This window comes from Heterocephalus glaber, unplaced genomic scaffold (assembly GCF_053883595.1).
Source record: "Heterocephalus glaber isolate CG9 unplaced genomic scaffold, H.glaber_assembly_v1.0 deba00001673, whole genome shotgun sequence".
NCBI lineage: Eukaryota > Metazoa > Chordata > Mammalia > Rodentia > Bathyergidae > Heterocephalus > Heterocephalus glaber.
Genome location: NW_028258410.1, coordinates 12,883,367 through 12,997,978, shown reverse-complemented (window position 1 = coordinate 12,997,978; position 114,612 = coordinate 12,883,367). Strand labels below are relative to the sequence as shown.

The 114,612-nt window shown below is 53.4% G+C and overlaps 1 protein-coding gene and 1 long non-coding RNA gene across 12 annotated transcripts; both read right to left on the bottom strand.

Annotated features, from left to right (window-relative positions):
* Positions 1-24,950: 24,950 nt before the first annotated feature.
* Bmp7 (bone morphogenetic protein 7) lies at positions 24,951-110,013 on the bottom strand. 11 transcript variants are annotated; one of them, XM_087197873.1, is made up of 13 exons: positions 104,374-110,013; positions 103,374-103,654; positions 102,849-102,949; positions 102,257-102,405; positions 101,131-101,253; positions 100,449-100,578; positions 99,349-100,301; positions 72,412-72,604; positions 47,693-47,841; positions 35,136-35,333; positions 29,603-29,679; positions 28,341-28,451; positions 24,951-27,132 (listed from the first exon to the last, which is right to left on the bottom strand). In XM_087197873.1, the coding sequence occupies exons 3-13, from the start codon at positions 102,857-102,859 to the stop codon at positions 26,983-26,985; spliced, it is 2,244 nt and encodes a 747-aa protein (XP_087053999.1). In that variant the 5' UTR covers positions 102,860-102,949; positions 103,374-103,654; positions 104,374-110,013; the 3' UTR covers positions 24,951-26,982. The 11 variants fall into 11 exon arrangements, with proteins under 11 accessions (XP_087053999.1, XP_087053997.1, XP_087054002.1 ...); XM_087197871.1 differs by having other exon boundaries at positions 102,854-102,949; XM_087197876.1 differs by lacking the exon at positions 101,131-101,253.
* On the bottom strand, positions 62,196-72,405 carry LOC147822169 (uncharacterized). Its single transcript, XR_015446107.1, has 3 exons — positions 66,678-72,405; positions 66,350-66,414; positions 62,196-65,513 (listed from the first exon to the last, which is right to left on the bottom strand). It is a non-coding gene; the product is annotated as an uncharacterized LOC147822169 (long non-coding RNA).
* Positions 110,014-114,612: the final 4,599 nt, after the last annotated feature.

The window sequence follows — 114,612 nt, the reverse complement described above, 5'->3', positions numbered from 1 at the left end:
GAAGCCTTTTTATTTTTCAGTCTACCGCGAATGCTGCTCAGAGTGATGAATTAGAGAAGCTCGTTTCCTTTGATTGAGAAAAAAAAAAAAAAACAGAAAGCAAAAGAAAAAAAACAGTGTTCAATAAAACATGGAGGAATGACGCACTGCCGCCTGGAAGCCCCTGAGCAGAGCTGTTAATTGCTTCCTTCCCCAGGCGCTGCTCAGCCCTTTTCCCATGCACTCGGATGCATTTGTCAAAGAAAGTATCGGCCCCCATAACTCTGCAGAATGATACAATACATCACTTGAAAGTTAGCTGGGATCAACACATTGTTAACTGTTTGATCTTGCAAGTCAGAATTAATGATAGGTATTTTGCACAAAGGGAAAAAAACGAATGTTAAGAGCCTATTTACGGTAACTAAAGACATCCCTGCCCCATCGGGGTTGGGTTGGAGGCGATTTCCTGAGGCACAGCTGTTCCACGTTTGTTAGTCTGCGGGTGGGTGGCAGCAACCGGTAATCAGAGCCAGACTGAGGGTGCAGGGAGCTGAGAGATGGGGGGTGCTCGGGAATTTTGAGGCAGAAAACCCCAGGGACAGACCTGAAAAGGCTGTCGAAGGTCGAAGTTCAAAAGGAACGGCTTCAGAGCTTTGGGGAGCTTTGAATCCAAGATCATCCCTTTGTCTGAAAACAGGACTTTGTTTGCTCATTCATTCATTCATTCATCCCCAAACTGCTTAGAGCCTGGGCCGGGCATGGGGACCCAGAGGAATAGGATGGACCAGGTCCCTACAGTCTGCACAAAAGCCTTCAACCAGTAAGGAAACAGCTTAGCAAACAGAAAAACTCCAGGTCATGATACCACTGTGCAGAAGACACACGGACAAGAGACAGGGGTCACCTCAGATCAGTGGCTGGGAAGTCCTCTCAGAGGAGGTGACAGAAGAGCCGAGTGAGGATGGAGTGACCCCAGTAGACACCTATTGGTGGGGTGTTCCAGCAGAGGCTATGGCCAGTGCAGAGGCCCTGGGGCGGGGAGAGGCTTGGGAGTGTTTCAGCCACAACGGCCGTCCATGGGTGGGAAGCCAGGGAGGAAGGAGTGGTGGACGAAGATGCTGGAGGAATAGGGACCACAGTGTGGTGTCAGGGTCCGGAGATGTGGAGTCCAGCACACACGGCCAGGCTGGCCCGGGGAGAGGCAGTGAGGCATTCACCCCAAGCCTCGCATGGAAAATGGGGCAGCAACTGCCAACACCCAGAAGCCAAGAGGAATGAAGCCTGATCATCTTGCTGATTGCACTTTCACCCTTGGTTCCGGGACAGCACCGCGCTGCACCAGGGCTCATCTGGCCTTAAAAATTTTGATATTTTGTTCACCATAGAATCTTTTGGCATTCATTTTGATTTTTTAAAACATTGCATTAAAATATTATTTATCCGCCTGACAGGTTTGTGGCACCTCTCTCAATTTTGTGCCTGAGGAAGACCTTGTTGGCTTCGCCCTAATCCACTTCCTGAACTAACCACTCAACAGACTCGAGCAACTGGTGTCATTCCTGTCACTTTTTGGCTTAAGGTAACTATGCAGAAGCTTACCTGACCGCAAGAGCAAACAAGGAAGGTGCCTTCTGGATCATTCTTGTCTCCAGCCTTAGCAGATTTATCACTGAGCGGGGATTAGCGAAGCCTTAAGAACTATTGTAGTAAGGAGTTTGTGAGTCACTGAATCTACTTCCACCAAGCTCAAACCCAGGAGAGATTAGGGAGAGAGGAGCCTCAGGCACCGCAAGGAACCCAGGCTCCAGTCCTCTCCGGTCAAACTCCCAGAAGAGCCCCTGATTGGCTGTCAGGGGCCACCCATCAGGGAGGTGCGGTGCAGTCATGGCTGCCTAGGGAAGCACCTTCCGGGGACAGTTCTGCCAGAAGAGAGGTGTGGTCTGGGCGCATTCGCACTCCAAATGTTTTCTGTCCTTAAACACAATTCTCTGCCTCCAGGATTTAGAAAAGACTGGAGGCTGGGAACGTTTTTAAAAAGTCTATTTCTGAGGGGCAAAGGAAGGCATTGAGGGGACTCTGACAAGTTGCCCAGAGATTGAGAGAGAGATTTCCTGGGGAGAATCAGGGACCAAGAGAGACTGCCCAGAGTCTGGCTCAGCTCCCCTACATGGGGACATTTCTAGGTGGCCAGATGGCCCCTGATGGGCCAGGCTGGGGCGGAACCTGGCCACTATCCCATGTCCAAGTGGCAGAAGTGTAGGCTTGAAGACGACCAGCAAAGAGACCAGGAAGCAGCCAGTCTCCTTGCCAGCGTTCTAAACTCCATCAGGTCTGTGATCGAGTATTGGCTTGAATTCATCAAAGTCATGTCTGGCACTTAGGACCTTTCGCAAAGGATTTTCACCCATAAGAGTCTATTTCAGGCTTTCACCAAACCTGCTCTGAATACTGCTGGTTTTAGGACATCAACAACATTTTAAAAATTTTATGTATTTATTTGTAAAGCTATTAGAAAAAAAATATACCCAGTGTATGACTTAGGGATAATTGCTACAGTCAAGGCTTAAGTAGTCACTTAACTGAGGAGTACATAGGAAGTAGTAGTCGATTTAATGCTTTGTATCTGGATGCCCCAGCCCCCAAAGCCCCCTGTGGTAATAGGCAGGACATTTGAAAGGTGATTGGTCTATGGGCCAGTATGCCTGATTTGCTGTTGGAAGTGGGGTCTGGGGTGACCTGGAGGGGTTCACCTCCCTCCTGGCTCCTCCCTTCACTCTCTGCTTCCTGGCCAACCTCATAGGGAGCAGCTTTCCTCCTCCCAGGCTGGTCCACCACATTATTTCTATGTTTGAGCCCACAGAACACAGACTGAAATTTCAAAACTTCAAAGCCTCTCCTCCTTCAAGTTGGGGGTGTCAGGTATTGCGTCCCAGCAGTGAGAGTGACTAAGACAGTTGATTTAAATAAAATGCTAAAAAATAATACAGTCGCTGTATGGATAAAGATAGAAACTGTGAGGGGAAGGGACAGAAGATTGGGGAACATTCGCTCTGTGGGTGGCCATGAGTTCTAGAGAAGCTTTGATGTTGCTGAGGTTGTCCCCAGGTAGCAGAGGGAGACAGGGCAGCAGCGAATGCTACAGCGCGTGGCTTAAACCACACACACATAGCTGCAGAGCCAGGGCAGAAACGCTGCGTCCTGAACTCCTCCTTCAGTCTTCTCCCCTGCCACCCACGGAGAAGTGTCTGTCACTCTAAAGTGTGACTTTCTCAAACGCACTCCAATTTAGGCTTTTACATGACTTCACTAGTAGCAGAAAAAATTTAATACAGTGTGATAATTCTTTGTTCTCGTTTTCCTTCTCCAGCATTGATTCTTAGCTAAGGTCGATGTTGCTCCCAGTGGACAATGTCCAGAGACACTTGGGGTTCACGACTGGGGGTCGGACAGTATGCAGTGGACAGAGGTCAGGGGGCTGCTTGGCAGCCTTCAGGGCCCAGAACGACCCCACAGCAGAAGAGTATTTGTCCCCAGATGTCAATGAGGCCCGAATCAAGAAGTCCTACACATCATGACCCATCTGGCTGCATGAAGGCAATCTCAGACCAAAGGACGAGAAATGCACCTTGCTGTTGCATTGCTCGTTTGCCCAGAAATCAACACTTTGGTGGCTAAAACACAGGGGATGCTTTCTCACCAAAAGCTGTCATATGATAACATCTTTAATAAGACCTGACACGTACAGGGCCCTCAGGTTGTGCCACACGCTGGCCCAAGGACTCGGCATATGTAATTCTCACCATTATCCAACAGGGCGGTACAGCTGTGGAAACTGAGGCATCCAGGAGAGGTTAAGTTTCTCATCCAAGGCTCCACAGCCTCTGCCCGGAAGGCAGGATTTGACCCCATGCTATCTAGCTCCCAAGCTTGGGCTGTTATTCAAAACAGTGTGTAGTCTACATTGTAAGATTATATATTTTCTATGGGACACGTTTTAACGACTTTCATTATTAAATAGGAAAAAGAATGCCGCACGTCAGGTTTTTATTTTTCCTGAGCTGGTCTTCAGGAAGGAAAGACTCACCCTGTTCCGTTCACTTCCCCCGCCCATGTCCCTGTTTGGCCTTAATTTCCATGTAAGTCTTCAAGTGCCACATAAAGCCAGGACCAGGAGAATTAGTCCATGGGAGGGGCTAGCAGTGTCCCGGGGCCCAGATACAGAGGATTTCGGGGTCCCCGGGGCAAATGGCAGAGCAGTTGCTCACATGCTGCTTCTCAGTGTCTTCCCCGAAGCCAGGTCTGGGGCCGGACACCAGCCTAGGCCCAACTCCCAGGTCAGAGGTGCTTGCTTTTGGTTTTTTATTGAGGTAAAAGTCATGTCACAAAATTCACCACCGGAGCCATTTCTAAGTGTACAGTAGTGGCTTTTAGTGCATTCACAACGTCACACAACCACCACACTGGCTCATCTGAAAACATTTCCTTCACCCCCAAAGCAAACCTCCTCTCCACCAAGCAGCCACTCCCAGTCCTCAGCCCAGCTGAGGTGGTCACTGCTGGTTCTCTGTCCCTGTCCTGGACATTTCCTCCAAGTGGAATCAGACGGTACGCAGCCTCCGTGTCTGACTTCTTAGTGTGGTTTCCAGGTTCATCACGCTGGGTAGGGCCGTGCTGACCTCATTCCTGGGCTGAACACAATCTAATCGTGTGGGGAGGCTACACTTGTCTCCTTCCATCCGACGATGGGCGCTGAGGCTGCTGTGAACCTGAGTGTGCAGACTTCACTTAAACACTTGCTTCTAATTCTCAAGTCTACACTAGGAGTGCAGTTTCTAGGCCCCCTGGCAACTCTGGGTATTTCATGCCCGCTTTGCAGATGAGAAATCTGAGGCATGGTACAAGTTTGCCCAGCAGGAAACACTGGGCTGGGACCTGAACCCAGCCACAAGCCCGTCCCCCTGCCTGTCCTGAGCAAGCCTGGGAGACCCGGCCAATGGAGCTGGTGGGACACACCTTCACTTTGTAACTCAACCTGAATGCTTTCTTGGTTTAGTTTTATTTCACTGTAAGAATAACGTGTGATCACTGCAACACATGAAATGATGTTTAAAGCAAGTATATAAAAAGACACACAGCTAAAGGTCCACAGGCTTTCAGCAGGTCCCTGCCTCCCCAGGTGCTGGGGACTGAACCCAGGATCTCCCTATTTGGGGCACCAGGACCACTGAGCTGGACTCCAGGCACTGGGGCTACGGCCTATCCCATTCGATGCAAGTGTTGGTCACTTCCGCTGAGGGATGGAGGGGCTGTGCTATACCTGTGTCCAGGTGTAACTGGGATGTCCAGGGCCCTGCCGGAGGCCAACAGTAAGGGTGACCCTGGGCCAACTGGGGCCACACAGTCTGGCTTAGGTTTGAGTCTCAGGAAAATGACTATTTTTCAGATGAGCAAACTGAGAGTCTGATAAGGGAGCAGACTTGGTTCTAGTCCAGATCTTCTGGCCTTAAATCCAGAGACTGTTGATTCTCCTCTCTGCTCAGTGCACAGCACTGGGTTTGATTCCCAGCATCCCGAGGGGCGCTTGCATCGGCCCCATTCTGTAGCTGGAGAGGCGCAGCCAGGGCTGGACTCTGCCCGTGGGCTAACGGTGGGGCCCGGCTTGACCTGAAACAGACCGAGGCTCTTTCCTGGCCATTTCGGTGCCTGTGAAACACCAGTCTTCCTGGCCCTCCTCCCGGGGCTACAACTTCTAAGTTTCCACCTCAGTTCATTCCATGGGTTTAGTACCACACAGACAAGCCAGGCTCAATCCCCGTGCTGGGCAGGCGCTTATCGGACAGCTGAACTAAAGCAATCAGGGCCCATCTGCTTCATGGATAAATAGCGAAGGAACAATCAACTCGTTTAGAGCGCTTACTTCACATCAGAAACTGGACAAAGCACTCTCTACCTATTAATTAATTTAATTCTCACAGCAGCCCTGATCTACATACTGGTTTTACTTGCTGGAAACCGAGGCACAGAGAAATCAAGCAACTTGCCTGAGGTCACACAGCTCCCACCCACCCAGGCTGGTGTCTGCAAGCCGAGCAGCTTGGCTCCTGAGTCTGTGTTGCAGCTTCTGCGTAAATCCTTGTGGAAGCTCATCCACTGGCTTGGAAAACTCTTGAGTTCAGTTAGAAATGTGGTGCACTGTCCAGCATGGATGCTCCTGACTATCCATAGCTTTTACATCACATGCTTCTTAGGGTGCTGACCGTGTGCTGGTGCCATGGCAGGTGGTATGTGTGCTTGATCTTCAGTCAGTCTGTCCGCGGACATGTTCGGAGGCTGGAGGCTCGGTGGGGGCCTCCCTGGATTACACACAGCCATCAGACCTGGGCCCAGCTTCCAGATCATGCACACCCTGACGGTGTCCCATGGCCCGAGAGGGGGACACTCCTTGGGATCTGAGACAGCGAGGGGCCCGGGGCTGGAGACAGTGACCAGTGCCGGGGCAGCATGGCCCAAGTCCACACTAGAGGCTCCTCCCATCCCATCCGGCCGGCCACTGCCCCAAGGCTGCTGTTCAGCATCGCACCCTGGAGCGGGTGTGTGCAGTGCCCAAGCTGTGCGGGTGCCGCCCCTTTCGAAGCTGGGCTGTGGGAGGGTGTAGGGCAGCAGGGGCCCCCGAAGGCACAGAGCCAACTCCGCCAGCTGCAGCCACAGGGAGAGGCAGCCCCGCCCTGCGGTGTCCTGGTCCCTGAGGAGCTGCCTGCAGGCCCTGGCTCCCTCCCCCCTCAGAGCACCGAACAGGACATGTGATCTCGAGCAGCTGTGTGCACAGAGGGACATCCTGGGGACAGGCTCCAAGGCCCACCCCTCCATGTGCAGGCCAGATGCAGGCGGGAGCTGGAGCTACATCAAAGTGGCTGGGGCTGCAGCCAGAGCGGGAGGGGCGGAGGAAGTATACAGCACGGTGACAAAATCCTTGGCCCCGCAGAGCTGGGGCCAGCGGAGGACTCGAGGATGGTAGCAAGCAAGCTCAGGTTCAAGACTATGCTGAGGACTTGGGGACCTTGGGTTCCCCCCACCCCCCACCTGGAGGACTAAACCGGGCTCCAGGTCCTCAGGCCACAGCAGGTCAGCCGATCCAAAGGGCAAGCCAAGCCACGAGAGAGGCACGCCCTGCAGAGTCCAGAGCTCGGGCTCTGGGCCGAGCACCTGGGCTCAGATTCCAGCTCGGCCAGGCACCAGGCTGTGCAGCCTCTCCAGGCCTCAGTTTGCCATCTGTGAAGTGGGTCTGATGGTACCTCCCTCCCAGGGCCAATGGGAGGATGGAATGTGTTTAGCCCATCATGGGCACACAACAAGCACTCCACCACACTATTCACAGGCCAGGAGCAGCCGTCGCTGTGATGCCACTGGGGACAAACATCCCAGCCTCTGCCCTGCTCTGAAGCACTCGCTCTGCATGTCCCCGGGCCCCAGAGCACCCGAGAACACCCACACCTGTGGTGGCTTCTTTTCCTCTCCACTCTCGTCCTCTCTCCTCCGACTCCCCAGCACAGCCCGGCCCTTGCCTCAGCACCTCAGGGGCAGCTATACAAGCCCCCTCTGACCCGGCACCATGACCTGGGTGAAGGATGTCAAGTCCCGGGAGGCTCCGCTTCTCACAAGAAACTTAGACGTTTTTATCGCTGTTGGTTAAACCTGGGGCAGCTTAGGGCACAGTGCAGTGTAGTCGCCAGGGCCCCACTCTTGGCGTGATGTTGTCCTACCACTGTCTTCAAATTGCTTTTCTGTGCTACTGTGGATTGAACCCAGGACCTTTGTACTGAGCTAAATCCCCAGCCCTTTTTTAAAATCTTGAGATGGGGTCTTCCTGAGTCACTAAGTTGCCCAAACTTTCGATCCTCCTGCCTCAGCCTTCCACAGTCATGTGGTATGGGTGTCTGGTACCACGACCCATTCTGAAATATTTAATGATTTGTAAATAAAAGGTCTTGATTTCCCACTTTGCACCGCCCTGCAAACTATGCTGCTGGTTCTAGTGAAAGACGTCTGGGCCTCAGCTTCTCCTTCAGTCCTATAAGGGTGCTACACAGTAAACCCTGCCCTTTGGCTGCACCATGGGCCAGAAGAGTGCACCTGTGAAAGACTTGGGCCAAGGAAGTGACACCCAGAGCAAGATATAAAAACCACGGAGCTGCTCAATGTGCGTGGGTGAGCTGCGTGGTAGGTGAATGGGGTCTCAACATAGCTGTCAACAGATGTGTGTTGCAAGTGCTTCGCAGACTAAAGGGGAGACGGTGGCTCCTCAGACGATCTCAGCACAGTGCCCTGCCCACCTGCACATGCACACAGGATGCCCGTGAAAGGGGGCTCAGGATAGCAGGGCCCAGAGCAGGCAACATGCAATGCAGCGGTGTTGACTCTGAGAGGTGTGGTCTCCTCACTCCTTCTCCCTCCAACCCTTCTCTCTCTTGTTCTTCCTCCTTCACCTCTTTCTTCCTCCTCCCCCTGCCCCACTTTTCCCTTCCCCCTACCTCAGTACGCGTTTCTCTCTGATCTTCCGATTCTCACCTCACAGCTGCAAGATGGCAGCAGTGCCTCCAGACATTTCACCCACATTCCAGGAAGGAAGAAAAGCTAGAAGGAATATTCATAAATGCCTCAAAATATTTTTCCAGATATTTTGACACAGACAAAGAACTACAAATGTTCGAGTGCTTCCCCTTTGGCCTACCCACCCTACAACCACCATGTCCAAACAGGATTTTATACTTTTCCTGCTCTATTTTCTCCCTCTCTATGCTCTCCAACCTGGTCAGTTCTGTTCTGGGGTTTTGAGAAACACACGCAGGTGAGTGGACCGCCAGAAACACGGGGGCTGGTGAGGCAGGAGGCCCAGGTGAGCCGGACTGACGCAGCTCGGGGTGCCTAGAAGGCCCGTGGGCTCCCGTCTACCCGGCCTGCACACACTCCTGCCGCGCGTGCGCTGTGAGCTCATTCTCTCCGGCTAGATCACCGATTCCACCCTGGACGCTGAGGAGATCAGAGATCCCACGGCCCGCCGGACGTCTTGTACCGCCAGTAACCCGGATGCGAGCCCCTCCGCTCGGGGCCCCGCTGAGCACCCAGCCGCCCACCACGCCTCCCAGGCGGCAGCTCTCTGCAGCGCGAGGCCCAGTGCCAGGAGCTGCCTGGGCTCCGCCTCCACCTGCCGCGGGGCCTGCGTGTGCCCGGGCCCTGGGCAGGCTGCCTAACTGAATTTCAGTTCCTCGTGGCCTCACTTAGCCAGAGCTCGGCTGTGGTCCGCTCTCTCCTGTGCCTGCCCCGTCAGGCAGCGGTGGCCACGGCAAAGCTGGGTGGTTTCCAGGGCCACAGAGTCAGCCGGGCCCCTCTCAGAACCAAACTCAAGCGACATGACCGCAAGCGCAGCAACGCCGGCCTCGTGCCTGTCCGTGCGCATCTTACCCAGCACGCGGGGCACGTGGCAGTGACGGCTACACTTTCGCAGCAGCCCCATGCTGGCCATGTAATTATGCCCATTTGGCAGATAAGGAAATTGAGACTTGGGAAGGTCAAATAGCAGCCGGTAAAGTGGGTGGAGCAGCCCCCGTGGGCCTGCTCCCCACCAGCCGCCGCTCTGCTCCCTTTGCTGCCCTCTAGGCCTTGCCCAGGGTCCCTGCTCTGGGAGGGAATTTACACTAACGTGTGAGTGACTGCTAAGCTCAAGATGTTTGGTTTTTACATTTTTAAATGCCACGTCTCCCAAATGCGTGCTGAGTGGTAGGCTGTGGAGAAGTATCAATCAAATAAAGACATCTCCCCTCGTGCCTCGGCCCACGGGGCAGACTGGGGGTGCTTCTAGGGACTGCTGGTGCCCCCCAGCCATCCCTGCCATGGCAGAGGTGCTGGAACGCCCCCAGGGCCGCCCTTGGTGAGATCCTGACTCTCCTGCAGCAGCCGATGTTCACCTCCAACCCCCACAGCGAGCCTGCCCTCTGCCCTTCCAGGTCGTGTTTGGACTGGAACGATTTAAAACGCTGTCTTATAATTATAGAAGCTGTGCGGGCGGGGGCTGCGCCAGGACGCCATTGGGCTTGCGTGTCTGTGCCGCAGCCAGCAATTTCGGTAATGATAGTCGTGCCCGCCGTTTATCTTTGGGGTTTCCAGAAATACAGGGACTTTTCCAGACACTGCAGAGCGTCTGCCAGGAGCGATCCGGTCTGCAGGGTTCCCGGAGGCTGCACTTCCTGGGTGAAAGGGGTCTCCCGGGGGCTCTGCAGGAGGTGCAGAAAGTCCGTGGAGCGAAGGGGACGCAGGCAGCACAGTGGAGGGGTTCGGCCTGGACTGGGGGCGGGGCGGATCTAGGATGCAGGACTTCCGGTTTTTGTTTTTTGGTTTTTTGGTACTGGAGATCGAACTCAGGACCTTGAGCTTTCCAGGCGAGCTGCGGAACCACTGAGCTAAATCCCCGGTCCAGGACTTCCTGTTTTGATGTTTGCAGCGCCGGAGACTGAATCCAGCCCCACCCACCACGCTGGGCAAGTGCTCTCCACTGAGCTACATCCCCAGCCCTTTTTTAAAATTTTGAGGCAGGGCCTCCCTAAACTACCCTGGCTGATGAAGTTTTGATCTTCCTGCCTGAGCCTCCTAAATGGTTGGGATTACAGGTATGCACCACCACCCCTGGCTGGGATTTTCAGTTTTAAAACCAGCAAGTCCTGGGCCAACCAGGCACTGGGTCACCTATCCTTGTGACCCCAGAGAACTGAATAAATGCATTTTCTTTGCTGTGTTCAGAGAGCTGTCTTCGGAGGTAACACACGAATTGTCAGATAAAAGTGTAAACCTCAAGAACAATAGTAGTAAAAGGGGAGATACCAGCAGGCGAAGGTGGGAAGTAGAAGGTGGGCAGACTAAGAGCCCGGCAGGAAAGTTGACTAAGGCCCAGGACACTGGGCTCCCCCCAATCCGACCTCTCCCCGGAAGTAGGACCGAGGCCCACCCTGTCCAGAGAGGACCTAAGCCAGATAGTGGAGCAACCCTGCTTCACAAGCAGGACAACAGGACTGAAGCCTCCCATCCTAGAGACCCAGAAGCCAAGACAAGGAGGGAGACGATCTACACTCAAGGGAAAATGTAAAACAGGGCTAATATCCGTATAGAACTAAAAGATGAAATTTGTGAGAAAGGAGGAAAACCTATCTTACAGGAAGAAGGAAGATCCCTGTGAGCAGCAAGAACACACTCCTGAGAAACAGGATATGACGAGTCCACAGAAGAGCTGGACAACAGAAGGAAAGAACTGTCCCCAAATGAGGCAGAGAAATGTGGAGATAGAAAACTGGAGGGAAGAGAATTGAAGAGAGAGAAAAGCAGAATGGAAGGAGAAATTACAGTAGTGTTAAATTTTTCAGGAAACTGGAGACAAAGAAGCAGCATGTTTCCGGAGAGAAAGAAGAAAGTTGATAGAGGGATGGACAGAAGTCAGACGAGTGCTGAACTTCACCTTGGTGAGGAGCTGGGAAGTTCATTTTCAAAGCAGAATGGGGCTAACACACTGCGAGATGAGCTGATGGTGTCTCCGAATTTGAATGTTTCGGGAAGTTATTCCCCTCCCCTGGGGAATTTGCTCCACGGGAACCAAGGGCAGGAGGGGAGAGGTGCCTACAAACGTGCTGCCCCCGAAGGGAAGGGAGCAGGCTCCAGAACAGAGTGAGGGGCATCCCAACAGTGTGGTGGACCTAGGAGCACTGGGAGGAACCGAACCACACACACACACACACAATGGACAACTTGTGTTTTTGCTGAGTTTTTTTGGAAAGCTCAGATAGACACTGGGTCCATATAAAGGAAAACAAGGTTATTTTCCAAATTCCAGGATAAACCAAAGGTTGTAGGAGAAAGTGTACGATGTCATAGCATGCCACATGGTGTAGAGGCAAATGATAATCATTTGGCCCTAATTGTGTAAACACTAAAAATTCACCAAAATTATAGAAGTTGTCTATGGATGGAGGAGGTGCGAGGTTTTCAGTCCTCCTTCTCCATGCACGAGGTCACTGAATGGTTTAGTCTGTGCAGGAAGCTATGAAAAGTTACCGGGCACTGGGTAGCTTACAAACAGCAGAAATTCCTTTCTCCTGGTTGTGGAGGTGGGAGGTCCAAGAAGACCCCGGAGCCGGCACATTAGGTGTCTGGTGGAGCTGCTTTCTGGTTCAGAGAGGGAGCCTATTTGCTGTGTCCTTAGTTGGTGGGCGGAGCCAGGGGTTTTGCCTGGATCTCTTTTATAAAAGTCCGGTAGGCCTGGGGCTGGGGATTTAGCTCAGTGGTTCCAGAGCCTGCCTGGAAAACGCAAGGTCCTGAGTTCAATCCCTGGTACAAAACAAAAACGACAATAAATTCCATAGGCCATGTGTGCAGTCTAACACCATCACCTTGGGGGCTAAGATTTCAGCATATGAATGGGGGAGGGCATGATCATTTAGACTAATGGCAGTGGGTAATGTCTAAAATAAGAAATGAAGAAAAACAATACAATCATAACATTTAAAAGCAGAGGTATATATCACAGGGAAGAGGTAAAACAAGAAGAAAAGGTGGTTTCCTTTGGAGGATGCAGGCGTTCAGACTGAAAGGGGCCAGCAAGTGCCCAGTATAATAAATTTCGAATAGATACCAGTTTATAGCCCCACTGGATGCAGGAAGTAGAGCACAACTACACTTCATTGCCAGTCTTGTAGTAGAGACTTTATTTACTGCTGTACGCCTAAGAATCAAATTGAAAGATAACAAAAGGACAGTTTTCCATGGGGAAAAAGCAACCAAAGGTCCCAAATGGAATACACCCCCAAAAGGGCTGGCAGGGGGCTGCTTTCAGGGACAGTTGGATTCAGCCTCACCAGGGGTGTCACCAAGGCCAGGGTGGCCAACTCGACTTCATTCGCCAGGGACTTTCTCAGGTCCAACACGGAAGTCTCTGCATTCTGAGAAAACCCATGGGTCCTGGTGACTTGGGATGAGATTCACCCCAGCAGGGCCCAGGTTCCCTCCATGTTTCTGATCTGCTTTTCCTGGCATCAGAATCCCTCACAGCTCCAACACTTGTGTGATAGTCCCACCCCACAAACCTACCTTCCCTTTCAAAAAACATCTTATTCCAATTTTATTTTTTAGCCCTCCCACTTTTTATGTTTAAACTTTAAGGTTTTTGTGAAGGCTCTCTCAAACCATCTTTGGAAGTGGGCCATCTATAAACCCTAAATCAGTAAAAGTGTCTCTCTCCTTTCCACAGCTGTCTCATCCAGGGCGGAGTTCACGGCAGAACTGGCAGACTTCCCGATCAGTTGTAAATGCCGGAGCAAAGGGAATTTTGGAGGCTGAATTATCAGGTTTGCTCATCTAGAGCGGCCAGGAAGCAGGACCCCCACCAAATCCCCTCATGGTGTTCTGCTCAGTCGATGTCTGGAAATGTCACTTGTTTTTATTTTTAACTCATGCAGTGTAGGTCTGGGCAAGCAGCTCTTTCCCTGGATTCTGGTCAAGTTCTCAGGGCGTGGGTCCTCATGTTTGTGATGCAAAGGGGCTGGTGCAGAGGCCAAGAGGAACAAGAAAGGATCGCTGGTCTGTGGGAGAATCTAGGCTCCCTTGACTGAGCAAATGCCAGGTGGCTGAATAATGGGGGGATAGGAGCAGAGTGAGACAAGGAATGAGCTTCAGTTCACAGCCTGCCCCTAGCTCTGTGAGGGGGACCAGGACAGGTCTTGGGGCTCAAGGGCATTGGGACCTCATCATGAAGGTGACAGGAGGCCACCAAAGCATCTGCCATCTTAAAATATGTATACTTAAACTTTATATCATGTAATTATATCATCAATAAATACCTTTGGATGTATAACACGTGCTCACTGGAGAAAGCCTTAAAAATATGGAGAAGGGTGAGGGAGGAAGCAGCGTGGACAAGCTCTCCAGTCTCTGAGAACCTGTACCAGTGTTTGTGCATCTCCTCCCAGGCTTTCTACAAAGCACAGGCGTGAGCCAGGTGGCTGGGGACAGGTGTCTGAGGTGGGGTGTGGCGGGGCAGGAGAGGCAGGCTGTGGGTGGGCAGGGCCAGGCCGACAGGAAGGGCGGGTAGTGGCCAGCAGGCTGGATAGGAGGGTCTGCTCGGGGCTGGTCGGGGTTTGGGTCAGGAGAGCAGGGCCAGGCCCAGGAAGTGGGTGGCCGTAGCCTCATGCCAGTGGAGTTGGCTGGCGGGGCCGAGGGACCCTGCAGGAAGACGTCCACGTGGCCTGGAGAACAGAGCCAGTGACGCTCACACCGCAGGCTGGCCGGGTGTGGCCAAGCTCGTGTCCTCAGAGGTGGGTACGCCTGCAGGGAGGTGCCAGGGCCTGTCTGCTGGCGGGCTTCCATGTGCCCGCTCCCAGAGGTTACAGGAACGTCTGTGTGTGTGCTTCAGATTATTGAAAAGTGCTAATGAGTGAGAAACAGCCACAGCCCCAGGACATCGGTACCCGGTTTTCCAGCAGAGAACAGAGACTGGGGAACAGTGCTCCCCAGGGGCCATGAACAGAGCCTCTGCCCTGACCTCTGCCCCCTGCTGCCTGACCACAGGCACTTGCTGCACCCCTCTTGGCCTGTTTCTCCATGTGTGGAGCGAACCGTGTGTAAACGTGTGTGTCAGAGTGGGGTGCTGCGCAATCGGACGCTTTCTCCGGTCCCCGAGTGGCCTGGCAGATGGCTGCATTTCCCAGCCTCTCTCCAGCCGCCAGGACAGTGTAGGCTGTGGCCAGGCCACCCACTGGCTGTGTGGCCACACTGCTGGCTGCCGCTGTTAGATGGGGCTGCTTGACTGTGTCAGGGCAGCGTTCACTCACCTGCCATTCAGGACCGCTCGACGGCGTCACTTGTGTGCAGGACGGTGGCAGAAGGAGTGCGACAGCAACGGCCATGGCATTGGCTCACCTTGGTCACGCTGCCCTTGAACCTGTCACACATCCCAGCACGCTGCATACTAACTCATCAAAGCTTACGAGGTCACACTGGTTCTAAACCCCATTTTACACACGAGAGAAGCCAGACAGAGCGTTGTGTGACTTTCTCAAAGGCCTAGAGCCAGTTGGGTCCGGAGGGCTGGGCTCAGGCAGCCAGCCGGCCAGGCCTGAAGCTGGGCGTGGTGACACACACCTATGATCCCACACCTTGGCAGGTGAGGTAGGAGGGATGTACAAGTCCCAGCCAGCCTGGGCAATTTAGTGAGGCCATGTCTCCAAAGAACAATTAAAACAGGTTACATTCTTAGGACAGCAAAAGAGAAAAGCAAGAAAGAAAGGAAGAAAGAAGGAAAGAGAGGAAGGGAGGGGAGGGAATGGTCCTGAGATAGAGACAAGTACTTTCCTGGGATAATATTTGTGATTTAGTAAATTGGAAAGAGGAGGAAGAGTATAGCAGGGCAGGGGATTTAGCTCGGTGGTTTCGCCACCTGCTGTGCAGGCGCAAGGACCCGAGTTCGATCTCTGGTACGAAAAAAAAAATAGAGTGTAGTTCTTGATATGTATCAAGAACTATATATATAATATAATACTATATATTATTAATATATATAAATAGAACCATATGTAATATAATAATATCTAATAAATATTAAGCTAACACAACAGGACAAGGAGAGAGGAGAAACACCTAGAAACAGGTATAGCAGACATTCACGGCAAGCAGTGAGAGGGGCTGGATTTGTGGGCAGTGTTTTACCTTTCCCTGAGCGCCAGTCTCTACCTCCCAATCTAGGACCAAGAGTGACAAATGCGGCCAAAAGGAGCCTTCTGATCTTGAGCTGTGAGCAGCCAGAGGCACACAGCATTCGTGATAAGGGAGATGACCTCAGAGTTACACGGGGAGGGGACTGACTGGGAGCAGAGCCTGGGGGCAACCAGTTCCTGGGGTCCCCAGTGCTCGCCGGCCCCAGCTCTGGCTGAGGAGTGGGCAGAAGCAGCAGCAGGTGTCTGCACGTGTGGCCTTTTGTAGACGTCATGGTCCAGCTGTGCCAGCTCGGCTGCCAGCGTCACCCTGCTTATCAGGGACCGAGCCCCTGGTGCTATTTATTCTCCTGGAATGTGGGCAGGCCTGCTGGCAAGCAAAGACCTTCGCAATCCATCCCAGTCCAGGGCTTCCGGGAGGCCCGCGCTGCAGATAAGGGGCTCTGGCCTGGCCCACTAATGGGATTATTTTAGGGACCACTCGGGACAGGCTAGGGTGGGGGCCCAGGCCAGCTGTCAGCTTTCCCTTCATCAACACCCCTAACAAGGGTCAAACAAAGAGCAGCACTTATGTACAGGCTGCGAGTCTCACTGAGCCAGAAAGTCGTCCTCCCGAAGACAGCTGGGAAGGGGATTTGTTCAGAAAGACCATTTCCACCTCCTCCCAACACCTCTGAGTGACCCCAGGTGCCCACCCACTGGCCCAGGTGACCTTGCAGGGTGGAAGGGCAAAGCCATTGCTGTCTAACTCTGAGCTCAAGGGAGTCCGTAAGATGACATGCTAAAGCCTCCTAAAATAGAGATGTCAGATCTGGATTCGCTTAGAAGGGGTCAGAGCTCAAATGTGTCATTGTTCTGCTGGCTTCAGCAACTGCAGCCATTTTTATCCAGCATTTCCATGACCATCAGGAGTCGAGTACAAGGATGTAGACCCCTGAGCTCATGGTGGCCTAAGGCTCCTCCCTCTGTCATCTCCACAGTCCCCCCACAGTTCCCCCCAAGTGCACATAAACTCGGGTTGGGGATGATTTAGTCTGTCACTCGTGGTTTGCTTGTGACATTAAACAGTGACACAAGTTGGGCAGATACAAATCTAAGGTCAGATGCATAATTCCCCGAGCCACTTCTTTTCCCAGAAGGAGAGGCACTGGCTAGGGGGCTTGTAATGAAAGTCAAGGGGCAAGGTCACTGCTCCATTGGGGCCCCCTCCTGGGCCCACCTGAGAAAATGTTTCCCTGATGATCCCGGTGCTGCCAAAGGGGTGGATGCAACACACTGGCTCTTCTTCCCCAGACTCTAGCCGGGATCTGAAGGGATGGGGCCCGGAAGTTCAGCACTAACTCTGTCTCCAAGGTCAGTAGGCTGGCCGGGGCAGTGGTAATAATCCTACTGACACATCTTCATCGAAACATGTCAAGTGGCTGTACCGGGTGCCAAGGGAGGCTCCGCTACGCAAGCACGATTGGACCTTTGGCCCTTGTGTTGAGGTCAGTGCCAGCGGCCCTCCCCTCCCTGGAGTCGCTCCCCTCTAGCCTTGGGGTGCCTGGCCATTCTCGGGTCCCCTAGTTAGCAGAAACCCAGGTGGGATCCAAAGGGGACTGTTGTGACTGGCAGAGGAGGCTCTGATCGCCCCATCAGGAAATTCCAGGGGTTTTATCAACTCTGTGCCCTACATAAAGACAAAATGTTGACTCTTTATGATACGAACTGGCAAGGGAGTCTTTGCGTGTGCATGGGGAAGGATTCCAAGCCTGGGAGATTATCCCGAGTGGAGGTTTTCCTCTGAGAGGGGGCCAGAGAGAGGCCACGAGGAGACTGGCCGAAGGGCCCGAGGGGAGCGGCAAGGAAGGGGCTTCGGCCCAGGAGGCCGGGCCCTCAGAGCCTGGAGAGGGGGCTCCTGGAGACCGAGGCGGGTGCTCAGCCCTGGTCCTTTCTTACGGCCCTCGAGGAAGCCGCGAGGGGTGGAGGCATGGAGACAGGCAGGACGGGGACAATCCTGCAGGGCTGCCCTGGTCACTTTGCTGTGAGCGAGGTGGGTGCCCTCGGAGGGCTGTGAGCCCGCCCTTTCCTGCGTGCTGACAGGGCCCTCGAGGGTGGTGGAGACCTCGCCCTGTTACATGAGGAAACCCCGGCTTCCAGCAGCACTGCTGGAGCTCAGCTGCAAGAGCTCCCTGTAATCTCGAAGGCGAGCGCCTATGCCTGGCCCAACTTGCAGTGGGCGTTTCTCCCGATGGCTGTGCCCGTCCATCCGGGCGCCCCGAAGACCTCCGCCAGACAGCAGACAGGAGACCATGGTAGCCTCAGCAGGAGGGACCACTGGGCCTGGGAGGCAGGTTGGGGGCTCCCGCGCACTCTCCCCTTCCGCCCAGGGGTCCTTAGGGAAGGGACACACCTTGCCCCCTCCCGCTAACTCGGGGCTCCGGCCTCTGAGGCATGTTCTCGGCACCTCTCGCCGTGGCTCTCAGCTGTGCCCACCAGAGGACAGGTGGCACTGTCTGGGACGTAACTGGTCATCACAATGGGGGCGCTCCTGGCCTCCCTTGGGTGCTTCCTGCTTCCTTCTGGGACCCGTGACCCTCTCCTGCCTAAGATCCCCTTGCCTGGCCCTTCCCTCCATCACATGGGCTCTCTCTGTCCCTACCGCACGATCCAAGAGCTTGGGCTTTGTTCCCCACTGTCCACAGCATGTCCTCCAAGCCAGGACACAGCCTGCATCTCACAGATGCTCCAAATGCACTTGTCGCATGACGTGTTTGGCAAAGACCAACTGGCCCCGGGTCCTCCCTCTGTCCCTTGGGCTCAGGGCCTGCTGCGGAATCTATGGGGCTCGGGACAAAATGAAATCATGGGGCCTTTGTCCAAAAGTTACTAATAAATTCAAGACAAAACAGCAGAGCATGAACCCGCACTTGGGCCTTCTGCACAGGGCCACCCTGGCTGAAGCTCCGTGCCTGTCCTGCACAGGGCCCAGCAGGGCTGGGTGGGTGATTCGTGCACAACCCCCTGGCCTCACTCTGGGCTGCCAGCTGCTCGCCCAGCCCCGCCTTGGCCACCAATGCAGAGAGGGGGTGGGGGAGGCACCAGAGGCAGACGAGGAGCTAGGCTGCCCTGGCCCAGGTGCATAGAGCCTCTGTCCAAACAGCTGTCGAAACTCCAAAGGCTTTGGAGAGCTGTGTGTTTTCCTCTTCTATTTTTATTTCCTCAAATCTAAGACCAAAAGAGGCCAGTGCCAGAGTTGTGGAGAGGTCTGAGCCAGGAGGAATGGATCCACAGTCAAAAGGGGAAGAATGTCAGAAGAGGTCCCCGTGGATGTCCTTGGCTGGGGCTGGACAAGGAGGTCCTGGAGAGGGGGTCCATGGGGCCATCAGATGCCCCTGATCCAGAGCTGGCTAGGGCTGCCCCACGTTCCTGACCCTGGAGGCACTGATTTCACTGACACTTGGTGAACAGAGCCCCCTGGAATTGTGCAAGACCCAGTGCACTCGAGATTTCTAACACCCAGATCTGTGGCCACCTCACCTCCCTGGGTGGGGTCTAACTGTGGGGGCCTCAGCCTGAGCCTGGATGAGCTCAACTGCAAGGCTTCTGTGTGCCGTGGGTGGGTCCGTCCCAGGCGAGAGGGCAGGAGCTCGCACTGTGCTTTGCGATGATTCAGACAGGTCATGTCCCTGTCCTTCCCAGGCACACAAAGAATGTAAAGACTGGTTCCAGGCACACAGACTTACACAGTGAGTGTCTAAATTAAAAGCAATCTATTGAAGACACATTGCCATTAATCCCCTCAAAGTATTCCCCTTCACACTGAACACACATCCCATCATTCTTGCCGATTTCTGAAGCAGTTCTGGAATTCCTCTTTTGTGAGTGTCTTTATGAGATGCGGTGAAAAAACACCCTGAATGTTGCTACTGTGTGCCATCCAGTGAAAAGAGAGGCTGGCAAAAACATCATGGTATGCCCTCATCTACCTTATCTGCTTCGGCAAAGCGAAGCAGCTCTGTGCTATAGCCAAGTGTTAGGCTCAGTGTCGCAGCTAAGTGCCACAGCTCTGAGGCGTGGCTAAGTGTTACAGCTCAGTGTGGCGGCTCTGGGTTGCAGTGCTCATTCTTGGAAGACTCGAGAATCCAATGGTCTCTTGAAGAGATGGAGGAAGACGTTTATTACACCAGGGAGCCCTGGTGGGCTCAGAGGAGTCTGAGTGCTCCACCAGAAATGACAGCCTCCTTGTATAGGGATCTACAGGGTAGGCGAGCATGCTCACTGAAGCAGGGGGCCGAGTTACAGAACATTTCTGAAATAAAGAGGCAGAGTTACAGAACATTCCTGAAACACATGCTGTGTGAGCAAGCTCACTGAAGGGGGCAGAGTTACGGAACATTCCTGAAATAAAGAAGCAGTTACAGAACATTCCTGAAATGAAGAGGGGGTTATGGAACATTCCTGCAACACATGCTGTGTGAGCATGCTCACTGAAGCAGGGGGGCGGGGTTACAGAACATTCTTGAAACACATGCTGTGCGAGCATGCTCATTGAAGCAGGGGGTGGAGTTACAGAACATTCCTGAAGCAGAGGGGTAGAGTTACAGAACATTCCTGAGAGGGGGTGGAGCTTAACCACCTTGTGAGGGGGCGGAGTTTAACAGAACATTCCTGAAAGGTCACACAGTTCAAAGAGTCACAAACCATTCTGATACACTGGGCAGGAGCCCAGCAGCACAAATCTACATTTCCAAAACAAAACATTCTGTGGGAAAAAAAATGGAGGCCAGGCAAGGGCCTGTCTTATTGTGTAGCACTTCTCTATCATGTCCATTCAACATCTGGTTGTTCCCAGAGGTCAAAATGACCAGGAAAGGTAAACAATTTGAATGGTTTAGGACATCAAGGCAGCCACGATAGCATGATATAAGACAGTCATGGAAGAGGACTTCCAGAACTGCTTCAGGATGTGGCAAGAATAGTGGGATAAGTGTTTGCAAAGGGAGGGGGAGTATTCTGAGGGGGTCCTGGCAAATTGTCTTTTCCTGTAATACATTTTTAAGGTAAGCATTCACCACATTTTTGGTCACATCTCATGCACTCAAACTCCTTGGCTCACTTGGTGAGGTGGCAGAGTTCTAGGAGTCTGTGGATCCTGCTGAGGCCGTCATTTGACGGTGTCCTGCCGCTGGCCGGTGCTTCACTGTCAGCACAGTCTCTGTCTTCTATCACCCGAGCGAGGAGGAGCAGAGCCACATGCCCTGGACGATCTCTGAGGAGCTCCTGGGCTTCCCATGCCCGAGGAATGTCCTCCAGTGGCCATGGAGGGCACCTCTCCCAGAGGGGAGGGGCTTTTGTGAGACACGGGCCAGTCCCTACCCGGTGACTGAGTCGGGGGTGCCAGTGGCCTGGCCTGCTGGGGGAGCCCTTGCGAGCAGTCAGAGAGCTGAAGAATTAGCTGCTAAGCCTTGAGAGAGCCCCCTGGGGACAGGCCGGAGGATGAGGAGCTGGAAGTGATGCAAGGGAGACGCCACCAAGAAAAGGTGACCTCAGTCTTACTCCTGGGAGAAACTAAGTTGGGCCAAACACCGATGCATGTGGGCGAGGCCCCTGACTCCAGCTGGGAACTTAGTGGCCGCATTGTGCTCTGGCTTTGGCTTTGAGAGGTGTGTGGAGCTTTTCTGTCTGATCACTGAGACAGCTACTTAAAAGGAGAATATTTTGATGGCAGGCACTCCAGCAGCCACCTTGGACCATGAGGTGATTGTGATTGTGGAAGCTATGTATTAACACAGGAGAGCAGAAAGACAAGAAGAAACTAGATCCTTTCCAGCACAGTAGAGCTACCACCCTGACTTTGGCTGGCTGACCTTCAGACTTCTTTTAAAAGAGAGAGACTGCACAAGCACAAGGACCCGAGTTTGATCCCTGGTACCAAAAAAAAAATAAAGAGAGAAACTTTTATCTTCTTTAGACCAATGACTTTGGGTTTTCCTGTTATATGCAGCTGATGTTAAATATCCTAAGTAAGATGGGCACCACAGCAGTTGTCCCACAGGTAGGGAAACTGAGGCATGGAGAGGATAGTCAGTTTTCCCAAGGTGGAGGTCAGTAGGTGGCTTGACCCGTGCTGGAACTGACTCCAGCCCTCCACCCCACACCCCTCGCTCAGTGGCCGGAGATGTCTCCGCCACCCCAGGTGAGCCCTTGGAGAAGGCAGTAGGTGTCTTCCAGAGGGAATGGGTGGTTGCCCTTGTCCTCAGCTGCCTGTGCAGTGCACATGGCCAGGGCCACCTCCAGCCCCAAACCAGGAGGCAAGGGCTTAAGTGGTCCCCGAAGCGCCACAGAGCTGTCCCAGCCTCTGCAGAGCCATGTCCCAGAAGCTGGGATAGAACTCCTCTTCCTCCTTGAAGCCCTCCCAAGCCTCTTACCCTACCTGCCTTCCCAGGGTTTCATCACCTCTGATGGCTCTAAGTCCCTTTGTGGCCCTCAAGGCTGTACCTCACTGACCAACCTTGAGGTAGCTGACTGCTCCAACCGCCGTTCCAACCACTTCCTGCCCACACAGCAAGCCCACCACAGGCCCTTTGCACCTACTGATCACTCAGTCGGAAGTGCTCCTTCTGCAGGAAGCTGGCCCTCTCCCGGGCCTGCTCTATTCTATAGTCAGGTCTCTGGCGAGTCCGCCCCTGGCCGCCCTGTGTGAAGCGCACTGCACCCCTCCTTGACACACATCCTGTTGGTATCGAATTGCTCGCCATCAGGCCTGCCTTCTCCACCAAGCTCAGTGGACCCAGAGCCCAGGGCCATGGTATTTTTAGGGGCTCACAAAAATATTTTAATCTTTTAAAATCAGAAGAAATGAATATGATTCGGTCTGGTTTATATTCATCTTATGCCAACACTGCATGGAACAGAGTTTTGACTTTCTGCGGAGGAAGGCCCCACAGGCCCGGGGTGGCTCTGGTTACCATTTGTTCACTCAAGTCCCCGAATGGGAGCTGCCTGAGTGAAGACGCTTCGCTTTGTCCCTGTCCCCACCGCTCCTGGCACAGCAGATGCACCGTGCATTAGTGACCTAGCAAATGACCTGTGAGCAAAGAGGGAGCCGGTGCTGTCCCCAGCACAAGCCCTAGCCCTGGAAAGGGCCACCGTGGCTGCGGGCCCTGCACCTTCACCCGGCACTGGAGAAATGTGGAAGAAGGGTCAGCAGCGGGCACGGGGACTCTGGGGGTGACTGTAACCTCACGGCATTGCGCTGAGTGGTGGCTCTGTAAAAGCTACACCCTGCCCCACCCCAGGCCCTGGGAAGATGACATCACTTGGAAAAAGGTCACTGCAGACTCCATCAGCCAAGGACGCATGAGGTGAGAGCATCCTGGAATATCTTTGGGCCCTAAATCCAATGACAAGAGCCCTCTTCAGAGGTGCAGGGGAGGAAAGATGCAGAAGGGGGCATGAAAATGGAAGCGGCTCGGGTGGAGACAGCCACGGGCAGAAGAGGCTGAAGGGATCCTCGCCTGGAGCCTTCAGAGAGAGGCAGCCCCAGGACACCTCGACTTTGGACGTCTAGCTCCAGGACCGTGAGAATAAATGTCCTGTTTAAACCACCAGTTTGTAGAAGTTTGCTGCTATGGCAGCGCAGGAAGCTCACGGGCTTTCTCCAAAAGAGCAGGAGAGGGAAGGACTCAAAAGCTCCCATCTGGATGCCCCCTCCCAGCCCCAGCAAGGCCCCCAGGGAGAGGGAGGGACCACAGCGGGAAGGGTACACAGCTGGGCAGGCGAGGCCCTGAGCCCAGCATCGGGAGCCCCAAGTTCAGGGCCAGGGTCTCAAATGAAGGTCCCCAAGCAGTGTGGCAACAGCAGGGAGCCCGGGTGCTGAGCCAGGGCCAGCCAGCTGTGGGTGCAGGGCTGACACAGGCAGGACACCCAGAGGCCGGAGCTGGGGCCACTACCCATTTCCCAAGCAGCCCCAGGAGAGTCCGGCGGGGGGAGCAGGGTTCCGCTTGGCCTGTGCAGGCCCGCTGTGGTCCCAGCCATCGGTGGCTGGGGAACTTAGTCCAATTCAAGTGAGGAGGGAAGGCTCCAAGGTGCGGGCAGGCAGGAGCGATCCAGAAGGGAGGAGCCGAACGCCAAGGCCGGACAAGGCCACTGTGCCCGTGTGCGCACACAGGTCCACAGCGGGAAAGGCCCGCGGGAAGAGCTGCCTCGCCTGCCGCAACGTGGGCCTCTGCCGGTGCGGCTCTTGCCTTCCCTGGGGCTTGGGTACAGAGCGGTCTGTGTGCCCGGCAGCTGGCTCTGGCCCTCTGTGGCCCCCTGCCCCTCCGAGCAGCTGTGAGACAGGGGCTCCCAGGGCCCAGATCTGTTGATTTCACAAGAGAAGCCAGATTTGGGGATTGTTGTTTCCACTCCAATCTTTTGATTTTCAAAAACACATTGGGAATGAATTCATGTTTTAAAAACTGGGTAAACACCAGGCCCGGGGAGTAAGGCACGGCTTCGAGGCCACATCTGGACCTCCAGTTTGTGGCTCTGATCTTCGGCCTGGAAAAGAGAACAAAAGCTAAATTGTGCATCGGGACAATGACAGGAGGGTTTGGAAATCGCAGGGGCTGGAACTTGTTAGGAGCAGCCGCCCGGTCTGAGGCAACTGGGGAGGACCTCGGCCTGTCCAAGTACGTGGCTGGGACTCTAGCGACGTCCATCGGGTGACCACAGCACACACTTCAAAAAGAAAAGAAACTCGGCGTGCTCCCGAGCACAGGGCCCCACTGCCTTCCTGAGGCCTGCGGTTGGGATGCCGTCAGCCTCTGGAAAGGGGCTCCCACAGCAGCACCCCCGACTGCCAGAGCCATGTGCACCGGCCATGGGCTCTGGGGCCAGTGGTTTAAAGTTTTGGGTGCATGCAACCCCCCAGCCTCTCTCTGGAGCCTCTATTTTATGGGGATGACTAAATCTTTCAACTATGTTAGCAGTAAACACAGCTAATTTACCCCCTGCCTCTTTCAAACAGCTGTTAACAGCTGCCCTGTAATTCAGTCAAGGGTATTTGCAGCCGAGCCTACCAAATCCACATTTGTTGTTGGGTCCAGTCTCTCCTGCATGGAGCCTCACACAGCTGCATCAAATATTGACAAGGAGATGGTCCCCAGCCCCCAGGCCCAAGATAAACAGCATGCTAATGGGGAGAAGTCCCAGGGTTCAGGAGTGTACAGAGAAGCAATACATACACATACACAGCCCAAGAACCAGAACCAAATGACTCCTTTTATTGCAAAGTCAAAACCCTTTTTATTGTGTTTATTTATACAGAATTGTCACTAAGGGCTGCTCTATGCGACAGCCATGGGTACATCGGTCCAATCATCAATAAATAATCTTAAATAAGAAAACAAACAGGTTGGAGGAAAGCAAGCTCGTTGTTCTGAACAAGGGATGAAAGGAGGGTTTGCAAAAGAGCTTCAGATGGAAATAAATAATCTCTGTCATCACAACTATTTACATGTTTTAATGCACAAACAATGCGCAAAAGAGGCCGGCGGGGGCACTAAAGTAGTGGAAAAACTCACACCAAGCAGGAGTCCCACAGAGAGCCCCAGATCTGCCAACAACAGAACAATTCTAACAAAAAATTCTCATCCCTCAGCAGCCAGGTAGTGAGAGCTGCAGCCCAAGCTACTAAAGAAGAAAAAAGAACAGAGAACAAAAGCTAAGCCAGTGTGGTTCTAGGAACTGACTTGATGGAGCTGGAGAACAGCTTCCCCAGGGCCAGGTTCCCCCCGGCCCGGGTCGTGCCTGGGAAATGAGCTGTGTTCTTTGAGCAGATGTGGGAAGTGTCCCAGGGCAGCCCAGCCCTCCCTAGGCCTTGCGCTTACAGCTGGGGGCTGGTACACACACCCCTTTACGGGGTGAGCAGCAGAGCCAAGGGGGCTGGCACCAGAGCTGCAGCACAGATACCGCCACCCCAAATCAGGGCATTCGTTTAGGAGGTCGCTCTCTGGATCAGTGGTGGCGAACCTATGGCAGGCGGGTGGCAGCGGGCACACACAGCCCTCTGTCAGCACGCAAGCCAAGCGTCTGAGTTGGTTTTTCTGAACTAAAACTTCAGTGTCCGGGTATAACGGCAGTGTTGGCACTTTTCGATAAATAAGCAGGTCTTGGGTTGCAGTTGGGGAGTCCGTCCCTAAAAGGTTCGCCACCACTGATCTAGATCCTTCTGTTTGCGACTCGAGTCCAGCATGCCCTGTGCCCATCAGCCTTCCCACTGGCCTGTCTCTTACTTCAAGCAGCAAATCTGTCTGCAGAGCTCTCTGCTAGGGGTCAAGAAGCAAAAGGAGGCAGCCTCAATGCCCCTGGCAGGACCCTAGTCGGGGCATCGTCCGAGAGGAGACGCCAAGGGCCCTGCTCGGAGAAGCCGGTGACAGTTACGTTTCTTCTGTGTTAACACCACGCTGAAGTCGCAAGCGCCATACTATTGTCTGTCCTTGTCTATTCCACTACTTCAAACTGCTCCCTACAGCAGGGGAGGCCGGAGGACCCATCCCGTCTGTCACGTCTCACTTCTGCCAGCACACACCTGCAGAAGGGTGACAGGGAGCCCCCTCCAGCATACATTCACACCGCCGGCCCCTGCAGTGGGATCTGGGTGAACACAGGCCCTGCAGCCTCAAGCTGACACCGGAACAGAACAGAAGGGGGCTCCTTGCCCTCCACCGGCCACCGCTGCTGTTCATAAAGTCAGAATAAACCCAGAAGCAGGGATAAATCGTTTAGGAAAATATACCTGTAACATCCTAACCATTTTCATTCATTGGTTTTATTGTGACATTTATTACAAAGAATTCTGCATGTTTCCCTTCAGCACAGACACAGGTGCCCACCCTGGCCATGTCCCCTCCTCCTGCAGCTGGTGGCTGGTCACCTGGCTGAAGGGCGTCCTAATCATCTCTGGAACAAGTCAGGGTGTGGCGGGGACAGTACAGCTGATGACCGCGGCTGAGTGATCTTTCCTCACAGATGTGTTTCCTGCCAGATTTTGCCTGTAGTAGCTCGTAGGATCTTGTCCTTAGGGTGCCACCGATGAAAAATGGATCAAAAGCCACTTGGTGCTCCAATTCCTAGCACTCTTAGACCTGTAAAACTGGGGAGGGACAGGGAGGCCTCGTAGAAGATGATCAGTCTGCTGGTTCCTTGCCAAGGTGGGCGGCGGAGATGCTGGGCAGTGCCACAGTGCAGACTCAAATAAACGTGACCCCAAGGGCAGGACTTCCATCAGGGGCTAGTGGCAGCCACAGGCCCGGACCACCATGTTTCTGTATTTCTTTAGGATGACATTGGAGCTGTCGTCGAAGTAGAGGACAGAGATGGCATTGAGCTGGGTAGGAGCACAGCAGGGCTTGGGCACGGTGTCCGGGTTGATGAAGTGGACCTGCGACGCATGAACGGAGACTGGTGAGATGGGGAGCAGGCCCTCTGGCCTGGCCTCTGTGTTTCTCTAAGGGACATCCCCTGCCTGGGCAAAATCATCCCAAGTGATACGTTCTGAGCCCTCTGGGTCCTGGGCGCATGTACCAGCGCAGTTTGGGACCACTCCCATTTTGCAGATGAAGACAGTAAAGGGGTTTGTTTATTTGTTTTGCAGCACTGGGGACTGAACCTGCACCTTTACACTGAGCTACATCCCCAACCCTTTCTAGCTGTTTAAAATTCTGAGACAGGGACTTGGATGCCACCAGAGTGCCTTTGAAAGCAAAGTAGGCCAGGAGTAAACACAAGGGATGAAGGCGGATTGAGGCAAACCACGGGAGAGGCTGCCACTCCGCCCAAGGTGACCACGGGCCGGCAGACCATGGCCAATGTCCTCACAGGAGCTGAGGGCTCAGGACAGGCCAGAGGGTCAGCGCGTCGGCTTCTGACAGGAAACTCCTGCTTTTCTAGCACACTGGCTCTGCCAACCAAATACACGGAAGCCTGAGGAGGCCACGGGCCGTGACGAACAAGAACGTTTACCCGTCCCAGAAGGCAGAGAGAGGAGTAGGCCAGGGTGAGGTGGGGGTGCAGACAGGTCCGTCTCAACAGAACACAGAGCCTAACACCTGCGGACACAAGTCACAGGCAGTGCAGAGGTCACTTCTCAGTTAGCACCAGTGACCAGAGCCCATGCTACTCCAGGAGCCCAGGAACGTGCTTCATTGTAAAAATTAGAAGTCAGACACAGTGACTCATGGCTGTGATCCCAGCACTCTGGGAGGCTGAGGCAGGGCGGTGGCAAGTTCCAGCCCAGCCTGGGCAACACAGTAAGAACCTGTCTCAAAATTAAACAAAAAAACAACAACAAAAAAAGTCATAAAAAAGTTGGTATAGTTCAGTGTGAAGGCTTAGGTTCAATCCCAGGACTGCCAAAAAACAAGGTACCAAAAAAAAAAGGAAAAACAAACTTTAGGGTCAAAGGCTATACTCATCTTTACAGCTGTCACAAAGTGTAATTTTTAATGCCCTCTTATGGAGCACCGGGCTCACAAGTCGTGATGTGGGCTCGGGCAGATGCCCACTCAGGCCCCAGCTTGGAGGCAGCACCAGGCCAGAAGGAGGCAGGCTCTGTGGCCATGCAGCCTGCACCCCGCCAACTGCACCCACCAGTGTCTGCACGATGGCGTGGTTGGTGGCGTTCATGTAGGAGTTCAGAGGGAAGGCGCACTCCCCTTCGCAGTAGTAGGCGGCATAGCCCTCAGGCGCAATGATCCAGTCCTGGGGAGAGAGGACAGGTGGGGAACCCGGCCCCGGTGGACACCCTTCTCCTGTGAGCCCACGTCCTGGGGCCAAGGCTCAGGCCACATCCACCCGGGCTAGTGTCCAGCAGACACTGGACCCTGAAAATGAGGGGAAGGCAGGCGCTGGGCGGAAATGGGCATGGGCAGGTCCATGGCTGCATCTCAGGGCTGAAGGTGTCCAGCCAGGAGGCAGCTGGGGTCAGAGACACAGGCGCGAACCTCCACGTCTGGCCACACCCACCTGCCAGAGCCTAAGGACCTGGGCCTGGCCAGGAGTTCTTCCCCGGCACTGTGCTTGCCACATGCACACTGCCGGGTAGGTGACACGCCACACTGGCCCCAGGTCTGCTGGCATGCAAATCCCATCCAGGCAGCGACAGACCGCTGGTGACTCTGAAGGCCTCGGAATCTCCCACAGAGGCCCCTGGGGTTTGGGGTCTGCCCGCGGTAGAATGTGAGCACTGCCTGGCACCCCTTGGAGCCTGGGGTCTGTCATCGGTCCCGGGGATGGACTCACAGGAGGGACCCAGCTGGCTGTGTGCACGACCCCCACAGGATGCTGGGCTCCCGCTAATCCCACAGCACGCCCTGTCCAGGACAGCTGAGCTCCACAGGGCAGACCCACGGCCACGTTCAGGGCTGCGTCTCCAGCCCCACAATGGAGCCTGGGGCCCAGAGAGCCCTGGACCAGCGGCTGGGCCAGCGTCCTTCAGGATGGCACCTGGCAGACACCTGTGAGGCTGCAGGGCCCCGGGCTCCTCCAGGATCAGGCTCTCGCCCTCTGCCCTGCTCCATCCAAATGGAAGAACAGCAGCCCCTAAGACTGCTGACTAGCTCAGGAACAAATGCGGACCTGAGCTGGGCCTACGGGTCCTTCCCTGGGAATGTGAGTCAGGGAAGGGGAGCCGCTGTCCAGGCTCGCACACACAGCCGACCCGGCCAAGGACAGGAATGAGGCATCTTGGAGAACGCGTTCAGAGTCCCGGGACTGGCCTCCCAGCTGTGGCTCCCGCCTCCATCACATCTCTGCTCTGGGTGCTACAGGATCCTCCTGTAGCCTTAGGCCGGGTCCTCTTCTCTATCAGGCCTGCACCCCAGGGACCCAGCCCAACCCCAGCCAGCCCTTACCTGCCAGCCCAGGTCTCGGAAGCTGACGTACAGCTCGTGCTTCTTACAGGCCTGCCTCTGGTCGCTGCTGCTGTTTTCTGGGGTGACAAGGAAACAAAGGAGCGGGACTCAGGGTGGAAAGAGAAATGCACACATGCTTAGCTCGCTCCGTCACGGGCAGGGGCTGAGCAGCAATTAGACTCGGAAGTACAGGGTGGATGTCCTGGCACAAAAGCTAGTTCGAGGGCCTACAGCCCTAAAACTCACCCCCAGTAGGGGAGGTGCCCACACCCCATGCCCCTCCCACACTGTCCTCACTCAGAGCCCTTTCAGGCCCCTCTCTGGGAGCTGGTTTCCTTCACACGCACATGTTGTTTAAATACTGAGGGAATCGGACCCGTCCGAATCCTGCAGCCCAAGTGAGAGCCCTGCTCGCGGGATCAGCTTCCAGACCACGCCACCAGCCCACTCCAGACACGCTGCAGAGTGAGAGGTACAGACAGGGCCTGGCACCTGGCTGCCCAGCACCACCATGAAGAAACAAGGGCAGCAAGGCGAAGTCCACTGACCCTGCAGGAAAAGACACTTCTGAGGTTTGTTTGGAGAACAACAGCCATGCATTGGGTTTTCCCGATGTGTGACCTGGGACAGTGCTCTGGTAAACACTATAGAAAGCTCTCTGTCCGTGTATCTGTCCCAAGTGCCCTACATGACTTCCCTCCACCCTGCACCCACCGGGACTGGCTTCCTTCTATCTTTTCTTCTTTTGGTTTGAAATAATTTCAGTTTATTAATCACTAAGTCTGGAACTCACACCCTTTCTAAGAGCTATGGCTGACTGTGCCCCTCGGGATCGGCTGTTTCTTAACCATCAGTCTTTCCTCAGGGCCTTTGCACCTGCTGTCTTCTACACCTGGATGCTCCATCCCCATTCTTCATATGTCTGGCTCTCACAGTGACTTCCATGTCACATCCTCAAAGAGGTCTTGCGACGTCACCACAAGGTCCCCGAAGCCTCTCACAAAGCCTCTTGTCCACCAATGTTAGTGGAACTAACACAGGTGCACACATAAAGGAGGGGTCAGTGCCTTGGCCTCTGTCTATCCCTCTAATGCCATCCAGGCCTGAGTGTCCCCATAGGTAACAGACGGTGGGTGAGGGGACAGGGTGGACGCCTCCGAATGGAGAGGGGAGCCCAGAAGAGGAACGGGCCTGCCTTGCTCATCTGACCCAGGGACAGTCAGGGGACTCCAGGAGGGGCTGTTCCCATCCTGTCTGGGGCAGACCTGAGGTGGCTGCCTGGTGACTGTCACACGTCCTCTCACTGAAGCAGGGACTGATCCAGTGGTGGGACATGGGGGCTTTGGTAAGATGCTCATCCTCTTCCTCCCGTTGCCCAGCAACAGCAATGAAGCTGCATCCGTTGAGATGCAGCAGAGACACGGAAGATGGCGGGGCAGGAACAACAGCAGGGCTGGGAGTCTCCTGCCGACCACCTGCAGGAGCCCGCTGGCATCTGCATGGAGGTTTCTGCCGCCCACGGCCAGCAGCCCCAGCTGGGCCTCCAGGGAAGGGTCACCCAGAGCAGGGGGTGGCGGGCAGCTCAAGCCCAGGGGAGTCCCTGCAGGTGTGGGCCCCAGGGCACAGCAGACACAGCCAGGAGAGGTCAGCATGGCCCATGGCAGGGGTGACTGATGACATCCTCCCGACCATCTGTCCAGGGAATTGAGAAGTCCACTTCAGTCACACACAACTTCAACCATCAAGCACCCTGACCGTGTCCTCCGAACCCACTAACCTGCCACTCGGGTGCCTGGCGAAGTGAAATGTCCCCCAGACCCTGCTTCCCTGACTTGGGGTCCCCTCTGCACAGCTCCCCGGTGAGTGAGAAATGGTACTGGGCCAGGCTGCTGCTGACCACAGAGGTAAAAGCAAAGGCACCATCAGAGAAGAGCCAAGGAGCTGGGCTCTGCAGGACACTGTCCTCAGGTGAAATCTACATGACACTGGTTGCCGTGACAACACACAAGGCTGTGGTTGGCAATGGCGCTGCACGCCCACTTCCCCTTTTTTCCTATGGGCGTGCAGAAGGGAGTAGAAAGAGCAGTGCTGCAGCCCAGGGGTGACATGTGAAGCAGCCTGAGTGAGATAAGAGCCTGAACACATTAGCTAGGGCCAGGGACCCTGCTGCTTATCTAGTGTGCTGAGTCTAGAAGGCTCTTACAGCCACACGAGAGCACAGTGGGGAGACAGTGGCTCTGCAGTAGATTAGCAATGTCTGTCAGGAGCCAGGGAGAGGTGAGCAGTGGCCTGAGTGCTGTCTTAAAGCCAAGCTGTGTATTCGGCTTCATGTTTAAACCCAAGGCCAAACAGACAGGGGTGAGGACAGCTCACAAGGCCAGCTGTGGGCATGTTATGCTGGCAGGCACTGGCCCTGCCACCAGGGACCCCAGTTGTCCCAGGAGAAAGTGGTTTGAACACCTGGGTATCACTAGGACCTCTTCTTCTCAGCAGAATAGCAAGAACACGGAACAGAGTGGACACCCGCTCTCTAGCTACAGCCACACCACGCAGCAGAGCACGAGTGCACAGGAGGTGGGGCCGGCTGCAGCCATCTCCCTGGGCCCTGCTGGAGCAGCCGACAAGTTGAAACCGGTGCTCAGCCTCAGCCACCGCCCCTAGGTTATGGGGTGAAGGTGGCTAATTACCAGGGCGGTGGGCCGCATAGGGCGAGGCACCGACTCCCCACCCCAAACCACACCATCTGAAGAGCAGCTGCAGGTCAGAGCCCAGTGGGGCAGAGGGGCTGTGGGAAAGAGCTCTGTGAAGGCAGCAGGCTGCAGCCTGTGTCTCCACCCCATGCACAGAGGGCTGTGTGCGAGGGCGGCTTCCACTTGTGTGGCCCTGCAGCAGGATTCCTGGCCCATCCCGTCCCGTGAGGTGAGCACTTCAAACAGCACGGGCACACACGCCCACGTGCACGAGAGGCGAGGGTGACTCAACCCAGGGTGGGGCGCCTTGTTTTGGTCTCTTCTCTTCTCTTCTCTTCTCTTCTCTTCTCTTCTCTTCTCTTCTCTTCTCTTCTCTTCTCTTCTCTTCTCTTCTCTCCTTCCTTCCTTCCTTCCTTCCTTCCTTCCTTCCTTCCTTCCTTCTCTCTCTCTCTCTCTCTGCTCCTCCTCCTCCTCTTCCTCTTCTTCTTCTTCTTTTAGTTAAATTTCCAGGCAGGGTTTGGAAAAACTTAAAACAAGGTCAGGAAACAAATCCACAGGAAAGGGGCAGATGCCCAGCGAGCTGGAGTAACTGCCCCTTCAGGGCTCATCCTGGCGGTTGTGCGCGTGGACACTTGGTCCAGGCTTGTGGAGGACACTGTGGGGAAATCCGGTGCGGGTTTCTGGGACCTCACGGCCCAGCTCCTCTACTGCCCATCCCAGCGCACACCTGGTACACAAAGTCGCTGTGATGGAATTCGCCAGCACCTCTGCCTGTGGACTGGCAAAAGCCTCTAACAACCGTCCAGGCTCTGAGCCACAGCCCCCGTCAGTCTCCCCTCTTCCCACCATGCTGATCTCACACCTGTGCCGCATGTGCCAGCCAGAAGCTGTGCAAAGACGTCCGGGTTTCCTTGGGATCAATTTCAAACTCAAGATGTGGCTCTGGGGAGGACTCTTCACCCCAAGCAGCGCCCTTGCCCTGCCTCAGCCCCCACAACCCCAAAGAGGCTGTGAAGCCTCCTGCCCAGGACCTCTGACCTGCAACCCGGGGCTGGAGCATCACACTGGCGTAGCTGGCTTGGGCCAAGCCCTCTTCCTGGGGAAGGTGCCCAGTCGCTCCGCCCACTCTGGGGCTGCCACTGCCTACAGATGCAGGTGACAGCCACTCCTGGCCATCCCGAATCAGCACCTTGGGGAACCTCTCTAGGACTCTCACCACTGAACACAGTCCCAAGAGTTGGTGTAAAGAGGCCCCCAAATACAAAGGAAGGGGTGCAGGTGCTGTGGGTTGCCTCTATCCAGAGCTCAGGAACACGGCTTCTCCCTGGCCTTCTCCATGGCTTCTCCCTAAGCCAGGCCTCACACCTCCCTGACCACACGAGAAAAGGGTCTCTCCCCTTCATGGGATCAGGAACTGCAGTTCCTCCTCATCCACCTGATCACCCAGGAGAAGATGCCTTGATTGAGGTCAGCTGACGTGTCTGAAATTCAACAGGAATCTTAACTTCCCTTTGCCATGCATGTCCACACTCACGGGGTCCAGAGGAGACCAGGATGTCTTGGAAGGGCCAAGATTTGCTCACCATGAACAGCTCCATGAGGACCAAGGAGGAGAGGGCACCCTCACACTGCAGGTCACCTGGCCAGGGATGTGACAGAGGTTTTTCTTGCTACAGACTTCGGCCCGTGGGTCTGGCTGTCCTCTCTGCAGTCCACTGGGAACTGGTTTGTGGGTGACATTACTGACTTGATGCTAGAGACGCATCTTCTGCTAGCAGAGACAGCCCTGCCCGCGTGGGGAGCACTGGCCGCAGCATCCACAGACTCCTGGGAGCCCAGCCCCCAGTTCTCACCCAAAATGCACCATCCTGGGATCCCAGCAATCCACGGTGCCATCTGTGACCCCAGTCAGCCTATGGGGGAAGGGACCATGTCCCAGCCACAGCACAATGGTAGGACAAAGCCAGCAGGACTCCCAGGGACACCAAAGCTCCTCTGGGCCCAGCAGGTGACCCCAGACCACACCAAGTGGCAAGTGTGTCTAGCACACAGCATGCTCCAGGCTCCCAGGGATCGCATCCCAGGCTGCCACTTGCTTACTATGTACCCTTGGACAAGTTACTCAACCCCCTGAGCCCCAAGTTTGTCCCTCTGTACAATGGGAGCCCACCTGCCTTGGAGCCTCAGGAATTACATAGCATCACATGCTCAAAGCTCTGTCCCAGCCCACAGTGTGGACCTGCATGCTGCCACCCCCAGAAGGGTCCTTTAGGAAAAACCTCTTACCTTTAGCACTTCTGTTCATCTTTGAACTGTTTGCAATGAACTGTTTGCAATGTTATCTTGATTTATAATTTTTTCCCTCATAATAACAAAACATTCCAAAGAAGAGAAGTATCCCAAATAATACACAAGAAACCCTTTCATGTACATTTAAAAAGTACTGGTCATGAGTTTCAAATACTTTTCAATATTTAGGAAATAAATGAAGTTTATAGGAAACTGTTTTCCCATTTCTTCCTCCTCTGCTCCAGAGGCAAACACCCCGAGCCCAGAAATCAACCCTCTGTTTAAGTGTACGTGTAAACGTAGCCACTGTTCTGTCTCTCTAGAAACGTACACACACATTTGGCATCTTTTAGGCTAATGCTTTGCTCCTTGTGTCTAGGATTAGTTTATTGCTTTCATAGATGTAAGATGTGAAGGTCAAGCGGGAACGGGTTGGGGCTCTGTTGCCCGCTGTGTCTGTCCAGATCACCTGTCGAGTACCTACACGGGTTCAATGGCTCCCCACGGGGCCCTCTGAGGTCCCCGGTCCACGTGCTGGTCCCCAGCCCGAGTACCTGGCACGCTGGACATCCTCAGCGCCTCCTGGTTCTTGGGCGTCTTGGAGCGATTCTGGCTGCGCTGCTTGCCCCCCGTGGACCGCACGCTGCGGAGGTGCACCTCCGTGGCCTTGAAGAAGGCCACCATGAAGGGCTGCTTGTTCTGGGGTCCATGCCGCCCGATCAGGCCCGCCAGCTTGGGGTTCACGCTCTGCCCTAGACAGGAAGCAGCAGGTGCAGGGGAAGTGGGTGCAGGAAAGAAACACAGTTCAGCCACCTATAGGCTGTTCATTTACCCAGCAAGCACTGCCCGAGTACTCAGTCTGGGCCAGGAACTGTTTTAGGAAAACAGAGAGAATGTCCTGGGCCCTGAGCTTCCATGCTGGTGGGGAAGGCAGGCAGCAAACACACCTTGCAGGTGTCCAGGGGAGCCAAATAAGTATACGGAGAACGATGAAGCAGGCCTGAGGTTTTCAGAAGTCTGAAGCTAGAACCATGCATTTCATTGGCCAGAATGGGGTCACGTGGTCAACCTAATTTTGTGGGGTGGGCAGGATTCCTACTGTGTGTCCTGGAGAGCAGAAACAGTTGCCAACAGCCCCTGAGTGCAGTGGAGAGCTCACCCAAACATGGCTACAGTGCCAGGGAGGGAGGGCCAAGAGGGTGTCTGGGCAGAAGCCACTCCAACGGTGACCTGCAAAGACAGGCATCTGGGTGCCAGGAGCGGTGAGGAGGCATCTGGGCGGGAGGGTGCAGGTCACCTTGGGTCCTATGGGCACCCACAAGCATCTGCCCTAACTGTTCATCCATAGGCACCCAGAAACTCAGTGTGACTTTATTTGGAAACAAGGCCTGTGCAGATGCGATTCATCCATACTGGATGAGGGCGGGCCTCCTGCGACTGCCAGGGAAAGACACGGACCCATGGTCGCACACAGGCGCAGGATGGAGGCCAAAATGCCAAGGAGCCAAGAGCCACAGCCAAAGGAGGCAAGGAAGGGCCACAACCCACCCTCTCCTCGACCTGGGACCCGGAGTCCCAGACTGTGGGCGAACAAGGCCCTGCTGTGCTCAGCCCCTGTCTGTGAACCCTGCCAGAGCTAAGACGCAGTTGAAGGCCATCTCAGGCTGTGCCTGGAGCCTGGATGGCAGGCGTCCAGTACAGAAGCAGAGAGACCAGGAGAGGCAGGCAGCTGGATGGAGGAGGCGGGACACTGGCCTGGGGTGGAGGGTGAGGCAGGAAGAATGGCCAGGTCCTCAGTTAGTTTTCCAAGCCCACTTTGGAATTTATTTCAGTTTTAATGTTAGTTCGTGAACTGAGGCACCAGAAAGTTGAAGAAATGTACAGGGCGGGGCCATGTGCCTTTCGCTGGTTCTCCCCCAGCAGCTGGTGACACTTGTACCGACCAGAACACGACATCCAGACTGGAAGAACAGCAGGTTGTGGATTTGTTTTCAAGGAAACTCAACTTGCTGAGACTTGGATGCACCAGGCTGGACCCCTGGAAGAAGGGAGGGGCCTTCTACCAAGGCGGGGAAACTGAGGAAAGGGCTGGAGCGCAGAAGACAAACTACAGTTTGGTTCATCGCTGGGCTGCCGTAGGAAAGCCGTTTGACACCCAAGGGAAGCAGCAGGCAGCAGGAGGTCCCCTGCCGGGCCTGCGGGGTCCAGCGAGTGGCAGGGGTGAGCTTGGGTCTGGGAAGAGAGGAACAGGCCCATGCCACCCTCCCGGGTTCAAGTCCTGCAGTGCAGAGGGGAGTGGCAGGCCGGTGGGGGGCGCTGGAGCCCCCAGCCTGGAGGAGTTAAAGCCGGGAGGCTGGACGGGCTGCCCGGGACCATGTGCAGCTGGATGCGCAGTGACAACGTGCCCAAAAGGCCAGGGGTGTGGCAGGGACCTTCCAGGATGCTAGCCACAAGCACTCCGGAAGGAGCCTGGACAGGAGGAAGGGGGCACCGGAGGACATGGGGCCTGCAAAGTGAGGGGAGAGGCCTCTGTGTCTTTGCTGCGCTGGTGGCCACGCGACAGGGCCTGGAAAGCAGCCATCCGTCTGTCTCTGGCCTCTGACACAGGGGGTCTTGGGGACACGGGTCTAAGGCCAGCTCTGATGACGGTGCATGCAGACAGACAAAGCCTATTTCCTCAGCCTAAGCTCAGCGAGGCCCAGGAGCCCACCCAGGACAGGGTGTGACCCCAGAGGGGGACACCCCAGAGGTAAGGAGGTCAAGGCCAGTGACATCTGGGGCTTGGGAGGGCCTTGCCTGTCCGCATCTGAGTTAACTTCGCCTGGAGTCCTAGATGGGCCAGGAGTCACGAGGCTCAGCCTCCCGGTACCTGCAAGGCACCAAGGGGTCTGCTTTGGTTTCTAAGAGCTAATGCTCAGGAGGACAAACATCGCAGCCCTCCCCTTCACCTTTCCTGTTAATGTGGGGCTTTCCTGCATTCTTGAGTGGGGTTTCTGCAAGTTCATCCATCTAAAATGTGAGCAGTTCTATAAAAGGCACCATTAAAGCCCCTAGGAATATGTTTCCCCCCTGGAAGACTTTTAGGGCAAAATAAAAATGCCTGGTCTGAAAACTTGATGCTGTTCCTGACACCTCCAAGCCCAGACCCCGGAGCGGTTTCTGGCTCACTCCCTTGACCATCGGGGCAGCACAGTCAGGACAGAAGGCATGCGGACTGCGTCTGCCACTGAGCTGCCCATATGGGCCAAGACAGGCAAAGCCGCGTGCTGGGGTGGAGGCGGACAGGCCTCACCCAACCCCCTCCCGGGTAACAACCCAATTTGCATTTAGGCAGGTGCGTCTTAACTCGACTTCACCCTGGCCTTGGGTGGGGCCTTCGGTTTAGTAAGAGGCAACTAATCCCAGTATTAGGGTTGCATCCATGACCCAGTTCAGTCAGGGCACGCAAGGCAGGGGTCCTGGCAGTTCCTGGGAAATTGTCGTCCTACTGGAACATCCAGAAGGAACTTGCTCTTGCCCTTTAGATAGGACTGAGGGAGGGGAGACGGAAGGAGCCCCAGAACTGGCTACCACCCGGCACCCACAGGGAGACTCCACCTCGCTCTCCACAGTGCTGCAGATTGAACCCTGGCCCTCGGAGATGCTGAGCAAGTGTTCTGCCTCCGCCCTACAAGCTGGGGAGCCCCTGTGTTTCAAACCAGGCTGACTCCGTTACAGGAACAGCAGGAAGATAAGGTTGCCTGTGAGACTACGACGTGGCTGGATCAAACCAGCCCTGAAGCTCACATTCGCACCCCGGCCACCCAGAAGCATGGCTTTCCTTTGTCAGTCCAAGCCAGCGCTCGGCATTGTTCTTGCCACCTTTGGAGAGGCTGAGGAGAGGGGGCACTGTGCAGGGCATGGCAGGGCTGGCACAGAGCCGGCCCTCAGAGGACAGAGGCCCTCTCCCCTCTGTCGCTGAATTAGGGGAGACTCAGGTTTTCAACTCAAAGGCTGAAAGACAACCTGACAGACGCTCATATTCAACAACAACAAAAATCCCAGGGATACAGAAACTTGGCAGGCAATTCCTTAAAAGAGTTAGATGCACCTTCACCATGTGGCCCAATCGTTCCACTCCTAGACACATAACCCAGAGAATCGGATCGCAGGGTAGCCTGTACACGGGGGTTCACAGCACTGTCAGAAGAATGCCTGATTTGTGAGATCGCAGTGTGTCTGCAGACCACAGAAGACACCAAGCCACAGGGGGAAGCATCACAGATGTCCGGGCTGGGTGACCGTGGAGGAGTCACCCCTGCAATGTCGGACATCTAGCGGCAGCCTGGCTTCTTTCTAGGAAGGCAAGGCGCAACCCCCCCCCCCCCGCCACAGCGACAACCAAACTGTCCCTGGGCATTGCCACACATCCCCTAAGAGGCGGTGGCCCTGTTTCAGAGCTGTGGCTGGCTCCCTACTCAATCTGACTTGTCCCAGATGCTGAACACATATAATCAAAATAAGTAATTGCACATACTAACGCAGATACATTGCCACATCTTAACCTCCTATATTGTGTACATAGGTAAAACTTATTTTAATATTGCAAGAAAAGGCCAAGAAAGGTTACTACAGGGGAGAATTCCTTTTCCTTTTGTGATGTTACAATGTATTAGCTTTAGTTAATGTGTGTAATTACTTATATTTAAATGTCCAGGAAAATGTATAAAGCATAGGAGTTGGTGTAGGTGAATTAAAGAACCTAGGTAGGAAGACAATATATACATAATAGTCTATAAAATCTGTGCCTCTGGGATTATTACTTTAGCTGAGAGTTAATACTTCTTTTTAAAAGCCTGTGGAACAGCCATATTTTGCAAAAGAACCAACCAAACAAAAAAAAATCCGGATGCCCTATTGAACTTGAATTTCAGAAGATAAATAATGTTTGCAATATGTGGAACACACTTAAACTGAGCAGTTATTTGTGATCCTTCAAATTTAATGCAGCACCCTGTATTTTATCTGCGAAAGAAAGGTTTTCTAGGTGTGTGACAACAGAGCTCTCCATGGGTAGCAACAGCATCCAGTCCACCTGACAGCCAGGTAGAAGTGTGGAGACCACAGCCTTCCCGACTTCTTTCATGGGACTCGCGGCTTGCCTTCCTCAGGGACGTTTTGTTTTTGTGCTTTTTAAAGTCTTCATTTTTAAATCAAGACCACAGTAAAACCAATCTGTATGTTTCTGGTGTGTGAATCTCTAAGTGTTACCACATGTGTGGATCTGGCCGGGCAGCACTGGGGTCAGGACACAGAGCAGTCCTGGCCCCAACACTTCCCTCGGGCTGCCTTTCATCTGCTCAGCTCCCAGCAGGGCGCTGCCCCTCCCAGGGGACGCCTGGCCATGTCTGGAGACATGTGTGCCGTCAGTGCCAGGCAGATACCTTGGCACTGAGTAGAGGCCAGGCAGCCGCTAAGGGCCCCACAAGGCACAGGTGGGCCCCACACCGAGTTATCGAGCCCATACATCAACAGGCTGTGCTGAGAAACTGCGGCGCCTGTCCACAGCCCCTGGCACATGCTTACCATGTCCCCGTGGCTTTGACTTCCTAGGTATTCCACACAAATGGCTTCCTATAGTCTGGCTTATGGCATTCTGCGTGTCTTTGAGATTTCTCTGTGTAGTTGTGTTTCTGGAGTGCATCCTTTCAGTTGTGTGTGGTGCACACAACACACACGCATCCCAGTTTGCTTATCCATTCACCAGGATGATGAGTATCATGAGAAACACCCATGCAGGTTGCTGGTTGAACCTGTCTTTTCGTTTTCCAGATGGGAAGTGAGGCCCTCCACGTTGCCTGCTTCCCTCGGGCCTCCGCATGCTGTAGGGTTCCCAATCGCCACAGCGGCTGTCTGCCAGGCCCCCCTTGAGGACCCAGGCTGAGCAGAGATGCCTGACCCCAGGAGAGTTAAGTGAGGTAGAGGTGGCTGCGGAGCCCCCGCCACACTCGCCCCTGGGCCCTGGCTTCCCTCTACCCATAGAGGCCAAAAATCCAACCCTTGCTGGCCTTACTCGAAGCTTGTTCTGGAGATGGCCACCGCAGGCTTCTCAGAAGCACCTTCCTTTCTGAAAAGGCAGGCACACGAAGAGATAAGCACCCTTTTCCTGCCCACTAGACTGCTTCTTCCTCCAAGCCCAGGCACAGAGGTAGCCCTCTCGCCAACTATCACATGATGCGCCCCAGGACAAAATGCCAGTTCACTCAAGATGATGGGCCAGAAGGGAAAAGTCTGGACAGCTACTGGAACTCTTGCCCAGGGGTCAGTAAACTGCAGCCTGCTCGTCAGACAGCCCATTGCCACCTTTTGCGAATAAAGCTTTATTGGAACACAGGCAGTGCACATCATGTACATGCGGTCTGTGGCTCCTTTCACACTAAACTGCACTCCTGTGAAAGCCAGTGCCTGGCCTGCCAAGCCCAAAACATGCATCCGCCGGTGCATTCCGGAAAGCACTTACTTCCAGACACGTAAGGAAAGCCACAGGTGTCCCCATAAGCTAAGACACCACTGTGCTCCATTACCTGCCTAGGAAAGCACTCTGAACCATGGCCCTGTCCTTTGTGGCTCCGTTACTGAGCGCTTGCTCTGGGCCAGGCACTGTGCTAACCCTATTCCATTACTGCTCCTCACTGTGATCTTTCCAAGTAGCAACAGTGACAGACTAGGAAAGCTAGGTCACAGGGGTGAAGTCACTGTCCCGGGACTACCACAGCAGAGGGCAGAGATGGTGTCCACGCCTTGGCTCAGCTGACTCGACGGTCCACGCTTTACAACCATACCATCCACTGAGGAATCCAGGCAGAAGAAAGGACCTCCCCCCTCTCCCAATTCAGAAAGGACGCCAGGCCTGGCTGTGGGCGCCCTCGGAGGCTCCAGGAGCAGGAGTGATGCAGACAGCCACGGGGAGATGGCAAGGTGAACAGGTGGAGGTTGGACTCTGGGGAGGCAAGATGAGGATGGGGAGCAGCAGCAGGTGCATCGAGGGCCCGCTGGTCACCTGCAGGTGGCGTGAGTAGCAGAGAACTTGGGAAAGATCCCAGAGAGCTGGCAGGGAGGCAAAGCGGGGCCTCTCAGGAAAGGAGGGACACGACCCACCCACAGCGAGGGCAGCATCTTCGCTTTCTTGTGGCTTCTTTGTTTTCCAGGCCTGGGGCCATCAGCTGCCCCTGAGGCCCACAGGATAAAAATGTTCCTCATTAACTGTGGAAAACACACGAATCCCAGACACTCCTCTGGATGGACCAAGGCCCAAGCAACACGTGAGAACACGGCTAACACTTGTGACATCTCCCTGGCCCCAGTGACCCAGTGCTGTCCTGGCCACCGGAGACCACCCCAACCACTGGGCCACCCGCCTCTTTCCTCTCCCTCTCTGGCTTCTGGACAAACAGGAAGTGAAGCAACTGCAAGAAGCAAAGCACCTTGGGGCCAGCTGCACTGTGGGTGGTTTACTCAGGAGCCCAGGCCTTACTGGGCTTTACCGGTTTAGTTTCCAAAGCCCACCCGCTTCCCCAGCTGCTGTGGCCGGCTCTGCTTGGACAGCACACACCCTCTGAGCCTTCGGGGGCCCTGCCGCATCTGGTCCTATTTGGTGGTGGCCAAGTGGGACATGGGCTCTGCACACATCTGATGGGCACATGTGTCTGAGCCTGGCTGGCTCCAGGACACAGAGAGGCATGGGGGCAGGCGTTTGAGCTTGGTGCTCGGGAGACAGGGAAGGAATACTGGCAGCAGGTCCCCAGGAGAGGGGCAGACAAAGCCATCAGACCCTCTTCCTAGATCAGAGAGGCTGGGAGCTGCCACCCTCCCGAGCCCTCCGAGTGATTTCTTCCATGCCAGGGAGAAAGGAAGGGACCCATGAACCGGGACAGGATGCTTCATCTCGGGCACAAAGGACGAGGGGCTCCCACTTGTGCAAGGGTCAGGGTCCCTCCTGCCCAAAGTCTCCTTGGAGCAGGCAAGTGGGTGTTTTCATCTGCAAGCAGCGGGAGCCCTCTGAATACTCTCCACTGAGCCTAAGGACAGGCCACACAGCCTCGCCATGTCCTGCAGGGCACCAGTCCTGTTCACCACCCACCTCCTACGAGGCTGTGCATGGTGACAGCAAAACCTTCACCTAGCGCAGCTTGGTTGCTGAGTGAATCTGTTTCCAAGGTGGACAAAGAAGCTGGTGGCTAGAGGAAGTGGTTCTAAGGACCAGATGCAGGTGGGGTGAGAGGTTGGCACTGCTGCCATCCTAGCAGGCTGGACCAGGGCCAGTGATGTAGGAGCCCAGGAAACTGGTTTGGTGTATGCTAAAGCCTAACACAGGAACTTGCAGCAGCGAGGGCAGTGTTTTAATATCCAACCCCGCCAGGACTCCATTCATCTTTACACCGACACAGTTAGAATGTGGATTTTTTAATTCTCTTTTTAATGGAGGAGGAGCTCACCCTGGTCAAATGCAGCCCTGCCACTCGTTCAATCTGTAGCATGGAAGCCCCTCTTGCCTTCCCAGGGAAGGGGACTTGGCCAAAACAGGCAGACTGGGCCCAGACTCGCAGGGGCCAGCACCTCCATTCTTCATGGCCCTACTGGGACCCCTCAGAGCTCACTGATCACACAGTGTCCCCTCGACCTCACCTCAAGTCTGATCCCTGGGGACCGCTCCCTGGAAGTTTTCAGTAACATGCAGGAGACCTGAGTCGGCGTCATCAGCCTGCCTGGAGCCTTGTGACTCTAGCTAAGTCCCTCAGCTTTCTTGGCCTCAGTTTAACCATCTGGAACACCCTGGTGGTAACAATTATGTTTCAAAAATAACAACAACACAACAACAAAACTTAACACCTGGGAGCAGGGATGTCTCAGTGAGCACAGGGCCTAGGTTTCCCAGGAATTCTCCTCTTTTCTTCCTCCCAGCTGCTTGCAGAGGTGACTTTCCGACATCCATGGAGCAGATGAAGGAAAAAGGCACCGGGGTGGCGATGTGACAGCTGCAGCCGCCAGCCCAAACGTCACGACAACCAGGTGAGAAGGCTCCACCGCCTGGGCGATCAGACTGCCAGCAGCGGGAGGACAGGGTCCCGTGCAGAGGGACTCTGCCACTAGCTCAGGCCTGGCAGAGTAGGGGTCCAAGGAACACACTGCTCCCTGGCAGGCTGTGCTGGCCCCTTGCACCTGTGTGGGCATCGGTGGGAAAGCTCAGGCTCAGGACCCAAGTACAGCCCTCCAGCCAGCACCCTGTGATAAACAGGGCCCAGACAGGGCCCAGACACCTCGCGCAGTGCACCACAGCATGGCCGCCAGCCAGGCCCCACACTGCCCAGGAAGAGCGGAGGAAAGCCCTGTTCCCAGGCCCACCCTCCAGGAGCCTCCACCAGTGGGTGTGGGGGGCCAAGGAGCCAGCATGCGCAGCTCCCGGGGTGATCCTCACAGGTGCCTCGGTGAGGAACACTGGAGTGGGCACAGGATGTGCCCAGCTGAGAGCCTGGGTCTCACCAATGCGACTCGCTGGCTTCTTAGCTCTTCTAACACCGCACACAGCCGGCTGCCCTTGGTACACACACCCCTCCCGCGGGTGTGAGCGGTGGTCTGCCCCTGACCAGGGTGACCACACCAAGCTCGCTGCCTGGAACACACCACTCCTGGACAGGTGTCCGGGCGACAGCCTGTGGTCTGACTCTCGCCCTGTCTCTACACAGTGCCGGTGGCCACTAGGCTACAAGGAATGCAGAGGGTCTCCCAGCGGGCTAGACAGTGCACTCAGAGCCTTGGTTTCCTCCCCTGCACCATGGAGATGGTAACAGTGGCAGCTGCTCGTCATGGCTGAGGGCAGCACATGAAGCACTCGTGGGTGGTAGCCACCACACGTGGAGCCGCGAGCTCTCCACCTGCGTGAGTTCATCTCACCACCCTTGGAGGTGGAAAGAGTGATTAATCCCACTTTCCAGGTGAGGGACATTCATTGACTCACCCTGGGACACAAGAGCCAGGGGGGCAGGCAGGACAGAGACACCAGATCCCGCGGTCAAGCTGGAAGGTCTAGCCAGTATCCACAAGTCCAGGGCCACAGTCACTCGGAAGAGGAGAAACTAGCTCACCTTTGCCTCATTATTTTAGCTCACACCCTACATGCTCCACAGGGCTTTTAAGGAAAAAAGATCGGATGACTTTATTGCCAGGTAAGTTTGGAATTCTTCTATGCAACATTCCCTGCCTCCCAGAGATTCACAAAGGACACAGGCAAAATAAAGGCTCTGAGAAGTTCTGTAGAGGATCCCGTTTATCCAACTAGCATTCCTCACACTTAACTGACCCTGAAACCCTTCACTTGTCCCTGGGCTACCTACTGACATTTCGGGAAGGACAGTTTGAGAAATACTGGCATAGAGCAGACTACAAACTTTCCCTGTCAATCATATTTCTGAAAACAATACATTATGTTCAGCTTGTCAGACCATAGGGTCTCTGTTACAGTTACTCAAGTTTGCTGTTAAAGCACAAAAGCAGTCTGAGATAACACAGAAAAAATGAGTGTGGTATGTGCAACAAAACATCATTTACGGACACCGAAATGTGAATTTCACACCCTTTTACATGTCACCAAGCATTCTTCCTCTTTGGATTTTGCTCAGTCATTTAAAATTTGAAGACTTTGTCAAAAGTGAGAAAAAGCAGGCTGGAGCCTGAATGTGGTCAGGTGGGTTTAGTCTGCCAATCCCTGGTACGGAGCCATGGAAAAACCTAGTACTTTCTAGAATCTTCTGTAAGTCTGAGGAGCAAGGGAAGGGGTTGGAAAATGGGACAAGTGAGGGTGGGGAGACCTCTATCATAGCAGAGGAGGACCTGGAGCCCAGAGGGAAGCTTGGCCCTGAACTCTGTGGGCTCGGGTGAGCTTTCGGAAACCCAGGTACAAGCGATGTTCCAGAGGCTCAAGGTGGAAGGGTGGTGAGAGAGGCCTTTCCTCACCATTCCTCAGAAATAGGAAAGCTGTTGCTGCTCCCCACCTCCTACAGCCACATCCCTGAGCTGGAAGAAGGGATGCACAGAAGTGCCCGAACAGGACTGTCATTGCATCACCCCCAAGTTGCTGGCAGTTCTTTCCCCAGCTCCAGGCCTAAGAGGTGGCCTCTGATAGGAAGAAAAGGAGGCAAAGCCCAGGAACTGTGAAGGAAAAGGTGAGTAAATTCAGCTACTTTGTTAGAATCAATTTGGCAAAATCCAGAATAATCAAACTAAAAAGAAAACTCAAAACTGGGAGAACATTTGCTGCTCAAACTGCAAAGAGTCAAAATGGAGAAGAAAAAGACCTATGACCTATCAGAGCAATGGGCAGTGGGTAGGGACAGACAGCGGCCAGGGGAGACACTGCAGATGGCACATGTGAGGGAGAAGAGCAAAGTCACATGCCAGGTGCCACCTGTCCTCAGGTGAGTGGATCAGGAAGGATGGACAGGTTTGAGAACGTGGGACTGGCAAGGAAGGGGAGACAGGAGCCTTTGCAGCTACTGTGGACAGTGTCACTGCCAGGAATTTATGCCAGAGCTACACTCGCTCAGCTGAAGATGAACTTGCACAAGCTTTTCTACCCTAGCCCTGTCTGTAAGAGGAAAAGACACGCCAGATGCAGTAATATTGACAATAACTTTTATTCAGGGTGCACTAGAGTCAGGTCACATCTTAAGCCCTCATTACTCAAAGCTTGGTCAGGGGACCAGTGGTCTCAGCAGCCCCCAAAGGCCGTCTGGAAAGGCAGGCTCCCCTACATCAGAATTTGTATTTTAATAAGGTGTGTGGGGTGGTTCTATGCCCATTAAGTCGCTATTTTTAAAACTCTTCCCATATTAACTCAAGACAACCCGGTGGCCCAGGTGTGTGTTGGAGGCGTGGATGCCAAGATTGCAGGTTAGGGAAGTTGCTCAAAGTTATACCGTAAGGGAGGTGCAGCACCTCTATACTCATACTCCACTTGGGCACAAAATACGAAGCTCTTTAATCATAGGTAGGAGCAGTGGGCAAGATAAACTGTCAGATGAAGAACACTAAATATTTTGTCCTATCATTTGTGGGAGAAGAATAAAACGATAGCAAAATCTCTGAAAAGGTGCCTAATAACAGGAAAAACTGGAGTTGACTCTGGGAAGTGGAACTCAACAGCTGAGGGAAGGAAGTCAGAAGGACACTATTTACTGTTACACATTTCCATAATGTCTGACTATGAAGCCAGACATGTATTTCCTATTCCAAAATAAGTGGGAAAAATTTATTTTTCTTCTTAAAAAGAAAGAAGCTACACACCCAGAAACCACACCCATTTATTAGAATACAAGTTAGGGGGAGGGGCTATTGGCATAGGCCACTCCTGACTCCCCACTCAGCTTCCTGTCTGTCCTTCTCAAAGGAAGTGGATTCGTGGAGGAGTGAAAGGTGGGAGAAAGGGCCAGCTAACAACAGATTCTCCAAGAACTTAGGACTCAGAACCACTGAGGGGGAGGAGACTAATGCTTTAACTAGTACAGTGATCCTCATGCAGGAACGGTTTTATCACACAGAGGACATTTTGGATTGCTAAAAGGGTATCTGAAGACACCTTTGGGAATCACACCTGGAGGATGTGATTGGTGCCTAGCAGGTAGGAGGCCAAAGACGCCACTAAACATGCTCCAGGGCTCCAGGCCCAGAATACCATGCGTCGGGAGGCCAAGAAGCCTGTGCTGGCACTTGTCACACCGCTATTGTGTAAGCTATCAGAGCTTGGGGCTCCAGTCCCAGTGAGGTTCTGACATAGCAGGTCTGGGGTGGGTGAGATTCTGCATTTCTAAGTGAGGATGGCCACTCCTGCTGACGTGGAGCCACTCTTGGAGCAGCAAGGCCTTATTCAATCCAGCTGTGGCCAGCCTCACAAGCCTCTCATGCAAGGGGAGGAGAGAAGTTCCTTTGGGTTTGGATCAAAAGGCAAGGTGTTGAATCCTAGTCAGAAGGGGCAGGAAAGCCTGGTCTGCAGGGAAACGAACATGCATACTGCTCAGGACTCCTGAAAGTCCAAGAGCACCGGCTGCAGAACTAGTGGTGGCAGTGGCCGGGGACTCACCATCCAGAGTCTCCACTGAAAGTTGCAGGCCCAGGTTGTGCCGAGGGTTGACCACCCAGTGGTTGCTCGTGGCCGTGATGTCGAACACCAGCCAGCCCTCCTCGGAGGCCCAGAGGGTGCGGCTGTCGAGTAGAAAGAGGTCTGACTCCCTGTGAGAGAGGAGGAGACAGACACAGGCTCTGGGTTAGCTGGATCACAGCTCAGTCACCCCAACAGTAAGCTACTTACCAAAGAGGGAAGCCTTGTGAGGCGGAGGAAGCAAAACGGGGCCGGCCAGTCCTCCGAAAGCAAGTTAGTCAGGCGCAAAGACCATCACAGCTGTGTAGGGAAAGGAAGTACAGAAGAGTCTAAAGAGACACACACAAGGCCATCTTGCCCTGCCGATTGAATTGGAATTACACAGCCTGCGTGTCACTGAGAATCAGGGAGCGGAGAGTGACCCTGCCTGGACCATGCACCATGTGGCTGGCACCGTTCCAAGGGCTCCTCACACATCACCTCCTCACTTCTCATAGCCCGAAGTTGTGGCCTATTATCTCTACCCAGTGCATGGTAGCATCATGACTTGCCCAAGGTCATTTAGCCAGGAAGTTGCCAGGCTGGGGTTTGTGCAGAAAACCTTTGTCTTCACACCATGCGACTTCACTGAGCCTAGCATGTGTCAGGAACTGGGCTCTCAGCAGACATTAATAGAGAACAGCCGTTGATCCTTTCTTCTTCACTTTTTGCAAAATTAAGTGGCAAAATGGTAAAACCGTAACTCATCCCTGTGAGAGATGGAGGTTGGGTGGGTGGATGGAAGGAAGGAAGGAAGGAAAGAAGGATGCATGGATGGGTGGACTCTGGTATACAAAGTCTTTATAATATCTCCTATGCACTTCTACTTATAAGGACTCTGTTTCAATAAATTGAGTCTTTTAATTGTCAATTAAAATATTGGAGCCCCTGTGCTGTGCAAGGTACTGGGGTGTGTGTATAATGATGAACACTACCAGACTGGCCAGTCTCTGTCACCCCTGGAGTTACCTGACTTTCCTGGGAATTACAGTGAATTCTCTCCCTACACATAAACATGTCAGATGTGCCAACTATTTACTAAGCACTGACACTGGGCCAGCCTGTGAAAATCCTGACAGCACCGTGTCACTGAGTCCTTAAAACAACTTTGAGAGGTAGACAGTACTGCTGGTGCCACTGAGCAGATCTCAGGTTGAGGCTCAGAAGGCAAAGATTTTTGCCCAGGACCACACCGCTGAGACAGGGTCCAGGGAGGTGGAACCCAACAGGGCTACCTGCAAGCTCAGGCTTGCAACTACACATGAAGATAGTCCTCCTGGACACAACCTGTCCTCAGGTGGAGTTGTCACCATTTCAGCGCCTGCACAAACCAGACTCCTTGCAATGTCTCACTAAGCTATCAGTGGAGCCAAGGAGCGATGCTCCTACAGACGAGGTCCACATCTCCAGTTGGCCTGGATCACTCTTCTTACTAAATTACTGGTGGCCACCCTCATTTACGTTTCCAGTCTGGCCCAGACACCCCATATTCTACTGCTTGCCACAGTGCATGAGACACTCACCAGGCCTATCAATAGGTACAATACGGTTAGAAATAGATAATGTTGGCCAGTGTCTCTGATTTCTTCTAACTCAGAACCCACTAGTGATGTGTTGGGAGATTAAGAAGTCCCTCAGGGAAGCCCCACACAGGGATGAAGGACCAGGCTCGGAGACAGGGTGCTGAGGCAGGTATGAGGGTGCAGGTTGGCCTCAGCAAGCACAATCACAGAAGGAGTAAGTCTGAGCTGTCCCCTTCTCCCCCCAAGTCTGGAGACAAAGAATCTAGTGGACCCAGTCAAGTCACATGGCTGGCTTTGGCTGAGGCAGGGGAGGGAAGTCCACAGAAATGGGCGGCATCAGCAGGACTACGAGGTAGAGGCAAGGATCATTCCTACCCCATTTACCCTAAAAGACACTCTGAAAGTACAGTGGACCCTCAAGTTACGACTGGCCTGACATAAGAACAACTTGGGTTACAACCAGAATTTTAGTTTTAATTTACAAAAAAAGTAATTAGTTATGACCCAAATGCCAGCCACTTGTGCTTCCAGGTGGTCTCAGATACAGATTTAACCCTTGAAGAGTTCTGGAAGGAGCATGACAACATCCTTTCCTGTGTGGGGTTAATTGAGAAATCCTGGGCCAGTGTCTCTCTAAGGACACTGAGATCTGCCTGTGTACAGGAGAGGGACTCTAAAGGCTTTGAAGATTTTGAAGGTGTAGAGGAGCCTGAGCTTTCACTGACCAACTCAAATTACAACCAGCCCTCAGGAATGAATTGAGTTCCTAAGTCAAGGGTCCAGTGTAACATGGTACCACCCCCAACTCAATTCAAAAGATGTTAAATTTTATCACTCTTTGGGTCTGAATGTGATCCTCCCAAATTTTCTGCTGAAACTTAATCCCCTGAGTGACAATATTACAAGTAGGACCTTTCAGGGATCCATGAGGGCTTGACCCTCACAAATGGATTGACCCTCAGTAGACTCTTGAGGGAGGCGCCATCTTGAATCAGAACCACCGTTACTAGACAATGACTCTGTTGAGGTCTTGATCTTCGACTTCCCAGCCTCCAGAACTGTGAGCCACAAATTTCCATTCTTTATAAATTACCCAGTCTTGGGTAATTTTGTGGTAGCAGCACAGACTAAGACAAGCAATGTGTCCATGCTACATGACTTCTGATTATACAACAATAAAATAGCCACCATCCAAGACAATGCGCCATTCCCTCATCAGCCAATCCAAGTCCCCCCTGGTCGGTCACTGGTTCATTCCACTCTGTAAACAGAGATTATAGGAGCAAGGAAGTTGGTTTAGAGCCACACAAGATTTTAAACACTCTAAGTCTGACTCATACCTAAAGTGAGTTAAAATAATGTTTCACAACCCTCTTACTTCTTCTCATGTCATTTTAGAGATCATTTCAGAGCTTGCTCGGGGGATGTCCATGCTGCTTTAAACTTACAAACCAGAATTTCCTGCAGTCTTCATCTCCAATTTGCCTCGATGGCTCTACGGGCCCAGGAGGGCTCCCAAGATCGTCAATGAACCATTAGCCACTCTGGACAATTAACAGACAGAGCAGAAACACCACTCAAGTCAAAACAACTTCTCCTACTGAGCCAGGCTCCCACATCCACACCACAGCACAGAAGTCACAAACTGGGTGGTGACGCTGTGGGAAAATTGTAATTTGCAGGAAAATGTGACCAGATATGCAGACAGCCCCCCACGGACGGTAAGCAATGAGCGGTAACCCGGGGAACACAATTAGGCCTTACCCAGAGGACGCCCTACCAAAGGCACTAAGCATTCTCTAATTACCGGCCAGGCCACCGAGGGCCAGATGTTACAGGCAAGCTTTGACTCATCCCTGAATCAACTGGGAGGCGGTGGCTCCCCAAGTCACAGTGTGCAGTTTGTCCCAGGCACAGCCGGGAGAGCCACACCTTTCTCTGAAGGCACCCGGAGAGGGCACACTTGCTGGGGCAACTCTGCTTCTAGACAGGCTGCCTATGAATTCCTCAGTAGCCAGGTCCAGCCTCAGCCAGGGTTGGAATTTCCAGTCACCACCTGGAGCATCACAAAAGAACACTAATCTCACAGCCAGGAGAGCACTAAATGGGCCCTTTGTGACTTGTGACACCTTTATTTACCTTGAGTACAATGGCCTTCCTGGCCCAGTCCAAGTGAGAGTGGGAGGTGAGGGAGGCTCAGGGCCCCAAGGAACCAGAACGCATCCCTTCACCTTTGCCTCTCCTGCAAACCCAGGTGCTTTCCCAGCTCTGATGGCTGAATCCACCCAGCAGCCCAGGGCCATGCAGTGATGATCCTTCCCACTCTACGGGCAAGGAAAGTGACGGTCAATGGTCAATGAGGTGACTCGATTATCCACAGAGACAGACACTATATGGGCAGAACCAGGGACAGCACAGGAAATCTGACTCAAGAACTTGAGACTTAAGCCATGTCACCTGCTGACCTCATCAGGGGAAAAGAGAGACACAGGGAGCTAGTGAGTCCTCCACAATGCATGATGACACCACAGCACTGTGTGGAGCAGAGAAAAGGCCAGATGGGGATGAGACCCAGGTGGTGGGGACGGAGGTCAAGCCCATTCTTCCTAAGCCATGGTTTCTTCTGTAAAATGGCAGCAATGCCATCTTTATCAATGAAGACTGCGTGACGTGGTAAAAACTCCTAGGAGTCCCTGGAGAGTGCTGGCATCTCTGCCTGTTCTGGTGCTATTCCCTGCTGACTGCAGGAAGTGCCGGGGCAGACTTGGTAAGCCTTGGTCCCAGGGGTTATGTGACCTGCCTGAGATCCCCCAATCAACAGACCACAGTGCCACTGAAGGACGGATCAACTTTGACTCCAAAACTCATCAGACAAGTGTACGAGGATGTTTGCAGTTGTGCAAGATCTTTTGCAAAGATGTTCCTGTGTCTGTACCATGTGCAGCTCTCACGCACAGGTGTGGAGTTTGTTCCTCATCTCTGAAGTCTGAACTGACCGTGTGACCTGCTGTGGAAGTGAGTTCGTGCCAGGTCCAGGGCTAGGAATCAAGAGGGCTAGCAGTTTCTGGTTCTGCCCTCTGGGAAGTGAGCCACTGAGTCAAGTCGCCTGACCACTGTGGGGAAGAGAGAGGCCTGGAGGAGGCGAGCGAGGCAGAGGTGGGAAGATGAGAGTCTAAAGGCAGGGAGAGAGAGAAACAAGCGAGCCCCCAGGTGAGGTGCCCACTTGGATATCCCAGCTCTAGCGAAGCTCCAGCTTTGTTGGTGACTACAACAGACACCACTGGGATAGAAGAACCACCTGGCTAAGCCCTGCCAAATTCCCGAGCAGTAAAATGGTTGTTGTTTTAAGCCACCATGGGCAGTCAGTCCCAGAGACAGATAATCCAAACAACAGTCACACTGTTCATAACAGAAAAACTGAAAGCAAACCATCTCCCCAGAGGGACTGGCTAGAACACCATGCCACATGCACGCCAGGAGAGCACAGCTGTCCTGCTGTGCTCAAAGGGGAAATAGGGTACTAGGCAAAAAGGTCGTGTAAAACCAAATGTGTGCTATGTATATTTCTCGGAAAATAAAAAAATGTTAAAATCAGTGGGAAAAGAAATGGAAATTGTGACTATTTCAATAAGCATTACAGAAGTTGAAGTAGGAGTGAGAAGCCTCCTCCATCCTCTCATTGCAGTTGGTTGTGTGCTCTATTTTTACTATCATCTCTAGATCACCAATAATAATTTATTCTTATACAAGTGGGTCAAGAAAGTGGCAAGGGACAAGTTCTGAATCCATATAGCAAAGCCAGTATGCCAGTGATCTCAAAATGATGGGGACATTCGGATAGACATTGCTCTGAAGAGGTACAGATGGCCAGTGAAAGCAAGAAAAGACACTCAGCACCATCTGCCACTAGGGAAATGCACACCAAAGCCAAGAGAAGACCGTATTTCCTACACCTCGGGACAGCTAAATAAAAAGGACAGACGCAAGTGTTGGTGTGGACACACACAACACACAACTGGAGGAAAGCTGAACAGCATCACCACTTTGGAAGACAGTCCTGCCATTTCTCAAAAGGTAAAAACACTGAGTTACTGCCAGATGATCCAACTCATTCTATTGTCTGAACAGTGAAATTTTATGTCCACACAAAATGTTAAACATAAATGTTCACAGCAACTTATTTACAATAGCTTAAAAAAAATGGAAGCAACCCAAATGTCCATCAAGTGCTAAAGGGACAAAGCAAGGCAAATCCAGTTAGTGGAATATTATTTGTCAATAAAAAGGAATGAAGTATTGGCACACAATGGATGGACTTCAAAAGCTTTGCGAGGGGAAGGAAGTCACACCAAGAGGGCATCCACCATGTGATTTTATGTGATGTCTGGAGCAGATCATGGATTCTAGCACCTGGGCACAGTGGGAAAGTGGGGCAACTGCTCATGGGTATGGAGTTTCCTTTTGGGGTGATGCGAATATTCTCACATGAGACACTGTTGTTGGTCACATCAACTCTGAATGGACTAAAAAGCCCCTGGACTGAATACCTCAAAAGTGATTTGTATGGACTTTAATTTATATAAAGCCAAAAGAAGCCCAAATACACAGCATGCCACCATCACACAGGCAAATTAAGGTTGGTACATGCTACATGAAAAACATGCAAACACTCTGCACCCTGACATCTGCTGCTCCTTCACTCTGGGGTACACACAGCGACACTCTGAGCTCAGCAAGCCCGACGCCTCACTTCTGAAAATGGGGGCAATCCACCCCACTTCTAGTCGGTTTAGGGCAACACATTCCCATGTTTGGCTGGATCTGTGGGACAGATCTGGCAGGGTGGTCAGCCTAGCTTTTGCTCCTGCATGGGAGGGAACAGTGCATCCCTCTGCTCCCAGCTCACAGGGGACATTAGGGGAATCTGACTACAAACTTGACCACATTCTGGCCACTCTCAAGTGAGCTTCTTATTAAAGAAACACCAGAGACCCCTGCCCCTGCCAGCACAGAGGAGGTGAGCCTCTCCCAGTACACAAGAGGAGGGTTCCAGGCCACGGTACGACCCCCGCCAGCACAGAGGAGGTGAGCTGCGCATGCACCAGCAGTACACTGCCCCCACCCCCACCCCCCGACGAAATGAGAAGACACATAAACAAGTCTCAAAGCCAGACTTCCAGATCACCTACAGCAACCCTAAAGGGAAATGAGATAGAACACTCTGATACTCAACCACCTGGACTCGCTGAACTGGCAACAAAAGAGGATCTGGGAAAAATGAAATCAGAAATAATTTCTCAGGTAACAGCAGAGATTGTGCTCATAGTGCAAGACATGATTAATAAATCTAGAGAGGAGCTGAGGAACATGATGGAATCCCAACATAGGAAACAAATGGAATCCATAAAAAATACAAACAGATTTCCAGGAGATTAAAAACTCCACTGAAAGTTTACGCAGCAGAATGAACCAATGTGAGGACAGAATTTCAGATACAGAAGATAAGATTGCAATTAGCCATCAGGAAAAGAAAAATTGCTTTAAAACTGTAAGGGACCATGAGAAATCAATCCAGCAGCTGATAGACGATGCAAAGAATAACGTAAGACTGACTGGAGTCAATGAGGAAACAGGAGAGGGTGCAGATGACATTAAAAAAACTGTTCACAGAAGTGATGGCAGAAAACTTCCCAAGTAGGGGAAAACAACTTGACATATAGATAAGTGAGGCATATAGGACTCCAGCTAGCCTTGATCAAAAAAATATCTACACATAGGCATATAATTGTTAAGATTCTAGAAACCCAACAGAAGAACAAAGTTCTACAAGCAGTTAGAGAAAAGAAACAAATCACATACAAAGGAGAGCCCATCAGAATCAGCAGACTTCTCAATGCAAACCCTCAAGGCAAAAAGAGCTTGGAGTGATGTATTTCAAGCCCTAAAGGAAAACAGCCTCCAACCCAGATTGATGTACCCTGCAAAACTATCTTTCAAAATTGATGAAGAAATAAGACACTTTCATGACAAAGAGCACCTTAGGAACTTCATGAATACCAAACCAGCACTCCAAAGAATTTTAGACAATATCCTAGGAAAAGACAATGAGAGGAGCCGAGGATTTAGCTCAGGGGTTCCGCTGCCTGCCTTACAAGTGCAAGGAGCCAAGTTTGATCCCCGGTACCAAAAAAAAAAAAAAAAAAAAGACAACCAAGATCACAACCCCAGGAAGCCCAGCAGAATGAATCCATTGGTTGTGACAAGAAATTAAAAAGCAAAGGGGGAGAATCCAACGAACAGAAAAAGTCATGACAGTGATAAGTCAATATGTATGAGTTATAACCATCAATGTTAATGGTCTCAATTCACCAATCAAAAGAAATAGACTGGCAGAATGGGTCAAGAAGCAAGATCCAACAATATGCTGCATATGAGAAACACATTTAATTCAAAAAGAAACTCAGTCTGAAAGTTAAAGGATGGAAAACAATACTCCATGTGACAGGAACCCCCCCCCCCAAAGCAATAGCTATCCTCTTTGCAGATCAAGTGGATTTCCAACGAAAATCTGAAACACTCTGGTCCCAAGAATTTCAGATAAAGGATACTCAACTTGTATGTACAAATCTATTATGAACATGTGTTTTTGTTCAAGTAAAAACTTAACAGGACTACTGGTTCTTAACAGTAATACAAGAAATTTCTAAATTGTTTTCCAAAATGGTTTTATCATTCACATTCACATTAGCAGTATTAGAAAGTTCTAACTGGTTCACACCTAAGCTGACATTTGTTCTTTTAAAACTTTTAACATTATCTCCCTAATGAGTGTACACTACGATCTTGTTATTGTACTGATTAGTATTTTTCTGATTCTAGTGTTGCACACCTTTCCTTGTGCTGGGCTGGCTATTTACCATCTTCTTGTGTCTACTTTTTAATTGAGTTGTCTATTAATGAGCTGTAAAAGTTCTTTAGATATTCTGGTCATAGATTATATAAATATGGTCTGTTTAAGGACTTTTCGTTTTCTTAACGATGTCATTTAAAGTTCTAAATTTTGATGGAATCTCATTTATCAATTTTTTTCTTTTATACATCATGTTTTTTATATCCTAGGAAATTCTTGCCTACCCTAAATTCATAAACATTTTCCCTTATAATTTCTTCTTAAAGTTTTATAGTTTTAGTCATTCATATTTAGGTTCATAGATCCTTTCAGGTTATTTTTATGTATGGAAATAAAGGGTTGACGTTAATTTTTTATATACGGATACCAGGTGTTCTAGTGCCATTTGCTGAAAACATTATCTTTTCCTTGGCTCTTGAATTGAGTTTATGTTCTATAAGATGTTCATGTTAAATAATCTTTCAAAACTCAGTGGACCATATATGTGTGGTTCTATTTCTAGATTCTATGTTTTATTCTAATGATCTATATGTCTTTCCTTACACCAACACTGCCTTGATTACTGTAGCTTTAGAGGAAGTCTTAAAATTAGGTACTAAATGTCTTCCAAAACTGTTTTTTTATTTTTTTCTTTTCTAGGTCCTTTGTATTCCTATGTAACTTTTAAATTTCAATATCCAATTCTTCATTTATAGCAAGTATACATAGACCTGAATTTTTATATATACCTTGTGTTTTCTAATCCTGCTAAATTCAAATACAAGTTCTAAGGGTTCCTAGAGATTTCTTAGCATTTTCTCTGTAGATGATCATTTCATCTACATATAAAGATTTTGCTTCTACCTTGTCAATCCTATCCTAATTGTGTCATTTTATTGCCAGACTATTTTGGTTTGGGCCTACTTTTCAAAGTTTAATGGACAGATGAAGAGTAGGCATATCTGGCCTTGTTCCCCACCTTAAGGAGAAAGCATTGTATCTTCTCCATTCATATAAGGTGTTTTTGCTGGAAGTACAGAGTACATGTCTTTAATCTGTCAAGAAGGTTCTGTTCTACTTCTAGTCTCCTGATAGCTTTTACCATGAACAGCTGTAGAATTTAGTCCAATACTTTTTCTCCAACTAGTGACAGGATCATATGGCTTTTTCCTTTCCTCTGTTAAAATGATGACTTTTGGGGGTGGATCTTCCAATGTTGAACCAACACTGCCATCCATATAATAAAACCACTCTACATTCTGCCAGATCTGACTTCTAATAGTTTGTTTTGTTAAACAAATTTCTATCTATGTTCATACTTTTTTCTTCTATTATCTTTATCCAGTTTTAGGATTAGCACAACGTTGATTTCCTAAAATGAGGGGAGAAGTGTTCCTTTTTTCTGCTTTAAATGTTTGATATAATTTATCAGTTAAAATGTTTATGAGCCTGGTGTTGTCACATAGGTAGGTTTTCAAGCTAGGAATATACTTTCTTTAATAGGTGCTATTCAAATTTTATATTTTCTCCAGAGTTAGTTTCATTAATTTGTCTTCAAAGGTGCTTCTTAGAAGTTGTCAAATTTATTTCAAAACAGATTTTTGAAATATGTGTCCTATATCCTTTCAAATTCTGTAAAATCTGTGATGTCTTCTAGATCTTGATATTGTAATTTAAAAAAATGTATAACTGATATTGTGTAATAAGAAGAAAAGGTCTAAAGGAGCAGGGGAAGTGGGAGGGGTAGGGGAAAGGAAAGAAGGGAAAGAAAAAAATATGAGAAAAGGAAAAAAATGGAAACAGTCTTTGCAAATAGGGAAGGGTGGAGGGGGTGAAGGGAGGGCAGGGGAAAGGGAAAAAAATAAGAACCAAGAGACTCATGCAATGGTACAAGATCCCAATGATGAACATAACTGCATTTTATACCGAAAATGTACCAATAAGCTTAATGGGGAAAAAAAAAGAAACAGCAGCAAGGCCCAGAGGGTCAATTTCTCCCTTCCTGAGACCCAAGATCCCTCAAAGCTGTGCTCTGCAAGGTGAGATCCTAGGCTGGGAGTTTAATATTTAACTACCAGCCTGGAGCCAGCGTGGTGCTGGGGGTGAAGGACACCTCTGCCCCAAGGTCGCCCTGTGAACTGGCTGAAGTCTAACCCTGCAGGTGGGGGAGCAGGGCAAGTTGCATGTCAGAAGCTAGTTCACTTCCAGCCTCTCTTGGCCCACCTTCCCGGGAAAGATCTTCCCCAGCGGAAAGCAGGCATATTAACATCGAAAGTGCGGGAGGGTGGCGCTTTGTTTTGCTTTGCTGTTTTTTGCTTCTCCCCTCCAGCTGCTCAGAGGCTGTTTAGAGACTGATCATCAAAGGGTCTTCACCCATGACCTCCTCCAGGAGGAGTCAGATTCCCCGGTGGGGGTGAGATTAGGATGGAGCCCCTCAAACCCAGACCTCACAGGGACCGGCAAGGCTGTGTGTCAACGCAACAGTAGGAAAGACAGCCCTGGAGCTGGCCCTGAGGGCCACGCCGAGCCTGGGGTCTCAGGACTCCTTTGGCCATATGTAAAGGCCACAAGAGCCACAGATCGCAACAGGATCAGCCTGTGCCTACTGCCTCATCACCTGGCACAGCCCCTGCCCATCTCAGGGCCCAGGTTCAAGGTGCGATGGGTACATGCCTCCTGCAACCTCCTGCCAGTAGGCCCCACACCCAGGATCGTAGGAGTCAGACAGGACCTTGGAAATCCACTCCAGAACCACGTGGTCTATCGTCAAAGCAAGGAAAGGGAACCTCAGATCCTGCCCTTCACAGAAGTCCTCATCCTGTGCACCTGCTGCCACATGTGGTGAAAGGGGGGTCTGCGCAGGTGGTTAATGAGGAGACACCCTGGATCCTCCGGATCAGCCTGGAGTCGTGTCCCACATCCTCCCAAGTGACAGAATCAGGGAAGCGGACTGACGTCAAGGGCAGAGGTCAGAGTGAGCTGACTGCTGGCTCCTCAGCCTCCCTTCCTTAGGCTCTGCTAGGAGCTGCAGACACCGGCAGCCAGGACAGAGCCCGGATCCCCAGGCTGGGAGGACCCCACAGAGCAGGTAACTGGACCCCATTATGGAGCAGGGAGAGGAATCCTCCCGCTGAGCTAGGCCTGCGCTTTGGGGTGCTCAGGGAGGACATTGCGGGGGACACGAGAAGCCAGAGGAGCAGAGAGCGGGAAGTGTGAGGAGAGACTGCTGCAGACAGGGTGCAGGTGTCAGTGGCATGGACAAGGGTGAGGCGGCCACCTGCAGGGCTTCTGGCCACAGGAAGTCAGGTCCGGAGAGCCGGGGCCAGAGCGTTTACAGCAGGCTGGACAGAGGCTCCCCTGAACCACAGCTTCGCTCTGCTGCTCATGGAAAAACTGTGAGGCTGGACATTTCCGAAGCCCTGCGTGCAGTGAGTGGCTGAAAGAACATTCCTCGGCAGACAGAGGGGGCCGGCGAGGGTGGCCGGCGCTCCCAGCCCAGCATGATGTCACGGGGGCTGTGAAGGATGACTCAGGCTGGGAGAGGGAGAGGGCAGCCCTCAGAGCACCTGGAGCGGGCCCAGCTGTACACCAGCCTGCAGGGAAGCCCGGGACGCCCATCAAAGGGCCTGGGAGGAAGTCTGCCCGCCCTCAGAGGTCACTGGGCCCCCATGTCCCCTCCTGTACCCGAGCTCCCCACCTTGACTCAGGAATGCCCTGCTTTTCCACCAAGTCCCCCAAATAGACCCTGGCGCCCCCGAGACGGGAAGATGAAGTCAGGGAGGCCCAACACCTTTTATAAACATGCTTTTTTAAGGCTGTGCACCTCCAGGAAGACTAAAATTAAGCCCAGTGGGCAAAAGGTGGAAAAATACACAGACTCGCAATATTCTCCTGCCACAGACAGAGCTGGGGGCCAACCTACAGCTTTCCCGGCCACAAAGGCAGCCCAATGCATCTGTGAAGGGCTTGGACGTCTCCTGCCCAGGGGAAAGGCTCCAAGGGCAGGAAGGAAGTCAGCAGCCATTAATTCTGGGCCTCAGTTGTCCCATCTGAGGATGAAGGATTCGGAGCTTTCAAGGTCTCAGAAATACACGTGGTCAACTGAAGGTCAGAAGTCAAAAAGCCTCTGCAGTTAAATAAGGCGGGAAAGCCTGAGCTCTGCGGTGCTTCTTACAGATTTCAGGCTGCACAGTAGCACTTTCAAGGCTCTGAGCAATCCTGCTGCAAAAAAACGTCTACTCCAGCAAAGGAGGCAAGGAGAGAGGCTCGCAAAGTCTCCTGGGGTGGGTCAGAAGGGGGGATGAGGCCAGCAGAGAGAGGCATGAGGCCCGCTGGCTCGGAGCAGACCTCAGTGCCAAAGACCTCTTCCACCCTGGCTTGACTGTGCTCCGGCCCGGAAGCGGGGAGCTCAGCACCACACACAGGGACCCTGTTGCCCCAAGCAACAGTCTTGGAACAGGCGTGGCACCAATGGTGCCCATTGAACCCTGTACCGGGAAGGTAAGAGCTCTTGTCCCCTGTCCCAACTGGGAGGCAGGTGCTCAGGGAGTCCAGGAGCGCTCAGGAGGCGGAGAAGCCAACCCGGAGCCCGCGCCCAATGAAGTGACAGCTGGGATGACAAAGGGAGAAGCTAGGGGTCCCCTCCCACCTCATGTCTTCCACCCACCCCAGCCTCCAGTGGATTCTATGGGCTGAAAACTAACTGCCTTGCCTCAACACCCTCATTAGCTCTTAGGATAAAAAGCAATGCTCCCCACTATGTTCCAGAGGTGGGGAGAGTATGTAACTAACTAAGGAGCCTCAAGGACAGAACAGAGCCATTATTAATAATTCCCGATGAGCAGAGGCCTCGGTCACACTACCTGTTGCGGGGCCCAGTCCCTGACACCCTCTCCTCCACCCTGGACCCCTTTCAGGCTCTCATTTGTGACCACCTGGGGCTTGCACGTGTGGTCCCCTGCCTGGCACACCATTCCTGACCCTTCCACCTGGCCGGGGTCGCACTGATCCGTACCGTTCTTAGGGTTCACCTCGTTCCTCACCAGATTTTAAGCTCCTTGTCAGCAAGAGCCAGTCCCACCTTGGTCACCTCTGGACCCCGCAGAGCAGAGTGGGTCCCAAATGCAGGCTGAGTGACTATGCCAATATCTGGCAGGTTACAGCACCTCCAGCTACTCTTACCAACAATAGAGATGTGCTGGTTTTACTTCCCCAAGTTTATAGGATTAGAGGAGGAACAGTGAATGTGTCTCGCATTTTGCAGGTAACTCCGGAAATGCACGTGTCCCAGTTCCCTGGGAACCTGGCCCACCTTTTTCGCCCTGAGCCCCCTGGGGACCCCACTCTCAGGTCACAGGCTGGTCACACATACCTGCTGAGTCCTGTAGCACCTCCACGGGCCTGGCTATGGGCTTAGGGCTGTCAAACTGCCCACACTGACCCCCAGCTGGAAGCTCCCAGGATCTGTGGGCTTCCTGCCCCTCTCCTGATTCCTGTTGTCACCCTCAGGGCCACCTCTCTTCCCCACATGGCAGGAAAAACCAAGGTGACTCAGACAAGCAGGGGGCAGCAGCTGGGCAGAAAGCAGATCTCAAATTCACTTCTGGACCCAGTTCTTGCTCATGCTTGCATAAGATTCCAGGGTTTGGGCCCCAGAATTTCCAGAAAACTGGAGTTCCCATCATTGCATTCAACCTGGATGTGAGCCGTACAGAAACTCAGGGACAAGGGCTGAGCCACATTGCCAGTCCTTGCACACATATCAGACCTACTCACAGTGAAAGATCAAGACCTTGGGAGCCCCCCCAAAACAGGCTTTGTGGGGCCCATGCAAAGCTTCTGAAACTGCTCCGGGAAGTCCCTTGCAGACAGACAGCTGCTATCGTCCGGCATCGAGGGGGCAAATCTTTCGAGACTTTCCCTGGTTGCCCCATTTCCTCCAGCCTCCAGCTCCAGACCAAAATAGAGCAAGGTAAACTCAGCCATTTCACGAACACAAACAGTTTTCATGCTGCGTCATCTCTCCAACCTTTAAAAAAACAAAAAAGAACCACAGGCTGTTTTAAGATTCCAAACCCAGAAACCAAAAAGTGCAGTGCCGCAGGCAGACAACGCAGAAAGGAAATGAACTTAGCAGTGGGCTTTGCAGGCAGGAAAGTGATGCGATTACCAAGCTAAAGATTCTCAAACGCAAAGGCCAGTCACAGCACCTAAAGCAGGGTGGAGGGGTGTCAGGCTCATTGTGACAGCAGCACCCTTAGGCCAGAGGGGGCCCTGGAGGAGGAAAGGGGAGAATACGGTGCACACACAGAAGGTACTGGGGGGTGCCAGGACCCAGGCCAGCTGCTAAAGGTGCCTTGTGCTGCAGAGTCCTGGAGACATGCTCCTGGGGTTCTGCCCACCCTCCAGATCGGCGCTGCTGTCCCAGACAGAGGCCTGGGAGGCAGCTGGGGGTAGCCAAGAGCCAGAGAACAGGAAGGTGCAAGGAGGTCAGGCTCAGTGAGGGGCTTCCTACGCCAAGTGTGGCGGCTCCAGCAGCATCACCTGGGGGTCGTCCCAAAGTGTAGCACAGCGTGATCTTTCTATCTGGGCACCAGGGCTCCAGAGGTCTCGCTCCCAGGGCCAAGTGAACATTCCCAGAATTGACATCCTGTCCACGTCAGTGCTCCTGCGTCGGGGCCCTTTCTACCCCCACCCTCGGGGGACACAACAAAGTCTGCCTGCTTTTGTCTTCACACCTGAGTCCAGGGAGGTGGCACCAGTATCTGGTGGGCGGAGGCCAGGGGTGCCACTCGATGCCTCACAACACACACATACCATCCCCACTGGAGCACGGTCCAATGCCATCAGTGCCCAAGTGGAGCAACTGCCTTACAGGATAACTGACAGAGGCGTAATGGGTGAGAGTTACAACTGTATTTCCAGGTCCTTCTGCAGGAAGACTGAGCCAACGTCACCCTCCGGGGGCTCTGTGTGGCACTGGCACTCATCTGGCCTCCTCCCTTCCTGGTCCCACTGCCCTATGTTCTTTGGCCCTTTCCTGAAAACATCTCCTAATCACTCGCTTTCACCCACACAATCCTATTCTCAGACTAGTCTTGGACAAACCTGACCTAAGACCAGTACCCAACAGGTCTCACTGGATGGTGCTTCACATGACAAGCAGTGGCTGCCTCATTTGGGAAGCTTTGCCTCAGGATTCAGGAAAAGTTCAGGTATAGCAGAGAGGAGAGCTGTGGTCCATTAATAATGTCTGCCTTGGCTCCCACAAGGAGTGGCGACATGTATGCGGGAATGTGGGTGCTGTGATCCATTAGCAATGCCTGCCTTGGCTTCCATTGGAAGTGGTGGTATGCATGCTGGAATGCAGGCCAGGGTGTCATTTGCTTCCTCCATTCTTAGAATGACAAACTGGAAAGCCATGGGCATTGTTGAGAAAGAAGAAAACGGCACAGATCGGGGCAGCAGTAGGAAGACAAAGGAAAACAAAGTTTGGAAGAGCTTTGAGCATTTACCTAGATGCCTACTTCTGACCTGAACTTGAAATGTTTTCCTGAATCACAGCTGACCTCTTTAAAACATCATCTTCCTGGTACACCTGTGTTCCCCATTCTTACAGGATTCATATTTGTGCAGGCACTTTTCTTCCCAGCTATAGATGACCGCTTATGATCAAATTTTAAAATACTAATTCTCTTTTTTGTCTCCTGGCAAAAAGGCTAAAGCAATTACAGGCCCTGATATGAAACACAGATGTTAACAGATTTGGAAAATAGGCTGCTATAGGCGAGTAGAGGTTCTGATCCAAGCATGAAGTGTTTTCGGAATTAAAGTGCCAGATCACGTTATCCAGATGGTGCTGGTCCCCAAGCCCACCGTCCCCAGATGCATTCCAGCCTCGGGACCCTGGGCCAAGCGTTCACACTGACATCTTCCCTGGCTGCCCATGAAAGCCAGACTCTAGGATGCCCACTGGCCCACCAGCTCTCACTAATGCAACTAAACTCATCACGGGGAAATTTGCACAGGATTGAAAACAGTATAATTATGGGTGATTTCCACTGTTTGACAATTGAGTTTAGAGGCTGGAGAGAGATTGCAAACAAGCAGGCTCACATTTCAGTTCTCGGAGAGAAAGCAGGCCAAAGTGTTTGTGGGGATGGACCACCCGAGGTAAGGGTGCTGGCCGGAAGCATCCTGATAGTGCACGTCCTCTCCCAGCCCAGTGCCCCAGGCAAGGGGCAGTGCAGTCTGTGGCTTGGGAAGCCCTGGTCCTAAAGCAAAAAACCAGATCATTCTCCTGCTCGTATAATAGATGTGTTACTGAGTCCTACTGTGTGCCAGGCCACAGGCATAATGAAAGACAGCAGGAACTGGAACTCCTGCCCACGTGCCATACTGTCGCTGGCTCCACAGCTGGGCCACCCTCACTGTCCTGCAGCTTTGCCTCGGACCTTCTCCAGGAAGCCAGAGGAGGCCCAGCCAGGGCCTGAGAGACACCAAGGTTATGTGGATTCAAGTGGAGGAACCAGAGGCAGTGCCAGGTACCCAAGCCTTTACCTTCTCATGTCGCATTACTGGCCAAGCTGAGCAGGTCTTCCCTGCCTCGGTTTCCTTGTGTGGAACACAGGACTTTCCTCACCATTTCCCAATGCATAGGCCACCGTAAGGAGAAAGTAAAATGAACATCTACTAGCTGAGAAAGGAAAACACAAGCCACTTGTCCTTCATCCCTAACCTGGCACTGGGCCTCAGTTTCCTTGTCTGTAGAATTGGTGGACAAAAGCATCTCCACTGGCAAGTTATGGAAAGTCCTAACAAGTGGCAGCAGCACGTGATTAGTTTGTCACCATTACTGTTCCCGAGGGCAGCCACCTCTTCTCCCAGCACAGAGATGTGTCACAGAAAAGAGGAAGCAGGGCCAGGCATTGTGAACTTGGCCAAACCTGCCCAACCATAAACGGAGTCCTTACAAGGAGCAGGACTGACCACCTCGCACTGGACACTGCAGCTGCCAAGTCCCTGTCGGACCCACCTCAGGACTCAACAGACGGAGCCTGTTACACCGATACCCGACCACCACCCACACTGTCCCCGAGACGCCAGGCACAGGATGAATTATGGAGGGAAATAAAAGGCACAAAGATCAAAAAAGCCACCAAGGCCTACCAGATGGCCTCAGACCACAGGACAGGAAACCAGTGAAGGCTTAGCTCCAGGATGCTGAGCAGGGCAAGCTGCTGCATTTCCAGCACGGGTTGGATTGGACACAGTGGCTTGCTGGCTCTGCCTAGCTGGGTGGCACTGAATCAGGCTTTTTCCAGAATGATCCTTGCAAACCTCAGAAAGGACCCTGAGGGAACCAAGAGGTGCAGAGGGATCATCACTCCCATCCAAGCAGCTCCAAGGTGGAATTTGGACTGGGGCCCAGAGAAAACTGCCAATGGGTCCTTGGCCTGGCAACTCTGGACACTCCCTTCTGACCTTCTGGACCCTCTCTGATGCCTGACTGGGCCTTGGCCACCAGTGCTCCCTCCTTGCCCTCTGAGGAGGCTCCTCGGTAGTGAGTGGCACATCCTGAGCAGGCAGCTCAAAACCAGAGCTCACACCCTGGGGCTGAGGTGTAGTGGCATGGGGTGGAAGCCAGGAGATGTGGAACCAGGCACGTAAGCCTTCAGGAGCAATGAGAAGGCTCTGGAGGCGTCCAGAAGCTTCTGGACGCCGCCAGAACCTAAAGGGATCCTCACGCTCAGCCAGTCCCTCTCTTGTGCTACCGAGACTGACAATCATAGTCTGAATCACAATTTGGGATCCACGGTGTAGAAAGAAAAACAGTCTCCTCTGGGAAACTACACCAAGGGACCAGGGGCTTGAAGGAGAAATCTGCCCCCTTCCAACTCGGACTCACAGAGATCTCTGTCACCTGCTCATACATAGCCTAGCACACAGGGACCATCAGGGAGCTTCTAAAAAGTACCAGTGCCCAGCCCAACCCTGCATGAGTTGGGAGCGTTCCTTGGTTCTAATCAACTGAGTTGACGATACAGCCAAGGTTGAGAGCCACAGCTCAGAACTCCTCAGCTGAACCACCTGAGCCCTGGCGAGGAAAGCAGTGCTAAGGAAAGGCAGGTGCTGCCATCACTAGGCACACCAGCACTGGAATCTGAGAGACTCGGGCTCAAGACCCACCTTGGCCATTTCCTAGCTGTGCGGCCTCAGGTAAGTTACTTCCCATCTCTGAGACGGTCTCTGACCTGTAACATGGAGATAACAAGTCTATGGAGGGTCGTTTCCAAAAGTAAGCACTCCAACTGAGAAGCCTTGACCCATGGGGTGAGGACGTGCTCTGAGGGTGACCATGTTCCCTCGCCCAAACACAGGCATGGTGACTTGTCACCAGGTCTTGTCACCAAGTCCTGAGCCTGTGCGCACTAGTGCTCACCACCCGAACATCCCCAGGGGGCCAGGGCAGGGTGAGGGTCCCATGACTGGCTCCCTGGGGACGGCAATGCTCCACCTGCACCAGGCCAGGAACCCTCCTGGTCAGCACCGAGGCCATCAGTGCGTCTCCAGCCAGCTCGGCAGGAAGACAGAGGCTCAGGCCCTGTGCACCCAGAATCCCGGGCTCATGTCCATCGCTCCCAGGGTCAGGAGGGAGAAACAGGGCCAAGGGAGGACAGGATGCTTCCAAGGAGGCGAGGGCCAGGCTGTAAGCAGGTGTACACGTTCCTGGAGGGTAGGAGATGCCGGCCGCCAGCCAGGGGGTCCCGTCGCCTCCCCCAGGCGGGGAGCAGGAGCCAGGCGCACTGGGGAGGCCCAAGGGTGCAGCTGCAGCTGCAGAGTGCTCTCCACCCAGGTCCCAGGGCAGGATGGAGCACGTGCCTGGGCTGAGAGCCGTGCCTGGCCTCCTCCTCCTCCTCCAACCTCTGTCCCCTGGGGGCACAGGCGGGGAGCAGCCCCTCCCCTCAGAGTGACTCAGGCTGCAGCTGATCTGGTTTTGGCACTGGTGACCACTCTGAAGTCACTCTCCTGGCAGCCAAAGTCCCTGAGATGGAGCAAGGGACATTTCACGTCCAGCTGCCGACATTATCTCCACCTTGGTGGCAACTGGGGGGCTGGCCTCTGGCCTCCAGGGCTTCTCCAAGGCCAGCTCTCAAAGTGTGCAGCCGCATCCCCAAGAGGGCACAGCAGTGCAAAGGGCACCTGGCGGGACACAGGATGGGGTCCCCGGTCCCAGTCCGTGAATAGAGGTTAGCTGTTTCGACCTTGCCCCAAACACCCTGCCCTTCGGCTGGGGCAGCCCATCCAGCTTCCGGAAGCCAGGCCCAGCAGGACCAGCCTCTGCCCCAGAAAATGAAGCTACCTTCACCAACCACTTGGCCACCCTGCCCCCCGGAGGGCCTCCAGGGTCACAACCACCACCCCCAGACCTCGGAGCACCCGCTCACCCTGCAGCCTGTCCAGGGCAGCTCCTCCGCCTCTTTCCAGCTGTCTGGGGCTGAGCTTGGGCAGGGCCCAAGGGCTGTGGAAACCCTCCAATGCAGCTCATCGTCGGAATGTAATCTGGATTCCGAGAGATCAAGAGGACTCCAGGCAAAGCAACTCCCACCAGGGGAGAGACACTGAGGCCGCCCCAAAGCCAGCTAATCCTCGGCACCCCCGGGGGCTTTCCCGGAGCTCAGGCAGAGCTTGCCAGGGAGCCAGATGTCCCAGCCCTGCACAGCTGGGCTGCTGTGGCAGGAGGACCCCGGCTCCCTTAGCACCAGGATCAGGGTGGCTATGTGGCCAGGGCAGTGGCAGGAAGTGGGGACAGCACCTGCATTCCCTGGAGGCCTCAGCCAGCTGGAAGAAGATGCACTGGGGCTGAGGAACACAAAGGAGCGCTCCGTGTCTGCACAGGAAGAGCCACTGTCAAACTCAGGCCTTTGTCCCTGTGCCCATCAGGGGACTGCAAAATTAAGGGATCTGGCACAAAGCACACAGAGAAGCCTGAAGCTCACCACTCTCCTAAGAATAACTCGCTATTTCCTGCAGTGAGGAGGAGGAGGAGGCAGCAGCTACAACAGAGCCTTTACTGAGCACTTACTATGTGTCAGACACTGTTCTGCATACGTTAACTCCCTTCATTCTTACCATAAACCTGGGAGGGAGATGCAATTATTATCCCATTTTATAGAGAAGGAGACTGAGGCTCCAGGGTTATTGCTTCCCAGTGCCGTGCTGGTACCTGGTGGCAACATTTGAATCCATACTCTTAATAGCTGCAGATTCTAGATTCTAGATTCAAAAACAAAATAACCTGCCCACAAAGTGAATAAATCACTTCTTTACAGAAATTTTAACCTCTCAGCTTCTAAAGATGAGGAGCATTGTTTTCATCTCTCAGGCAAAGGAAAAAACTTTAGAAATCCAGAGAAAGCAGCCCTTCCTCCTTGTCCACTGCCTCTCAACTCGACTCCCTCCCTCCCTGCTCAGCACTTCCCGCCTGCCAGGCCTGGGGAGGCCGAGCATCATCTCCTCTGTTCAGGTGGGAGCTCCCCAAAGGCAGGGCCTGGCGTGGGCTTCCCTCCCCCTGGTGATGCCCCAGTGCAGGCACCTGGCAGGTGCTCATGCACTTGCTGATGAGGAACTTGATCTCCTGGCACGGCAAGGCTGGAGATGCGGCCACCCACAGTGAGCTGTCACCACAGGCCACTCAGGTCTTCTCCCCTCCCCTGAGGGCCCAGGATCCACCCCAGGGATCTTGGGGAGGGCCAGGGAGGCGGCCACTTCAGACTGCGACAGGACCCAGTGCCTATGAGGTCAGGAGACCCTCCCGCCTTCCTACACACAATTTTAGTCCCGTGGTCCCCACAGTTTTCCGGAAATACTCTGCCCTCTGCCCTCTATTGCCAGAGCCTTCGTGTCATTCATAGGTCCCCAACTCTTCAAGACTACCAAAGACCAGCAATCCAACACACCAGTTACCTTTCCGGCCAGTCCCCAAGATGAGCCTGTCGGCTTGTTTTCCTGTTTATCTCCCGTCTTCTCCACTCTGCTACAGGTTGAATTGTGCCTCCTAATTATACTCAGGTCCTAAGCCCTGGCCCCCATCAATGTGGCCCTATTAGGTCTCTGCAGAGGTAATTAAATGGGATCACAATGGAGACGGGTGGATGCCTAACCCTGAAGGAAAAGAGGAAAGAGACACACAGGACAGCCCAGGTGAAACAGAGGGGACCATGTGATGATGGAGGCCGAGACCAGGCTGCTCCTTGTTTAAGCCAGGATCACCAAGAATTCACAAGCACCACTGGAAGCTGGACTCCTACAGGTTTCAGAGGGAGCAGGGTCCCACTGACACCTAAGTCAGGACCTCTAGCCTCCAGAACTCTGACAGCATGAAGTCCTATCATTTTGAGCCACCCAGTTTTTGGGGTCCTTCCTACTGGTGGTCCTGGGAACCTTACATGGCCCTCCATCAAAATGTTAGAGGAGTCCCCTGCTCCTCTCATGACCTGCCTTGTTTGCTCCCATGGCTGACTTCTAAGGGTGCTCCGCAGGGGTTGAATAAATGAATGGCAGGGCCCGTGACCCTGACCTCCAAGAGAGCAGACGAGCCGGGCGGGACTGCTGATCACCGAGCCTGGGTCCAGTGCCTTCCCATGTGGGAGCAGAACAGCTGTGCCCGGGGGATGGGAGCCAGGGGTCAGGCGGCCTCTCTGGGAAGAGCAGCCCCCAAGGCTGGCAGCCAGGAAGAAAGTTCAGCTCGGGAAGGAGGAGCTGGGGGTCCCAGGAGCCCCCTTGAGCCCAATCATTATGGGATGCTGTGAGGGCGAACGCTGCGCAGAGAGGTGGACAGAGAAGTGAGCAGGTGACCCCAGGGAGCCCCTCGGGTAGGGTGAGACTCGAAGCTGCCACACTCAGGAAGCGAAGCCTCTCCACTGGGCTCCGAGGGCAGGCACAGGTTCCCGGCTGCAGGCAGGGTGTGGGCAGCAGGTCCTCTGAATGCTGTGGGCTGACAGCCTGGGGAGCCTGCTTCACCCCAATACAGGAGCCTCTGTGAGCAAAATCCAACACACCGTCTGTTTCACAGCTCTGAGGCAGGGGCTGAGAGTGTGGCCCAGTGGTAGAGCGCTTGCTTGCCTGGCCTCCCGGAGGCCAGGGGCCTGACCTGGACCCCAGCACTACAGAGGAAAAGTACTTAGGGAGTGTGTCGAGTGCAGAGCAGAGCAAACCCCTGTAACTCCCAAGAGTGAGCTCGATGACTCTTCTTGAAGTTGTGCTGGCGACAGGACACAGTTCTGGTGGGCTAACCGGGCCCGAGGGCCTTTCCTGAGCAAGGCTGTCTGCCCCGCACCCACACCGCCCTTGGCTCCTTCCCAGAAGCCTCCTCTCCAACAGGACCACCCTCCTCTAGGGCAAGGAAGCAGTGCAGTGCTGGGGTGAGGGCTCTAAAACAGAAGTCTGACCACAGTGGGACACCTGCTGTTACTCCTCCAGCGAAATGGTTTGGTGAGAGTCCCCGGCAAGAGCAGTGGGAACAAGCGGCTCCTCTCCAGCTGAGGGAGGAGAGTTGAGTCAACCCCTAAGGGAGCAGGGGAGCGATGCCCACCAGAGCCACCCAGTGTGCGCCCTCTGGCCCACAACCCTCGGTCAGAACGTCACACGGACCCAAACGGCCAGTCACAAGGCTACCCACGGTGCCATCCGCACTAGCGGAACCGAGACACCAGCATGCACTCACGGTAGCAAATATGCCACTGCACACCCCGTAGGACAGGACCGTGTGGGGCGGACAGGAACAAGGCCGGGAGGCACTCACAAAGTTACGCACCTGGTGGCACAAGCAGGAGAGCGTATGGCGGGTGGGGCTCCATTTGCGGACACAGAGAGACACACAGCTGCTTTTGGTAACTTGAGGGAATCCAGGAAGCCCAGAGCAAGGGCTGCCTGGGGAGAGGCCAGGGCTCAGCTGCGGAAGGAGCCTTCATTCCCACAGCAGCTACTCTCTCCTTCTAACCTTGCACAAGGAGCAGGTATTGCCCACCCGAAGCCAGTTTTTCCCAATCCTGGGCATAGAACCCGGGGCCTTGCCCAAGCTGGGCAAGCACTCTATCCCCGAGCCGTGTACCCAGCTCTTCTCATTTTAATGTTCTGAGGCCAGGTCTCCTAAGCTACCCAGGCTGGCTTCAAACTCACAGGCTTGGGGCCTCAGTCTCCCAGGTATTTGCCAGATGACAGGCATGCGCCACTACACATGGCTAAAAAACCAAATTTTTGACAGGAAAACTTTTTGTCAGCTTCCCAATCCTGGAGCCAGGTCCTCGGGGGTCACTTTTAAATCTCCCCATTTCCAAAGGGGTCACCGCAGAAGGCCACTGTGAGTAGAAATTGAGGGGATGGGCCCAAGACCTGGAAAGGTGCTCAAGAATGTCATCCTCCTTGCAGCCGAGGCGATCCCCAGATGGCAAGGCAAGCTGCGCAAGAGTGGGGGGTGGTCCCCCGGCCCTGCGCGGGTGACAAGTCCCCATCCTAGCTAAAGAGCGAGGACAGACCATCAGAGGGAAGTGCCCACACCCCCTCCCTCCGTAACCCCTGTGTCCCGCCACACAGGCAGGGGGGACAGGAAAGCCATGGAATAGCCGGACCATGGCGTCTGGACCTGAGGACGGTGACAGATGTGCCTGTCCTTTTCCTGAGTCTTCTTGCCTCCCGAGACCTTGAAATTCAAGGATCCCCAGAAACTGAAGTCATTCAGTGCAAGCTTTTGGTTCCCAACCTAGTGATTCTTGGAAGGCTGAGAGTTCTCTGGCTGTCTGGTTTTGGTTTGTTGGTTTGGGTTTTTTTTCTCCCTAACATTTTATTAGCCCTGGCCACTTACACTGGCTGCCTGACACCATGTGGGGCTTCAGAGATCATCAACACACTCATCCTCTTCCCTCTCCTCCGTGCTCCTGAGCACACGGCCAGATGGAGACCTGCCCATTTATGCCCAAACAGAGCCACAGATCCCCAGGCCTCCTGGCCTCCTGCAATTCCTGCCCAGATTCGTGGACAGCCATAGTTTTAAGAAACAGTGACATACATACATCATACACTTTCTTCTAAAAAGATATCCTGTCCAGGGCCTGTAGGTGGTTGGTGTCCCATGGAAGAAGCTGCCCTGATTGTCCCTGTCCTGTCTGACTCTGGCCAGGGGCCATCACCCCCTTCCTGCTCTGCAGCTGGAGGAAGCTCAGTACCCACCCCAGCACCAATATAACACCCACCTGCCCAAGTGCTCCTGGAGCACCTGGTAGACGCTGATCCGGAAGGTCTCATTATCAAAGCGTTCCCGGATGTAGTCCTTATAGATCCGGAACTCAGCTGCAGTCACAGCTTCCCCTTCCGGGATCTTGGATAAATCGAACCGGAACTCACGATGGTGGTAGCGTGGGTGGAAGAACTCTTTGTCATGTTCCACTGGAAGGGAAGAAAGCACAGGTCAGTGCAAAAGGCCGTTAGTCTCGGGGTTTCTCTCCTGGCACAGAGGGTAGAGGCTGCCCACTGCCACCATGTGATAACTGTCTCCCCCATAGGCGCACACTGCCTGGAAGGTTCCAGACTGGGACTTGGGGTCATCCTGCAGAACAAGAGCATGACTGTGCATGCAACCCGCTGGGGCCAGGGGGACACTGACCATGGCCATCTAAGAAGCACCAGCCAGACTCTGGTCCCCAGAGCTCAGTCCTTGGCTGGAGCCCAGCCTTTCCCCCTGCGGGACTGCGGCCTTGGATGAGGCAGAGGCAACCCATCTAAACCTCGATTTCTCCATCCAAAAAGGATAAAACGGTGCCTTGATGGGATGTTGTAAGGGTTGGGTGACCTAATTCATATGAACAACTGATCACATGTTCGTGCTGGACATTTAGCTACTGTCGGTAACATGGATCTCCTGTGGCTGTTCTGGGACACCTCAGGCCACCAGTTCTCAGCCCTGGCTGCACCTCAGGATTACTGTGGATGCATTTTAAAAATACAGATGCTCTGGCCCAGGCTGGACTGGTAAATGTCCAATAACCAGTCTCTAGGGCTTGATCTGCAGTGTTTGCCAATTTCCGTGGTGTAAATGCTGCCATCTCGGCAGATTTCAAGCCACCAAAGTGAAGACTGTGAATTCCGTGGAGCTGGGAAGAGAAGCCCACAGTGGGGCCTGGACCATGCTGTCCTTAGTCCACCTTGAGCCAGGAGGGCCCACAGCTCTGGGCAGGGTCTGGAAGTCTGTGCTTTTAATTTCTGTACTCCCAGATACATCTAAAAGCAGCACACAGCCAGTTTAGGCAGAAAAAAAAGGAGAGATGTGATCAGCTCCTATCCACTTAATGTGCACTGGAAGCCCCTGGGCTGCCGCTGTTCCAAGGATAGCAGGACAGAAATGCATGATGGGAAGTGGCTCACACCACTGGCAGCCCAGGCCCTTCCTACAGATTTCCATTTAAAAAGATCCACTGAGGGGCCGCAAATGTAGCTCAGTGGCACCGCACCTGCCTGACAAGCGCAAGGTCCTGAGTTCGATCCCTGGTACCAAAAAAATAAATAAAAATTTTTTAAAACTAAAAAGATCAACTGTGACCCTTAGTAATAGGGCACAACACTGGGCAGAAGGGCTGATGGAGTTCCTAAGGCTGGGGCCCTGGCTGGGCTCAGGACAGGCTTCCCTTGGAGAGATGGGAGAGATCTGTGGGGCACAGCTGCTGGTACCCGGGCCACTGCACAAAGCATCCAGTGCCTCCTGAGGACAGCACTCCCCTCACCCGCCCCAGTCCCACAGGAGCACATCTCTCCCGGGACAGGCAGCCTGAGTGGGACAGAAGGGCACCAAGCACCAACAGACCCTTATCCTCATTGACCAAGAGGACAGAAGGCGGGGTGGGGTGGCTTTTGTGGCAACTGCTATAAAGGAAGGCCGCTGGGAATCAAGAGCACTTGGGACGTGACCCCAAGGTTGGGGCACATGAAAAGATACCTGAGCCAATCCCTGCCATTGCTGACTCATTCAGCCCCGTACCACCCTGGGAGGTAAGCACAATTCGGGGCACACACCTGAGACCCCAGAGATGTGGAGGCGTCTGTTCAGGGTTAAGGAGCTGAATTGAACCACGTCCCATCAAAGCCAGAGACCTGACCCACATGCATCTCTGTGGCCACTTTGACAGCCTGGCAAACCCATTTCTCTGCTTGTTTGATGGAACTTTCTTATTCCACCGTTACACGTGAACAGTGCAGCTTACCAAACTGCCGTGAGGTAAACCCACTCGTGGGAACTCAGCAGGCCAGCCTTCAGAACAGCCCCCATGGCAAATGGCGCAGCCAAGTAGACCGGGGCTGCAGACCTCTAGTTTACAGCCAAGGATAGCTTAAGAAAACCCAAAGTGCAATAAAGTGTGTTTCCTCTGTGATGGCCCCACCGAGCACTCTGAGCCCTTACGTGATGGAGCCGTGAGGCAGAAATGACCCCTCCCCTTTTTTTTTTTTTGGTACCAGGGATCGAACTCGGGTCCTTGCACTTGCGCAGCAGGTGGCGAAACCTCTGAGCTAAATCCCTGGCCCTTATGACCCCCATTTATAGATGAGGGCACCGAGGCTCTGGGAGGTCCAGCAACTTCCCAAAGTCATGGGTGAGCACAGAACTCAGAGCTGTGACCTCAGGCAAGTTACCGAAGGTCTGTAGGCCTCCCTTCCTCCGAGAGTAACAATACAGGGGGGCCTTGAAGTCACAGGAGCAGGCACTGTTGTAACGGTAACAATTTGTGTCTGCATTGTCTCGGGACCTCTAACATGATGAGCCAGGACAATGACAATCAGTGCAGAAGAAGCGAGGTGTGCATATGGGAACTTACAGTTTGCTTATCCTAAGTTTACCGGCGGAAAAAAAGAGTTGCAAGAGACCAAACAGTACAGGAAGTTTGCATAAGCATGGCAGAAACGCAGGTCCAATTATTAAAGCCACATCCAATGAAGAAGACACTGACATACAAACTCACAAATATAGTTGGTTGCACAGTCCTAAGTACTTTCTGATCTACTGTATCTTACTTGTTAACAGGTATCGGGATGATAAAGTTTCTTTTTAAAATAAAGAAATAGATAAAGCAGCCAATTACATTTCCTGAGAACATCTGTGGGTTCTCTGGGATGGCTTTCTAAGTGAGTTTCCTTCATAATTACTTGAAGACAAGGAGAGGCATGAACCATGTCATTCTGTCCTTCCTGAAGCCTCCACCATCGAATGTTCTGAAAATATGTTCATATGAATTATCAAAGGAGTTCATCCCCGCATAACTTAAAAGGAGAGACTAACTCAAAATCCAAACCCAATTTCAAATCTCATCTTCCCAAGGCTTCTTCTTTATAGTGGAAAACACTCTCCTGGCGGCAGCTGGCCCTTGACTGTTCCCAAAGCCAGCTTCAGTGCCCTTCTTCCACAAAAGGCTGCAGCCATTGCTCCCAAACTGGCCCTGGGAACAGAAGTTCCAGGCTGGAAGGTGCTGATGGAGAGTTAGAGGCAGCTGCTGACCCCAGGCAGCGCTCTCAACACACCTCAGGGAAAAACCTCAGTCCTGACCCAAGTCACACCTGCCCCCCAGCACCACCAGGAGCATCTTGCCTCCCCTCAGCTTCCGGGTTTCTCCTCCCACCTGCAGATACAAGAGATGTTCAGGCAACCCCTCACCAAATGAAGAGTCCTCTGAACAAGGGGTCTGAAATAACCAAGTCCACTGGCAGCTTGCTGTGTAGACACGAAGGGAACTCAAACACCCGAACAATTAGGAGTATGAACCCCAACATAAACTTACTCATGTGTGCACCTACCAATGCACACAGATAAACGAACATAATGATTCTTACAAATGTGAGAAACCAGATATAAAAGACCATTTTCCTGGGAGTCACTGCTTGCTTCTCAGCGGCCACCCACGGGTGGCTTGTCCTCCTCTGGAGAGCCCTGTGGGATCGATCTCTCCCGGGACAGCCACGGGGACACAGAAGGCCGCTGTCTTGATCCATGACACCCCTCTCCCAGATTCCAGGATGGGAGGGAACAAGCCCCGAGTGTGACCAGATGTGAGGCCTCTTTTCTTTTCATGGGCAGCTGGTGGGAAGGAGCACCTGTCCGTTTCCTCTGCCTCAAACTCTAGGAGGGTCAGGTCACCCAGCACCCTGTCAGCCGCTCGCACCACCAGGCAGAGAAAGCCGCTCTGGGAGAAAAAGTCCCAGCGGCTGGGGAGGGTGGAGCGGAGGCGAGGCCGCAGCGGGCTAGCTGTGTCCTGTCCACGGTCTCTGCCCTCCAGAGGCAGGGTGGCCGCTCCCCCAGTCTGTGAGCTGAGCCGAGCACCTTCAAACGAGTCCCATCTGAGCTAATTAGTTGAGGTGCTGCCCTTTGCAATGACAGCAGCTCTGAGCAAAGCAAACACATGCCAATTACACACACCCAGAAAGGTACGGGGCGGGAAATAGGCAGGTAGGTCACTGTGTCACCTTCAGGTGACCACTGCCAGGAGAATCGCTTCTTTGGCTTGGATGATTTCCAGATACAAGACTCCCCCTTGGCCAAGCCCAGGAGGAGGAGGATGGCTGTCTGCAACCTACACCCCCATGTCCAGCATGGCTCCCGGTGCTTAGCAGGGCTTCCTGGATCTGCTGGGCTGAGTAGATGACAACTCCGCCCAAGCCGAGGGTGGCCACCGCCGGTCCCCGGCACTGCTGTGTGGGACCCAGTGGCACGCGTGAAGAGAAATTGTTTTCTGATGGCTACTGGGAGGAGTCCAGTGGGGCCCCAGGGACCATGAACAGCAGACTTCTCAAATGTGCCCTGCGGGGGACAAACTCCCCCCACCATAGATGCCTTGGTGCGGAATCACTGCGTCAGACATATGAGTGCTCCTGGCTCTAGTTACCACCTGGCAGCCTCCATGTCAAGAATCTGGGGGAAACAGGTATGGAGCCAAGAGGACACAAGCCCTAAAGGGCTGGGCAATTCCCTGGATTTCAGTGATGGTGCAGGTGGGAGTTCTTCACAGGAAAGGTGCAGGATGGACTCAGGCAGAATGGAGCCAAGCAGCCAAAGACAGCAGAGAAAGGGCACAGCAGGCAGAGGGAACAGCACAAAGGAAGCCCTGAGTCAAGGAACAGCATGCTGAGGGGCTGGAGGAGAGGTCCACTGGGAATAACAAGCACAAGACAAGTGACAGTGCAGAGGCACACACCTCTAATCCCAGTTACTTGGGAGGCTGAGGCAGGAAGATCACAGTTCAAGACCAGGTTGGGGAACTTAGCAAGACGCTACCTCAAAAAGGGCTGGGATACAGGTCAGAAGTAGAACGGCCCTGGGTTGGATCCCCTGTATGCAAAAGGAAAGGGGAGAGGGAAGAGGGGAGGGCCTGGCTCTTCAGTGGGAGGGCGATGCTGCCTGCCTGCCTGCCTGCCTGCGATTTGCGGTAGCCCAGACCTCCATCCTGTGATCCTATGGGAAGCGGACCTCAGGGAGCACAGAGCAGGCTCAGGAGGGCCTGGGGCAGACAGGCATCTCCAGCACGTGCGCCCTTCTCCTGCCCTGCGCCAGGACAGTGGCCCCGTCTGATCAGAGTGCTCTCGGTCAGCTCTCCTGTCCCAACAGGGAAGGGGCTGGCGGACTAGAGGAGCCGGCCATGCACAGGATGCTTCCCGCAGGGAAAGCACAGAAGCAAACACTGTTCAGCGCAAGCGCAAGCAAGCGTTTGGAGGGAAGGAAGTCGAGACGGTGCAGAGAGCTGCTGGGAAGGCCCAGTAGGCAAGGGCACCAAGGGGAGAGACAAACAGGGCACAGCTCAGGGCAGACCTGAACTTGTGGCCACGGACAGGATATAGCGCGGTGCCGTGGGGAGTGTGCCGCCCCAGGAGCAGGCTGGCAGTGGATGCTGCGACTGTGTTTGGGACCAAGTAAGGCCGGAAAGAGCCCAGCATAGTGGTACATGCCTGTAATCTCAGCAGCCAGGAGGCTGAGGCAGGAACATCTTTCGTTCAGGGACAGCCTGGGGAACTTAGTGTGTCTGACTGGGGTCAGCTGGAACTACCTAGTGAGACTCTTGTCTTGAAGAGAAGCAGAGCCGGGGACAGGAGGGCACAGGGACCCAGCGGTGGCCGCTCAGGCAGAGGGGACTGGACAGGGTGCTGTGGATCGGGTCACTGGCCGCTCAGAATCTCTGAAGGACGCTCTCTCGTGGACAGTCAAGCAGCAGACTCCTGTGGAGCCGACTGGCACCTATGCCACAGCAGAGTGGGTGGCTGTCCCCGGGCCAGGACCTGTCAGCTGCACAGTGCAAACTCCCTTCCTCTGCAGCTGCCTCCCCCTGGCTGGGGAGCTGAGAAGGCAGTAAGCAAGTTAGTCACCAGTGGCTCCTTCCAAAGCGTGATGGCTTTCCCCAAAAAGGCTGCTTAGCCTTCCAGACTGTGTGGTCCTCTTCCTAACCCCAAATGCCACTGAGCTGGGAGCCAGGAAGGAGCATTTTACAAGCAAAGGGAGCCTTTCCAGGACAGAACCGCAAGTCCTGCATCAGAAGCCGGTGCTCCTAGCTCACGAGCTCGGAGGACAGGTCCTGTGGCTTCTGCTGGGGCCGAGGACAGCGCTTTCGGCTGGGGATGGAGCATTCTCATGGGCTAAGCAACCTGCAGAAGCAGCCGAGGTCCACATTGTAGCCCATGGCTCAGACTGAGTGCTCAGGACCTGTGGCAGCTCAGGGTCCCACACCCCAGGGTCTTCCCTCCCCTAACACCGAAGCTGCCACGCTGCTCCCTCCTTTCTGCCAGGGATGAGGCTGGTCTGGAAGGTTCTGGCCCCCAGCACTCCCTGGACCTGGCTCATCCGGACTGTGGCTGAGAAGTGATTTACAGCCCCGAAGCTGGGGAATGTGAAATTCATGTGAAGATTTAGATGACGGGGCTGAAAGGGCTGCCAGAGGTGCACGGCAAGGTGGGAGCTCTGGAAAGGCCACGGCTCCCCAGGAAAATGTGCTCCTATCAGCAAGAGCAGCCCCAGGCCTGGAGAAGCTGGGAATCTCACTTCCGCTACCAGCTCCTGGGAGAGGGGGACAGGCACCCTGCAGGGATTACAGGAAGGCTGGAGCTGCAAGCCAAGAAAACCCCCACACCCTGCATGCTCAGTCAACAAGCACTTCCTGAATTCCCAAGGGCTGAGGAAGAGCAGATGGCAGGCGCCCACCCAGACGGCAGCATCTTCCCCACACAACCCGAGCCAGGTGGCAGCCACCACTTTTATGCTTAACTGCAGTACAATGCACACAACATAAAGTGCACCATGCTAAACTGGCCTGCAATCCCAGTACTCCGGGAGGCTGAGGCAGGAGGATTCCAAGTTCTAGCCCAGACTGGGCAATTTAGCAACCTGGTGAGACCCTGTCTCAAAATACAACGTAAAGGGGTGGGTGGGACGGTAAGGACATAGCTCAGTGAAAAGGCCCTAGGTTCAATTCTATACAAAAAAAAAGGGGGCACCATTCTAGCCATTTTTAAGTGTACAGTTTAATAGTGTCATACATGAGTACTGGGCAATTCTCCAGAGCCCTTTCATCTTGCAGAATTTAAACCCTGTCCCCATTACATGTTCCAGCCGGTTCGAACCCTATGGGACTGTCCCATGTCACCCCAAGGGACAGTGGTGCATGTACAGCAGGGGCTCTGAGGCATATAAGTCATGGACCCATCATGAACGTGTTAAGCATATTCTCCCTCCCAGTCCCCATCTACCACCATTCTACTTCCTGTCCCTAGGAATCTGCCCACTCCCATCAGTGGAGTAGAGCAGTATTTGTCCCCTTGTGACTGACTCATTTCACTTAGAATCATGTCCTTGAGCTCAGCCATGTTGGGTCAGGTGTCAGAATTTCCTTCCTTTTGAAGGCTGAATACTATTCCATTGTGCGGACAGACCACATTCTGTTTATCCAATCATCTCCATGGACTTTGGGTTGCTTCTACATTTTAGCTATTGTGACTAATTCCACCACAACATGAGAGTGCGAATATCCCGAGCACCCTGCTTTCCATTTTTCTGAGTGCACACCGAGAGCCAGAGGGCTGGATCGTACAGTGACTCCACCTTTATTATGTGGAGGAGCCGCCCCACTTTATGCTCCCGGTACCAGTGCGTAAGCATCCCGATTCCCCACAACCTCTTCACCTCTTGTTACTTCCCGTGCTGTTCGGGTTGGTCCGAGCAGCCAGCTTGAGCGGTTCGAGGGGGGCAGTCGCCTCTTCAAAGCCCGCTCAGGGCCGACTGTCACATCTGGGCACGGGACACACCGCCTCGATGGATCCTTACAAAAGCTGCACTGAGGCAGGCCCAGGGACCATGCCCATTTCACAGATGAGGACACCGAGTAGAGTCCCTCGCCATGGCCACGCTGGCCTGGAGCCCAGGGCCAGGGCTCTTCATACCTGGCCCTGCCCTCTTTCCCTTACAGGGCACCATCACCGGCCCCAGGCCCTGCAGACATTAAACGCACAGGGCTCTGATGCACAGCACTTCCGGCACACCTGTGTGTTTAGACTCGGACAGCGGAGCCCCACAGCTAAGTGAAAACGGGTCCGATATTCGGCTACAACCATGGCTCTCCACCAGGGGGTTCTGTCCTGACGCTCCTCCCACATCCTTGCACCCTGAGCAACATCTGGAGACATTTTCGGTTGTCACAGCTGTGGCTGGGATGCTCCAGGCACCTAGCTACTGGCTCAAGCCCAGGGGTTCTGCTCGACTTCCGGCAAGGCCGGGGACAGCCCCACCACGAAGAACAACCCTACCGGGCCTGGTGGCCTGGCCTGGGGTCCCAGCTACCCAGGAGGCGGTGACAGGCAGGGGTCCAGTCTGGGCAACACAGAGAGGGTCTTAGTGTTAGCAGTGCAGAGTGAGAGCCCAGAGCCACAGACAGACCCAAGAGGCCATGGCACCGGATGTGGCCCCACTGGGGCTGCCAGCCGGCCGGGGGGTGACTCCAGGCCACTGGCCCCGGTCTCCCCCAGTAAGGGGCAGTTAGTGATAGTACTCTGAGGTCCCTGCTCTTCCAGAAGGCCTCACCATATAAAGTTACCGACATCCTACCAAACTGACCAGTGCACGGTCCAACCATGCCTCTGAACACAGGCATTTGTGTCGTGTCACATGGTGGCCACAAACTCCACGTGGCCACGGAGCACCTGAAAAGCGGCGGTGGCTGAGAAACAGAGTGCTTCGCTTTGCCCCCCTGTGATTCATGTAAATCTAAACAGCACGTTGGCTGGTTGGCTTTGCGCTGCTCAGATACACGAGATGGTTTCCTTTCACAGCAGGTTCCCTAGCCAGGTGTGGTGGCGCACACCTGTAATCTTAGCCCTCTGGGAAACTGAGGGAGGAGGATCACAGGTTCAAGCCCAGCCGGGGCAACTCGGCAATTTAGCGAGACCCTGTTTCAAAAGAAAAAAGAAAAAAGGGCTGGGGAAGCCGGGAATGTAGCTCAGCGGCGCAGCATCACCCAGGCGAGCACGAGTTCTTGAGTTTGATCCCCAGTACCAAAAAATAATAAATAAATAAATAAATAAATGGGGCTGGGGATGTAGCTCAGTTCGAAGGCTCTGGGTTCTATTCCCAGGACCACACACAAAAAAGGGTCCCAGTGTGAGAAACTCCGCAGAAGCAGCAAGAATTTCATCCCAGAGCTGCGAGTTTGAGGCCCTGGATGGACCGAGGTGGCTGGCGACTCCCGGTGCACAGTGTGTGACAGCTTGCAGCATGGTCCTCAGAGGTCTGGGTCAGCAAGCAGCGCCCCGACCCCTTGGCCTTCCGCACACGGATCAGATGCAGCCCCAGGCAGCCCGCACTGCGACTGTGGGCAGGTCCACTCGGCAGCCACCGTGCTCCCTCTAGATGTCCCTGGTGCTGGGCAAGCTCCCCACCACTGAGCCACCCCCCCCCTTAGCTGCAAGAGAGAAGAGAGGCACGAAGGGCGGGAACCCAGAGTCCCCACCACTGACCAAGGCGGGGCGGTCAGCTCTGCCTCCTGGGGGCCAGCGTCCCTCCCCCTCATCTGCCACACGGTTGACGCAAACAGCAGGACTGGCTTTGTTGGGGTGTCATGGGGTTAAAACGGGCCAGGCTCCAGGCTCCAGCAGGCCGGGCCCTGGGAGCTGGAGGACGCACACACCTCAGCCCCATTAATCTGGGGGTCTGGGGCTCAGCGCCCACCTGGGCTCCTGGGCTGGGACCTGCTTCGAGAGGCCCCAGGAGAGAGGTGGGCGGGGCAGCGCACGCTCAGGAGTCTCGCAAGGCGTTGGGAGCAGGAGCAGCGGGCTGGGCCCAGGGCCTGGGGCTGGGGGTCTGGATTGACACAGGCTCTGCCAACCCTCTGCAGGGGCTCAGGACCAGCCAACTCATCTCCCCCTGGCTCAGCTTCCCCACAGGTGCCTGCAGAGTCCCTGGCTGTTGTGAGGACCCGGGAGACACGGGGCAGCGGGGTGTGGCAGAGACCACCAAGAGGGCCGGCCCTTGGGCCCTGGGAGCGGGCAGGTGGGTGCGGCTGGACCCTCCCTGCCTCCCTCCCCAGAGCAGCCAGAGCCTGGGTCAGCTGGGAGGCGCAGCTGGTTTAAGGCATTTTAGAAGAAAATCAAATCAAATGAGAATTTATAATCCTTCCTGAGGTCTGGGTTCCATCAACCTAAACTCATTAGGCCCACGAGGCGCAGGTGCAGGGAAGAGGAAACAGCTCTGCTGCCTTTGCCCGGCTCCCACCTGCCCTTCAAAATAAGAGTATTCTAGAAAGCCATGCTCTGCCTGCCCCCCCCCCCCAAAAACTGCCAGCAGAACGGTCACCTTCGTTCCCAGAAACCGGGAAGTGCAGAGGTGCTGAGGCTGCCCGGGAGTGGAGGGAGCAGTGGTTACTGCAAACAGGAAGTTCCTCGGAGCCTCCTTCCTTCTAAGAAGCCCGCCTCAAATCCCCGATCCGAAGGACGAACACCCTGGAGAGGCACTGCTGTGCTCTGAACCCACTTCAGGCCTCAGGAGAAGGAAGTCAGCTCAGACTGAAGGGCAGCTACCACTGGGTCACGAAGAGGCCCATGCAGCTGTGCACGGGTCCCCTCTCCCGGCCCCAGCTTCTCCGCCCAGAGAGGGCCAGGCACCTCACTGGCAGCCGGGACTCCAATGCCAGCGGAGGAGACACTGGGGGCCAGGGCAGGATGCAGGTGTCAGACCCAGAGCGTGGCTTGCCTGAGGGTGCCCGGCGGGCGGCCCCTCCTGCCCCGTCCTCCCCAGGAGCCAGGGTGCGTGTCAGGATCAGACCCAGCACCCCAGGCCAGCCCCTCACCACTGCTGCTGCCCCAGGCTGTGAGCGAGCAGGTGACGGTCACAGCTCCACCGCATCGCAGCCATGGAGACTCAGCGACCATCAGTGAAGAGCTTAAAGGGTGCTGCAGAGGGGATGTGCAGCAGATGTTAGCAACTAGGTTATTATTCTAATGACTAACAGAGCTATAAACAGATAGTGACACGCCTTGCACCCCCCGCCCAGCCACAGGGGACCGGCCGGCCACTGCCATTCATGCGGCATCATCTACCTTCTAGACTGACTGATTCATGCGCAGACTCGTGACTCGAGCTCCCTAGGACAGGAGGCTCTCCCCCGAAAGTTCGGATGAATGCAACAGCTCAACCATGTCATCAAGAACTTGAGTCTCTCGTGTCATTCTTGCCGTGACATCTACACACTGACTTTTAATTTGCAGGCTTTTGGCCCTGTGGTCGCAAAATGGCTGTCATGGCTCCAAGCATCACATCTTCCTAGAACTACACTCAAGACAAGGAAAGGGAGATGAGGACACAGAGTTCTATTTGCTCAGCTGTCACTCATCAGGAAGCAAACTATTTTTCAGAACCACCTCCTAGCCCATTCTACCACCAGTGGGTTTTCCTCCTGTCTGCGGATTCCAGCCAGCAGAGGAAGCTGGGAAGGCAAGCAGCAGGAGAATCAGTGAGGCGGAGGGGAAAGGGATACTACTCAGTGACAGAGGCAAGAGATGCATGAGAATGACCCCTTTTCCCCGTGTGGGTACTGGGGATGGAACCTGGGGCCTCCGCACTGAGCTGCATCCCCGGCCCTTTGTACTTTTTATTTTGAGACAGGGTTTTACTAAGTCACTAAGGAGGCCAGGCTGGGCTCACACTTCAGATCTCCCTGCCTCAGCCTCCCACCTCGTGGGAAGCATAAGTGTGTTCCCCCAAGCCTGGCCCAGGCTGTCTCGTCCGACCCATGAGCCCAAGGAAACACGCAGACTCCAAAACATCAGTGTCCCCTGGGAACAAACAAGGGGCAGAGGACCCCAGACCTTGTAGAAATTGCTCTAGCAGGCCCTCGGCGGATGCCACCACAGGGGACAGCTTTTCCCGGAGCCGCCCTCCACCCCCGCTGACAGGCACAGACCCAGATTCCCACACACACTGGGTGTCTTGAGCCACCTGTCCCACAAACAAGATGCACGCCAAGCCCAGCCAGGCCTCTGCTCGCCCAGAACTCCTGCTGTCTCGGGACACCGGAAGGGTTACCGCTAAAGTTTGTTTCCACCTAACAGCTGGCCCCTGGCGAGGCCCTCACTGTCTTCGGAGTTTGAGCTCAAGTCAAACCTACTTTCAGACCGAAGTGAAGGAGAAACTGAAATCCCTCTGTGGGTCTGGATGAATTAACACCAGATTCGAGACCAGCCCACCACGCAGACTCACACTGGTGACTCACCCGGGGGCTGTGGGAAGAGCGGAGGGCTTCCATGGAGTGTGAATGTTCACATTTTAAAGAATATTGGTTACAGTAAAAGACATATGGCCGCTAACCTCCCTGAACATCCTCCCGTCACTTTAATCCCATCCTTCTTGCCACTCTCTGAAGCAGTTCTGAAGTCCTCTTTCATGTCTTGCATGGTGGTGGTGGCTGCCTCATCCTGAATCAGTTCAAAACGCTCCCGTTTCCCGGTCACCTCGACTTTGAGGACAAGAAGGTGGACGGCGGCAGACCCAGTGGATGAGGAGGATGAGGACACACCGCTGTGTGAATGCCTGCCTTTCCACTGGATGGCGCTCAGCACAGAGCTCGCCGTACTTCTGGTCACACTTTGCGAAGACACTCACGAAAGAGGACTCCAGAACCACTTCAGAAAGCGGCAGGCATGATGGGAGAAGTGTGTTCAAAGACGAGTGAGTACTGTGAGGAGAATTCATGGCAGTGTGTCTCTTACTATCATAATTTTTAAATTTTAAACATTCACTGTGTGTTCGGATCACATCTCATATTTATCTGCACACATAAAGGAGACAAACCGTAAGGGTACACATCGTCCTGAATCCAACTGTATGCATAGAAACAACAGAGACAAAGTGAGAAAATGAAATCATTTCAACATGGCTACCCAACAACCACTTCCAACCTACTTCCCCCTCGCTCCTTCCCACTGTGTGGGCTGAGGACAGCTGCTTCCCTCGTCATCTTCCCTTTCATGAGACCAATCCTTATGACCAAGTTTGGCCCATGAGACTTAAAGAGAAGTCTTCCAGGGAACTTCAGACAAACCAAGCAACAGACAGGCCAGAAGAACTCTTCGGACCCTTCCTTCTGCTTCCTTGAATATGTGATTGTATAAGGATGAAATGTCTGGGGCTGCTGCAGCCACCTTATAACCACAAGTTAACAGGCATGAAGAATTTGAGAATGGGAGAAAAGGGGATAAAAGCTCATGGGTACCTAGTGTGGTATCACAGATCTGAAGTCACATAGTGAAGGGTTTTGTGTGAAGCCGCTCTGGGGAGGTGGTCTGTGACCTGCAGCCAAGCAAGCCCTAAATGAATCATGGGTCTTTCCACAGAGCAGTGGCAGGCATCGTGGTATCTAGACCTCATACCATCCCAGAGCCTGCTTCTGTATTTTGCTGTAACACAGACCCTAACCCTGGGCCTAACCCAGGCTTCACCTCATGTGCAATGGGAGAAGGAGCCGCTGCCACAGCGGGGCAGCCAGAACCCTGTGAGCAACCCGGGCGAGATCGGCACCCCTGCAGCACGGCCTCTGTCCTGCGGGGAGGGGTCTGTCCTCACCGGCCGCCCGGGAAGGGATCGAAGAGCCTGGCTTTCTCGAGTGCCCTGGCCTCCTGAGTAACGCAAGGGTGTGTCCTCCGGTGAGGAACTTCCAGGGTGCGTCGAGCCTCAGGACTGAGGGTCGGGAGAGACCACAGGCGTCTCTGAGGAGCGGAAGCACCACCCAGCCACTGCCAGGTTCCGGGGCTGGCAGCAGCCGGACAGGCAAAATCAGGCCAAAGCCAGGCAAGGGGCACCACTGGTCCCCAGCCTCAGAGGCACAGCTCCCTGCTGTCCCCAAAGTGGGGCAGGGGACCTGGGCCCCTGATCCCATTTCCTCCCACGTAAAACTACACGGGGAGCTGCTACACGGGTGCACGGCTGGGGCAGCGGGGCCTCACTGGAGATGGAGACAGCTGTGTACATCAAAGGACGCAGGGGACACAGATACTGACCCACACGCGCTTCTGAGACACAAAAGGGAGAACTGCACAGCTTTACTGTTAAATTCTCAGCGGTGTTTTTGAAGCACGGCTGCCACCTGTGTCCTACCTATGCTGGCAAGGTCGCACCTGGAGCTGGTCCTGAGGGCTCCATGTTTCCTTAAGGCCCTGCACCGACATTCAGCTCTTAATCAGCCAGAGGCGCCTTTCTAGTAAAACAGGATTCGTGATGATAAAACCAGCTTCCGGCTTTGCCGCTTGCCTCCAGATGAACTCAGCGCAGCTTCCAGTTTTAGCCGGGTGACATGGCCGGGGAAGGGCCACCCCTGACCCACATCCCAGAAGTCAGGGCGCACACACCGCCTGCCTCGGCCAGTGGGCGGTGCAGGGCTTCAGTGCCGGGAGCTGCAGCCAGGCACACAGGCACTGGGGGTCCAGGTGTTCGTTAGTGACAGCACTGTTGGTGTCCCCGGTGCACACATAGAGGCCGGCTCTACACGGTTCTCTACTGGGACGGGCACCAGTACCAACCCCAGGGAGAAAATCGGGCAGGTCATAAGCTGGACAAATGGCAGAGGTGGGATAGCAACTCACGTGGTGTCAGCCCGGAGCCGAGGTCTTAGCCCACCTGAGCCGCCTGAGAAACTCATAAAGAGCAACACAGGGAAGGGGCCTGGTCCAGGCCAGTCTAGGAAAAGCCACAAACACAACACCATCCTACAGGGGACTTGAGAGACATCCTCAGAGCAGACACCTGTCCAACCCTCTGAGGAAGCCAGGAGGCCGAGGGAGGAAGTTCAACAGTTAAGAGTCCAGCTTAGGCAACTTAGTAAGGCCCTGTTTCAAAAGAGTTGAAGATGTAGTTCAGGTTCAGGGGGGAGGCCCTGGGTTCAATAGCCAGCTCCACAAAAGAAAAAAAATCCACCTACAAAGGTGTGAGCAGCCCAGTCCCAGCCTGAAGGACAAAAGGGATCCCAGGCAGGGAACAGAGACAGCAAAAGCAGGGGTCACAGATGCCCACGAAGCCCAGACGGCAAACACCCAAAGGTTTGGCCGGAGAACCAGATCTAGAGAACTACTATCCCATCCTGAGGGCTGACTCGGCCTTCGAGAACCAGCAGATGAGCTGTCAATAAATCCATGTTAGAGACCTTGACATATGAACATCAGGTCAGTTTCACTTGTCATAAAATATCCTTCTTTTCATTATTTATTGCCTGTTTTAAAGATGTATAAACCCCCTGGGCTCACAGGCTGCACAAAGACAGGCAGCAGCCGAGGTCTAAGCAAACAGGGCTGGATCCCCAAAGTGACTGCCCAGCTTACTCCCGGGCAAGCGGAGAGGGAGGTAAAGAGGGGCAGTCTTCAGTGTGCGTTTCTGGGTCCTCCATGGCCCCCCTCCACTGGTCTCCGGGTGCTTCCAAGGCGAGCCCAGCTTCTGCTTCCTGAAAGGCTCAGTTTTGATTGCAATCTGTGTTCCTTTCAGCTTGAAAATAATCCGTCCCTCTAGAAATGCTGTTTTGCCCGCCATGGGCCAGGGGGTCTGAGGCAGAGACTCCCAGACAAATTCCAAAGCTGGAGAAAAGTTACCCTACATCGGCGGTTCTCAGCACGGGGGTGACTTCGTCCCTTGGGGGGCATTTGGCAAATGTCTTAAAGACTGGTTTGGTTGTCATGACTTGTGGTGGACACTACTGACATTCAAGGGTACAGGCCAGGGCTTCTGAGGGACACTGGAGCACGCTGGCTCCCTGGAGAACAACATGGTTAAATTGTCCTTAGTGCCCAAGCTGGGAAACTGTCCCTACACCCACCTAAAAAGGGCACTTCCAAGCTACTGGGGTGCTTCAGCCCCCAGAGGCCCCAAGTTTTCTGTTCCCCCTTCCCCCACCATCCTCCGAGCCCCTGCCCCACCAGTATGTTAAGACAATTAGGAGCGCGGGGTCTCAGCAGGCATAAGGCAAGTAGCTTCATTTACTGTTTCCCCCGAAAGGAAATGACCGACCAGCGCCTCCATCCCATAAACATTTACTAGCCTGGAAGGTTCCAAGGCCCTGCTGCCATTTTTAAGGGTTTCTCTCTCCACAAACCTAAGGTCAAGTCAGCCAGAAAATGGAACTTGAGAAGGGGAGGTTGGTGGGGGGCATTTTACAAAGTTCAGGACCAAGCAGAACCCTGAAAGACCTAGAGGACCCCCTGTTTCTTGCCCATAAACAAACGGCTGCTTTATACTGGGTATCTCACACACAGGCAGAGAGTTTTAAAGGTCTCAGGATGGGGTTTTCATTTGCTCTCCGAGTCCCCACTGTGTTAATGGGTCTGAAGATTGGTTAGTTATTGGCCTGTGGGGCGTGATACTCCAAGCACACTCCACAACGGGCCTCCTGGACCCCGGGCTCTAGAAACAGCAGAGCCACATGACTGGGCTCAGACTGCCTCTGCCGTCTCCAGCAGGAGGGTTTTCTGGGTTGCAGGGGACTGGGAAAAAAAGTTAATCACAAAGAAGAATGCAGGGGGAAAGACTCACAAATACCCATGCATTGGGCAAGGGATTTAACTCAGTGGTTCCGCCGCCTGCCTCGAAAGCACAAGGTCCTGAGTTTGATCCCCAGTACCAAAAAAACAAAACAATAAAAAAACAATGCACCCATAACAAGAGTTAACCTGGTTGCTTTTTTCCCCCATTACTAAAGATGGAACCTAGAGGTACTCTACCCTGGAGCTACGTTCCCAGTCCTTTTTATTTCAAGTCAGAGTCTCTCTAAGCTCCCCAGGCTGTTCTCATATGTATGATCCTCCTGCCTCAGCTTCCTGAGCAGCTGGGATTACAGGCGTGTGCCACCACATTCAGCCCCTTCATTTTTTAAAAAACAAACTCTATTTTGCAACAACTTTAGGTTTACAGGGAACTGGCAAAGCCAGTACACAGAGGCCCCATGTGGACGCACGACCCAGTCCTCCTATCTGAACACCTTCCCTAAACATGACACATTTGTCAAAACCAAGAAATGTCCACCTGTCCATCACACTCAGGAAACTCCAGGTTTTTCTCAAACTGCCAGTTTTTTCCCCGATGTCCTTGGTCTACCCCAGGATACCACAATGCACTTCTTTTAAGTTTCTTACCACTAAAAAAAAAAAGCCAACTTGACAGGAACCAATGGACTTAGAACTTCCGCCTGAAGGCAGAGAGCGGGTTCTTCCACCCATTCCACGGCCTACTACAGAGTAGCGAGTAGCACTGGGTAGCTGACAGATGGTGACATCCTAAACACCCTCAGCTGCTGGCTTTCTCTCTGGTGCACTCTGTTTTGCGTCTACCTGGATACACGTTGAGTCCCTCTCTCACAAGCTCTCCCAGACCTGTCCCGTTGGAGACTTCATGATAAATTAAGCCACATGCAGCGGCCTTTCCAGGACACACAGTAAGGACTGACCCTGTGTTCTTTCATACACAGCATCTTGAAGCCTCCGGAATCACCTCATGGAGGGACGTGGGGTGTGTGTGGGGCCTCACACATGGCACACAGGGCCCTTTGCCCTGACAAACATTTTCAAGCCATAAAGACAGGAGAGAGGAGTAGTGATGTCCGAATGGATAACCATTCTTATCTTTCTCTTACTCATGAGAGCAAGACCAGAGTCAAGGTCACGGTTTGGCTTCTGCTTTCACAGCTTCAGTGCCATCTCCTCGGCACCCTCGCCCCATTCGCACTCCACAGATCCAGGGGGAAGGCTGCGGCCTTCGGCGTCCTCCCTACCAAGGAAGACACTACCCACCTTGCAGAATGGACAGTATTCAATGAGGGGCCAATAAAGATGGCGCCCTAGGTCCACTGCTGCTACAGAAAGATCTCGACTCTGCACGGCACCGCCAGGGTTGCATTCACTGGCTCAGTTTTGAGATTCAGCCACTTGGGATCCTGCAAGGAGGAGGAAGCAGCTCTGGGGCCCAGGAAGAAAATGGAGTCCCTATTCTGAGGTGAAGGCTCGAGGCCAAGGCAGCAACCTGTATCTTCCAAAGACACAAGAGTGGTGGCCTCCTTCGCCCTGACAGAGGGAAGGCTCACCTCTGCAGAAAGACAGGTCCGAAAGAGACAAGTCCCTCTCCATGAGGAGATGGAGAGAAGCAGTCACTCTTGTCGAACCACGTGAATACCTCAAGGAGACAGAAGCTTCTAGAACACTGGTATCCAATAAAAGGGGTGTAATTCCTCAGGCGAAGACAAAGAATGCAAGAAAAAAAAAATATATATATATATACACACATAACATTATAATTACGAATTTCAAAAATGGTTCACATCATCTCTGAAACTCTGCATCACCGATGGGGGAGATGACCTTATGCAGCCAGAATGGCAGGCAGTACCCTCTGTCATTTTTCCTGGGGTTCCACCTTTCCAAGCACAGGGATTGCAGTCTGCCACGCTGCCAGTCACTTCCGGGTGGAAATGTGAAAAGCTAAGGCACAATTTCATTGTCTTTCTTTCTGGCACTGTACGGATGGATGGGGGAAAGCCGTGCTGAGGCCCCCTGCCCAGAGTCCCCACCAACCCACAAAGGAAGCACAGTTTAATGCAAACGGAAAACCTCTGTGATTTCAAGGTCCCGAGATCGTGGCGTTCTTTGTCACCACGCAGTTACTTTCATTTATGCTGACTCAACGAAAGGCCCGAATCATCCAAATTTGGGACTAAGCACTTAGATCGAGAGGCCAAACTGCTGACCTACGACTGGGCAAAGTTAATGGCATCTATATTGTCTGGTCACTAAAACTGTTTCAATTAAATTTAAAATTACATCCGTAAAGACAAGGTAAAAATTATATTAATCATTGAACATGAAAATGTTGCATTGTTTTTCAGCTTTAGGGCTCCTATTTAAACTTCTATTATCACCTATGATGGAAGTGGTTACGCAGTTTATTTCTATTTAAGTGTAATTTACTAAAGGATATTGCCAGATGGTCCTCAGCCAGTTCATGCACTCAAAGGGCCAACAGCAGGGCACCTGCTATGCCCTGAGCACTTGCAACACAGTGCCCAGGAAGGGCTCCTGGAGACGCAGTCCAGAGAGCAGTCCTTCATCGCAGGCCAAAATGCCAGCCGCCAAAAGCGCACAAAGCCCTGGCTGCCTTCATGTACAAGGGAACCTTCCAAGCAGCAGAACACTGGGGCCGCCGGATGCCAAGTGCCATGCTAAGGGCTTAGATTTGTTTTCCCCCCAACTACATGAAAGTAACAGAGGCTGGAATTACAAGACAGTACAGGCCTCGGCCCAGTGCTTCAGAGCACGCAAGTCCCCGATGTTGGAAACAGTGCAAGTTTTCATTCACAGCCAAATTTAATTAAGCCAGACAACAAAAGATTGAAACTTGAAAGCTACTCCCGGGAGATGAAGATGTGATGGGCCACGTGACCTCGGGGATGCAGACAAACTTAACTCTTGCTAAGTTGCATTTTTTAAGCAATATAGATAGAGCTGGGGGGGCGGGGAGTATAAGAACCCTGGGATGAGAAGACACCCACCCATGGGCCCTGGAGGTGTCGCTGTCTTCCACACAGCGGTTTGTTGATGTCCCCTCCGCCCCGCTGCAGGAGTGGTTGGGTTGCCCTGCACCTGCTCCAATAAAAAGTGGGAAGTCGTGACCAGGGCCTGTTAATGAATGCTTCAGACTTGACCTTCCCCAGAAGGGAAAGACTATTTGTACTTTGACCGGCTTCCAGAAAAGGGTGGGAAGAAATACTTGGGGAATAAGATTCTGAAAAATTACATTTTTTTTCATTTTGGAATATTTTTCTATTTAGAATAGCAAAGATAGTACAAAGAGTTCTGTATACCCCAAATCAGTTTTGATTTCTCAAGCAGTGATATTTTTCCCCCAATGCTGGGGATGGAACTCAGGGCTTTACAACATGCCAGGCAAGTGCTCTACCACTAAGCTACACCCCCAGCCCTCTAGCAGTCAAATTTTAAAGCAACCATAGATGCTAAACTCGAGAGAAAGGCTCAGCATTGTAGTGTATTAATTTTCAAACAAGCTTGCTGCATCCACTCAAATGTTATTGATCTCTGAAAGAGGAGGGAAGGCACACATACATAACACCTTAGGGACCACTCTCTGGATGTCTTTAAAATAAGAGTGGCTTCATCTCAGTACTTTAAGATTAAATACTTAAAAACTGAATGTCAGACTAATAAACCACAGTGACTACTGACCTGGCCACTCCAATAAAAGCAAGAACTACCATTTATTAGACACCAATGATATGCCAGACTCTGCGTGTGGTGAAACGATTTTGTCTTGTGAATCTGTCAAGGACAGAATTATTACCCAGCCTTTATAAAATGAAGAAGCAAACTCAGAGATGTAAAGGAACTTGGCCGAGGTCACATGGTTGATACACAACTATGGTGGGAACAGATAATGTGGCTTTATTAAGCAGTGGCTAAAGAGAATCGCTGTGGATGCCGGTCCACTCCTCCCTGCCAAGCCACACCCACTGCTGTCACCAAGAACTTCCGTTACACAGCCGTGAAGCCCCCAACCCCCCACTCCATATATCACCCAGAATTAGCTGCAAAGTGTCAGGAAACTTGGCTACGCGCGGCCCCAAGCCCCGGCGAGGACTGAGGGCTGGAAGCCTTCACTGTGAAGCCCTTTATAGAAAGCCGCGGTTGGCAGCCCCTGCTCCTGCATGGGAACAAATTAACATTGGCATTCCAAACACAGGAAAGGAAGGAAATTGGAAACACAGTTTATACTTGGCCAGCCCTTTGAAATACTGTACCATGCTACCGACATCAATTAATGAAAAGCAGGGTTGTGCTGAGAGGTTCTGGTTTGGAAATGCATTAACACACGTTAAACATGTTTGTACAGGAACTGGATTATAAGCACCCGGCTCCAAAACAATAAGGCAATTACAGTAGAACCGGTGCTCTCCGATTGTCATTAATTCAACCCACTCCGAGAGGATCAGCATGGGCTTTGCGCTGCGCCTCACGATGCCTCCCTGTGCAATGCTGACAAGGTGGCAGGGCACATGCTACTCTGAGCCTCTCGTCAGGAAGTGTCAGGCTCCCCAAGCTCCTACCATTCCCGCAAATCATAAACACTCCACTCCTCCAGAGGGGAAAAGTACACAGCGCAGCCCTGGTATTCATTGGCATCACTGTTTCACATTGGGTTTTAGTGATTTTTCACCAGGGAAGGTTAACTATGAAATATCTGTTCCATATTAAGAAATACCAACTCACATTTTTGTCAAATAGTATTTGTCAAATGCCATTTGCTGCAAAACCCAGAATTCTATCCCAGCTGAACACGCACTAATACCGACCAGCTCACATAATAGCCGTGGCTGTACATGGGATCATTTGCCGTGAGGGAGCCCTCCTGCCTCTATAAACGGTTGCAGGAGTGGGGAAGGAAAGCTCTGGAATAAATAAAGCCCTGCACCCTGTGCTACCCAACACAAAGGACCTTGTACAGGCTGGCTGGACAGATTCAGAGCCAACCTGAAGACTTTTGCAAGAAAGCGTAAGGAAAAGATTTTAGATAGGTGGGTGAATCTTCACATTCCCAACCTGCAATAAAAAGAATCACCCGGTTTCTTGCACGTCCCAAGGCAGTGCAGACCCACCTGCGTTTGGCATCTGGGGTCCAAGTTCTAGACATCACCAGTGTCCCCTCCCTGCTCCCTCCCACCGCTGACATCAGCCCTCAACTCCCTGCTGATCTGGGATCCATCACACTGGAGCCACTGGCGTGTGTGGAGCTGTGTTATCATTTTCACCACAAATTAACAGTTTCTATGTAAATATTGGTATTTCCTCACCCCATAGAGGCCAGGGGAGGCAAAATGGTACCGGCACATTTGATTTAAACTAATTAAAAACAGAGGGTTGTGCAACTCAATATATTGATTTTACCAGTGGGACTTAAATCTTTTATAACAAGTGTACACAGCTGCAGTGCTCTCCCGCCACCACGCTCACGGGCTAATCCTCACATTCCTTCTGACAATAACATGACAGGTCCCACACATCCCTGCCTGTGCCTAACCCGGCGACACTGCCAGGGCGCATTAAGGCGAAGCTTTGCAGTGCCCCACCAAACATCCAGTGTGTCAACAGCCCCAGCTAACTCTGGATAGTGAATGGAGGGGACAAGCCCCGCAGCCAGCAGCTCAGACTCGGGGCCTCCACTCTGTTCTGTGCACCGAAGGCTGCAGAGAGGCGGAGGCAGGGCAGCGCCGGGACTCTCTGACTCCTGCACTGGGCCAAATATGACCTTACCGCTCAGGGCAGGGCAAGATATTAAAGCGATATGGGTGATCAATCAACAGAGACGGGGCTCTCCCTGCAATGAAGTCATCCCTGGTGTCCTAGTGCGGCGGACACGTGACTCATGCTCACGTCGCAGGCACGCGGCGGTCAGAGATCCTCCAGCAGCTGTGTTTATCCGGGCAAAGGCCCGAGGCCACCATAAGGCCCGAACCCCAGCCCCTGCGAGGTCCATGTCAGACGTGCTTTCTTCTCTCCATACACTGCCCCCCCCTGCCCCGGCCCAAATCACCACCTTTTGCTGCCCTGAAACCAACTTTTATCTGGGCCACCTCCCTTGCCCCTTTGACGGGGACCACGTCACAACCAAATGACAACCCTGGAATAAAAGCCAAAAACAGCCGCTCAAGCTGGTGTCCAGGGCTCAGCCTTACCCTTTCTTGATTCCAGAAGGGAAATAAACTACATAGATGATCCAAAAAGTTCAAATCTGGGTCACATATATCCTTGGGAAAAGGGGAGGGGGCGCTCTGATTTATAGAAGCAGGAAAATGAGGTTTAAAAGAAGTGATCTTGAAAGGGTTACTAAAAACACAGCTGTTGGTACACTCCTATAGCGAAGGCGCTGTGCAGAAAAAGCAAGAACGAAAGGAAGAAAGCAGGGGAAGCCTGTGTGACATCTATATTAACCTCTGGCTGCTCACCAGTGCGGGCCTCGCTGCTCAGTGCTGGAATGTGGAGCAGCCCCTTCCAAATTATAACACAAGCCAGGTTACAGCTGCAGATGCCTGCAGTCATGCGCACTCCCTGAAGGACATTTTTAAACTGTAACAGAATCTTTTTCTAATACTCGACAGTGGTAGGGCCTGTTCTGAAGGGCAAGAGGAGAGATCTTAATGCCAAACACTTGTCAACAAAAAGGGTAGCCAGATGGTATGAGGCAAGGAAAAAAAAATCATACTCCACAGCCTCTCCCACTCTCCGGGTGCATTAACAAAAGCCACTTTTATACGCTGGCTCCTATAATGATGGGTCTCCAACTTTCTCTTTTTCAAAAAAGTTCGCTTCAAGATTAAACACATTTCATCCCTTCATAACCTGGCCCAGCGATACACCCGAGTCACATGTCTCACACCACCCGGCTTCGTTAGAGTCCAAAGGGAGGCGCTGGGCTTTCCCAACGACAGAATGGCAAGGGCTAATGGCTAGATTGGGTCTGTAGGGCCACCATCGCCTGGGGACTGTTTAAAAGTGGGTAGTCTGTTTTGAATTCCAAAATTAAGTCTACATGGAGGAGTCAGAGGCTTGTTAATCCAAACCAGTTTATAAATCCTGCCATTGAACTTAAAGGGGCCCAGGCTGGGAAGATGTGAGCCCCAGTCCAGTAGCTCAGCGGGCCTGACATGAGGCTTCACGGCTCAGGATGATCTTTGTCATGAGGTGCAGTGTGTAGTCCGCACTCCCAGCACCTGGTTTCCTTGTAAATTCCCCTCTAGTTTAGATCCTGCTCACCCTGGCAAAAAGCTCAAATTCCAAGGAGAAGCACTTATAGGAACAAAAATCAGTTTGGCTGCAGACAGAAAGAAGAGTAAAAGCACCAGGTCTGCAAAAGCCTTCAGAATGCACCCAGGGTCCCCACACAGGGCCTGCAGGACAGCAGGGGGGCGTGGAGGGGGAGGGGCGCCACAGGAAGGCAGCTTCCCCAAGATTCTCATCCATCCGAAGCCTCCAGGTCCCCAGGAACCTTACCAAGGAATGGTTTACCATGAACAAGTGAAATTTTCTCACTCTTACATACAGTATGAGAATAAACTTGGCTTTAGAACACTTCATATATTACAGATCAACACATTTGCAGTCTAAGGGAAAACGGCGTGCTTTCTCAGCAAGCTCCGCCTCAGGACAAATCTCCCATCCCACCCCCTCCAACACAAATGCCACCCCGGAGAGGGGACAGGCAATGAATTCCTGTGCGGCTGCAGAACAGAAATAAAAGGCCACCCTCAGAAGCACCTAGGGGAAGCCTCTTCCCAAACTGCAGTCCAGGTCTGCCCCTAATTACCTCGAGTTTAGGGACAGAAAGAAAAAGAAAACAAGGTCAGAGCACTCTGTCAAAAGCTACTCTGTCATCTAATTTGGAGTGATGTCCCAGAAAGCTGGACTTGAGAAAGTCAAGATGGTCCCACAAAGCCCAACGTCAGCCCGACTAAGAGGTTCAGACAAGCCGGTCTTTGTCCTTTCAAGATGAAAGAAATGGATTGAAAGGTGTGGGCCAGAGGAGGAAAGCCGTCCAGCTGTGGCCTTCCCAAGCAAGCCCCAGCTTGCTCCCATGGCCATGGGGGCAGCAACCAGCCCTGCCCTAAGTTCCCAGCAGCACCCAGGTAGCCACTGCATCCTTCTCTGGTAGACAGAAGCCCTGGTCTGGCCACATTGCCTGTCTAGAAGCATCAGGGCACTCACTCCTTGCCCCGGGTCCGCAGAGCGCCCAGAGGCCAGGGCTCACAAATATCTGTTTAATGACCCCACGGGCTCTGAATGCATTCACTTTACCCACTGTGTTCAGTGGGAGTCAAGGGCAGGAACAGAACTGGAGATGCCACAAATCCCCCACCAGGGGAAGGGTCCTGGCCAACTCCCACCTCAGCAGGGCCACAGAGTTCAGTGCTCATTAATGTACTGATAGGTATGCATTTAGAATTTTTCTTCAGTTTTTGCTATAGGTAATAAAAACCGCTTAAAAATGTCACACAGCACAGTGGCTCAGCACGCCTGTAATTCCCACACTCTGGGAGGCAGAGGCAAAAGGGCCACAAGTTCAAGCCCACCCTGGGAACTTAGCAAGGTAAGGAGACCCTGTCTCAAAATAAGAAACAGAAAAGAGGCTGGGGAATGAGGCTCAATGCGAAGGCTCTGGATTTAGTGTGGAAAAAAATTCACACAGGCAGTGAAAAATCAGACCCCAGCTCCCCTTTCCCCAACCCCCTCCCGGGTAAAATCTCTCTCCAGATCACGGCGTCTTGTTCCAGTGGAACACAGGTAACCCACAAACTCGAGCATCACGGTGCTGATCTGCGTCTTGCTTTTCTCCCACCTCATATACCTTGGAAGGTTGTTCTAAAGTAGGACACGTGGAGCTGCTTCGCTTTTAACTGGTCGCTTAGTGTAATTTAAACTTTGAGTTATTTGGACACCTCGCCCTCCCGCCCCGGCAGACAATGGCCTCCCAGGAACTAAGAACCTTATCTGGAGCGGAAAGCATTAAGGCAGATCCCGGCTTCCCTGGGCCTCCCCTCCACGCCCCAGGTGCCGGGCGCAGGTCTGGGGCATCATTATTTCCAAGTTGACACAGCGCCCGTGGGCGTGTTTGCTGTTTCCACTTGGTTTGGATTTTCGCAGCAAGTTGCACAAGAAGAATGAAAGCGGCCCAGAAAACAGAGCTATCCAAGCGTGTTATCTCGAAAACCAAATATTTGATCGTGAGCCCTACAGCGCGCTGCCGGGGTGAGTTTGAGCAAGTCTGGTGAAGGCGCGCGCGGAGATGAAGGGGGAGCTCCTGGGACCCGGCGTGGCTCCAGCCTCGTGTCCCCGGCTGGGGTGCCGGGGGCTCCATACCCGCCCCTCAGCGTCTGCTCCAAGGTCCTGAGCCACCCAATCGCGAAACCCCGTGGTTTGCGCGCCACACGTGATAAACGCTGAAAATGGATTCTGCCCGCCCGGGACCTATCATTAAATATTTAAAATAGAAAGTTCTCAATGGCAGTGTTTCTTCCCCAACTCCAAGCGAGAACCCAGAGGTGGGCGCGGGGTGGCCGGGGAGGGACCCGGGGCGCACGGGCCGCGCACCACCCCAAGCAGGCGCACGGCAGGCACAGGTAGGGCTCGCCTGGGCGGGGAAGGGGAGTGCGACGGCTGCCAAGCCTGGGCCTGGCATTGCCGAGAGCCGCCAGGAAAGGCGGGAAGGCGGCTTCCCGAGAGGGGCCCTTTAAATCCAGGTATCGCGGGCCGCGCCGGCCGGGGACAGCTCACATGACCCGCCCGGCGCTTTGAACTGAGCCGCGGCCTGGCCGGCGCCTCCGCCCCAGAGATGCGGCCGGCGGGCGGCGAACCTCGGAGGAGGTTTGGACGGGGCCCTCCCGGTGACCCCCGGCGGCCGGCTGCGCCCAGCTCGCCCTACCTGGGGCGCGCGGCTTGGGGTCACTGGGGGACGAGGCGGGAGACCCTCAGTCAGGCGCTGGGGTTTTGCAAACGGCCAGGAATAGAAGGTCGGGCGGGATGGGCGTAAGAAGCGACCCCCCCCCCGTCCCAAAGCGCCCCCGACAGAGACGCGCGGCCCCTGTCCCGCCTGCGCTCACCGAGGTTGACGAAGCTCATGACCATGTCGGCGTCGGTGAGGAAGTGGCTGTCTTGCAGGCTGGCCAGTGGGGGGCCCTGGGTGCTGAAGACGGCCTTGTACGGGTAGGAGAAGCCCTGGCCGTCGGGCCCGCCGCCCTCCTCCACCGCCATGGCGTTGTACAGGTCCAGCATGAACATGGGCGCGGAGTTGTGCTTGCCCTGGAGGTGGGGGCGCGGGCGATGGGGCAAACCCAAGATGGAGAGGATCTCACGCTGCATCTCCCTCCGCTCTTGGCTGCGGAGGCGCCGGTGGATGAAACTCGAGTGCACCTCGTTGTCCAGGCTGAAGTCTCCCAGGGCGGTGCGCAGCAGGAACAGAGGCGCCCAGAGCGCTACGAAGCTGTGCGGCGCCGCGGCGCGCAGCGAGCGCACGTGCATCGCGCCGGCTCTACGCGCGAACGGGGCTCCCGGGCTCGCGGCACCCGGGCCGCGCCGCCCCAGGTGGCAGAGGGGGGCAGGCAGCGGGCCGCACGGCTCGGTCACTTGCCGCAGACTGGTCCCGCTGCGCCCGCGCCAGACATGGCCACTCCCCGGCCGGCTGCGCTCTGCCCGGACCCCCGCCCTCTGCTCGGCGCTGGCCCGGGGCCCCTCGCCCCGCACTCGCCCGGGCGCACCGCAGGGCTGGAAAGCAGCTCCCGGGAGCGAGCGAGCGAGCGAGGAGGCGGGCGCGGGTGGGAGGAGCAGCCGGCAGCTCCAGGAGTCCGGAGAACGAGCGCGGGGAGGCAGCGAGGCGGCGGGCGGGCGAGCGCTCCTTCCTCCCGCGGCTCTGCGTCCTCGCCTTCGGGCGCCGGCGACCCGCCCTCTTCCAACCTCCGGCGCTGAGAGCCGAGGCCGGAGATTGTTCTTCAGCCCCGCGCGCCCTCGATCGCAAGAGAGGCCGCCTCGAGAGCCCCCGAGTGGTGCGCGCTGGGGCCTGGGAGGAGGAGGAGGAGAAGCAGGAGGACGGGCTTCCAGGGGCCCCTCCCGCGCCGGCGGCCTCCCACCTGCCCCGGCCCCGCCCTCCCCCTGCCGGGCCCAATGGGTTCATTCATTCCTTCCGGTGCGCTCCACAAATATTTACCGAGTGCCCACCGGGTGCCGGGTGCTGGGATTGACGCCCTGGGCCTGCGGAGGGAGGAATCCGAGTCTGCCCTGCCCTCCTGGGACGGGCAGTTGGGACGCGCAAGGAGGCCGGAGCAGAGCGGTGGGTTCTGGCGGCGGAGGGAAAAGCTGCGGTGCGGAGGAAGTGCGGAACCGGGGGAAACTCCCGGAGGCGTGATCGTCCCTCTGTGCCCCAACATGCCGTTTACTTCAGCCAGGCTGACGCCTCCACGTCCCCAGCCTGCCTCAGCTCCTAGTCAGTCCATGTGACTGCAGTGCCCCCCACCCCGCCCCCCCCCTCGAATGCCACTTTCTCCCTGGGACCTCAGACCAGGGGAGCTGAGGTCGCTCCCCACACGCACACTTGCTTGATTTTTTGTAATTTCGTTCACTGTGTGGAACTGCACTGTCTTTACTGTGCCCTCTCCCCAGCTAGAAACCCAACATCCTGCAGGCCCAGCCCACCCATCCTCTGTACGGCTCTTGCTTCCATGGTGCCTTGAACCCAGAGCCTGGGCCACTAGGGCTGAACAATCAGTATTTGTTGACTGCATCAGTGAAAGCAGTGAGAGCTGGGGAGTACTTCCCCTCTCAGCTTTGGGGCCATGTGTTTGTACCCACCCCCAACCTGAGACGGGTCCCAAAGCCCACCACTCTCTGACCTTCCCAAGGCCCTCTGGACCACCGCTCCTCACTGAGGGTTCGCACACCCGGTCTCGCAGAGCACCCCTTCCCCTGCAGGGTGGGACTCAGTGAATCACTGCTCCCGGAGCCTGTGTCCTCGTCTGTAAAAGCGGGGGCACAGTGGGCCTCACCCAGAGTATCTGAGGGCTGTGCTGCTGCCCTGTGCCCTCCTCCTGGGGCTGGGCTTACGTGAGGCAGGGGCGAGGACTGAGTTTGGGGAAGGGAGTCTCCCTTTCCAACAACACAGCGGCCTGCGGGGCCACGTGATGGAGAAAGCACAGGCCTGTGGGGGGGGGCTGCAGGGACGGCCAGTCCTACTTAGGCCAGGGGGTGCAGGGTGTCCTCAGGTCTTCCCCAAGGCCCCTCCAGCTGGCCTGCGTCTGTCCACGCCTCCATTCCACGCAGTGTCGGGGGGTTGGGCAGGTGGCCCCAAGGGTGGCACCATACTGAGATTCTTAACAAACCCTCGCCGCCCCCATTTTCATTCTGCACCCCCACAGCCCGCCCGTCCTGGCACTGAGCGCATGCTGAGCAGGAGGGCACAGCAGTGAGAGACCCAGCGTGGTGGCCTCCGTGGAGGAGAGGACACAGGACAGGACACTTTAGTGTGCTTGGGGAACAGTTCCCGCCCTTTGCTTCTCCCCAGAAAGGATGCTGGGCCTGGCAACGGAGGCACCCAAGGAGCTGAAGGGGAGGGCAGCGTGCAGTGAGGAGATGTGACCCAGGGACCACTGGGGAGGTGGCATCCGGTCACTCTGGCCCGTGGGAGTGACAGTGGAGGTGAGGGGCACAGGAAGGAGTGATGTGGGGGGCTTCTGGGAGCACCGCCACTGACACTGCCCAGGGAATACTCTCCCACCCTCCCTGCCCTGCCCCAGAGCTGACTTGCCAGGGCCGCCAAGGCCAGCTGAGCTGGAGATGGAGGAAGCTGCCCCCTTCCACCTAGGAGGAAAATGCAGTAGGGCGGCCCTGCCCCATCTCCTGTGGGGGCACTGCAGGGTCTGAGTGACAGTTTACATGAAGACCACTGCTGCTCCTGCAGTGACCCCGGCCAGGGGAAGTCCTGGGAGCAGGACTCTGGGGTCCCTTCTTTGTGCATCTTACCTGAGCCCACCTGGGCCTGGCACACAGCAGGTGCTCCATACGTACAGTAGAATGGTCCTAAGGGTGGACTGGGGCCACTCACTGGGCAGGCACCAAAGGAGCTTCCTAGGCCCCTCAGCCCAGGACCCCCAGAGAAGCCATCTTTGCTCCTAGGAGATAAAGTGAGGACATGCTCTTCACATCCCGAGACCTGAGGAGATAAGCTGCCCTCTGAACTCTCCTAGCCCCTATTTAGCCTTATCTCTGGGATCATGCTGGGGGAGGGTCGACCTCTTTCTTTTCCCTGTTTCCTCCCCGAGAGGAGTCCCCAAGACTGGCCAGGCTCAGCAAACCCTTGCTGAGTGACTAAATACAAACACGCTGGCAAGGAATACCTGGGCTTGGGAGCTGAGCCCCCCCCCCCAACAAAGGCTTTGCGATGGCTGGACAAGGCCTTGGTGGCAGGTGGCAGTCTGGGCTGTGGCAGCATGCCCACCCGCCCCTTGTCATACTGGGCTCTGCCACTTCTAGCTCTGTACCATGGACGAGGGACCTAACCTCTCTCTTGCCTCGGTTCCCTCATCTGTATGTAATAGGGGGGTACTAGGAGCACCTCACTCCCATGGTTGTTCTGAGGAGTCCAACGTTAATTCAACTCCCATAATTCAACTTCCCTGCGTGAAGCCTGGGGCACAGATCCATCTCAGTTACCATCTAGACAAGAAGGAAATGCATTATTGGGAAAGCCTCCTGAGTTTAAAGATACCAACAGAACTTTCAGGATGGTCTGCTTTCGGGCCGAGCAGAGAAAAGTGATGGCACTGAGAGAGAAAGGCCCAGTGACGTGACACTAGAGATGAAAGGGTAACCCTGCATTCCACTCCTCTCCATTCCCCACCCCCACCCCAGGCCAGCCAGGGCCCAGGACTCCCAGGGGGCTATCTCATTTCCCCAGCAGCCAGCCCCACCCACACACCCCAGAGCCTTCCCAAGCCAGGGCACCCAGCTCGAGGTTGCAGGGCGGTAATCGGATCTGCCCCAGTCTGCCGCACACCTGGGGCCCCTTTGCACGGATGAAAGAGCCCAGTGCAGTGAGGGGCAGGCGTTATTGTGCTGGCGGCGGTTGTCCCTCACTCACCAGGAGTTTCCATGGCACACATCTCCTGCACATCCCACAGTGTGTGTCTCCAAGGCGACAAAGAGAAGGTGGGGACCTCATCTTCATCCCCAGAACTCTCACTTCATCTGCCCAAATGGAAGCCCAGTTTCCCCACGGGGTGCCTGGCACAGCAGGGGGGGCATGTCCGAGCCGGCACCTCTGTGCACCCCACCTGGCCAAGGCCAGATGATGAGGTCCTCAAGCCCCGACAGGGAATAGAGGGGCAGGAATATGCTCACTCACACTGGCGCTTGAAAATCCTGCAAAGGACATTAGTGTGATAAATGACTGTTACTGTTTTCTGTACTTATCATAACATGCTGTGCTTTTCATCCTTTAGAGCATAATCCTACTTTTATATGTAAAAGAGTTTACTGTAAAACAGTGTGCTGCTATGCCAGTGGTAGCCTCAGGTATCTCGTGTTTAACTGCGATTTGGATAATATCAAGGGGCCATCACAGATGACTGACGCATACCTTCTCAGTTTGCACTTAGAAGTTGGCACTCTGTGTGGTACTTTGCGATACACACGGATAAAATTGCCTAATAACATATTTCTCAGATTATAGTTCCATCACGTGTCACATGACTGTATTGAAATTTAAATTTTAAAAATTTGGCCTATGTGGAGTCTACTAGCTAATTAGAATTTTTTTCCAGACCACTGTTTGTTCAATATTAGTTTTGAAAGTCTTTCGAAAACAAATCACATCCTTTGCTGTCTTGTTAATGCTTGAGATGTTTTTTAAATTATATGGAAAAATGTTTAAGTACTTTTCAGTTTTGCTTTGGTTGAGTTCTATTATATTTGAATAGTATTATAGTTTTTTCCCTTGCATTGCTTTTCTTTGAATAATTTTAATATTTGTATATGTGTATGTTTAGTGAATGATAATAGCTATACATTTTTTTTAATTACATAAATATATAAATTTTTAAAAATACAAAAACAAAAAAAAAGACATTACTTCAACACACCTGTAATTCTCGTTCCTGTGCAAACCCTTCACCGTGCAGGCGCTCTGGGTTCCTTGCACTCTCTCCTCCTGGGGTGTTTTTGGAGACTCAACATCCTCTATTGGTCTTAAACATATGTGGTCATAGCCGCAGCTCCAAATGGAAAACACAGAAAGACAGACACACGCACACCGTTCAGAGAAGGCTGACATCACAGCGGAATTCCAGAGCCTTGCAAACAGTGAGAGGAAGCTGCGGTTTTGTTTATTCCCATCGCAGCTGTTATTTCTTCTCTCAGAAAAAGCCTGTTTTGGTTTTGAGCATTAACTGTCTTTGGTTCAGCTTTAGAGGGAGCCCCTTTCCACTCCTCCTTCAAGAGCTGACTCAGAGGTCCTGGCTCCCTGGAAGCTAGCATTTGCTCCTGCGTGTGGCATCTACTGGACTATACTACCTCCTGCATGTCCCCCTCCCACGGAGCAGCCTCTTCTGCTCTCCCCTCACTGAGAAGACCACGACTCACTTGCCCAGAGACCCCCAGGTAATCCCCGACCAAGCCGGGATGGGATGCTGCACGTGTCTGCACGGCGCAGGTCTCAGCCGAGCTCAGGGACCTGGGAGCAGCCCTTTCTCCCTTGCTTTAAGATGCATAGAGCCCAAGACTCCAGGCTGGTAACCTGTTCCCCAAGGCTGCTGCTGCTGGTGCTGCTCATGCTTCGGATTCGTGTCGAGGAGCAGAGCTCTAAATTCCTGAGGTCACAATTAACGAATTGTTGGAGGCTTCACACTGACAATTGAATAATCTGTCAGCTATAATTTTAATTAACTGATTCCCCCAACTGTTACAAAAAATAATACCAGAGATGAAATATGAAATATTACATCTCCCAACCTGTTAGCTGTATGATACACTGAGCTCTTGTTGTTCTCTAGAAATCGATGAGTTCTAGGAACAACAGGGGTTAAGAGTAGAAGGTATTTATGGATAGGAGAGCTCCCGAGGGGCAGGCTACCCCCAAGTGGGTAGCCCGGGACCCTGCTTTACAGAGGAGTTTTATAGGGTGAAACCCACGTACGTACAACGTGGGACACATCCATGAACATCCAATCAGGTTACAAGTGTAGGCACTTAGGTAATGGTGGTTCAATTGGGAAACAAGCCACCTAAGAAGCGTAGATGGAAAGAACAAAGATTCTCCTAGGAAGTGGGGGGTTCACAGATCTCTGGTCACCCACCAGGGTGGCTGATGTCTATCTAGACTTCATTAGGCCCAGTGTTTGTTCTTTGAGGAAGTATGTAGGTCTGGTCCTCTTGTCTTTATCTTGAGGCCTGGTTTTTAGTCGATGGGTCTCTGGTCACCGCTGTGGTGTGTTTCACCTTTGTGCTGACCCTCTCGAGGACCTGAGTCCTTCACTGGAGCTCACCCGACAGAAGGCTTGTGTCTCTCCCGGTGCTGGGGGCACTTGCACATAGCAGGTGCCCTATCAGTGTTCAGGGAGTATACAGAGTGCCTCTTCACCCCTCTTCCCTGCCTCCTTTATGGCAGAAGTCACACACTTTACCGCCTAAGGCAGAAGCCAGGTCACCAGCGAAGAGATGCAGGGCCCACAGTAGAAAGCCCAAGGAACATTTACCTTCCTCCCAACCCCACGTGAGCACAGACTTGATGACAAGTGGCAAGGGACACTGGATTCAAGGGGCATCCTCTCCTGGATTCACGAGGAGTGGGCACCACAGTGAACAGACCTCATTCCCACGGGGAGGCGGTCCAGGAATTTGATTCCAAAGCTACCAGAGAGTTCTGAGTTTCTGGAGAGGCTGGCAACCTGGGCGTGCATGTGACAACACAGCTACCAGTCCACTTCTGCAAACCCAGGGTGCCCCTGGCCTTTCAAAGGGTGCTATGGGGTTTGAAGAAGGCACGGCCCTTATGCAGCCAAAGGACCTGGTCAAGCAACTCCCTGCAAGCCCCTCAAGGGCTGCAAAGTGAGTAGCTGAAAACTGCCCATGGGCTGGTGACAGATCTGATAAACTCCTCTCCCTGCAGAAACATCAAAAACCAGAAATCTTTTTTTAAGAGCAGGAATGTTCATTGCTCTAGCTTATCAGCGTCTCCTTCCTCCCAGTGACATTTGAACCTCTTCTGTTTGGGGACTCCCCATCTTTAAAGCAATGTCTACCTGCTCCCTTGAAGGACAGCCAGAGAGAAAGAGAGAGAGAGAGAGAGAGAGAGAGAGCTAGATATATAGAGAAGCAAGCAAAAAGGCAGCAGACGGACAGCACCATGAGCCGCTGGAGCCTGCTGAACCTGAAGCCAGTCCCACCCAGGACTTGGCTGTTCAAGCCAATGTGTGCTGAGCTTTCCGTCAGTTACAATAAAATTCTGTAGATCTATGGTTCAGTGCCTTCATCTTGAAGATAGAGAAATTGAGACCCAGAGAGAAACCATCAGCCCCGAGTCCCACAGTGAGTCAGTGCAGGCAGGGAGTCCTCTGGGCTTTCAACTCCCGGGTCACCACTCCGCAGTTCTGCTCGCTGTCTCTGTTCTCTTCCCTCACTGCCCTTGCTGTGTTTCTGCTCATTTTTAAAAAAATCGTCCTTTTGCGCCAGGGATTTAGCTCAGTGGTTTCGCCGCCTGCTGTGCAAGTGCAAGGACCCGAGTTCAATCGCTGGTACAAAAAAAAAAAAATTGCTGTTTCTTTTACTTCAAGTTTTATCTTTATTGCCTCCCTCTTGGTGAAATGTCTTTTTAAGCAAGACTCATGTGAAAAGATAGTTTCAGAAGATCAGCAGATGCGAGCACATCTCGTACACAATACACAATACGAAGCTTGATAGGAGTTAGTGTCAATGACAAGGCGACAGGGCAGAAAGGTTTGCGGTTTCACTCCAGTTTTGTTATTGTTGTTGTTGTTGTTGTTTTAGGGTTTCTGGCAGTATTGGGGGTTGGGCCCGCTGAGCTATGTCCTCAGAACTTTTTATTTTTCATTTGGAGACCAGGCCTCTCCATGATGCCCAGGCTGAACTCAAACTTGTGACCTTGTCTCAGCCTCCCAAGGAGCTGGGATTAAAGAGCGTGCTGCCTGAAGCTCATCTCTGATCTTCCTACTGCCCGGAATCAGATACTGCGTCTCCCACCTCCAGCTGAGTTAGGAAGGCTCATAAGGCGGAGGGCTCAGCCAAGGCCCACGGTCCCAAACAGCAAGACCAGCATCCACTGCCAGGCCCCCCTGTGCTGACTCCCTGTGTCTTCCAGCCAGGGCCCCTTGTAGAAGCACCAAGATCTTTATTTCTGTGCCTTACACGATGACTGACCACTGAAGAGATTCACCAGATATAGCAAATAAAAATATAACACAGTTAAATTTTAATTTCAATTAAACAATGAATAAATTTTTTTAGTATAAATATGTCCCAAATTGTATGGGACATCCTTATATTAGAATTGGCCATTGTTTAACTGTGATTCCAGCATAACCAGGCATCCTATACTCCATCTGGAATGCTACACTAAGAAACATCAGCTGTGTCCTCAATTCTGTCTTATAGCATAATGCCCACACCAGGGCCTTTGCACTTGCTGATCCATCTGCTTAGGAAGCTTGTCTCCCAATATCTATGTCCCCTTTCACCTCCTCTGGGGCTCTGCTCAAATATAATTTCATGATTGATACCTTCCCTTCACCCTGTCAGGAACAATCCCCATTTTCTGTGTTTACCACCACTCATAATGTGTACTTACATGTTTAATTTTTTATTGTCTCTCTTCCTCCACTAAGATGTGGGTACAGATTTTGTTCTGATTTGTTCCTTGCTGTGAAAAGATTCCAAAACAGTGCCGTGTATGTTGTGAACGCATGAATGAACTCTCCAAGAGCAAGTAGGGTTCGTCTGGAGCAACGCCTGACTCGAAATCAGGGGTGGGATCGTCCCCCGAACTCTGCTACCACTGTGTGATGGCAGCTGTCCCCCCACCCCGAGTCCCCACTCTGAGGGTGGGGCTCATCTTAGAACCCCATGGCTCAGGGTGATCAGGTGGCCACAGGGCTTTGGCAGTTGGCTGCAGACTTACAAGAACACTTGCTTGGAACACAGGCGTGGCTGCTTTCTTTCCTCCCTCTCTGCTCACACATGATAGCTGAGCCCCAGGGACACAAACTAGGGGTGCACAGCATGCGCCCACACCCCAGCTCTCTGCACACCAGGCACCAGCACTTCTGGGCCAGAGAAGAGGAGCATGTGCTCACAGACGTTGCACCGACAGCCGACAGCCGTTGCTACCTGTATCGCCTCACTTGATCCACACGCCTCTTTCAAAAGAGGGATTATTGTTATGTGCATTTTACAGATGAGGAAACTGAGGCTCGGCGAGATTACGCAGTCTGCCTAGGGTTACACGAGCAGAGAGCGAGAAGTCACATTTGAACTCAGTCACCCTGACAACTTCAGACAGTTCACCTGTGAAGTGGGTATAATCGGTGCCACCTTCTTGGGGAGGTGTGGGAGTGAAATGAGAGCATTTCTCAGGGTCTGCAGGAGCCCAGGAAGGAAGTAGGTGGGCAGCCACCACAGGCAACCTTGCCGTCCCTCCCCAGCCAGAAACAGGCAGGTGAAAGGCGGTCACATGGCTGCCACCATTGCAAGCTGACCAGAGCCCCCGTGACCCAGCCTAAAGCAGACAGCCAGATGGACTGGACTCACTCTTGGGCATCAGAAGTGGAAAACTCAGTGCAAATGGAGGGGGGGCGGGGGGGGGGACAAGTCTGGAAGTAGAAAGCAGAGCCAGCACAGCCGTGCAGGGGGCAAGCATGGTGGGGTTACAGAGGAGCCCAGGACTGCTGTGTGCAGTGGGGCCATACACGGTGGCCTGCTCTTGGAGCACCGTCCTTCAGAATGGTGACCTCCAGAGTTGTGCAGTCCACACCCCGACGGACGGTACTCAGCAGCCCCAGGTTGTTGTCCGCTCATTGATGATTCACGCATCTATTTATTTCCTTTGCGTGATAGTTTCTTTTCAGGCCCTGGGGCGGTGGCAGTGAAACGACATTCAAGATCCCTTGTATATTAGTTGGAAGAAACAGATAAGAAACAGAAATAAGTGACAGGAGCAACAGGAAAAAAAGAAGCAAGAGGCTGAGAGGCCAGCGAGGTTTTGCATCCATGTGCTAAGCAGGGAAGAGTTTTGCCCGGCAGAGGCAATGGCAGATGCAAAGGCCCTGAGCTGAACCCCAAGAGCAATGGGCTCCTTGGTCCAGAATTACCATCTAACCATGGGCTTTCCTGGACTCTGTGGGCTCCCTAGCCAGGCCCCCAATGCAGATGTCCATGTGACACCCCCATGGTCCTCGGGGTGGCTAGAGTCCTTACACCCCAAAATCCCAGCCTGAGCCCTCCCCGTGGGACAAAGTCCGGACTGGGCAATGCTGGGCCTCCCTCTGCTTCTCCTCCTCATCTGCCCAACCTGTGCCCACCCGCCCCCACTGGGCTCCCCAGAGCTACCTGTAGCCACACAGTGAGCAGCAAAGGGCTTTTCGGACACCGAGTCTGGGCTTTTCCTTCAGGGCTCCCAGGAAGTGCAAAAGCCACCAACTTCTGAAGCCACCACTACCTGCAGTGCCGGCCGTGGTCTGTGGGTCTCCATCTCTCTCTGTGTCTCTGGCGCTATGGCCCTGATTTTGTTTTTATAGGGTAAAGATTCTTTGATTCCCAGATGCCATGTGGGAATTTGCTGGGGGTGGGATAGAAGCCAGAGAAACAAAAGGGTGATTTACAGAGGTTCAAAAGCCTCCTTCTAACCAGAAAATTTAATTTGCAGACATTCAGTTCTTTCATTTCCCTTTGTGAAGGAGAGGGAAAGAAATCAATCGAGTGTGGCCATTCTGGGTCCCCTGGCTTGGAGCTTAGATCAAGGCATCTGCGACTTCAGAAAGTCTTGTTGGCATTAAGCAATAAACAGGATGAGCAGATAAAACCATCCTGTGTTTAAGCAGCCTGAGGCAGAATTTCTATAGATAAAACAACTGAATATGACTCAGAGAAGTCAAGCTGCAAAAAAAACGGGGCCCTATGAAAGCACCCAACTTCCCCGGGAACTAAGCTGACCAGGCCCAGGCAGGATCGGGGTCTGGATTGTTCTCTGCAGCTCCAGATCCACCAGGAAGCTCCGGTTCTGAGTTGCGCATTGCAAAAAACTCACCTCCACCAATCCATTCACTGCGAGGTCTCTGCCATCAGAATGTTTGCACATGGGGCTGGGAGGACGTGAGGCTCCTGGGAAAGGTGAACAGGTGTCTTCACGGGGGACCCCATGCCTTTAATTAGTGGGGAAAAGATGCCACAGTGCTTCTGAGCTGGGTTTTGTCTGTTTTTGTTTGTGGTGCTGGGGACTGAATCCAGGACACTGACATGTGCTGCTCCACCGAACTGCACCCCAACCCCGAGCTGTTTTATTCACTCAGGAGTCCAGTGAGTTCAATGGCATGAACCTTAGTTGAAATGGCTTAATTCGAAAGCCAGAGTGGTGTCCCTTCAGAGACACCCTGTTCAGGCAGTGCTGGGCCAGCAACTTGCAGCTGTGTTTCTGTCTGTCTCTCCAGCTGCCCCTTTCAATTTGGCATGTGTCTGAATGCTGGCTTCAGTATGCCCTACCTGTACGTGTTGCTGCAGGATGCATTCAGCAGGTAGATTCCAGCAAAGTACTTGTGTACGAGCAAAGAATTGCAAGTACACAGTCAAAAGGTAATGGAAAAGCAGCTATGTTCATTGAAAAATTCCAGGAAGATGCTCTCAGGGCAAGTCCTTGCCAAAAAATATGGCATGAACGTACAAGTGGTGCGAGGATGACAGGAAAGTAAAAAGCACTGCCCTGAACACAGGTAAATCAGGCTTTGGGAACTGAAAGGCTCTGTGCCCTTCTGGGTGCCTCCCACTGGGTCTCTAGGGTAAGATGGACAGGAATGGTTGACGGTGCTGAGTCTCAGGGGCTTCCAACACACTCATGCCTGACCCAGGATTCACTCTAATCTGAATTATATGAATGAGACGTGGTGCACATTTATGAACCCTTAATCAGGTTCAAATAGGATAAGGGTGATCGAAGGTCAGGCCAGAAGATCCAAGTGTGCCAGCTGGCCTAGAGCTTCAAAGATTTCCTGGGTTTTTCTTCTATTATTTTCTACCTCTCTTAGGACAAGGGAGGGAGGAGAATGGTATTAGGTTGCTCTCCAAACTCAAATGGGTGCAGGGGAGTGATTTCCTCAGTCCCACTGTTCTAAGTGCACTAGATGGAGTTCCTCTGCCTGCTGGGGACTGACCTCCCCTCTGCCGTGCAGCCAGGGAAAGGGAGGGCCAGGGGACCATACAGGCCTCAGCCCACTGTGAGATCAGCCATGGAGCAGGGGGATGGAACATCAAGACTTCTGGCCTGGACCTCCTGCTCACCCCTGAGTCAGCGTCAGGGTCCGGGCACTGCCAAACAAAGGAGGCTGGCACCAGGAAATCGGGAAAGGATTATTGGGCAGGCAGAAATGAGACCATGTTTGATTGAGGGGCCCTTTGTGGCCGAGTGTCCAGCTGAGCTGGGGTTCTGCTGACAGAAGACCCCCGGGGACCAGCACTTGTCCCTGGCCAGGGGCCCTTCCATCTCGGAATTCTGCTCCCCCTGCAGCAGATCATTAGCACTGGATGCCACCGCAGTGGGGCCACTTGTGTGTGATTCCCCAGGACACAGTGCCCACTGTTGTCTTGCACTTCTATGCCTAACAAGCAACACTTGGTGCTCACTAAACACCTGGTTGGCAGAGGGGTAAACAAACCCCTGGACACTTCGTATCCCAGCCTAATGAGGCTCACTAGTGTGCGCCTCCCAATCGCTTCTCCACCCCCACATGACAACCTTGCTCAGTCCCTCAGTGCCTGGCACACAGTAGGCACAAGACAAGCAGCTGCCCAATTAGGGAACGTGTGTCATTTGCCAGACAATTTGGCTTTTGCTTGTGTGCTGGTTTGCCTTCTCATCTTTGCTCCTACTTTTAACTTTAAACTCATTTCTTCTTCTTCCTGAATTGATTTTTCTAGGAGTTCATTCTGTCCTCAAGGAATAAGTACCTGTAGAGCATTACTACATGCCAAGCACTTTCCAAGAGGGGGACATGCAGGAAGGGACACCATGGACCGAGTTTCCTGACTTGTGGAACTTTCAGCCTCATGGGACTGTCAGAAGGGGATCCAGTGACATGGAACAGGGGACAAGAGACAAGAGAAGGGCAAGACCTTCTAGAAAAAGCCCCTTGGAGGAGAGGTATCTGAGCACAGTAGGGGGAGCTACTCATATCACCAGGGAGAACCATTCTAGGTCAAGAGAATAGCATGTACAAAGGTCCTGTGGCAGGAAATGCTCATGTGTTTAAGGAAGAGTCACAGGGTCCCTGAGACTGGAGCATTAGTAAACCCAGATTGAGCTTTAAGAGCTGAGCTCAAAGGTTTAATGAGCGGTGCATGATGGGGGCCTTGAACATCAAGTAGCAGACAGAGTCTCAGGCAGGTCACATGACCATCCCAGGCTGCAAGGGATGTTCCATGGGAAAAAGAAGTTCCACGTCGAATTTAGCTGCTGTTGCGAGAAGCAGATTCTGCTGGCAAGAGAAAGCAGCTGGAAACTGGTTGCTGGGCACAAAAGCGATGGTGATACCACCGGGTGAGAAAGTTCAACCTCAACCAAGCCAGTGGTGGGTGACTTCCAGTTACTAGCGCCCAGAAGGAAAGAAACACAGCCACAAATCTGACGAGTAAAAAATGCACTGTAGAAAAGCATTAAAACGTCACCTTTCTTACTGTCATACCCGCCTCCTAATTGCCCACTGTATTGAAGGGAAAAGCAGGCGGTAAGATCGACCCCATGCTGAAACATGTCGCTTCACCACCCTGCCTATCATTCAAAGTGCCCAGGAGAGGGAAAGATTCCCCCGGGGATGTGAACAACCCTGAATAGCAACCACTTATCCGGCACTTTCCGTGTGCCCAGTGGTAGGCTCCGTGTTTGAATTGGGAGGATTGTGTTTGGCCCCATGTGACGGAAGCCAGTTCCTGATGCCTTGATCAAGGGCGTGATTGTTTATTCTGAAGAAGGATTTTATAGGGAGGAAGTCCAAGACTAAGGCAGCATCTCAGAACAGCCAGCAGGTACCTCTTCTGTTGAAGCTTCCTTCTTGGCTGTCCTTAGCCTATGGCTTGCAACATGGCTGCTCCAGTTCCAGGTATCACAGCATCCTTCCCAACAGAATGAATGAAAGAAGGAGGACAGACAAAAAGGGCCTGCCAGGTGGGTCTGATCTGCTCTTTTAGGAAAAGAATACCTTTCCTGGTAGTGTATGACATAATCATATATCATCCTCACCGTTCCTCAGCCAGCGAGAGACCACATGGGCACGTAGTTGCTAGGGAAGCTGACCAGCGAGAACTTTCCATGGCACAATGTCAGTTCTGGTAGAAAGGAAAGAGAAGAGAATGGGTCCTGGGTCAGCACTCAGCTGCCACCTCCATATCAAAGGCTTAATGCATTGCATCCTCCCAGTGCCATTATAGGGCAGGGACCGTCACATCATTAGCTCAGAGGCTCAAAAACTGGCCTGAGGGCCAGGTTCACTTGCTCATCAAGTTTCATTGGAACCCAGCTATGGCCAATTGATTACCTATTATCTATGGCTGCATTTCCCCCTACAGTGCCATTTGAGAAGTTGTGACAGAGACTGTGTGGAGTCAAAGAATATTTATGGGACCGGGGATTTAGCTCAGTGGTTCCGCCACCTGCCTCGCAAGAGCAAGTCCCGAGTTTGATGCCCAGTACCAAAAAAAATTTATGGTCTGACCCTCTACAGAAAATGTTTGCCCAACCTGCACTGAGTCCTTTCTGCTCAAAGTGTGGTTGGCAGGCCAGGGGCTTCAGGCTCCTGGGCCAGAACCTGCCACTCACCATGTGACTGGACAGTTGGCCAAGCCATCCTGCCCCTCTCTGCTCTCATCTGTGAAGTGGGCAGAATCATTTCTCATTTCGCTCCTTCATGTTGCCCCAAAGAAGGGCCAGGGACTTAGCTCAATGGCACCACACCTGCCTTGCAAGTGCAAGGTCCTGAGTTTGATCCCCAGTACCAAAAAAAAAAAGACAAGAGAGCAACATGTTGCCCCCAAGAGTCACTGAGATAATCCATGGGAAATGACACATAATTACCGAAGAAGCGATGTCTAACTGCTAGGATGGATCTTCG

Excerpts from the sequence above, each read along its gene's own strand:
- Bmp7 (XM_087197871.1), bottom strand. The coding sequence starts at position 102,897 with ATGGGAGTTGAATTAACGTTGGACTCCTCAGAACAACCATGGGA. Across the intron at positions 101,254-102,256 it reads CCAGGCCCAGGTGGGCTCAG|ACGAGGACACAGGCTCCGGG; the intron begins GTAAGATGCACA and ends CCGCTTTTACAG. Across the intron at positions 100,579-101,130 it reads GTCCAGAGGGCCTTGGGAAG|AACCCACCGCTCTGCTCCGG; the intron begins GTCAGAGAGTGG and ends CTCCGCCGCCAG.